At 47.0% G+C, this 144,179-nt stretch overlaps 1 protein-coding gene across 2 annotated transcripts; it reads left to right on the top strand.

Moving 5' to 3' along the window:
• Window positions 1-66,649: 66,649 nt before the first annotated feature.
• On the top strand, window positions 66,650-138,676 carry EPPK1 (epiplakin 1). 2 transcript variants are annotated; one of them, XM_089663642.1, is made up of 2 exons: window positions 66,650-66,725; window positions 116,435-138,676. In XM_089663642.1, the coding sequence occupies exon 2, from the start codon at window positions 116,490-116,492 to the stop codon at window positions 135,612-135,614; it is 19,125 nt and encodes a 6,374-aa protein (XP_089519768.1). In that variant the 5' UTR covers window positions 66,650-66,725; window positions 116,435-116,489; the 3' UTR covers window positions 135,615-138,676. The 2 variants fall into 2 exon arrangements, with proteins under 2 accessions (XP_089519768.1, XP_089519767.1); XM_089663641.1 differs by having other exon boundaries at window positions 66,663-66,730.
• The last annotated feature ends 5,503 nt before the right edge of the window (window positions 138,677-144,179 follow it).

Below are 144,179 nucleotides of genomic sequence, written 5' to 3'. Positions count from 1 at the left end.
GCTGCAGAGAGAGCCATACAGGGGATGTAACACTTGGTGTCACCCCTCCAATGATCCCAGCAGGATGGATCGGATCTGCGGATTGAGCATAATGGATCGGAGTCCGATCCATTATACTCCCAAATCCACAGATCCGATCCATCCTGCGGGGATCGTCGGCTTGCAACCTATACGGGGTTAACTGATCTCTCCATGAAAAGATAAGTTTTAAAGCAAGCCGACAATCCCCGCAGGATGGAGCGGATCTGTGGATTTTGGAGCATAATGGATCAGACTTTTTAATATGTTAAAAAAAATCCGAAGAATATATTTAAAAAAAATATTTTTCATATATTTTGTAATATATAAATGTATTTCAATATGCGGTATATATATATATATATATATATATATATATATATTTGAAATATATTGAACACGGCCAAAATTGTAGTATTTCAAGTATATGTCAATATATTTGGGAAGAATATTTTTAAAATATATTTCAAATACATTTTTTTCCATGTGGGTGTATACATACAGTACATAACTGATGTCTTTACAGTATTTGCTACTGATTGCAGTGAATATATACAGTACACACAGATTCTCTGCAATTTCTCACTGAACCATATTGCCTGCAAGGATTCATAGGAATATTATCGGATCTTTGTGTTTGGATCCATATGGAGGAAAAATATATTTGAAATATATTTTTAAAATATTCTTCCCAAATATATTGCAATATATTTGAAATACTACATATTTGGCCGTATTTAATATATTTCAATAAGTATATATATATATATATACACTACATGTTGAAATGTGTTTTTATTACAAAATATAAGAAAAATATTTTTAAAAATACATTTTAAATATATTGTATGTCTTTAAAAATACAAATTTACATTTTTGGAATGCATTTACACGTTTATGTAAAAATATATGTTAAAAAGACTTTTTTATATGTTAAAAAAAATCTGAAGAATATATTTAAAAAAATATATATTTTTAAATATATTCTTCAGATTTTTTTTAACATGTAAAAAAGTAATTTTAACATATAAAAAAGTCATAACATATATTTTTACATATATTTGTAAATGCACTCCAAAAATGTAGGTTTGTATTTTTAAAGACATACAGTATATTTGAAATGTATTTTTTAAAAATATTTTTTATATATTTTGTAATAACGATGCATTTCAACATGCAGTGTATATATATATATATATATATATATATATATATACAGTGGGGATCGAAAGTTTGGGCACCCCAGCTAAACATTTGTATTAATGTGCATAAAGAAGCCAAGGAAAGATGGAAAAATCTCCAAAAGGCATCAAATTACAGATTAGACATTCTTATAATATGTCAACAAAAGTTAGATTTTATTTCCATCATTTACACTTTCAAAATAACAGAAAACGAAAAAATGGCGTCTGCAAAAGTTTGGGCACCCTGCAGAATTTATAGCATGCTCTGCCCCCTTTGCAAAGCTGAGACCTGCCAGTGTCATGGATTGTTCTCAATCATCGTCTGGGAAGACCAGGTGATGTCAATCTCAAAGGTTTTAAATGCCCCGACTCATCTGACCTTGCCCCAACAATCAGCACCATGGGTTCTTCTAAGCAGTTGTCTAGAAAACTGAAACTGAAAATAGTTGACGCTCACAAAGCTGGAGAAGGCTATAAGAAGATAGTAAAGCATTTTCAGATGTCAATATCCTCTGTTCGGAATGTAATTAAGAAATGGCAGTCATCAGGAACAGTGGAAGTTAAAGCAAGATCTGGAAGACCAAGAAAAATATCAGACAGAACAGCTCGCAGGATTGTGAGAAAAACAATTCAAAACCCACGTTTGACTGCACAATCCCTCCAGAAAGATCTGGCAGACACTGGAGTTGTGGTCACTATTCCACTATAAAGAGATACTTGTACAAATATGGTCTTCATGGAAGAGTCATCAGAAGAAAACCTCTTCTACGTCCTCACCACAAAATTCATCGTTTGAACTTTGCAAATGAACATATAGACAAGCCTGATGCATTTTGGAAACAAGTTCTGTGGACCGATGAGGTTAAAATTGAACTTTTTGGCCAAAATGAGCAAAGGTACGTTTGGAGAAGAAGGGGCACAGAATTTAATGAAAAGAACCTCTGTCCAACTGTTAAGCATGGGGTTGGATCAATCATACTTTGGGGTTGTGTTGCAGCCAGTGGCACAGGGAACATCTCACGAGTAGAAGGAAAAATGGATTCAATAAAATTTCAGCAAATTTTGGATGGTAACTTGATGCCATCTGTGAAAAAAGCTGAAGTTAAAGAGAGGATGGCTTCTACAAATGGATAATGATCCTAAACACACCTCGAAATCCACGGGGGATTACATCAAGAGGCATAAACTGAAGGTTTTGCCATGGCCTTCACAATCTCCTGACCTCAACATAATTGATATCTATGGATAGACCTTAAAAGAGCCGTGCGTGACAGACAGCCCAGAAATCTCAAAGAACTGGAAGACTTTTGTAAGGAAGAATGGGCAAAGATACCTCAAACAAGAATTGAAAGACTCTTGGCTGGCTACAAAAAGCGTTTACAAGCTGTGATACTTGCCAAAGGGGGCAGTACAAGATATTAACTCTGCAGGGGGCCCAAACTTTTGCAGACGCCATTTTTTTGTTTTCTGTTATTTTGAAAGTGTAAATGATGGAAATAAAATCTAACTTTTGTTGACATATTATAAGAATGTCTAATCTGTAATTTGATGCCTTTTGGAGATTTTTCCATCTTTCCTTGGCTTCTTTATGCACATTAATACAAATTTTTAGCTGGGGTGCCCAAACTTTCCATCCCCACTGTATATATATATGTGTATATATATATATATATATATATATATATATAAATATAAATATATATATATATATATATATTTAAATATATTGAATATGGCCAAAATTGTAGTATTTCAAATATATGGCAAAATATTTGGGAAAAATATTTTTACAATATATTTCAAATGTATTTTTCTTCCATGTGGGGAGTAAAAAGCAAACTTTTCCCACTATTTATCCTTTTGAGGAGTTTCCTATAGTGTGACAACATTGGGTTCCTAAATGAAATGCTGACTGGAGGAATACATGCGGGGGGTTGGGTGTCATTAGAGACAATTATAATATTTGTGGGTTAACCTCCGTCATATGGATCCAATAACCAAATGTGCCGTCGGTGATACAAGGCCGCTAGGGACTCATTTCCGTGTATTCTGTTATGGAAACAACACGACTTTCGCAGTACGAGGGGTTCTGTATGAAGTCTGATAAAAAATTATATGGCAATGTGAACCCCTTCTTTTATTTGTGTGGGTTTAGATGATTGGGTTGTATATTTATTTATTTATATTTATATTTATATATTTTAAAAATACATTCTTAATCTATTCTTCCCAAATATATTGACATATATTTCAAATAATACAATTTTGGCCATATTCAATATATTTCAAAAACATATTTCAATACATTTGTGCATATATTATTAAAAATATATTCAGAACACATGCTGAAATATATTTCAAAGTGTAATTTAGAATGCATTTATGAGTATATTTAAAAATATATGTTTAAATGCATTTTTTTAGATGTTCAAAAATATCTGGAAAAATAAATATATTTTTAAATATATGCCTTTGGAAAATATATTTTAATTTACATTTTTGGAACACATGTTAAAATATATTCGTGTAGGCCAATAGATTGCAAATATATGTAGCATGTATACTTTTTTTTTCTAAATATATTGGAAATATATTTCTCTTCCGTATGGGTATATAATTGTGCGCTGTCCCATTTAAAATTTTCTCATACGCTGCTCAAAAAAATGAAAGGAAGACTTTGAAAACACCTCAGGTCTCAATAGGGAAAAAATCTCCTGTGGGATATCTATACTGATATGGATGGGGTAATGTGTTAGGAACGTAAGGATCACCAAGGGAGAATGTCACCCGCAAGTTCACAAAGGGATTAAGGTCTGGGGAGTTTCCTGACCATGGACCCAAAATTTTGATGTTTTGTTCCCTCAAGCCACTTAGTTATCACTTTTGCCTTATGGCAAGGTGCTCCATCATGCTGGAAAAGGCCAAGCGTCAATATTTGCAGCGTTGACCCTTCCTTTTCAAGACCTTTGCAGTTCGCCTTGGCATGCAGTCAACCAACATCTGGGCCACATCCTGACTGATGGCAGCTCATTCTTGCATAATCAATGCTTGGTGTTTGTCAGAATTTCTGGGGGGGGGTTTCGTTCACCCACCTCTTGAGGATTGACCACAAGTTCACGAAGGGATTAAGGTCTGGGGAGTTTCCTGGCCATGGACCCAAAATTTTGATGTTTTGTTCCCTCAAGCCACTTAGTTATCACTTTTGCCTTATGGCAAGGTGCTCCATCATGCTGGAAAAGGCATTGCTCCTCACCAAACTGTTCTTGGATGGTTGGCAGAAGTTGCTCTCGAAGGATGTTTTTGGACCATTCTTAGCCAAAAGTTTTGAGAATGACAAAAATATTAATTTTCACAAAGTCTTCAGTGTTTTTAGATCTTTTTGTCAGATGTTACTATGGTATACTGAAGTTATCAATGGGATTAAGATCTGGGGAGTTTCCTGACCATGGACCCAAAATTTCCATGTTTTGTTTCCCAAGCCACTTTGTTATCACTCTTGCCTTATGGCAAGGTGCTCCATCATGCTGGAAAAGGCATTGTTCCCCTCCAAACTGTTCTTGGATGGTTGGCAGAAGTTGCTCTCGGAGGATGTTTTTGGACCATTCTCAGCCAAGGGTTTTGAGAATGACACAAATATTCATTTTCACAAAGTCTTCAGTGTTTTCGATCTTTTGGTCAGATGTACTATGGTATACTGAAGTATAATGACAAGCATTCTATAAGTGTCAAAGGCTTTTGTTGACAATGACATGAAGTTGATGCAAAGAGTCCATATTTGCAGCGTTGACCCTTCTTTCTCAAGACCTTTGCAGTTCGCCTTGGCATGCAGTCAACCAACATCTGGGCCACATCCTGACTGATGGCAGCTCATTCTTGCATAATCAATGCTTGGTGTTTGTCAGAATTTCTGGGGGGGGTTTCGTTCACCCACCTCTTGAGGATTGACCACAAGTTCACGAAGGGATTAAGGTCTGGGGAGTTTCCTGGCCATGGACCCAAAATTTTGATGTTTTGTTCCCTCAAGCCACTTAGTTATCACTTTTGCCTTATGGCAAGGTGCTCCATCATGCTGGAAAAGGCATTGCTCCTCACCAAACTGTTCTTGGATGGTTGGCAGAAGTTGCTCTCGAAGGATGTTTTTGGACCATTCTTAGCCAAAAGTTTTGAGAATGACAAAAATATTAATTTTCACAAAGTCTTCAGTGTTTTTAGATCTTTTTGTCAGATGTTACTATGGTATACTGAAGTTATCAATGGGATTAAGATCTGGGGAGTTTCCTGACCATGGACCCAAAATTTCCATGTTTTGTTTCCCAAGCCACTTTGTTATCACTCTTGCCTTATGGCAAGGTGCTCCATCATGCTAGAAAAGGCATTGTTCCTCTCCAAACTGTTCTTGGATGGTTGGCAGAAGTTGCTCTCGGAGGATGTTTTTGGACCATTCTCAGCCAAGGGTTTTGAGAATGACACAAATATTCATTTTCACAAAGTCTTCAGTGTTTTCGATCTTTTGGTCAGATGTACTATGGTATACTGAAGTATAATGACAAGCATTCTATAAGTGTCAAAGGCTTTTGTTGACAATGACATGAAGTTGATGCAAAGAGTCAATATTTGCAGCGTTGACCCTTCTTTTTCAAGACCTTTGCAGTTCACCGTGGAATACTGTCAACCAACTTCTGGGCCACATCCTGACTGATGGCTGCCCATTCTTCCATAATCAATGCTTGGAGTTTGTCAGAATTTGTGGGGGTTTTTTGTTCACCTGCCTCTTGAGGATTGACCACAAGTTCTCAACTGGATTAAGGTCTGGGGAGTTTCCTGACCATGGACCCAAAATTTTGAAATTTTGTTCCCTCAAGCCACTTCATTATCACTTTTGCCATGATGGCAAGGTGCTCCATCATGCTGAAAAAAGCCTTGGTTCCTCACCAAACTGTTCTTGGATGGTTGGGAGAGGTTGCCCTCGGAGGATATTTTTGGACCATTCTTGGCCAAAATTTTTTACAATTACACAAATATTAACTTTCACAAAGTCTTCAGTGTTTTTAGATCTTTTGGTCAGATGTGACTATGGTATACCGAAGTATAATGACAAGCATTCTATAAGTGTCAAAGGCTTTTGTTGACAATGACATGAAGTTGATGCAAAGAGTCAATATTTGCAGCGTTGACCCTTCTTTTTCAAGACCTTTGCAGTTCACCGTGGCATACTGTCAACCAACTTCTGGGCCACATCCTGACTGATGGCTGCCCATTCTTCCATAATCAATGCTTGGACTTTGTCAGAATTTGTGGGGGTTTTTTGTTCACCTGCCTCTTGAGGATTGACCACAAGTTCTCAACTGGATTAAGGTCTGGGGAGTTTCCTGACCATGGACCCAAAATTTTGATATTTTGTTCCCTCAAGCCACTCCATTATCACTTTTGCCATGATGGCAAGGTGCTCCATCATGCTGAAAAAAGCCTTGGTTCCTCACCAAACTGTTCTTGGATGGTTGGGAGAGGTTGCCCTCGGAGGATATTTTTGGACCATTCTTGGCCAAAATTTTTTACAATTACACAAATATTAACTTTCACAAAGTCTTCAGTGTTTTTAGATCTTTTGGTCAGATGCGACTATGGTATACCGAAGTATAATGACAAGCATTCCATAAGTGTCAAAGGCTTTTGTTGACAATGACATGAAGTTGATGCAAAGAGTCAATATTTGCAGTGTTGACCCTTCTTTCTCAAGACCTTTGCAGTTTGCCTTGGCATGCAAGGCCTCTTGAGGATTGATCACAAGTTCTCAACTGGATTAAGGTCTGGGGAGTTTCCTGGTCATGGACCCAAAATTTTGATGTTTTGTTCCCCAAGCCACTTAGTTATCACTTTTGCTTTATGGCAAGGTGCTCCATCATGCTGGAAAAGGCGTTGCTCCTCACCAAACTGTTCTCAGATGGTTGGGAGAGGTTGCTCTCGGAGGATGTTTTTGAACAATTCTTTATTCATGGCTGTGTTCTTGTGAGTGAGCCCGCTCCCTTGGCTGAGAAGCAACACCACACGTGAATGGTCTCAGGATGCTTTATTGTTAACATGACACAGGACTGATGGTAGGGCTCACCTTTTCTTCTCCAGACCAGGTTTTTTCTGGATGCCCCAAACAATCAGAAAGGGGATTCATCAGAGAAAATGACTTCACCCCAGTCCTCAGCAGTCCAATCCCTGGACCTTATACAGAATAACAGTCTGTCCCGGATGGTTTTCCTGGAGAGAAGTGGCTTCTTTGCTGCCCTTCTTGACACCAGGCTATCGTCCAAAAGTCTTCTCCTCACTGTGCATGCCGATGTACTCACACCTGTCTACTGCCCTTCCTAGGCAAGCTCTGCACTGGTGGTGCTCCGATCCCGCAGCTGAATCAACTTTAGGAGACGTTCCTGGTGCTTCCTGGACTTTCTTGGGCACCCTGAAGCCTTCTTCACAACAACTGAACCTCTTTCTCCTTGAAGTACTTGATCCAATAAATGGTTGATTTAAGTGCAATCTCAGTAGTAGAAATATCCTTGCCTGTGAATCCCTTTCTGTGCAAAGCAATGATGACTGCCCGTGTTTCCTTGCAGGTTACCATGGTTAACAGAGGAAGAGCAATGATTACAAGCACCACCCTCTTTTTAAAGCTTCCAGTCTGTTATTCTAACCAGGGGCGGACTGACAACTCATGGGGCCCCCGGGCAATAGGGGATCATGGGGCCCCTGTGCCCTTGCCCAAACTCAAAAAAGCCTATTAAAAAGGTACCAGGGGCATCTCATGGGGCCCCCTACTGACCCCGGGCCCTTGGGCAGTGCCCCAGTTTCCAAATGGTCAGTCCGCCCCTGATTCTAACTCAATCAGCATGACAGAGTGACCTCCAGCCTTGTCCTCGTCAACACTGACACCTGTGTTAATGAGAGAATCACTGACATGATGTCAGCTGGTCCTTTTGTGGCCCAGCGGAAATTTTTTAAATTGGGATTAAGTTCATTTTCACGGCAAAGAGGGACTTTGCAATTGATTGCAATTTATCTGATCACTCTTCAGAACATTCTGGAGCACTGTATATGCCACAGGTGTCAAAATGGCAGCCCTCCAGCTGTTGCCAAACTACAAGTAGCATGAGGCATTGCAAAACTGACAGTTACCAGCATGACTCCCAAAGATAGAGGCATGATGGGACTTTCGCAACAGCTGGAAGGCGGACAGTTTGACACCCCTGGTATATGCCAATTGCCATCATAAAAACGGAGGCAGATGACTTTGTGGAAATTAATATTTGTGTCATTCTCACAACTTTTGGCCATGGCTGTATAGGAAACATTGTATACTTCAGTGTCCAGGAAAACTAAGACAATGTTTGCTGTGAGTGAAATTGTTGAATTGTTACAATGTAATCCCCATAGAATATACTTTGTTACAATGTAATCCCCATAGAATATACTTTGTTACAATTTAACAATTGCTGCATCACAGAGTATAATAAAACATAACGGAGATGACATGGCAGGAACCTGTATTGCCAATGAATCTTCTGTAAAACCAAAACTTTTTGTTGCCTGGGTTCACACCTGTGCGGTGCGGTACACCGCATCTGATTCGCACAGGAAGCAAACCGCATTCCTGTAAAAACCACATGCAAATTCTGTGAGGTGCGATTTGAGCCGTACATTTTGTATGGCTCACATCGCTCCGCATGCGCACCAAAAAGGTGCAGGACCCTTTTTTTGGTCCACACTAGAATCAGATCGCACGGATATTCACACCTATGCAATCTGATTCTGCACATCGCACCGCGTTTTGTGAACTGATTTCGGGGTATTGTTAACTTAACATACACACCTGCAGCGGTTCGCATGAACGGGGTGCGATTATCGCCATGTATAATACATAAGGGGGATATGATCACCGTGTATAATACATAAGGGAGGGATATGATCTCCATGTATAATACATAAGGGGGGATATGATCTCCATGTATAATACATAAGGGGAGGATATGATCACCATGTATAATACATAAGGGAGGGATATGATCTCCATGTATAATACATAAGGGGGATATGATCACCATGTATAATACATAAGGGAGGGATATGATCTCCATGTATAATACATAAGGGGGGATATGATCTCCATGTATAATACATAAGGGGAGGATATGATCACCATGTATAATACATAAGGGAGGGATATGATCTCCATGTATAATACATAAGGGGGGGGATATGATCTCCATGTATAATACATAAGGGGGGATATGATCTCCATGTATAATACATAAGGGGGGATATGATCTCCATGTATAATACATAAGGGGGATATGATCACCATGTATAATACATAAGGGAGGGATATGATCTCCATGTATAATACATAAGGGGGGATATGATCTCCATGTATAATACATAAGGGGGGATATGATCTCCATGTATAATACATAAGGGAGGGATATGATCTCCATGTATAATACATAAGGGGGGGGATATGATCTCCATGTATAATACATAAGGGGGGATATGATCTCCATGTATAATACATAAGGGGGATGTGAGCTCCATGTATAATACATAAGGGGGGGGATATGATCTCCATGTATAATACATAAGGGGGGGGATATGATCTCCATGTGTAATACATAAGGGGGGATATGATCTCCATGTATAATACATAAGGGGGGATATGATCTCCATGTATAATACATAAGGGGGGATATGATCTCCATGTATAATACATAAGGGGGATGTGAGCTCCATGTATAATACATAAGGGGGGATATGATCTCCATGTATAATACATAAGGGGGGGATATGATCTCCATGTATAATACATAAGGGAGGATATGATCTCCATGTATAATACATAAGGGGGATATGATCTCCATGTACAATACATAAGGGGGGGGATATGATCTCCATATATAATACATAAGGGGGATATGATCTCCATATATAATACATAAGGGGGGATATGATCTCCATGTATAATACATAAGGGGGGATATGATCACCATGTATAATACATTAGGGGGGATATGATCTCCATGTATAATACATAAGGGGGGATATGATCTCCATGTATAATACATAAGGGGGGGATATGATCTCCATGTATAATACATAAGGGGGGATATGATCTCCATGTATAAATACATCAGTGGTTCATATAAATTTAATCTCCAAACACGGAAAGGTTTCTTCACAGTAAGAGCTGTGAGAATGTGGAATAGACTCCCTCAAGAGTTGGTTGTGGCCAGCTCAGTGGATTGCTGTAGGAAAGTCCTGGATTCTTTCTTGGATACACAGAATATAACTGGATATAACATTTATAGGTGACGTTGATCCAGGGAATATCCGATTGCCTCTCGGGGGATCAGGAAATAATTATTTCCCCTGCAGGAGCAAATTGGATCGGGCTTTGCTGGGTGTTCTTGCCTTCCTCTGGATCAACTGTGGCTGTAGGATTACAACTTTTTTTTTTTTAATGGTTGAACTGGATGGACTTTTGTCTTTTTTACAGCCAGACTAACTATGTAACTATGTACAAGAATTGAGCAACCATGTGTAGAAGATTTGATATATGTATATATAAGGACTTTTTTGCTATGTGAGATGTTTATATCACACATTGTTCATGAACACACTGCGATGGTTATATGCACTTTATAAAGAGTTATATGGGGTTTAACAAACTCATGCAGACTCCACCTCCGCAACATCGCCAAAATCCGCACGTTCCTAACCCCAGAAACCACTAAACAGCTCATCCACTCCCTCATCATATCACGACTGGACTACTGCAACTCCCTCCTCACTGGCCTGCCTCGCCGCTGGCTATCCCCGCTTCAGTCCATCCTGAATACGGCTGCCAGACTCATTCACCTTTCCAACCGCTCCGTTTCCGCCACCCCCCTCTGCCAATCCCTCCACTGGCCTCCACTCAGTGTCCTCCTCCCCCCTCTGCCAATCCCTCCACTGGCCTCCACTCAGTGTCCTCCACCCCCCTCTGCCAATCCCTCCACTGGCCTCCACTCAGTGTCCTCCACCCCCTCTACCAATCCCTCCACTGGCTTCCGATTGCGCAACAGATTAAATTCAAAATCCTAACACTGACGTACAAAGCCGTCCACCATACTGCCCCGAACTACATCACCGACCTAATATCCAAGTACCGCCCAACACGCACACTCCGCTCCTCACAAGACCTCCTTCTCTCTAGTTCCCTGGTCTCCTCCCCCCTTGCCCGCCTCCAGGACTTCTCCAGGGTGTCACCCATCCTCTGGAACTCCCTGCCCCAACCCATCAGATTATCACCTACTCTCCTCTCCTTTAGGTGCACCCTGAAAACCCATCTCTTCAGGGAAGCCTACCCCACCCCCTGCTAACTTTCCAACCTCCTCCACTCTTCCTACCACCCCATCCCCCACAGCTATCTCCTCCTGTGCCACCATCCCCTCCCTCCTAGATTGTAAGCTCCAAGGAGCAGGGCCCTCGATCCCCTCATGTTTTGCATTGTATTGGTTTAGTTCTGTCACATGTTCTGTCCCCCTTTGTAATGTACAGCGCTGAGCGAACTATCGGCGCTTTATAAATACTGTATAATAATAATAATAATTGCGCCGGCAGATTGCACATACGGCATTAATTGTATTTATTACATTGTTCAGCACTGTTTCGTATTTACTGTTTACATATGTGGGAAGACATTTATGAAAAGTAGACGTTAGCGCACAGAAATGCGCCTAGATGCCGTCTATGCTGCTCATTAGTAAATCAGGGCCTTAGTGTCATAACATTAACATATTGGAGGTGGGAGGTTGTGAACTGCGCTGAAGTTACTTTGACAACTTTTCTGTCTAACAAATCATTCTCCAGGCTGAACGCGGCCAGAGACCTGCGATCATTCTCTGATTTCTGCATTGATTTGTTTTAACTGGCAGCTTAGATTTGTGTTTGTTAAAATGACTTCCTCATGTCCTTTGTCCTGCCTGGCAGAGCCACGTGCCACCAATAGTGCCACATCCCGGGACAGACATTTACCTGCGGGTGACGGAACACTTTCTCTGCCCTTGCCTTCACCTCTGGGAAATTGGAGTCGCTCCCAGAGATTTGTAACACATTAATAAAGCTTGACTGAAAAAAAAGCCTGGGCTCAGATATACACACATTATAGGATACAGGTATACAGCGCATCCAGAAAGTATTCCCATTGGTCGGATGTCTCCCCTATTCATACAGTGCATCCAGAAAGTATTCCCATTGGTCGGATGTCTCCCCTATTCGTACAGCGCATCCAGAAAGTATTCCCATTGGTCGGATGTCTCCCCTATTCGTACAGCGCATCCGGAAAGTATTCCCATTGGTCGGATGTCTCCCCTATTCATACAGAGCATCCGGAAAGTATTCCCATTGGTCGGATGTCTCCCCTATTCATACAGCGCATCCGGAAAGTATTCCCATTGGTCGGATGTCTCCCCTATTCATACAGCGCACCCGGAAAGTATTCCCATTGGTCGGATGTCTCCCCTATTCATACAGAGCATCCGGAAAGTATTCCCATTGGCCGGATGTCTCCCCTATTCATACAGAGCCTCCAGAAAGTATTCCCATTGGCCGGATGTCTCCCCTATTCATACAGAGCATCCGGAAAGTATTCCCATTGGTCGGATGTCTCCCCTATTCATACAGAGCATCCAGAAAGTATTCCCATTGGCCGGATGTCTCCCCTATTCATACAGAGCATCCGGAAAGTATTCCCATTGGTCGGATGTCTCCCCTATTCATACAGAGCATCCGGAAAGTATTCCCATTGGTCGGGTGTCTCCCCTATTCATACAGCGCGTCCGGAAAGTATTCCCATTGGCCGGATGTCTCCCCTATTCATACAGAGCCTCCAGAAAGTATTCCCATTGGTCGGATGTCTCCCCTATTCATACAGAGCATCCAGAAAGTGTTCCCATTGGTCGGATGTCTCCCCTATTCATACACCGCATCCGGAAAGTATTCCCATTGGTCGGGTGTCTCCCCTATTCATACAGCGCGTCCGGAAAGTATTCCCATTGGTCGGATGTCTCCCCTATTCATACAGCGCATCCAGAAAGTATTCCCATTGGTCGGATGTCTCCCCTATTCATGCAGCGCATCCGGAAAGTATTCCCATTGGTCGGATGTCTCCCCTATTCATACAGCGCGTCCGGAAAGTATTCCCATTGGTCGGATGTCTCCCCTATTCATACAGAGCATCCAGAAAGTATTCCCATTGGTCGGATGTCTCCCCTATTCATGCAGCGCGTCCGGAAAGTATTCCCATTGGTCGGATGTCTCCCCTATTCATACAGCGCATCCGGAAAGTATTCCCATTGGTCGGATGTCTCCCCTATTCATACAGAGCATCCGGAAAGTATTCCCATTGGTCGGATGTCTCCCCTATTCATACAGAGCGTCCAGAAAGTATTCCCATTGGTCGGATGTCTCCCCTATTCATACACCGCATCCGGAAAGTATTCCCATTGGTCGGATGTCTCCCCTATTCGTACAGCGCATCCGGAAAGTATTCCCATTGGTCGGATGTCTCCCCTATTCGTACAGCGCATCCGGAAAGTATTCCCATTGGCCGGATGTCTCCCCTATTCATACAGCGCCTCCAGAAAGTATTCACATTGGTCGGATGTCTCTCCTATTCATACAGAGCCTCCAGAAAATATTCCCATTGGTCGGATGTCTCCCCTATTCATACAGAGCATCCAGAAAGTGTTCCCATTGGTCGGATGTCTCCCCTATTCATACACCGCATCCGGAAAGTATTCCCATTGGTCGGGTGTCTCCCCTATTCATACAGCGCATCCGGAAAGTATTCCCATTGGTCGGATGTCTCCCCTATTCATACAGCGCGTCCGGAAAGTATTCCCATTGGTCGGATGTCTCCCCTATTCATACAGAGCATCCAGAAAGTATTCCCATTGGTCGGATGTCTCCCCTATTCATACAGAGCATCCAGAAAGTATTCCCATTGGTCGGATGTCTCCCCTATTCATGCAGCGCATCCGGAAAGTATTCCCATTGGTCGGATGTCTCCCCTATTCATACAGCGCGTCCGGAAAGTATTCCCATTGGTCAGATGTCTCCCCTATTCATACAGAGCATCCAGAAAGTATTCCCATTGGTCGGATGTCTCCCCTATTCATACAGCGCGTCCGGAAAGTATTCCCATTGGTCGGATGTCTCCCCTATTCATACAGAGCATCCAGAAAGTATTCCCATTGGTCGGATGTCTCCCCTATTCATACAGCGTGTCCGGAAAGTATTCCCATTGGTCGGATGTCTCCCCTATTCGTACAGCGCATCCGGAAAGTATTCCCATTGGTCGGATGTCTCCCCTATTCATACAGCGCATCCGGAAAGTATTCCCATTGGTCGGATGTCTCCCCTATTCATACAGAGCATCCGGAAAGTATTCCCATTGGTCGGACGTCTCCCCTATTCAGACAGCGCATCCGAAAAGTATTCCCATTGGTCGGATGTCTCCCCTATTCATACAGCGCATCCAGAAAGTGTTCCCATTGGTCGGATGTCTCCCCTATTCATGCAGAGCATCTCGAAAGTCTTCCCATTGGTCAGATGTCTCCCCTATTCATACAGCACATCCAGACAGTATTCCCATTGGTCAGATGTCTCCCCTATTCATACAGCACATCCAGACAGTATTCCCATTGGTCGGATGTCTCCCCTATTCATACAGCGCATCCGGAAAGTATTCCCATTGGTCGGATGTCTCCCCTATTCATACAGAGCATCCAGAAAGTATTCCCATTGGTCAGATGTCTCCCCTATTCATACAGCGCATCCGGAAAGTATTCCCATTGGTCGGATGTCTCCCCTATTCATACAGAGCATCCGGAAAGTATTCCCATTGGTCGGATGTCTCCCCTATTCATACAGCGCATCCGGAAAGTATTCCCATTGGTCGGATGTCTCCCCTATTCATACAGCGCACCCGGAAAGTATTCCCATTGGTCGGATGTCTCCCCTATTCATACAGCGCGTTCGGAAAGTATTCCCATTGGTCGGATGTCTCCCCTATTCATGCAGCGCGTCCGGAAAGTATTCCCATTGGTCGGATGTCTCCCCTATTCATACAGAGCATCCAGAAAATATTCCCATTGGTCGGATGTCTCCCCTATTCATACAGCGCGTCCGGAAAGTTTTCCCATTGGCCGGATGTCTCCCCTATTCATACAGCACGTCCAGAAAGTATTCCCATTGGTCGGATGTCTCCCCTATTCATACAGCGCATCCGGAAAGTATTCCCATTGGTCGGATGTCTCCCCTATTCATACAGCGCATCCGGAAAGTATTCCCATTGGTCGGATGTCTCCCCTATTCAGACAGCGCATCCGGAAAGTATTCCCATTGGTCGGATGTCTCCCCTATTCATACAGCGCATCCGGAAAGTATTCCCATTGGTCAGATGTCTCACCTATTCATACAGCGCATCCGGAAAGTATTCCCATTGGTCGGATGTCTCCCCTATTCATACAGAGCATCCGGAAAGTATTCCCATTGGTCGGATGTCTCCCCTATTCATGCAGCGCATCCGGAAAGTATTCCCATTGGTCGGATGTCTCCCCTATTCATACAGCGCATCCGGAAAGTATTCCAATTGGTCGGATGTCTCCCCTATTCATACAGAGCATCCAGAAAGTATTCCCATTGGTCGGATGTCTCCCCTATTCATACAGCGCGTCCGGAAAGTATTCCCATTGGTCGGATGTCTCCCCTATTCATACAGAGCATCCAGAAAGTATTCCCATTGGTCGGATGTCTCCCCTATTCATACAGCGCGTCCGGAAAGTATTCCCATTGGTCGGATGTCTCCCCTATTCATACAGCGCATCCGGAAAGTATTCCCATTGGTCGGATGTCTCCCCTATTCATACAGCGCATCCGGAAAGTATTCCCATTGGTCGGATGTCTCCCCTATTCATACAGAGCATCCGGAAAGTATTCCCATTGGTCGGATGTCTCCCCTATTCATACAGCGCATCCGGAAAGTATTCCCATTGGTCAGATGTCTCCCCTATTCATACAGCGCATCCAGAAAGTGTTCCCATTGGTCGGATGTCTCCCCTATTCATGCAGAGCATCTCGAAAGTCTTCCCATTGGTCAGATGTCTCCCCTATTCATACAGCACATCCAGACAGTATTCCCATTGGTCGGATGTCTCCCCTATTCATACAGCGCATCCGGAAAGTATTCCCATTGGTCGGATGTCTCCCCTATTCATACAGCGCATCCAGAAAGTGTTCCCATTGGTCGGATGTCTCCCCTATTCATGCAGAGCATCTCGAAAGTCTTCCCATTGGTCAGATGTCTCCCTTATTCATACAGCACATCCAGACAGTATTCCCATTGGTCGGATGTCTCCCCTATTCATACAGCACATCCAGACAGTATTCCCATTGGTCGGATGTCTCCCCTATTCATACAGCACATCCAGACAGTATTCCCATTGGTCGGATGTCTCCCCTATTCATACAGCGCATCCGGAAAGTATTCCCATTGGTCGGATGTCTCCCCTATTCATACAGCGCGTCCAGAAAGTATTCCCATTGGTCGAATGTCTCCCCTATTCATGCAGCGCGTCCGGAAAGTATTCCCATTGGTCGGATGTCTCCCCTATTCATACAGAGCATCCAGAAAGTATTCCCATTGGTCGGATGTCTCCCCTATTCATACAGCGCGTCCGGAAAGTTTTCCCATTGGCCGGATGTCTCCCCTATTCATACAGCGCGTCCAGAAAGTATTCCCATTGGTCGGATGTCTCCCCTATTCATACAGCGCATCCGGAAAGTATTCCCATTGGTCGGATGTCTCCCCTATTCATACAGCGCATCCGGAAAGTATTCCCATTGGTCGGATGTCTCCCCTATTCATACAGAGCATCCGGAAAGTGTTCCCATTGGTCGGATGTCTCCCCTATTCAGACAGCGCATACGGAAAGTATTCCCATTGGTCGGATGTCTCCCCTATTCATACAGCGCATCCGGAAAGTATTCCCATTGGTCGGATGTCTCCCCTATTCATACAGCGCATCCGGAAAGTATTCCCATTGGTCGGATGTCTCCCCTATTCATACAGAGCATCCAGAAAGTATTCCCATTGGTCAGATGTCTCCCCTATTCATACAGCGCATCCGGAAAGTATTCCCATTGGTCGGATGTCTCCCCTATTCATACAGCGCATCCGGAAAGTATTCCCATTGGTCGGATGTCTCCCCTATTCATACAGAGCATCCAGAAAGTATTCCCATTGGTCGGATATCTCACCTATTCATACAGCGCACCCGGAAAGTATTCCCAGAGCTTCACTTTTGCCACATTTTGTTCCGGTACGGCCTCATTCCAAAATGGATTCAATTCTTTTTTTCCTCAGCACTCTACAAACAATACCCCATAATGACAACATGAAAGAAGTTTGTTTTGAAATCGTTGCAATTTATTAAAAATAAAACAACACCCCCCCCCCATGTACTGTACATAAGTAATCCCAGCTTTTGCTCCATACTTTGTTGAAGCCCCTTTAGCACCAATTCCAGCCTCAAGTCATTTGGAGTACGATGCTACAAGCTTGGCACACCTATTTTTGGGCGATTTCTCTCGTTCTTCTTTGCAGGAGCTCCATCAGTTTGGATGGGGAGTGTCGGTGCACAGCCATTTTCAGATCTCTCCAGAGATGTTCAATCGGGTTCAAGTCTGGGCTCTGGCTGGGCCACTCCAGGACATTCGCAGAGTTGGCCCGTAGCCACTCCTTTGTTATGTGGGCCGTGTGCTTAGGGTCGTTGTCCTGTTGGATGATGAACCGTCACCTCAGTCTAAGGTCCAGAGCTCTCTGGAACAGGTTTTCATCAAGGTTGTCTCTGCAAATTGATACACTCATCTTTCCTTCAATCCAATTCTTTCCTCTGAAAAACATACCCACAGCATGATGCTGCCACCACCATGCTTCACTGTAGGGATGGTATTGGCCAGGTGGTGAGCGGTGCCTGGTTTCCTCCAGACATGATGCTTGGCATTCAGGCCAAAGAGTTCAATCTTTGTTTCATCAGACCAGAGAGTTTTGTTTCTCATGGTCTGAGAGTCCCTCAGGTGCCTTTTGGCAAACTCCAGGTGGGCTGCCATTTGCCTTTTACTGAGGAGTGGCTTCCGTCTGGCCACTCTACCATACAGGCCTGATTGGTGAAGTACTGCAGAGATGGTTGTTCTTCTGGAAAGTTCTCCTCTCTTCACAGAGAAACGCTGGAGCTCTTTCAGAGTGACTATCAGGTGCTTGGTTACCTCCCTGGCTAAGGTCCTTCTCCCTCCATCGCTCATTTTGGGCGACGGTCCGCTCTAGAAAGATTCCTGGTGGTTCCAAACGTCTTCCATTTACAGATGATGGAGGCCACTGTGCTCATTGGGACCTTCAATGCTGCAGAAATGTTTCTGTACCCTTCCCCAGATCTGTGCCTTCATACAATCCTGTCTCGGAGGTCTACGGACAATTCCTTGGACTTCATGGCTTGGTTTGTTCTCTGACATGCACTGTTACCTGTGGGACCTTCTATAGACAGGTGTATGCCTTTCCTAATCATGTCCAATCAACTGAACTTCCCACAGGTGGACTCCAATCCAATGAACGTCCAACAGGTGGACTCCAATCCACTGAATGTCCCACAGGTGGACTCCAATCCACTGAATGTCCCACAGGTGGACTCCAATCCACTGAATGTCCCACAGGTGGACTCCAATCCACTGAATGTCCCACAGGTGGACTCCAATCCACTGAATGTCCCACAGGTGGACTCCAATCCACTGAACGTCCCACAGGTGGACTCCAATCCACTGAACGTCCCACAGGTGGACTCCAATCCACTGAACGTCCCACAGGAGGACTCCAATCCACTGAACGTCCCACAGGTGGACTCCAATCAATTGAACGTCCCACAGGTGGACTCCAATCAACTGAATGTTCCACAGGTGGACTCCAATCAACTGAATGTCCCACAGGTGGACTCCAATCCACTGAATGTCCCACAGGTGGACTCCAATCCACTGAATGTCCCACAGGTGGACTCCAATCCACTGAACATCCCACAGGAGGACTCCAATCAACTGAACTTCCCACAGGTGGACTCCAATCAAGTTGTGGAACCATCTCAAGGATGATCAGTGGGAACAGGATGCACCAGAGCTCAATTTTGATTGTAGTCTGCAGGGAGGTCCAGGACCTGACTATAGTCCTTAGTTGTAGTGAAGTCTACGGGGAGGTCCAGGACCTGACTATAGTCCTTAGCTGTAGTGCAGTCTGTGGGAAGGTCCAGGACCTGACTATAGTCCTTAGCTGTAGTGCAGTCTGCGGGGAGGTCCAGGACCTGACTATAGTCCTTAGTTGTAGTGAAGTCTGCGGGGAGGTCCAGGACCTGACTATAGTCCTTAGTTGTAATGTAGTCTGCGGGGAGGTCCAGGACCTGACTACAGTCCTTAGTTGTAGTGTAGTCTGCGGGGAGGTCCAGGACCTGACTATAGTCCTTAGTTGTAGTGTAGTCTGCGGGGAGGTCCAGGACCTGACTATAGTCCTTAGTTGTAGTGCAGTCTGCGGGGAGGTCCAGGACCTGACTATAGTCCTTAGTTGTAGTGCAGTCTGTGGGAAGGTCCAGGACCTGACTATAGTCCTTAGTTGTAGTGCAGTCTGCGGGGAGGTCCAGGACCTGACTATAGTCCTTAGTTGTAGTGCAATCTGTGGGAAGGTCCAGAACCTTACTATAGTCCTTAGTTGTAGTGCAGTCTGCGGGGAGGTCCAGGACCTGACTATAGTCCTTAGTTGTAGTGCAGTCTGCGGGGAGGTCCAGGACCTGACTATAGTCCTTAGTTGTAGTGCAGTCTGCGGGGAGGTCCAGGACCTGACTATAGTCCTTAGTTGTAGTGCAGTCTGCGGGGAGGTCAGGACCTGACTATAGTCCTTAGTTGTAGTGCAGTCTGCAGGGAGGTCCAGGACCTGACTATAGTCCTTAGTTGTAGTGTAGTCTGCGGGGAGGTCCAGGACCTGACTATAGTACTTAGTTGTAGTGCAGTCTGCGGGGAGGTCCAGGACCTGACTATAGTCCTTAGTTGTAGTGCAGTCTGCGGGGAGGTCCAGGACCTGACTATAGTCCTTAGTTGTAGTGCAGTCTGCGGGGAGGTCCAGGACCTGACTATAGTCCTTAGTTGTAGTGCAGTCTGCGGGGAGGTCCAGGACCTGACTATAGTCCTTAGTTGTAGTGCAGTCTGCGGGGAGGTCCAGGACCTGACTATAGTCCTTAGTTGTAGTGCAGTCTGCGGGGAGGTCCAGGACCTGACTACAGTCCTTAGTTGTAGTATAGTCTGCGGGGAGGTCCAGGACCTGACTATAGTCCTTAGTTGTAGTGCAGTCTGCGGGGAGGTCCAGGACCTGACTATAGTCCTTAGTTGTAGTATAGTCTGCGGGGAGGTCCAGGACCTGACTATAGTCCTTAGTTGTAGTGTAGTCTGCGGGGAGGTCCAGGACCTGACTATAGTCCTTAGTTGTAGTGTAGTCTGCGGGGAGGTCCAGGACCTGACTATAGTCCTTAGTTGTACTGCAGTCTGTGGGGAGGTCCAGGACCTGACTATAGTCCTTAGTTGTACTGCAATCTGCGGGGAGGTCCAGGACCTGACTATAGTCCTTAGTTGTACTGCAGTCTGCGGGGAGGTCCAATCACAGCCTAGGATTTGAAGTCAGGACTGGAAGAACAGCTCTGGATTTGTCCCCTTTTGCACTGTAGGTCAGTACGGGCAGCTTCTATATTATTCTCACAGCTTCGCTCCAAGGATTTGATGATTTCAAATATTGTCCTGCATTGCAGTCTGGGTGTTGGATTCTCTCCATCTTCTTCCATTTGGAGGCTGATAATGGAATTCACAGAGATCCCACACAATCCATAAATCCCCACGTACTATCATCCGCTGTGGGATCGCTCAACGCCGATCTCTGGGATTCCCGGACGATGACGCACCCGGAAGACTCGAGATTTATCGCACTCACCTTGTGGAGGTGCAGAATCAGCAATATAGAGGCTTAGAGGGCTCCCCATACATGGAATAAATCATACACAATGTAACAGGCTCTTCGATTTAACAAAAGGATTAAATATTGTTCACTTTGCAGAAGAAATGTCCACTAACCGCCGGTTCACATATCCGCGTTCCTGCGGGCCGCGAGAGCCCGTTCATTTGAATGGACTCCCATGCACCGGGACACGCAGGGAAGAAGTCCATGCACTTTGTCAGAAAACGCAGCCGGCACGGGAACTGAGGTTTGCCATTTCCAGTGCTGGCGGCGTGCCATTAGAATTAATGGCACCTGCCCGCAAATCCGCAGGCGGTTCAGCTGCACGGATTTTCGTGTGGATCCGCAGCGGCACCACCCGCACAGATGTGAACCGAGCCTAATGCTGGCCATAGGCGGGTCGAAAATCAGCCGATCTTTTGAGCGAAAAAAAAAAAATCGGCCGATTTTCGCACCGTTAGTCGGTTAATTGGTTGGCCGTTTTTCAGGGTTTTTGCACATTTTTTTTATCGGGCACGTTGGAAAATTTGCGGCCGATTTTGACGATTTTCCGGAGGAGGAGGAGGAAATGTATCCGAAATGGATACATTGTTGCAACCACAAGACTTTTCATACAGAATATAATAGCGGACTGGAATTCTAAGGGACAGAAGTAATTATGGGGTTAAATGCCGGCCATAGACGGGACGAAAATCAGCCGATTTTTTTACTGTTGTTGGTCACGTCGGCCGATCAAACGAGCAATTTTTTTTTTTATTTAACCTCCTCGGCGGTATGATTATTTCAGATTTTTGGTGCTGAAAGCGGTACCATTATTTTGCATGGAAATATGTAGTTTTTTTATTGTAGGCTGTAATTTTTAGGAATAACTCACTGAAATCTGTCCGAACAAGAGTCTAGTAAACATCCCGGGGAGGATAAAATTTGAAACACGAAATCATAAATTATAATTTAATAAATAATCATAAAAAATAATAATATAATAATAATACATTTAATTCAATAATATAATCAAACCGAAAACACTGAAATTTGAAATAGAGCGCCAAGTTCGTACATTGCTGAGCAAAGTCGCAAAATCGTTTTCAGTGTCTGATGAGGAATTTCCCCCACGAATCATTATCACTCAATTCTGCAAGTGGTTCTGATTTACTATCGCTGTTCTCTAGCCGGTCTAAACCCGCTTTTGACCTAAAGGGACGCTTTTTGGACGCCATGGATTTTTCCAGGCAGAAAGACAGACAAAATGCAGGCAGGGCGCAGGACAAAGCACTCGGGACAAAATGTATGTGAAATGGGTTGAAACAGCAATGTTTTACTGTGAAAAATGTGTTTTGAAAAAAATGACATTTTTTAAAATTTTCAAATTTCCCGCCGCCGCCGCCACCGCCCGTACGTCCCGACGTCACGGGGACCGGAACACAGGAGCCGGATGCCGGCATCAGCCGGAGGAGATGGCCGGGGACGCTTCAGGGGACACATCGTGGGAGCGAAGGACAAGGTAAGCGCTGCAGGGACTCCCTATGCAGCGCCGCATGGTAAGCCCGAGTGTAGCTCGGGGTTACCGCTTTTGGTACTAAAACTCTACCCCGAGCTACACTCGGGAATACCGCCAGGGAGGTTAACCCCCCCCTGGCGGTTTTCCTGAGTGTAGCTCGGGGTAAAGTCTCAGTACCAAAAGCGGTAACCCCGAGCTACACTCAGGAATACACTGCAGAGTTGCTCCGGGAGTCCCTGCAGCGCTTACCTTGTCCTTCGCTCCCGCGTTGCGTCCCCTGCAGCGTCCCCGGCCATCTCCTCCGGCTGATGCCGGCATCCGGCTCCTGTGTTCCGGTCCCTGTGACGTCGGGACGTACGGGCGCCGGAACCAGCGGCAAATTTGAAAATTTAAAAAAAATGACATTTTTTTTAAAACGATTATTTCATAGCAAAACATTCCTGTATCAAACCATTTCACATACATTTTGTCCCGAGTGCTTTGTCCGGCGCCCTGCCTGCATTTTGACTGTTCTTTCTGCCTGGAAACTGAGAAACGTCCATGGCGTCCAAAAAGCGTCCCTTTAGGTCAGACGCGGTTTTAGACCGGCTAGAGAACAGCGATAGTAAATCAGAACCACTTGCAGAATTGAGTGATAATGATTGGTGGGGGAAATTCCTCATCAGACACTGAAAACGATTTTGCGACTTTGCTCAGCGATGTGCGAACTTGGCGCTATATTTCACATTTCAGTGTTTTTGGTTTAATTATATTATTGAATTAAATTTATTATTATTATATTATTATTTTTTATGATTATTTATAGAGATGAGCGAATTATTCAAAAATTCGATTCGGCTGATTCGCCGAATTTGCGGGAGAAATTCGATTCGATGCAAATTTATTCGCCGCGAATTTAACTTATTTAAAGGGTTTCTAGGCTTCAGAGAGCCTTTATATTAGTGCAGAACACTGTACCTTTAATTTAAATGCCCTTGGAGTCTGCTGGGGAAGAGAAATAATACTGTCAGTCAGTATGACATGCAGATGAGTGCCGTCGATCTTAGAATCACTGCACACTTCACTCATTTGGGCAGTCACGGGGCACGACGAAGAAGAAGAAGAAGAATGAAAAGAAGAATGAAAAGAAGAAGAAGAAGAATGAAAAGAAGAAGAAGAAGAATGAAAAGAAGAATGAAAAGAAGAAGAAGAAGAATAAAAAGAAGAAGAAGAAGAAGAAGAATGAAAATAAGAATGAAAAGAAGAAGAAGAAGAATGAAAAGAAGAAGAAGAAGAATGAAAAGAAGAATGAAAAGAAGAAGAAGAAGAATGAAAAGAAGAATGAGAAGAAGAATGAAAAGAAGAATGAAAAGAAGAATGAAAAGAAGAATGAAAAGAAGAATGAGAAGAATGAAAAGAAGAATGAAAAGAAGAAGAAGAAGAATGAAAAGAAGAAGAAGAATGAAAAGAAGAATGAAAAGAAGAAGAAGAATGAAAAGAAGAATGAAAAGAAGAAGAAGAAGAATGAAAAGAAGAATGAAAAGAAGAAGAAGAATGAAAAGAAGAAGAAGAAGAATGAAAAGAAGAATGAAAAGAAGAAGAATGAAAAGAAGAAGAAGAATGAAAAGAAGAAGAAGAAGAATGAAAAGAAGAATGAAAAGAATAAGAAGAAGAATGAAAAGAAGAAGAAGAATGAAAAGAAGAAGAAGAAGAATGAAAAGAAGAATGACAAGAAGAAGAAGAAGAATGACAAGAAGAAGAAGAAGAATGAAAAGAAGAAGAAGAAGAAGAATGAAAAGAAGAAGAAGAATGAAAAGAAGAAGAATGAAAAGAAGAATGAAAAGAAGAAGTAGAAGAATGACAAGAAGAAGAAGAATGAAAAGAATAAGAAGAAGAATGAAAAGAAGAAGAAGAATGAAAAGAAGAAGAAGAAGAATGAAAAGAAGAATGAGCAGAAGAAGAAGAATGAAAAGAAGAAGAAGAAGAAGAATGAAAAGAAGAAAAAGAATGAAAAGAAGAAGAAGAAGAATGAAAAGAAGAATGAAAAGAAGAAGAAGAAGAATGAAAAGAAGAAGAAGAAGAATGAAAAGAAGAATGAGAAGAAGAATGAAAAGAAGAATGAAAAGAAGAATGAGAAGAATGAAAAGAAGAATAAGAAGAAGAATGAAAAGAAGAAGAAGAAGAATGAAAAGAAGAATGAGAAGAAGAATGAAAAGAAGAATGAACGGAAGAATGAGAAGAATGAAAAGAAGAATGAAAAGAAGAAGAAGAAGAATGAAAAGAAGAAGAAGAAGAATGAAAAGAAGAATGAAAAGAAGAAGAATGAAAAGAAGAAGAAGAAGAAGAATGAAAAGAAGAAGAAGAAGAAGAATGAAAAGAAGAAGAAGAAGAAGAATGAAAAGAAGAATGAAAAGAAGAAGAAGAAGAATGAAAAGAAGAAGAAGAATGAAAAGAAGAAGAAGAAGAATGAAAAGAAGAAGAAGAAGAAGTATGAAAAGAAGAAGAAGAAGAATGAAAAGAAGAAGAAGAAGAAGAATGAAAAGAAGAAGAAGAATGAAAAGAAGAATGGAAAGAAGAAGAAGAAGAATGAAAAGAAGAAGAAGTAGAATGAAAAGAAGAATGAAAAAGAAGAAGAAGAAGAATGAAAAGAAGAAGAAGAAGAATGAAAAGAAGAAGAAGTAGAATGAAAAGAAGAATGAAAAAGAAGAAGAAGAAGAATGAAAAGAAGAAGAAGAAGAATGAAAAGAAGAATGAAAAGAAGAAGAAGAAGAATGAAAAGAAGAAGAATGAAAAGAAGAAGAAGAAGAATGAAAAGAAGAAGAAGAAGAAGAATGAAAAGAAGAAGAAGAATGAAAAGAAGAAGAAGAAGAATGAAAAGAAAAAGAAGAAGAATGAAAAGAAGAATGAAAAGAAGAAGAATGAAAAGAAGAAGAAGAAGAATGAAAAGAAGAAGAAGAAGAATGAAAAGAAGAATGAAAAGAAGAAGAAGAATGAAAAGAAGAAGAAGAATGAAAAGAAGAAGAAGAATGAAAAGAAGAATGAAAAGAAGAAGAAGAAGAAGAATGAAAAGAAGAAGAAGAATGAAAAGAAGTATTCCAGTACAGCAAAAAGTGTATCTGCAGAGAGCTCCGCTATTTCTGACAGTTCTCTGACAGTTCCTTCACATGTACAGCGGTTGAAACATTGTATCTATTTATTTCCGAATAAAAACATCTGTATCCTAAATGGAAACAAATAGATACAATGTTTCAACCGCTGTACATGTGAAGGAACTGTCAGAGAACTGTCAGAAATAGCGGAGCTCTCTGCAGGGACACTTTTGCCGGCTGATCGGGAAAAATTCGATTCGTGCATCCGAAGTTTGCTAAAATTCGGATTCGATGCGAATCGAATTTTTCCTGAAATTCGAAACGAATTCCACTTCGCCTGGTTCGATTCGCTCATCTCTAATTATTTATTATATTATAATTTATGATTTTGTGTTTCAAGTTTTATCCTCCCCGGGATGTTTACTAGACTCTTGTTCGGACAGATTTCAGGGAGTTATTCCTAAAAATTACAGCCTGCAATAAAAAAATACATATTTCCATGCAAAAAAATGGTACCGCTTTTGGTACAAAATTCCTGACATAATCAGACCGCTAGGGAGGTTAAATGGCCGGTTTTCGACCCGTCTATGGCCTGCTTTAGGGATTGATTTACTAAAACAGCAGGGTGCAAAATCTGGTGCAGCTGTGCATGGCGGCCAATCGGATTCTATCTTCAGCTCGTTTCATTAAGCTTTGAAAATAAAACCTGGAAGCTGATTAGTTACTAGGCAGAGCTGCGCCAGATTTCGCACCCTCCGGTTTAGTAAATCACCCCCCTTAGCTTAGTAAATAAGGTGAAGCTTTCAATTACAGTAAAATATCACTTCAATGGGCGCATTTGACAAGTGGTGCCGCCATTTAAAACCGCAAAGGAGATCAAACACCACTGAAAGAAAGCTCTATTTGTTTTAAAAAAAAGCCGTAAATTTAATTTGGGTGCCGCGTGGCATGACCGCGCAATTGTCAGTTAAAGTATCTCAGCGTCGTAACACACAAAAATGGCCTGGTCCAGGGACGGACTGACAACTCATGGGGCCCCCGGGCAATAGCAAATCATGGGGCCCCTGTGTCCTCGCCCACACTCAAACCACACCCAAAAAAGCCTGTGAAAAGGTATCAAAGGCATCTCATGGGGCCCCCTACTGACCCAGGGCTCTCAGGCAGAGCCCGAGTGCTCAGTCTGCCCCTGGCCTGGTCAGGAAGGGGGGGGGGGGTGGTAAATCCTCTGGAGGTGGTTGGCTGTGGTCTTCAGCAGACTGTAAGCTCTTTGGATCAGACACTTTTTATTTATTTCAGGTCCTTATATAGCGCCATCAATGTACGCAGCGCTTTATATATAAATTGTACATTCACATCAGTCCCCGCCCCCGAGGAGCGTACAATCTAAGGATCCTAACTCACATTCATACATACACATACTAGGGCCAATTTAGACAGAAGCCAATTAACCTACCAGCATGTCTTTGGAGTGTGGGAGGAAACCGGAGTACCCGGAGGAAACCCACGCAGGCACAGGGAGAACATGCAAACTCCAGGCAGGCGGTGCCGTGGCTGGGATTCAAACCAACGACCCGAGTACTGCCAGGCGGAAGTGCTAACCATTTAGCCACTGTGCTGTCCCACCGCCATGGTAAGTTATGTTTGCCACAGCTCAAAATATGGCAGCCAAGAACATGTGCACAGACCTGAGCAGCCATCATTTTTACTTGGGCGATTGGGAGTGGTAAAAATGTAGAGTAACCGCCCCCCCCCCCCCCAGGTTTTTGCCACCCCTTTCCTGTACATGTGAAAATGTTTTGGTGCCGATGACCGTTGCCACTGAGACAGTGATAAAAAAAACTTTAAAAAATAACCAGAACAGGTATTGAGGGGAATCCTTCCAGTGGGGACACCTGAACAAATGTCTTGTGGTATCTCTGAGACAGGAAATGAAGTGAAAACCCCCCAACACTACACAGGCGGGTAATGGTTCCATTCTCCATCCAAAATGAAAAAAGTTTTGGATTACATGTACATGAATTCTAGTTGGTTGCTGGGGGCAGGGGCGGACTGACCATTTGGAAACTCGGGCACTGCCAGAGGGCCCGGGGTCAGTAGGGGGTCCCATGAGATACCCCTGGTACCTTTTTCATAGGCTTTTTTGAGTTTGGGCAAGGACACAGGGGCCCCATGATCCCCTATTGCCCAGGGGCCCCAATGGCCATAAAAGAGGGGTATGGGGACTCGGGGACTGCCCTGAGGGACAGGAATCAGTGGAAAAAAAATTTTTTTTTCAAAAAAGACTGTTTTTAAAGGGGCAGTTATTTTTCATTGCTTGCTGTAAACGTCCGATGTATAGAACCTGATGCAGCAGGACTGACATTTTTCTTTTTTAATGACTGGTAGGAAGGTTAGGAGGGACCCCACATTCAGGGGCGGACTGACAACTCATGGGGCCCCCGGGCAATAAGAGTCCCCATACCCCTCTTTTATGGCCAATGGGGCCCCTGGGCAATAGGGGATCATGGGGCCCCTGTGTCCTTGCCCAAACTCAAAAAAGCCTATGAAAAAGGTACCAGGGGCATCTCATGGGGCCCCCTACTGACCCCGGGCCCTCGGGCAGTGCCCGAGTTTCCAAATGGTCAGTCCACCCCTGCCCACATTCCAAAATACATTTAAAAAGTGGATGGGGTTCCCCCTAAAATCCATACCAGGCCCTTCAGGTCTGGTAGGAATGTTAAGGGGAACTCTTTAAATGGGAGAAAAAAATTTGGGGCCCTCCCTAAATTCCTACCAGACCCTTGATCCATGCACAGACCTGGCAGGGTAGGAAACTAGGGGGATGATTGAGCACTCCCCCTCTTCTGAATGTACCAGGCCACATGCCCTCAACATGGGAGGGGGTGCTTTGGGGTAGGGGGACTCTCCCCCAAAGCACCTTGTCCCCATGTTGATGGGGACAAGGGCCTCTTCCCCAGAACCCTGGGCTGTGGTTGTGGGGGTCTGCGGGGGAGTGACTTAACAAGGGGGTCCCCAGGTCCCACCCCCTTGTGAATGAGTGTGGGGTACATAGTACCCCTATCCAGTCACCAAAAAAATGTAACGTGAATAAAATCACAACAGTGTTTTATTTATTTTTTTAAAAAAGCCCCCAAAATGGTCCCATCGTTGAAATCCATCATCAATCACGGCATCCAACGTTGTCACAATGATGCCGACTCGCTGAAATAAAATAAAGACCGCCCCTCCCCCCCTCCTCCGCCAAGCTCTCGCCGCTATTTGCCGATCATATCTAAACAATTGGGTGGAGCTAGCGGGTGATGTCATAGGCTTTTTTGGGTGTGGTTTGAGTGCGGGCAAGGACACAGGAGCCCCATGATCCCCTATTGCCTGGGGGCACCATGAGTTGTCAGTCCGCCCCTGGTCAGGGGGGTGCCTGCAGAGTCACTAACTGAGGTGACCACACTCGGACAGGACATGCGGTGTCTTCGGGATTACCAGGAATAGAAAGGTCCCCCCCATGCTGTGACCTCACTAGCAGAGATGTCAGATGTCAGTGGCCTCCAGATCTGCACTGGTGACCAGCAGCACTGAAACTGCATCACCCTATAGAGCAAATAATAATGCATCCAGCTGTAGAGTGCAAGCTCCTGGGCCCGGGGATTACAGAAAGGGGTCACTGGGCTGTTCACTGGCTGCTGAGATTTAACCCCTTCCTAGCTCGTCCCTGCCTATGTAAAGAATCTCTCAGAGTCCTATGAGATTTGGCAGGAGGGGTAGAAAAGGTTGGGACTGTCAGGCCTTCCATCTCTCTGCCCCCCCCCCCCCCCCTCCCCATACTGGACATACCTCACTCTCTGATCCAGGAGCTAGCAATCTATACTGTAAACCTTCTCCTCCTTCTGCTTCACTAGTGGACATTCTGTACAGGGGCCCTATCCCTCTCCCTGGCCCCAGGAGCTAGCAAATCTGTACTGGGGCCCTATCCCTCTCCCTGTCCCAAGGAGTCAGCAATCTGTACCAGGGACCTATCCCTCTACCTAACACCAGGAGCAAGCAATCTGTACCAGGGACCTACCCTCTCCCTGGCCCCAGGAGCCAGCAATTTGTACTGAGGACCTATCCCTCTACCTAACCCCAGGAGCTAGCAATCTGTACTGGGGCCCTATCCCTCTCCCTGGCCCCAGGAGCCAGCAATCTGTACCGAGGAGCTATCCTTCTAACACCAGGAGCTAGCAATCTATACAGCGGACCTATCCCTCTCCCTGACCCCAGCAGCTAGCAATCTATACAACGGACCTATCCCTCTCCCTGGCCCCAGGAGCTAGCAATCTGTACCAGGGACCTATCCCTCTCCCTGACCCCAAGAGCTAGCAATCTGTACTGTGGATCTATCCCTCTCTATCCCTGTACTGGGGCCCTATCCCTCTTCCTGACCCCCAGGAGCTAGCAATCTGTACTGGGGACCTATCCCTCTCCCTGGCCCCAGGAGCTAGCAATCTGTACCGAGGACCTATTCCTCTTCCTAACCCCAGGAGCTAGAAATTTGTACTAGGGACCTGACCCTCTCCCTGGCCCCAAGAGCTAGCAATCTATACAGGGGACCTATCCCTTTACCTAATCCCAGGAGCCAGCAATCTGTACTGGGGACCTATCCCTCTCCCTGGCCCCAGGTGCTAGCAATCTGTACTGAGGACCTATCCCTCTCCCTGACCCCAGCAGCTAACAATCTGTACTGTGGACCTATCCCGCTCCCTGGCCCCAGGAGCTAGCAATCTGTACTGAGGACCTATCCCTCTCCCTGGCCCCAGGAGATAGCAATCTATACAGCGGACCTATCCCTCTCCCTGATCCCAGCAGCTAACAATCTATACTGGGGACCTATCCCTCTCCCTAATCCCAGCAGCTAACAATCTATACTGGGGACCTATCCCTCTCCCTGATCCCAGCAGCTAACAATCTATACTGTGGACCTATCCCTCTCCCTGACCCCAGGAGCAAGAAATCTATACAGGAGTCCCGTCCCTCTCCCTAACCCCAGGAGCAAGAAATCTATACAGGAGTCCCGTCCCTCTCCCTAACCCCAGGAGCTAGCAATCTATACAGGAGTCCCGTCCCTCTCCCTAACCCCAGGAGCTAGCAATCTGTATCGAGGACCTATCCCTCTCCCCGACTCCAGGAATCATAAATTACAGGTGACCCAGGAGCTAACAATCTACACATTGGACCTACTCTCCTTGCCCCAGGAGCTAACAATTTATACAGAAGACTTATCACGCCGCTTGCCTCAGGAGCTAACAATCTATACAGGAAATATAAACCATTCCTTGTCCCAAGAGCTTGCAATCTGTACATTGGACCTGCCCCTCTCCCTGGTCCTAGGAGCTAGCAATCTGTATTGGGGACCTATCCCTCATCCTGACCCCAAGAGCTAGCAATCTATACAGGGGACCTAATCTTCTCCCTGACCCCAGGAGCTAGCAATCTGTACTGGGGACCTATCCCCCTCCCTGAGCCCAGGAGCTAGCAATCTGTATCGAGGACCTTACCCCCTTCCCTGGTCCCAGGAGCTAGCAATCTATACAGGGGACCTAATCTTCTCCCTGACCCCAGGAGCTAGCAATCTGTACTGGGGACCTATCCCCCTCCCTGAGCCCAGGAGCTAGCAATCTGTATTGAGGACCTTACCCCCTTCCCTGGTCCCAGGAGCTAGCAATCTATACAGCGGACCTATCCCTCTCCCTGACCCCAGCAGCTAGCAATCTATACAACGGACCTATCCCTCTCCCTGGCCCCAGGAGCTAGCAATCTGTACCAGGGACCTATCCCTCTCCCTGACCCCAAGAGCTAGCAATCTGTACTGTGGATCTATCCCTCTCCCTGACCCCAGGAGCTAGCAATCTGTATCGAGGACCTATCCCTCTCCCTGGCCCCAGGAGCTAGCAATCTTTACCAGGGACCTATCCCTCTCTCTGACCCCAAGAGCTAGCAATCTGTACTGGCCTGGGGATCTATCCCTCAACCCGGCCCCAGGAATCATAATTTACAGGTGACCAAGGAGCTAACAATCTACACATGGGACCTACTCCTCTCCTTGCCCCAGGAGCTAACAATTTATAGAGGACTTACCACACCGCTTAAACCAGGAGCTAGCAATCTATACAGGAAATATAAACCATTCCTTGTCCCAAGAGCTTGCAGTCTGTACATTAGACCTGCCCCTCTCCCTGGCCCCAGGAGCTCGCAATCTGTAGTGGGGACCTATCCCTCTCCCTGACCCCAGGAGCTAGCAATCTATACAGGGGACCTATCCCTCTCCCTGACCCCAGGAGCTAGCAATCTATACAGGGGACCTATCCCTCTCAGTGGCCCCAGGAGCTAGCAATCTATACAGGGGACCTATCCCTCTCAGTGGCCCCAGGAGCTAGCAATCTATACAGGGGACCTATCCCTCTCAGTGGCCCCAGGAGCTAGCAATCTATACAGGGGACCTATCCCTCTCAGTGGCCCCAGGAGCTAGCAATCTATACAGGGGACCTATCCCTCTCAGTGGCCCCAGGAGCTAGCAATCTATACAGGGGACGTATCCCTCTCAGTGGCCTCAGGAGCTAGCAATCTATACAGGGGACCTATCCCTCTCAGTGGCCCCAGGAGCTAGCAATCTATACAGGGGACCTATCCCTCTCAGTGGCCCCAGGAGCTAGCAATCTATACAGGGGACCTATCCCTCTCAGTGGCCCCAGGAGCTAGCAATCTATACAGGGGACCTATCCCTCTCAGTGGCCCCAGGAGCTAGCAATCTATACAGGGGACCTATCCCTCTCAGTGGCCCCAGGAGCTAGCAATCTATACAGGGGACCTATCCCTCTCAGTGGCCTCAGGAGCTAGCAATCTATACAGGGGACCTATCCCTCTCAGTGGCCCCAGGAGCTAGCAATCTATACAGGGGACCTATCCCTCTCAGTGGCCCCAGGAGCTAGCAATCTATACAGGGGACCTATCCCTCTCAGTGGCCCCAGGAGCTAGCAATCTATACAGGGGACCTATCCCTCTCAGTGGCCCCAGGAGCTCGCATTGCTAGGAGCACGGCACTGGTCGGATCTCTCACCTGCGGAGTTCGGTGTGTTCGGGGCGCCCCTAGCGGCCACTGATCGCCTGACCCCGGTGCAGCCCGGAGATCGGGATTCCTCAGCACCGACCGATTAATATTCATGAGTCGGCCGACACTCCTCCCCTCGGACAGATCGGGGAGGGGCCTATCACCTCAGCCTTTATATCCCCCCAGAGAGGGGTCCTGAGGACTGTGCAGGGACTGAGAGCTCTGAGCAGCAGGTGAGTGCAGCGAGGGGAGGGAGACTGCTCTGCCCACCAGGCTGTGCACCTGGAGGGACTACCCACCCAGCCACCTTCCTCAATCTGTGTCCTGTACTACCCACCCAGCCACCTTCTCCAATCTGTGTCCTGTACTACCCACTCAGCCACCTTCCCCAATCTGTGTCCTGTACTACCCACCCAGCCACCTTCCACAATATGTGTCCTGTACTACTCACCCAGCCACCTTCCCCAATCTGTGTCCTGTACTACCCACCCAGGCACCTTCCCCAATCTGTGTCCTGTACTACCCACCCAGCCACCTTCTCCAATCTGTGCACATGAAGGGACTACCCACCAAGCCACCTTCCCCAATCTGTGTCCTGTACTACCCACCCTACCTAATGTGTGTGCCCGATACTAATCACCCTGCCCCCCTTCCTAATGTGTATTCCTGTACTACCTACCCTGCAACCCTTCCTAATGTGCCTGCTCTATAGTACCCACCCTGCTGAATATGTGTGTCCTATACTACCCACCTCACCACCCTGCCCAATGTGTGTGGCTTGTACTACCCACCCTTCTACCCTGTGTAATTGGCATACCCTGTACTACCCATCTATCCTAATGTGCATGTCCTGTACTACCCATCCTACTGCCCTCTCTAATGTGCATGTCCTGTACTACCCACCCTACTGCCCTCTCTAATGTGCATGTCCTGTACTACCCATCCTACTGCCCTCTGTAATGTGCATGCCCTGTACTACCCATCCTACTGCCCTCTGTAATGTGCATGCCCTGTACTACCCATCCTACTGCCCTCTGTAATGTGCATGCCCTGCACTACCCACCCTACTGCCCTCTGTAATGTGCATGCCCTGTACTACCCACCCTACTGCCCTCTGTAATGTGCATGCCAGTACTACCCATCCTACTGCCCTCTGTAATGTGCATGCCAGTACTACCCATCCTACTGCCCTCTGTAATGTGCATGCCCTGTACTACCCATCCTACTGCCCTCTGTAATGTGCATGCCCTGTACTACCCATCCTACTGCCCTCTGTAATGTGCATGTCTTGTACCAACCATCCTACTGCCCTCTGTAATGTGCATGTCCTGTACTACCCATCCTACTGCCCTCTGTAATGTGCATGCCCTGTACTACCCACCCTACTGCCCTCTGTAATGTGCATGTCCTGTACTACCCATCCTACTGCCCTCTGTAATGTGCATGTCCTGCACTACCCATCCTACTGCCCTCTGTAATGTGCATGTCCTGCACTACCCATCCTACTGCCCTCTGTAATGTGCATGTCCTGCACTACCCATCCTACTGCCCTCTGTAATGTGCATGTCCTGCACTACCCATCCTACTGCCCTCTGTAATGTGCATGTTCTGCACTACCCATCCTACTGCCCTCTGTAATGTGCATGCCCTGTACTACCCATCCTACTGCCCTCTGTAATGTGCATGCCCTGTACTACCCGTCCTACTGCCCTCTGTAATGTGCATGCCAGTACTACCCGTCCTACTGCCCTCTGTAATGTGCATGCCAGTACTACCCATCCTACTGCCCTCTGTAATGTGCATGCCAGTACTACCCATCCTACTGCCCTCTGTAATGTGCATGTCCTGTACTACCCGTCCTACTGCCCTCTGTAATGTGCATGTCCTGTACTACCCATCCTACTGCCCTCTGTAATGTTCATGCCAGTACTACCCATCCTACTGCCCTCTGTAATGTGCATGTCCTGTACTACCCGTCCTACTGCCCTCTGTAATGTGCATGTCCTGTACCACCCATCCTACTGCCCTCTGTAATGTGCATGTCCTGTACTACCCATCCTACTGCCCTCTGTAATGTGCATGCCCTGTACTACCCACCCTACTGCCCTCTGTAATGTGCATGCCAGTACTACCCATCCTACTGCCCTCTGTAATGTGCATGCCAGTACTACCCATCCTACTGCCCTCTGTAATGTGCATGCCCTGTACCACCCATCCTACTGCCCTCTTTAATGTGCATGCCAGTACTACCCATCCTACTGCCCTCTGTAATGTGCATGTCCTGTACTACCCATCCTACTGCCCTCTGTAATGTGCATGTCCTGTACTACCCATCCTACTGCCCTCTGTAATGTGCATGCCCTGTACTACCCGTCCTACTGCCCTCTGTAATGTGCATGCCCCGTACTACCCATCCTACTGCCCACTTTTCCTAATGTTTGTGTCCAGCACTACCCACTCTACCATTCTCATTAGCTAGTGTGCTCATTACTACCCACCCTTCCACCCTTTCTAATGTGTATGTGCCCTCTCCCCAGTGTCCTCTCTTTGTATAGTGTGTGCCCGCTCCCCAGTGCCCTCTCCTTGTATAGTGTGTGCCCGCTCCCCTGTGCCCTCTCTTTGTATAGTGTGTGCCCGCTCCCCAGTGTCCTCTCTTTGTATAGTGTGTGCCCGCTCCCCAGTGCCCTCTCCTTGTATAGTGTGTGCCCACTCCCCTGTGCCCTCTCTTTGTAAAGTGTGTGCCCGCTCCCCAGTGTCCTCCCTTTGTATAGTGTGTGCCCACTCCCCAGTGTCCTCCCTTTGTATAGTGTGTGCCCACTCCCCAGTGTCCTCCCTTTGTATAGTGTGTGCCCGCTCCCCTGTGCCCTCTCCTTGTATAGTGTGTGCCCGCTCCCCAGTGCCCTCTCCTTGTATAGTGTGTGCCCACTCCCCTGTGCCCTCTCCTTGTATAGTGTGTGCCCACTCCCCAGTGCCCTCTCTTTGTATAGTGTGTGCCCACTCCCCAGTGCCCTCTCTTTGTATAGTGTGTGCCCACTCCCCAGTGTCCTCTCTTTGTATAGTGTGTGCCCACTCCCCAGTGCCCTCTCTTTGTATAGTGTGTGCCCACTCCACAGTGCCCTCTCTTTGTATAGTGTGTGCCCACTCCCCAGTGTCCTCTCTTTGTATAGTGTGTGCCCTCTCCCCTGTGCCCTCTCCTTGTATAGTGTGTGCCCAACCCACAGTGTCCTCTCTTTGTATAGTGTGTGCCCTCTCCCCAGTGCCCTCTCCTTGTATAGTGTGTGCCCGCTCCCCAGTGCCCTGTCTTTGTATAGTGTGTGCCCGCTCCCCAGTGCCCTCTCCTTGTATAGTGTGTGCCCGCTCCCCAGTGCCCTCTCTTTGTATAGTGTGTGCCCACACCCCAGTGCCCTCTCCTTGTATAGTGTGTGCCCGCTCCCCAGTGCCCTCTCCTTGTATAGTGTGTGCCCGCTCCCCAGTGCCCTCTCCTTGTATAGTGTGTGCCCGCTCCCCAGTGCCCTCTCCTTGTATAGTGTGTGCCCGCTCCCCAGTGCCCTCTCTTTGTATAGTGTGTGCCCGCTCCCCAGTGCCCTCTCCTTGTATAGTGTGTGCCCGCTCCCCAGTGCCCTCTCTTTGTATAGTGTGTGCCCGCACCCCAGTGTCCTCTCCTTGTATAGTGTGTGCCCGCTCCCCAGTGCCCTCTCTTTGTATAGTGTGTGCCCACTCCCCAGTGCCCTCTCCTTGTATAGTGTGTGCCCGCTCCCCAGTGCCCTCTCCTTGTATAGTGTGTGCCCTCTCCCCAGTGCCCTCTCTTTGTATAGTGTGTGCCCTCTCCCCAGTGCCCTCTCTTTGTATAGTGTGTGCCCGCTCCCCAGTGCCCTCTCCTTGTATAGTGTGTGCCCGCTCCCCAGTGCCCTCTCTTTGTATAGTGTGTGCCCGCTCCCCAGTGCCCTCTCTTTGTATAGTGTGTGCCCGCTCCCCAGTGTCCTCTCTTTGTATAGTGTGTGCCCGCTCCCCAGTGCCCTCTCTTTGTATAGTGTGTGCCCACTCCCCAGTGCCCTCTCTTTGTATAGTGTGTGCCCACTCCCCTGTTCCCTCTCCTTGTATAGTGTGTGCCCGCTCCCCAGTGCCCTCTCTTTGTATAGTGTGTGCCCGCTCCCCAGTGTCCTCTCTTTGTATAGTGTGTGCCCGCTCCCCAGTGCCCTCTCTTTGTATAGTGTGTGCCCACTCCCCAGTGCCCTCTCTTTGTATAGTGTGTGCCCACTCCCCTGTTCCCTCTCCTTGTATAGTGTGTGCCCGCTCCACAGTGCCCTCTCCTTGTATAGTGTGTGCCCGCTCCCCAGTGCCCTCTCTTTGTATAGTGTGTGCCCTCTCCCCAGTGTCCTCTCTTTGTATAGTGTGTGCCCGCTCCCCAGTGCCCTCTCTTTGTATAGTGTGTGCCCACTCCCCTATTCCCTCTCCTTGTATAGTGTGTGCCCACTCCCCAGTCCCCCCAATAACCATGTGTCTCCCACCCTGTAGCTTCCATGTGCCCTCCAGTGTGGTTGAGCCCCCTCTGCCCCTTCCCCCCCCCCCCCCGGCCCAGAGGTATCTCATTGTGTTGGCATTGCTTGGTTTGGCCTCCTCCGGGTCACATGACGATTGTACTGTGTATTGTACACTATTGTTTAGTAAATATTGGTTGTCGTTTTGTTGTGTATAGTGCGGTCAATGCAGAATAACTGTCACCTGACAAGCGATCCGTCCGTCTGTCTGTATTGGGATTTCCTTTTCTATGGAAGGATTTTCTAGGTCACGCCTCTATGGAGAGGAGGGAGAGGCAGCGTTCACATTTCCCTGTCCAAGTTTTGGTGTCCTGTGCGTTGTCACCTATCAGAGGGGAGGCCGTACACGAGTCCGTTTTTTTTTTCTCTCTCGTTGAACCAGCAGGTTGAATGAAAAAAAAAAACTGACCCGACTTCCCCATCCACACATTCGAGGCGGGTGGGGGAATCCTTGCAACCTGACAGCAGGGAGACTTCCACTCCGTCAGGATACACAGATCAGTGCTGCAGCCTATTGCCTGCAGCGCTGATCGACACAAAACTACCAACAGGGCGGTTGATTGACCTCTGTCTGACCGCAGTGGCCACGCATGGATCAAATCCATCCATCAGCCTCTGCTGAACCGGCGGAACCTTGATCCTTGTACGGCCAATGTCTTCATGAGACAAATGACAGAAGGGCGGGGACAAGGGGTGGGCAAGAGGGGCAGTCGCCCAGGGCATAGTGGTAGAGAGGGGGCACGCTCCCGATCTGCTGTCACACCAGACTCCAGGATGCCCTCTCGACCACCCTACCCACCCACGGCTGACATGGAAATCACACCATGCATGGGCATCTACCTACCTTGGCCATGGATGTGCAGTATACGGTGTCACCCATGGATAGATGGAGCAAGGGGGGCGGTGTTGGGTGGTCTATCCATTCAATGTCATGCATTAGCATCAGGGGAGGGGGGCGCAGTTCCGCCTCCTTGCCCTGGGCACTGGAGGAACCTGTCCCAGTACTGCCGAAAATGTACGCCGAGGTCGATTTCCTCTGGAGGTAGACCAACAATTTTCCAAAACTTCCAGTGTATAGGGAAAGAGGATTTGTGCTAGGAGGGGGATTTGTGTTGGTAGGGGGGATAGGGAAACGGGATTTGGTGGTAGGAGGGGATTTGTGTTGGGAGGGGGGATAGGGAAAGAGGATTTATGCTAGGAGAGGGATTTGTGTTGGGAGGGGGGATAGGGAAAGAGGATTTGTGCTAGGAGGGGGGATTTGGGCTATGAATGTAATATGTTGAGGAGGGGGAATCTGTGTAAGGAGGGGAAATATTTTTTTTGGGGGGGAATTTGTGCTAGTAGGGTTGATTGAGGGGTATTTGTGCTAGGAGGGGAAATATGTTGTGGTGGGGGGGGGAAGGTTCATGCTGAGAGGGGGAATTGCTGGAGGGGAATTTTGTACGGGAAAGGGGGGGGGGGTTTAAAGTGAGGGGAAAGGATTTGTGCTTAGAGGGGGAGTTTTTTTGTGGTGTGGGAAGGACTTGTGCTGGGGGCATTCAGTATGGGGATAAAGAGGATTTGTGCTAGGAGGGGGGATTTGTGTTGGGAGGGGGGATAAGGAAAGAGGCTCTGTGCTAGGAAGGGGTTTTTGTGCTATAAAAGTAGTATGTTGGGGGGGATTTATGCTGAGAGGGGACTTTTTTGGGGGGGGGAGGGATTTGTGCTAGCAGGGTTGATTGAGGGGTATTTTTGCTAGGAGGGAAATTTGTGGTGGTGGGGGAGATTTGTGCTAGGATGGGGGATTGGGGGAGGGGACTTTTGTGCTGGAATGGGTTGGAGGGATTTGGAGTGAATGGAAAGGATGTTTTCTTGGACGGGGGATTTTTTTTTTGCACGGGAGGGACTTGTGCAGGGGACGTATTGGGAGAAGGAGGATTTGAACTAGGGAAGATGGCCGGGGGGGGACAAAGATTTGTGCTGGAAGGGGGGATTTTTTTTGGTGTGGGAGGGACTTGTGCTGGAGACATATGGGGAGGAGGATTTGAACTAGGGAAGATGGGGGGGGGGTGCAAAGATTTGTGCTGGGAGGGGGGATTCCATCAGGGGGGATTTATGAATTTATGCATAGGGGGTAAGCATGCAAATTACTGCTTGCTTTTTTTTTGGGGGGGGGTGGATTTTCACTGACACATAATGCTCATACATCTTGGGGTCTTGGGGGGGGGGGCACTTTGGCATGTTTGCCCTTTACTCTAGATTACCTCGTCCGGTCTCTGGTACTGGAAGTGGCATTTCTGAGTTGTCCCGGGACAGGAGGTGAGGGGAGATCTTACCATGGGGACACTTATTCTGGTGACAACTCCCTGGGGGGGGGACATCCTCTTGCTTTGAAATGATCTTCTTTCATTTTCTGCTTTGGGAACAGGAAGTGAAGGGAAATCTCCCCAACCTGACAGCTGACATTACTATTTCCTCCTTTATATACAATATATATATGAACCCCCCCTGGCTGTACTTACACTTGATATATTGTAGGAGATCCTCGGAGATTGAAGGATTTATTCCCACCTATGAGATGCGGATTACACGTCATTGCACGCACACAGAAGGCATTGTATTGGACGGCGCTGTTCTCACCTGTGTCATGCGTTGATGTGCCGTGCCCTGTTTTTGTTTCATGGATCAACACGTCTTACACGGCCCATGGATGACAATCATTACTATGAACGCACATAAGGGATGAATACAGCCTTAAATCCTCCCTTTCAGTCTTGCACAGGTGTACCGGCTCCTCCCCTCCAGTCTTGCACAGGTGTACCGGCTCCTCCCCTTCAGTCTTGCACAGGTGTACCGGCTCCTCCCCATCAGTCTTGCACAGCTGCACTGGCTCCTCCCCTCCAGTCTTGCGCAGGTGTACCGACTCCTCCCCTTCAGTCTTGCACAGGTGTACCAGCTCCTCCCCTCCAGTCTTGCACAGGTGTACCGGCTCCTCCCCTTCAGTCTTGCACAGGTGTAGCAGCTCCTCCCCTTCAGTCTTGCACTGGTGTAGTAGTTCCTCCCTTTCAGTCTTGCACAGGTGCACTGGCTCCTCCCCTTCAGTCTTGCACAGGTGTAGCAGCTCCTCCCCTTCAGTCTTGCACAGGTGTACTGGCTCCTCCCATTCTTTCTTGCACAGGTGTACCGGCTCCTCCTCTTCAGTCTTGCACAGGTGTATCGGCTTCTCCCCTTCAGTCTTGCACAGGTGTACCGGCTCCTCCCCTTCAGTCTTGCACAGGTGTAGCAGCTCCTCCCCTTCAGTCTTGCACAGGTGTACTTGCTCCTCCCCTTCAGCCTTGCACAGGTGTAGCAGCTCCTCCCCTTCAGTCTTGCACAGGTGTACTTGCTCCTCCCCTTCAGTCTTGCACAGGTGTACCGGCTCCTCCCCTTCAGTCTTGCACAGGTGTACCGGCCCCTCCCCTCCAGTCTTGCACAGGTGTACCGGCTCCTCCCCTTCAGTCTTGCACAGGTGTACCGGCCCCTCCCCTCCAGTCTTGCACAGGTGTACCGGCTCCTCTCCTGGACTAGAATGGCTTCCTCTGATGTCACCGCACACTGTGAGCTTCTCACAATGTGCATTAGAAGCTGCAGTAAATCAGACAGAGCTCCGCCTCATTTCCTGGCTGGAGTACGTCCAGCATCATCAATCACTTTCCTCCCAGTCCCTGGCCCCGCCCCTGTCATTCGTCGGATTTTAGTTAGTTCCTTCAATCATGGAGGCTCAACATCATTACTTATACAAACACAGCCAGCCTGGGATACGCCCACAACTCCAGGCTGACACCCACCCAGTCATTTCTTAAATATTTGCATAACTTTGCATAACTCCTCCCACTGCTTGCACCTGGACTGAGAGTTCCTGAGAAGAGTACTGAAGCAGGGTTCTGTGATGTTTTCAGGAAGCTCTGTACTGCACCCTGCTGGTCCCTCCCACCAGCCACCATCTGCCTGTATTGCATAGAGAAGCACAGACACCCAGCGATGACATCACTGGTTCTAAATTCAATTTATTGATGAGGGGTAAAGGGGGACACCAGGAAAGTGGAACATAAGCAGCTTTAAAATGTATGTAATCCCTAAAACCCCAACCTATCCTTTCAGTCTGCTAGAGAGTGTTTTCTATCTGTTTGATAATTGTCAGCAATTCAGAGCTGTCCCGTGTCCTCTACACACGTCCTGCTGTCCTAGTCCTTGTGCCGGACTACAGACTACAGCAAATTCCGCTCACACCCGTCACCCCCAAAGGTTAATAAATAGGAAGCCCCGAGGTTCCATTCTATGAGGCGCTCCTACACACTCACATGCTTCTTCTAAGACAGCTGAATGCAGTGCTGTTCCCATGCCAGTCCATTGCAGAGACATCTACACTATATTTCCAAAACTATTGATCGGCCGGCCTTCCCACACACATGACCTTTAATGGCCCCCCAGTCTTAGTCCGTAGGGTTCAATATTGAGTTGGCCCCGCCCTTTCCACACACATGACCCTTAATGGCCCCCAGTCTTAGTCCGTAGGGTTCAATATTGAGTTGGCCCCACCCTTTCCACGCACATGACCTTTAATGGCCCCCCAGTCTTAGTCCGTAGGGTTCAATATTGAGTTGGCCCCGCCCTTTCCCCACACATGACCTTCACTGGCCCCCCAGTCTTAGTCCGTAGAGTTCAATATTGAGTTGGCCCCGCCCTTTCCACACACATGACCTTTAATGACCACCCAGTCTTAGTCCGTAGGGTTCAATATTGAGTTGGCCCCACCCTTTCCACACACATGACCTTTAATGGCCCCCCAGTCTTAGTCCGTAGGGTTCAATATTGAGTTGGCCCCGCCCTTTCCACACACATGACCTTCAATGGCCCCCCAGTCTTAGTCCGTAGCGTTCAATATTGAGTTGGCCCCGCCCTTTCCACACACATGACCTTTAATGGCCCCCCAGTCTTAGTCCGTAGGGTTCAATATTGAGTTGGCCCCGCCCTTTGCAGCTATAACAGCTTCAACTCTTCTGGGAAGGCCGTCCACAAGGTTTAGGAGGGTGTCTATGGGAAGGTTGGACCATTCTTCCAGAAGCACATTTGTCAGGTCAGGCACTGATGTCGGGGGAGGAGGCCTGGCTCGCAGTCTCTGCTCTAATTCATCCCAAAGGTGTTCTATGGGGTTGAGGTCAGGACTCTGTGCAGGACAGTCAAGTTCCTCCACCCCAAACTGGCTCCTCCATGTCTTTATGGACCTTGCTTTGTGCACTGGTGGGCAGTCATGTTGGAACAGGAAGGGGCCATCCCCAAACTCTTCCCACAAAGTTGGGAGCATGAAACTGTCCAAAATGTCACCTTAAGCGTTCCCTTCACTGGAACTAGGGGGCCAAGCCCAACCCCTGAAAAACAACCCCACACCATAATCCCCCCTCCACCAAACTTTACACTTGGCACAATGCAGTCAGGCAAGTACCGTTCTCCTGGCTACCGCCAAACCCAGACACGTCCATCGGATTGTCAGACAGAGAAGCGTGATTGGTCACTCCAGAGAACACGTCTACACTGCTCTAGAGTCCAGTGGCGGCGTGCTTTACACCACGGCATCCGACACTTTGCATTGCACTTGGTGATGTAATGCTTGGATGCAGCTGCTCGGCCATGGAAACCCATTCCATGGAGCTCTCTACGCACTGTTGTTGGGCTCATTTGAAGGCCACACCAAGTTTGGAGGTCTTTAGCTATTGACTCTGCAGACAGTTGGTGACTTCTGCGCACTGTGCGCTTCAGCATGCGCTGACCCCGCCCTGTCATGTGACGTGGCCTACCACTTGGTGGCTGAGTGGCTGTTGTTCCCAGTTGCTTCCACTTTGTTATAATCCCACTAACAGTTGAGCGTGGAATATTTAGTAGCCAGGAAATGTCACGGATGGACTTATTGCACAGGTGGCCACCTATCACGGGACCACGCTTGGAGTCACTGAGCTCCTGAGAGCGACCCATTCTTTCACCAATGTTTGTAGAAGCCGTCTGCATGCCTAGGGGATGGATTGTATACACCTGTGTCCATGGAGGGGATTGGAACACCTGAATCACATGATATGGAGGGGATTGGAACACCTGAATCACATGATTGGGAGGGGATTGGAACACCTGAATCACATGATTTGGAGGGCGGGGCCAATACTTTCGGCAATATAGTGTGTGATCTGCCTGATGGTTGGTGCTACAATGGAGGATCAAGTTTTTGCTGTTCCGTATTATTATTATTATAGAGTATTTATATAGCGCCAAAGGGTTTGCTCAGCGCTGTACATTAGAATGGGGGACAAGACATGAGACAATATAGTAGCAAAACAATACACGATACACGAGGGTTAGAGGGCCCTGCCCTTTCGAGCTTACAGTCTATGAAGGAGGGGATGGTGATACAGGAGGAGATGGCTGTGAGGGATGGAATGGAGTGAGGAGTGGAGGGGATCAGCTGTTCGGTGAGGGTGGGGTTGGCTTCCCTGAAGAGATGGGTTTTCAGGGTGCGCCTAAAGGTGAGGAGGGTAGGGGACAATCTGATGGATTGGGGAAGTGAGTTCCAGAGGATGGGGGAAGCTCTGGAGAAGTCCTCCAGTCGGGCATGGGAGGAGGAGACCAGGGAGCTAGAGAGTAGGAGGTCTTGTGAGGAGCGAAGAGTACATGTTGGGTGGTATTTTGGTATCAGGTCGGTGAGGTAGTTTGGGGCAGTGTTGTGAATGGCTTTGTATGTCTGTGTTAGTAGTTTGAATTTGATGCGTTGGGCAATCGGAAGCCAGTGGAGGGGATGACAGAGGGGGGTGGTGGAAGCGGAGCGGTTGGTGAGGTGGATGAGTCTGGCAGCTGAGTTCAGGATAGACTGGAGCGGGGATAGCTTGCGTTGGGGTAGGCCGGTGAGGAGGGAGTTGCAGTAGTCCAGGCGTGAGATAATGAGGGAGTGAACGAGTAGTTTAGTGGTGTCTGGGGTGAGGAACGAACGTATTTTGGAGATGTTGCGGAGGTGGAGCCTGCATGCGGTAGTCAGCGATTGGACATGGGGTTGGAAGGACAGGTCTGAGTCTAGGATGACACCTAGGACCTTGATTGTGTGGTGGGACTGATGGTGGCGTTGTTGGTCGTGATGGAGAGGGTGGGGGGGGGGGTGCAGGCAGGGGGGAAGATTAGGAGCTCGGTTTTGGAAAGGTTGAGTTTGAGGAAATGGAGCGACATCCAATCTGATATGTCGTTCAGTAGGTGGGTGATACGGGTGGAGACTGAAGGGGTGAGGTGGGGGGTTGAGAGGTAAATTTGCATGTCATCGGCGTAGAGGTGGTAGTTGAAGCCGTGGGAGTGTATCAGTTTGCAGAGGTTGGAGGTGTAGATGGAGAAGAGAAGGGGCCCGAGGACGGACCTCAACAGAGAGGGGGAGAGAGGGGGAGGTGGTAGCATTATAGGTAACGCAGAAGGAGCGTTGGGATAGATAGGAGGAGAGCCAGGAGAGAGCGGAGTCTCTGATGCCGAGGGAGTGTACTTTGTTAAGGAGGAGGGGGTGGTCAACTGTGTCGAAGGCCGCGGAGAGGTGGAGGAGTAAGAGGACTGAGTAGTGGCCATTAGCTTTGGCGGATAGCAGGTCGTTAGTGATTTTGAGTAGGGTGGTTTCGGTGGAATGTTGGGGGCGGAAGCCGTATTTCATGTAACTACTAAACTACTACAAAAACAAATCCCCAGAGATAGCTAGGAGCCAAAATGGGCGACCCCCAACACTCTTTTCAGTGTTATCAATGAGATCACATGTCCATCAGCTTTCGGTCCGTCCTGACCGGTTCCTGAATTCTGCAAAAAATAGGTCCAATCCTGTGTTAAAGTGACAGTACTCCCCTAAATGAATTCTTCAATCCTGCTGGGGCTCCAGTGGTGAGATCTCCCTTCGATCCGCTCACAGACCTCCCAATAGACAATAACCACTTCTATATAAATCAAAGAGCAGGAAATTGTTTGGCCATATCAGCCAATCAGATGCTTGCATTCATTTTTTTTTTTTAATTTGATCTTGAGAATTGAGAGCCGAAATCTGCCTGGTTATTGTGGGAAATGAGAAGCCTTTGCTGTGATATCAGCCGGACAACTTTCCACAGCAGCCAATGAGAATCCGAGCTGCATCTCCCAGATGCTGAATCCTGATTGGTCGCTCTGGGGAAGATATTATATTATGCAGTCATTATAAACAGTGTCAGTGTAGAATTCGTTCTCATCGCCCCGTTGGCTCTCTATGTTCTCCCTCCGCGTTTGCTGTAGATGCCAGGGTTGCACAATGTTTACAGAGGGATGAAGAAAATATTTTTGGTATGTTTCCAACACGGTGAAAGTCTAATCAGCAAAGAATGAATATTACAAATATGTCACTCAGAGTTCATTGGAGAGCAGGGTGCAGAGGAGGAATTATAGGTGGAGCCTCCTGGGTGGAGTCATCTCCCATTGTTCCATATCTCTTTGGGTCTCCAGTGGGCTCCATAGTCCCTTAGTGTCCACCTACCACTGTGTGCCCCCAACCCTATAGAGTGTTTTCATCAACATAGTGTCCCCTCCCCCATAGAGTGTCCCCTCCCACCCACTTCTGTGTATCCCACCCCCATGGAATGATCTCAACCACCTGTCTGTGTGTCCGCCCCCAAGGAGTGTTCCCACCCACTTCTGTGTATCCCACCCCCATGGAGTGTTCTCAACCACCTGTCTGTGTGTCCGCCCCCAAGGAGTGTTCCCACCCACTTCTGTGTATCCCACCCCCATGGAGTGTTCTCAACCACTATTCTGTGCCCACTCCCCAATACAGTGTTTTCATCAACCCGGTGTCTCCGCCCCTCATAGAGTGTTCCCACCCACCTCTGTGTATCCGTTCCCACCCACCTCTGTGTATCCGTTCCCACCCACCTCTGTGTGCCCCTGCCCCAGTGGAGTGTTCTTACCCACCTTTGTGTATCCCCAACTCTGTGAAATATTCTCACCCACCTGTGTGTGTGTCCCCACCCCCAAGGAGTGTTCACACCCACTTCTGTGTATCCCACCCCCATGGAGTGTTCTTCACCACCACTCTGTGCCCACTCCCCAATACAGTGACACATCAACCTGGTGTCCGTCCCCACCCCTCATAGTGTTCCCACCCTCCTCTGTATATCTTGCCCCTCTAGAGTGTTCCCACCTACCTGTGTGTGTCCCCACCCTCATAGAGTGTTCCCACCCACCTGTGTGTGTCCCCACCTTCATAGAATGTTCCCACCCACATCTGTGTATCTCATCCTCAGAGAGTGTTCCCACCCACCTCTGTGTGCCCATGCCCCAGTGGAGTGTTCTTACCCACCTTTGTGTATCCCCGACTCCATGAAGTATTCTTCCCTACCTGTGTGTGTCCGCCCCCCATGGAGTGTCCTCACCTACCTTTGTGTGTCTCCACCCCAAAATGGAGTGTTCCTGCAAATCCCTAAGTATTTTTGCCCTCATGGAGTGTTCCCTCCTACCTTTGTGTGCCCCTGCCCCAATGGAGTTTCTTATTAACCTGACTTCCCCACCCCCTATGGAGTGCTCCCACCCACTTCTGTGTGCTCCTATCCCAAAATGGTGTCCTCACCCACCTGTGGGTGTCCTTGCCCCCATGGAGTGTTTCTGCCCACCTCTGTGTGTCCCTACCCCAATGACGTGTCCCCATTCGCATGGAGTGTTCCCACCCATTCCTAAGCGTCTCCGCCTCTATGGAGTGTTCCCTCCCACCACTGTGTGCTCCCACCCCAACAGAGTGTTTCCACTGACCCGTGCGTGTCCATTGGGTGCTCACATCCACCTGTGTGTGCCCGCCCCCATGGAATGCCCCTTGCCAGTCCTATGTATCTCCACCTTTATGGAGTGTTCCCGCCCACCTTTGTCTGTCCCCACCCCTATAGAGTGTTCCTGCCCCCCTCTGTGTAAACAATAAGAGAACATGCCATAAATCAAAGACTAATCAACACAACAAAGGGCACAGTACAGGGGGGTCAGGAGGGCACAGTACAGGGGGGTCAGGAGGGCACAGTACAGGGGGGGAGGCAGAATGGCAAAGCACAGGGGGGTCAGGAGGGCACAGTACAGGAGGGGATCAAAAGGACATCATACTGGGTTCAGGAGGGCACAATACAGATTCTGGGACATGGCCATCCCGGGACAGCTTAGTAAAAAGCGTGACTGTCCCAGCAAATCCGGGACATTTTGCAAGTATGATGTAATGCAAGATTACCATGGGGCCTCCATGCACATGGGGCTCTTGGGTAGTGCCCAGGGGTGCTCATGCTTTAAGACAGCCCTGCTCCCACTTTTATGGAGTGTTCTAACCCACCCAGTGCCAGACTGGCCATACAGCACTCCGGGCGCTTGCCCAGTGGGCCAGGGCCGCATGTCCTTGTGAGACCCAAAGCAGCTGTGGCAGGCAGCTGGGACGCCTACTGATACTCCCCCCCCCCCCCCCCCAGCACTGCTACTAACTCTACCCTCCCCTCTAGCAGTGCCACTGATCCCATCCTCCCCCAGCACTGCCACCCCAGGACTGCCATTCATCCCATCCTCCCCCCAGCACTGCCACTCATCCCATCCTCCCCACCAGCACTGCCACTCATTATATCCCCCACATCGCTGCCTCTCATCCCATCCCCCTGCACTGCCATTCAGCCCCCTCCCCTCTGCACTGCCACTCAGTCCATCCCCCCACATTGCCACTGATCCCCCCTCCCCCCCCTAGCACTGCCACTGATCCCACCCTGCCCCCCAGCACTGTCACTGTCCTCATTCCCCCTCTAGCACTGGCACTGATCTTATCCCCCCACCAGCACTGCCATTCATTCCATCCCACCCCTTCCCACCACTGCCACTGATCACCCCCCCCCCCCCAGCCCAGCAGCCAATGAGCAGTAGCAAAGTGCAGCAACCTCTAGCAATCACTAAGCGGTGACAACAATCAATTAGTGACTGAAGCAGACTAAATCTAACAATAAAGTTAGGTTCACACCTATGCAGTTTGCGTTTGATCCGTTTCTGCAGTGCGCTTTGCGGTGAGTTTTGCGTTTTTGCAAATGCGTTTTTGGCATGTTTTTTATGCGTTTTGCTTTTTTTTCCAACCTGTGGCTGGGCAGATTAAAATGCAAAACACGTCAAAAACGCATCAACAACGCATCAAAAACGCACTACATGCTATTCTGCAGCATCTCCATTGAAGTCTATAGAACCAAAAAGCATCGTTTTGCGTTGAATAAAGTCCCTGACCCCTTCCAAAAAACGCTTTCGGATGAAAACGCAGAGATGCGAACCCGTCCCATAGGAAATCATGTTAAATGGACCGTACTGCGTTTCTGCAAGACGCAACAGAAAACGCACAAGTGTGAACCCGGGGTAAGACATCGAGAAACCGGTAGTTGTCATTATTTGTCATTTGGTTTTTAAAAGATTAAAAAAAAAAAAATGGGCTTCTCAGTCTAAAATTTCCTGCGCCGATTTTTTTGTCCCAGTCTGGGCCTAAACCCACCTGTGTATTTCCCTGCCCCTCAGGAATTTTCCCACCCCTATGGGGTGTTCCCACCTACCTTTATAGGTCTGTGCAGGGGAGGACTGACAACTCATGGGGCACTCGGGCAATAGGGGATCATGGGGCCCCTGTGTCCTTGCTCAAACTCAAAAAAGCCTATGAAAAAGGTACCAGGGGCATCTAATGGGGCCCCCTACTGACCCCGGGCCCTCGGGCAGTGCCCGAGTTTTCAAATGGTCAGTCCGCCCCTGGGTCTGTGCACCCTCTTTGAGCATGCCCACCACCCATGTTTTATAAGGGCGGAGACGTGGCCAGTCCTGTGCATTGCACAGGCGTTCTATGCATCCCCATTCACTTGAATTGGGGCACGGCAGCTGCATAGACACAGCCGCTGCTCCCAGTTTGACATCTGGGGCCCCAAATGTCAACAGTGTGAGTTCAGGGACCTACAACCACACTGATGTCAGATTGGGAGCAGACGCTGTGTCCGTGTGGTTAATTGAAATGAATGGGACTGCCTGCGGGGGGGGATGCGCAGAACGCCTGTGTATCCCTATGCCGGCGAACACGGCCCGTACACGCAAGTACACCCATGTGACTGAGGCCGAGGTATAACACATCATTTATTGGGGGAGGGGGGGCATACACTTTAACCTCCCCCCATCCTGTGTCACTGAAACAGAAAGTGATGGAAAATCCAAAATGTTCCGGTGGGGACGCCTGTTCCAGTGACAACCGTCTAAGAAAAGCACTTTCTCCACTGACCACCAATGTCAGGGTGGACCTTCTCCACTGGCCACCAATGTCAGGGTATACTTTCTTCATCGACCACCAATGTCAGGGTGGACCTTCTCCACTGACCACCAATGTTAGGGTGGACTTTCTTCATTGACCACCAATGTCAGTGTGGACCTTCTCCACTGACCACCAATGTTAGGGTGGACTTTCTTCATTGACCACCAATGTCAGGGTGGACCTTCTCCACTGACCACCAATGTCAGGGTGGACGTTCTCCACTTACCACTAACATAAGGGTGGACTTTCTTCATTGACCACCAAGGTCATGGTGGACTTGCTTCATTGACCATCAATGTAAGGGTGGACCTTCTCCACTGACCACCAATGTCAGGGTATGCTTTCTTCATTGACCACCAATGTCAGGGTGGACCTTCTCCACTGACCACTAACATAAGGGTGGACTTTCTTCATTGACCACCAATGTCAGGGTGGGACCTTCTCCACTGACCATCAATGTCAGGGTGGACCTTCTCCACTGACCACTAACATAAGGGTGGACTTTCTCCACTGACCATCAATGTCAGGGTGGACCTTCTTTGCCAGCTCTGGCCCCAGCTGCAGAGGAACTACAAGTCCCCTTCCAGCCAGTAGCAGAGAGGCACAGAAGGAGATTTCTAATTAGAGAGCCTGGAGACGTTAGGGGTGAGATCTTGTCCCAGGAGCTGACAGTTCGATGTGATAGAGGGAAATAGCTGAGCGGGGGAGGATCCATCCATTTGACATTGTTTCCATTGTACAGAATCGCAGTGATTGTGTTGTCAGTCAGTCAGCCTCGCCCTCCGCCCTGCGGCAGATTCATTCCGCCTGACACATTCTATAAACATCAGCTGGGCAGGTCTGGGCCTTCCTGGCCTGTATTTCAGGTTTGGCCTGGAGGACTCTGAGCCCCCCCCACCGGGGTCTGTACTGGGACCCTGTTCTCGGACCTGCCTGTCCTGTAATGCCCGCATGGTGAAGTTTTCTAGGAATGACCCCCCCCACACACACCCCCCAAGGCAAGACAAAACATAACATGGGAAATACAAACTCGGCTCCACCCAACAATGATATCCAGTCTGGGCAGATATCAGTTGAAGTGGAATTCCTGAGAACATAATTATGACAGATCTGTTACCGTCCATTCATACCATTGACACAGCAATCGTTCCTTTTCTCCTTGTACCATGGTGGCGATGTTGTTCATCCTGCACTGAAATCGCACAGCTGTGTCGTCACCTTGTGGACTGGATAGTCTTAGATGCACATGTAGTTTAAATGCACTTTGAAGGACTATTAATTCCGAAAGTATTATATTGCAGCTTACTAGTTCTTATCAGTGGTGCATTCATCTGTTTTGGGGTTTTTTTAGTCCTTTTTTATCAGTTGCTTGGAGGGACTTTCTTATTACTGAGCACCAATGTAAGTGGGCCCTTCTCTACTGTCCACCAGTGTAAGTGGAGACCATCAATGCCAGAGTGGACCTTCTCCACTGACCACCAACATAAGGGTGGACTTTCTTCACTGACCATCAATGTCAGGGTGGACCTTCTCCAGTGACCATCAATGTCAGGGTGGACCTTCTCCACTGGCCATCAATGTCAGGGTGGACCTTCTCCACTGACCATCAATGTCAGGGTGGACCTTCTCCACTGGCCATCAATGTCAGGGTGGACCTTCTCCACTGACCACCAACATAAGGGTGGACTTCCTTCACTGACCATCAATGTCAGGGTGGACCTTCTCCAGTGACCATTAATGTCAGGGTGGACCTTCTCCACTGGCCATCAATGTCAGGGTGGACCTTCTCCACTGACCATCAATGCCAGGGTGGACCTTCTCCATTGACCACCAATGTCAGGGTGGACCTTCTCCACTGACCACCAATTTCAGGGTGGATCTTCTCCACTGGCCACCAATGTTAGGATCCCTTCTTCAATTACCACCATTGTGTTGGACCCTTCTGCCTTGAACACCAATGTAATGGACCCTTCTTACTTGACCATCAGTGTAGGTGACCCTTCTGTCTTGGACAACAATATAAGGGGGAACTTCTCCACTAACCAATGTAAGGGGCCCTTCTCCACTGATCACAAACGTAAAGGACCCTTCTGCCCTGACCTTTAATCTAAGGGACCGTTCTGTCTTGACTACTGGTGTAAGATGAGACTTCTCCAGTGACCATCAATCTAAAGGGGTCCTTCTCCACTGCACACCAATGTTAGGGATCCTTCTGCCTTGACCACCAATGTAAAGGAACCCTTCTCCACTGACCAAAGAAAGAAGCTCCTCTTTGCTAAAAACTGATGTAAGGGACCCTTCTGCTTTGACCACCAATGTAAAGGAACTCTTCTTCATTGACCACCATGTAAGGAGGGATCTTCTCTACTGTCTTCAGTGTAACAAGGACCTTCACTACTGATCACTAATCTAAGGGGCCCTTGTTCACTGGCCACTAAAGTAAGGGGGAATTACTCTACTGACCCTTCTGCCTTGATAATCAATATAAGGGACCCTTCTGTCTTGAACACCGATATAAGGTGGCCCTTCTCCAGTGGCCATCAATCTAAGGGGGCACTTCTTCAATTGCAAGGGACCCTTCTCCACTGACAGTCAATATAAGGAGGAATGTTATCCACCGACCACCAATGTAACAGGGATCTTCAACATTTACCACCAATGTAAAGGAACCTTTCTTTAATGATAACCAAAGTAAGGGACCCTTCTCTACTGACCACCAATGTAAGGAAGGATGTTTTGCATTGACCACCAGCATAACAAGAACCTCAACGTATGAGGCCCCTCTTCATGGACCACTGATGTAAGGGACCATTCTGCCTCTATCACTAATGTAAGGGGGGCGGGACTTTCACTACTGACAACTAATGTAGGGGACCCTTCTGCCCTGACCATTAATATACAAGACCCTTATGCCCTGACCACCAGTATAAGGTGGACCTCCCCCCCCCTTCCGGTACAAATCATTAGTAATACCTCATCTGGAATATGCAGTTCAGTTTTGGGCTCCAATTCACAAAAAGAACATTGGGGAACTGGAGGAAGTACAGAGAAGGGCAACCAAACTGATACGAGGCATGGAGGAGATCAGCTATGAGGAAAGATTAGAGGAACTGAATTTATTCTCTACTGAGAAGAGGATATTAAGGGGGATATGATCTCCATGTATAATACATAAGGGGGGATATGATCTCCATGTATAATACATAAGGGGGGATATGATCTCCATGTATAATACATAAGGGGGGGATATGATCTCCATGTAAAATACATAAGGGGGGATATGATCTCCATGTATAATACATAAGGGGGGATATGATCTCCATGTATAATACATAAGGGGGGATATGATCTCCATGTATAATACATAAGGGGGGATATGATCTCCATGTATAATACATAAGGGGGATATGATCTCTATGTATAATACATAAGGGGGGATATCTTCTCCATGTATAATACATAAGGGGGGATATGATCTCCATGTATAATACATAAGGGGGATATGATCTCCATGTATAATACATAAGGGGGGATATGATCTCCATGTATAATTCATAAGGGGGATATGATCTCCATGTATAATACATAAGGGGGGATATGATCTCCATGTAGAATACATAAGGGGGAGATATGATCTCCATGTATAATACATAAGGGGGGAGATATGATCTCCATGTATAATACATAAGGGGGGAGATGATCTCCATGTATAATACATAAGGGGGGATATGATCACCATGTATAATACATACGAGGGGATATGATCTCCATGTATAATACATAAGGGGGGATATGATCTCCATGTATAATACATAAGGGGGGGGGGATATGATCTCCATGTATAATACATAAGGGGGGATATGATCTCCATGTATAATACTTAAGGGGGAGATATGATCTCCATGTATAATACATAAGGGGGGGATATGATCTCCATGTATAATACATAAGGGGGGATATGATCCCCATGTATAATACATACGGGGGGATATGATCTCCATGTATAATACTTAAGGGGGAGATATGATCTCCATGTATAATACATAAGGGGGGGATATGATCTCCATGTATAATACATAAGGGGGGATATGATCTCCATGTATAATACATACGGGGGGATATGATCTCCATGTATAATACATAAGGGGGGGGGGGATATGATCTCCATGTATAATACATAAAGGGGGGTATGATCTCCATTTATAATACATAAGGGGGGATATGATCTCCATGTATAATACATAAGGGGGGGGGGGATATGATGTCCATGTATAATACATAAGGGGGGATATGATCTTCATGTATAATACATAAGGGGGGGGGGTATGATCTCCATGTATAATACATAAGGGGGGGTATGATCTCCATTTATAATACATAAGGGGGGATATGATCTCCATGTACTGTATAATACATAAGGGGGGGGATATGATCTCCATGTATAATACATAAGGGGGGATATGATCTCCATGTATAATACATAAGGGGGGGGGAATATGATCACCATGTATAATACATAAGGGGGGATATGACCTCCATGTATAATACATAAGGGGGGATATGATCACCATGTATAATACATAAGGGGGATATGATCTCCATGTATATTACATAAGGGGGGTATGATCTCCATTTATAATACATAAGGGGGGATATGATCTCCATGTATAATACATAAGGGGGGGATATGATCTCCATGTATAATACATAAGGGGGGATATGATTACCATGTATAATACATAAGGGGGGATATGATCTCCATGTATAATACATAAGGGGGATATGATCTCCATGTATAATACATAAGGGGGGATATGATTACCATGTATAATACATAAGGGGGGATATGACCTCCATGTATAATACATAAGGGGGGATATGATCTCCATGTATAATACATAAGGGGGGGATATGATCTCCATGTATAATACATAAGGGGGATATGATCCCCATGTATAATACATAAGGGGGGGGATATGATCTCCATGTATAATACATAAGGGGGGGATATGATCTCCATGTATAATACATAAGGGAGGATATAATCTCCATGTATAATACATAAGGGGGGATATGATCTCCATGTATACTACATAAGGGGGGATATGATCTCCATGTATAATACATAAGGGGGGATATGATCACCATGTATAATACATAGGGGGGATATGATCTCCATGTATAATACATAAGGGGGGATATGATTACCATGTATAATACATAAGGGGGGATATGACCTCCATGTATAATACATAAGGGGGGGATATGATCTCCATGTATAATACATAAGGGAGGATATAATCTCCATGTATACTACATAAGGGGGGATATGATCTCCATGTATACTACATAAGGGGGATATGATCTCCATGTATAATACATAAGGGGATATGATCTCCATGTATAATACATAAGGGGGATATGATCTCCATGTATAATACATAAGGGGGGGATATGATCTCCATGTATAATACATAAGGGGGGATATGATCTCCATGTATAATACATAAGGGGGATATGATCTCCATGTATAATACATAAGGGGGATATGATCTCCATGTATAATACATAAGGGGGATATGATCTCCATGTATAATACATAAGGGGGGGATATGATCTCCATGTATAATACATAAGGGGGGGATATGATCTCCATGTATACTACATAAGGGGGGATATGATCTCCATGTATACTACATAAGGGGGATATGATCTCCATGTATAATACATAAGGGGGGATATGATCTCCATGTATAATACATAAGGAGGGATATGATCTCCATGTATAATACATAAGGGGGAATATGATCTCCATGTATAATACATAAGGGGGATATGATCTCCATGTATAATACATAAGGGGGGGATATGATCTCCATGTATAATACATAAGGGGGGGATATGATCTCCATGTATAATACATAAGGGGGGATATGATCTCCATGTATAATACATAAGGGGGGATATGATCTCCATGTATAATACATAAGGGGGATATGATCTCCATGTATAATACATAAGGGGGGATATGATCTCCATGTATAATACATAAGGGGGGGGGGTATGATCTCCATGTATAATACATAAGGGGGGTATGATCTCCATGTAGAATACATAAGGGGGATATGATCTCCATGTATAATACATAAGGGGGGTATGATCTCCATGTAGAATACATAAGGGGGATATGATCTCCATGTATAATACATAAGGGGGGATATGATCTCCATGTATAATACATAAGGGGGGGATATGATCTCCATGTATAATACATAAGGGGGGATATGATCTCCATGTATAATACATAAGGGGGGGATATGATCTCCATGTATAATACATAAGGGGGGGATATGATCTCCATGTATAATACATAAGGGGGGATATGATCTCCATGTATAATACATAAGGGGGGATATGATCTCCATGTATAATACATAAGGGGGGATATGATCTCCATGTATAATACATAAGGGGGGGATATGATCTCCATGTATAATACATAAGGGGGGGATATGATCTCCATGTATAATACATAAGGGGGGATATGATCTCCATGTATAATACATAAGGGGGGATATGATCTCCATGTATAATACATAAGGGGGGATATGATCTCCATGTATAATACATAAGGGGGGATATGATCTCCATGTATAATACATAAGGGGGGATATGATCTCCATGTATAATACATAAGGGGGGGATATGATCTCCATGTATAATACATAAGGGGGGGATATGATCTCCATGTATAATACATAAGGGGGGGATATGATCTCCATGTATAATACATAAGGGGGGATATGATCTCCATGTATAATACATAAGGGGGGATATGATCTCCATGTATAATACATAAGGGGGAATATGATCTCCATGTATAATACATAAGGGGGATATGATCTCCATGTATAATACATAAGGGGGGATATGATCTCCATGTATAATACATAAGGGGGGGATATGATCTCCATGTATAATACATAAGGGGGATATGATCTCCATGTATAATACATAAGGGGGGATATGATCTCCATGTATAATACATAAGGGGGGATATGATCTCCATGTATAATACATAAGGGGGATATGATCTCCATGTATAATACATAAGGGGGGATATGATCTCCATGTATAATACATAAGGGGGGGGGTATGATCTCCATGTATAATACATAAGGGGGGATATGATCTCCATGTATAATACATAAGGGGGGATATGATCACCATGTATAATACATAAGGGGGGATATGATCTCCATGTATAATACATAAGGGGGGGATATGATCTCCATGTATAATACATAAGGGGGGATATGATCTCCATGTATAATACATAAGGGGGGATATGATCTCCATGTATAATACATAAGGGGGAATATGATCTCCATGTATAATACATAAGGGGGAATATGATCTCCATGTATAATACATAAGGGGGATATGATCTCCATGTATAATAAGGGGGATATGATCTCCATGTATAATACATAAGGGGGGATATGATCTCCATGTATAATACATAAGGGGGGGATATGATCTCCATGTATAATACATAAGGGGGGGATATGATCTCCATGTATAATACATAAGGGGGGGATATGATCTCCATGTATAATACATAAGGGGGGGATATGATCTCCATGTATAATACATAAGGGGGGATATGATCTCCATGTATAATACATAAGGGGGGGGATATGATCTCCATGTATAATACATAAGGGGGGGATATGATCTCCATGTATAATACATAAGGGGGGATATGATCTCCATGTATAATACATAAGGGGGGATATGATCTCCATGTATAATACATAAGGGGGGATATGATCTCCATGTATAATACATAAGGGGGGGATATGATCTCCATGTATAATACATAAGGGGGGGATATGATCTCCATGTATAATACATAAGGGGGGATATGATCTCCATGTATAATACATAAGGGGGGATATGATCTCCATGTATAATACATAAGGGGGGATATGATCTCCATGTATAATACATAAGGGGGGATATGATCTCCATGTATAATACATAAGGGGGGGATATGATCTCCATGTATAATACATAAGGGGGGGATATGATCTCCATGTATAATACATAAGGGGGGGATATGATCTCCATGTATAATACATAAGGGGGGATATGATCTCCATGTATAATACATAAGGGGGGATATGATCTCCATGTATAATACATAAGGGGGAATATGATCTCCATGTATAATACATAAGGGGGATATGATCTCCATGTATAATACATAAGGGGGGATATGATCTCCATGTATAATACATAAGGGGGGATATGATCTCCATGTATAATACATAAGGGGGGATATGATCTCCATGTATAATACATAAGGGGGGATATGATCTCCATGTATAATACATAAGGGGGGATATGATCTCCATGTATAATACATAAGGGGGATATGATCTCCATGTATAATACATAAGGGGGGATATGATCTCCATGTATAATACATAAGGGGGGGTATGATCTCCATGTATAATACATAAGGGGGGATATGATCTCCATGTATAATACATAAGGGGGGATATGATCACCATGTATAATACATAAGGGGGATATGATCTCCATGTATAATACATAAGGGGGGGATATGATCTCCATGTATAATACATAAGGGGGGATATGATCTCCATGTATAATACATAAGGGGGGATATGATCTCCATGTATAATACATAAGGGGGAATATGATCTCCATGTATAATACATAAGGGGGGATATGATCTCCATGTATAATACATAAGGGGGGATATGATCACCATGTATAATACATAAGGGGGGATATGATCTCCATGTATAATACATAAGGGGGGATATGATCTCCATGTATAATACATAAGGGGGGGATATGATCTCCATGTATAATACATAAGGGGGGATATGATCTCCATGTATAATACATAAGGGGGGGGGATATGATCTCCATGTATAATACATAAGGGGGGGGGATATGATCTCCATGTATAATACATAAGGGGGGGGGATATGATCTCCATGTATAATACATCAGTGGTTCATATAGTGAACTCGGTGTAGTTATCCCCCCTGAGGTCATCAGAGGACAAGGGGACACTCTTTTCATCTGGAGGAAAATAAATGTAATCTCCAAACACGGAAAGGTTTCTTCACAGTAAGAGCTGTGAGAATGTGGAATAGACTCCCTCAAGAGTTGGTTGTGGCCAGCTCAGTGGATTGCTGTAGGAAAGTCCTGGATTGTGTGTTTTTCAAGTCACACGTCCATATCCTCAAGAAACACAACCTACAAAATAGAGACAGAAAGGGAAGAACATGCACATAAAACGTGTTCAATCACACTTAAACGCAAAAACACGCCAGGATCGCATTTTAGGAAAGCGCGTGTATTTTCTAACACCATGGTGTGAATGGGTCCCTCGTCATCTTAAATTACAATGAACCTTAGATAGAATCAGTGGCGTCCTGACGCAGGTGCGGGGAGTGCGGCCCGCACCGCATGACACCGACAGCATTGGGTGACACCGGACCCGCTCCACGAAAAAGGTACGTTGTAAAGAAAGCCGACGATCCCCGCAGGATGGATCGGATCTGCGGATTGAGCATAATGGATTGGACTCCGATCCATTATGCTCCCCAATCCGCAGATCCGATCCATCCTGGGGGGATCGTTGGCATGCAACCTACACAGGGTGACACTGGACCCGCTCCAAGAAAGGGTAAGTTGTAAAGAAAGCCGACGATCCCTGCAGGATGGATCGGATCTGCGGATTGAGCATAATGGATTGGACTCCGATCCATTATGCTCCCCAATCCGCAGATCCGATCCATCCTGCGGGGATCGTTGGCATGCAACCTACACAGGGTGACACTGGACCCGCTCCAAGAAAGGGTAAGTTGTAAAGAAAGCCGACGATCCCAGCAGGATGGATCGGATTTGCAGATTGGGGAGCATAATGGATCGGAGTTCGATCCATTATGCTCAATCCGCAGATCTGATCCATCCTGCAGGGATCGTCGGAGGGGGTGTCACCAAGTGTTATCGCACCGGGTGACACCAACCCTAGGGACACCTCTGGATAGAATCGTTTGTTCTTTAGGTTCCCTGACCCCTGAATGGTATTTTGAGGGTCCCTCCTAGACCACCCAGTGTCCATTACAGGGTGACCGGCGTCCTGCCATACTGGAACGTGCTGGGTCACGGCTCGGCCTCTGGAATGCGGTCACCAGGTCTCCGGAGCTCCCATTATCCCTCATTATCCCGGTAACATGTGCCAGGGAGCCCTGCGGGAATCCACCGCAAACACCTCCCGGGATCCTCTGTTTGTCCGCAGGACTCTTAGTAACCACAAAACAATCCAAGCGACTTATGTGAGATTTCACCACTGACACCGACACCGCCCAGAAGAGGATTTCCAATATAAGCAACGACACAAAGAGAATGTCAAAGTGTAAGGAACGGCAAAACCTAGTTTTAGATTTGGAGACAGTGGAGAGGGATTAGAACCCTTCCCACCACCACCACCCCAGGGAGCCTTGGTGGCCATTATCACCGAGAGTGACAGAAAATGAGTTGTCACCAGAACAGGAATCGAGGGGAAATCTGCCAGTGGGGTCACTAGTTCTGGTGACAATTCCCACGCTTTGGGGGGATTTCCTCTGACTTCCTGTTGTGTCTATGGGACAGGAAGTGAAGGGAAATCTCCCCAGTGGGGACACAGATAGCAAAAACCCTGACGGGGGTTATAACCCTCCCTTACTCCATCCAAAATGAAAAAAGAAATTTGTCTTTAGTTCTACTCTAATATCCAGGTGGCTTTTACTGCATCCAAATTCCTAGGTGGAGTGACATCACTGCCGCTCCTTCATACATATAGGCGGGATGAGATTCCCCCCGGGGCGAGTCCACCTGGATGTGATATTTCACTAATAGGTGGAGTGACATCACTGCCTTCATAAATGTAGGTGGGATGAGATTCCCCCCCCGGGGCGAGTCCACCCAGATGTGATATTTCACTTATAGGTGGAGTGACTTCATACATATAGGTGGGATGAGATTCCCCCCGGGGCGAGTCCACCTGGATGTGATATTTCACTAATAGGTGGAGTGACATCACTGCCTTCATAAATGTAGGTGGGATGAGATTCCCCCCCCCGGGGCGAGTCCACCCAGATGTGATATTTCACTTATAGGTGGAGTGACATCACTGCCTTCATACATATAGGTGGGATGAGATTCCCCCCAGGGCGAGTCCACCCAGATGTGATATTTCACTGATAGGTGGAGCAGGGGCGGACTGACCATTCGGAAACTCTGGCATTGCCCGAGGGCCCGGGGTCAGTAAGGAGCCCCATGAGATGCCCCTGCTACCTTTCATAGGTTTTTTTGGGAGTGGTTTGAATGTGGGCTAGGACACAGGGGCCCCATGATCTCCTATTGCCTGGGGGGCCCCATGAGTTTTCAGTGGAGTGACATCACTGCCTTCATACATGTAGGTGGGATGAGATTCACCCTGGGGCGAGTCCACCCAGATGTGAGATTTCACTTGTAGGTGGAGTCTGGTGAGCAGGGCTGTGGATAAGGGGGTACCACCAGTCCTCCTGTAGGGGACCCAGGCCAGCAGGGGTCAGATGTGGTCAGGGAAGGTGATTGGAACAGCGAAGGGGCGATTACTGGAACCGATCCCCTGTATGGATCTCCCTGCAGCAGCTGAAAGCTTCTTCTCCTCTCCCTCACATCAGCTTTAACAGCTGCAGAGAGAGCCATACAGGGGATCGGTTCCAGTTACTGCCCCCACCGCACCCATCGCCCTCCCTGTGCACCATATGTTTCCCCCTGCTGCCCCTGCCCCCACCGTACCCATCACCCTCCCTGTGCACCATATGTTTCCCCCTGCTGCCCCCGCCCCCACAGTGCTCCCGGCTTCCCTCCTCTCCTTCCCACTGGCAGCTGCAAGCACTAGGACAATAGGATCCTTCAGGATGGAGAGTTGAGGGAAAGTTCCAGCACATGTGTCCCATTTACCAGCCACTTTCTTTACTGAATGAACACAGTGAGTGATCAGTACTGATCACTCGTTGTGTTCATTCATATCTGAAACGTAGTTAATTATGGGGTTTTTTTTGCGGGGGGCTGTCAGGTTGGCTCTATGGGGCCCCGTGGTTTCTAACAGAAGTCCTGCCGGTGAGCTAAGCCACCTACTGGAATGTCTCAAGGGGACTCCAACAGTGACACCCTCAATATTAATATCAATATCAACCTATAGGTTTTGACTGTATTCCCACCCACCTGTGTGTATTCCTCTCCATCATGGGGTGCCTCTGCCTTGTGTCCCCCCCTGATCCTTCCAGAATATTAGATAAATTTAAAAAAAATTCAACAGGGATGATGGGACCCCCTCACCTATAGAGACCCTGAGAGAAGCTGTCAGAGGGTTTAGGCTAGCTTCGCACCTATGCAGTTTGCGTCTGTTCCATTTGTGCAGTGCGTTTTGCGTTTTTGATGCGTTTTGCATTTTTTAAATGCGTTTTGCGCTTTTTTCACAACTTGTTGCTGGGCAGATTAAACCGCAAAACACATAAAAACCGCACTACGGGCTTTTCTGCAGCATTTCCATTGAAGTCTATAGAACCAAAAACGCGAGGTCCCTGAGCCCGGGGTTCACACGGAATTTGCACCGGTTTCTGTGTGATTTCCGCACCGCGTCATAATCGCACGCCGTTCACACGAACCATTGCGGGTGTGTATTATAAGCAGTAGCGGACTGACCATTCGAGCACTTGGGCACTGCCCGAGGGCCCGGGATCAGTAGGGGGCCCCATGAGATGCCCCTGGTACCTTTCATTGGCTTTTACATAGGCTTTTTTTGGGTGGGGCAAGGACACAGGGGCCCCATGATCCCCTATTGCCCGGGGCCCCATGAGTTGTTAGTCCGCCCTGATTATAAGTTAACAACACCCCGAAATCAGCTCGCAAAATGCGTAGCGATGTGCAGAATCGGATCGCATGGGCGTTCACGCCCATGCGATCCGATTCTGGTGCGGACCATAAAAGGGTCCTGCGCTTTGTTGGTGCCGATACGGTGCGATTTGAGCCATAGAAAATGTACAGCTGAAATCGCACCGCACAGAAAGCGCCTGTGATTGGCACAGGAAATGCGGTGCAGTTCATGTGCGAATCACATGCGATATGCCGCACCGCATCAGTGTGAACCCGGGCTGACCCTTTCTATAAAACGCACCGGGGTGAAATCACGGAGGTGTGAACCCGTCCTATGGAAAATCATGGTAAATGGACTGCTGTGCGTTTCTGAAAAACGCAATGGAAAACGCACAAGTGTGAACCTAGACATACGCAGATACTGGTTATTATTAATTGTTATAATGATAGAACAAAGGTTTCCTTCAGGGCCGGTTCACACTATAGAAACGCAGTCCAGATGCGTTTCGGATGCATTTCCGCATTCATGTTTGACGCCTTTTTGACGCGTTCCAGTGCGTTTTTGATGCATTCCAGTTCATTTTTTCCCCTCTCTTTCTCTTCAATTCAAATAGGGACATGTGTGTTTTTGGTGCATTGCGGTGCGTTTTTTATGCGTTTTTCCGCGTTCCAGTGCAGTTCTGTGCAGGAAAAATGCAGCCTGTTATACTTTTTTTTTCTGCATCCGGAACGCACTGGAACTGCAAGCACTGATGTGAACTATGATATTGACAACCATATCACCTACTGTCTGTGCGTTTTGGATGCATTCCAGTTAATTGTTTTCTCTCTCTCTTTTTTCTTCAATGTATATAGAGACATGTGCATTTTTGATGCGTTTTACTGCGTTCCAGTACAGTTCTGTGCAGGAAAAATGCAGACTGTTCTACTTTTTTTTCTGCACCCGGAACGCACTGGAACTGCAAGCACTGATGTGAACTATGACACTGACCACCATTTCACCTACTTTCTGTGCGTTTTGGATGCAGAAAAAAAGCAACTGAAATGCATGGAGTGTGAAGTGGCCCTTAAAGAAGGCCATAGATGGGTCGAAAACCGGTTGTTTTTAAAAAAAAAAAAAAAAATTCGTTCGAATTTACCACCAACGGTAAAAATATCTGCTGATTTTGGTCCTGGCTACGGCCGGCATTAACCCCATAATTACTTCTGTCCCTAAGAATTCCAGTCCGCTATTATATTTTATATAAAAAGTCGCAACAATGTATCCAATTGTATCCACTTCAGATGCAGATGTTTTTATTCGGATACAAGTGGATACATTGTTGCAACTGCAAGATTTTTCATATAAAATATAATAGTCTTCTTCTTCTTCCTTTTTACTTCTTCTTGCTTCTTTCTCCTTTCTTCTTCTTTCTTTCTTCTCTTTCTTTCTTCTTCTTTCTTCCTCTTCTTTCTTCTTCTTCTGCTTCTTTCTTCTTTCTTCTTTCTCCTTCCTCTTCTTTCTTCTTGCTTCTTCTTCTTTCTTCCTCTTCTTCTTCTGCTTCTTTCTTCTTTCTTCTTCCTCTTCCTCTTCTTTCTTCTTTCTCCTTCCTCTTCTTTCTTCTTTCCTCTTTCCTCTTCTTCTTTCTTCTTCTTCTTCTCCTTCTTCTTCCATCTTCTTTCTTCTTGCTTCTTCTTCTTCTTCTTTCTTCTTCTTCTGCTTCTTTCTTCTTCCTCTTCTTTCCTCTTTCTCCTTCCTCTTCTTTCTTCTTTCCTCTTCTTCTTTCTTCTTCTTCTTCTTCCTTCTTCTTTCTACTTCTTCTTCCTTCTTCTTTCTTCTTCTTCTTTCTTCTTTCTTCTTCTTCTTCTTCTTCTTCTTTCTTCTTTCTTCTTTCTTCTTCTTCCTCTTTTCTTCTTCATCTTCTTCTTTCTTCTTCTTCTTCTTCTTCTTCTTCTTTCTTCTTCTTCTTTCCTCTTCTTCTTCTTTCTTCTTCTTCTTCTTTCTTCTTCTTCTTTCCTCTTCCTCTTCTTTCTTCTTTCTTCTTTCTTCTTCTTTCTTCTTCTTCTTCTTTCTTCTTTCTTCCTCTTCTTCTTCCCGATTTGCCCATCATTGCTGGGAAAATCGACCATGAATTTTCCAACATGCCCGATAAAAAAAATGTGCAAAAACCCCGAAAAACGGCTGACCAATTAACCCAATAATGGTACAAAAATCAGGCAATTTTTTTTTCCGACCAAAAAATCGGCCGATTTTCTTTCTTCTTTCTTCTTCCTCTTCTTTCTTCTTTCTCCTTCCTCTTCTTTCTTCTTTCCTCTTTCCTCTTCTTCTTTCTTCTTCTTCTTCTCCTTCTTCTTCTCCTTCTTCTTCCTTCTTCTTGCTTCTTCTTCTTCTTCTTTCTTCTTTCTTCTTCCTCTTCTTTCCTCTTTCTCCTTCCTCTTCTTTCTTCTTTCCTCTTCTTCTTTCTTCTTCTTCTTCTTCCTTCTTCCTTCTTCTTTCTTCTTCTTCTTTCTTCTTCTTCCTTCTTCTTTCTTCTTTCTTCTTTCTTCTTCTTCTTCCTCTTCTTCTTCTTTCTTCTTTCTTCTTCTTCTTCCTCTTTTCTTCTTCATCTTCTTCATCTTCTTTCTTCTTCATCTTCTTCTTCTTCTTTCTTCTTCTTTCTTCTACTTCTTCTTCTTCTTTCTTCTTTTTCTTCTTTCTTCTTCTTCTTCTTTCTTCTTTCTTCCTCTTCTTCTTCCCGATTTTCCCATCATTGCTGGGAAAATCGACCATGAATTTTCCAACATGCCCGATAAAAAAAATGTGCAAAAACCCCGAAAAACGGCTGACCAATTAACCCAATAATGGTACAAAAATCAGGCAATTTTTTTTTCCGACCAAAAAATCGGCCGATTTTCTTTCTTCTTTCTTCTTCCTCTTCTTTCTTCTTTCTCCTTCCTCTTCTTTCTTCTTTCCTCTTTCCTCTTCTTCTTTCTTCTTCTTCTTCTCCTTCTTCTTCTCCTTCTTCTTCCTTCTTCTTGCTTCTTCTTCTTCTTCTTTCTTCTTTCTTCTTCCTCTTCTTTCCTCTTTCTCCTTCCTCTTCTTTCTTCTTTCCTCTTCTTCTTTCTTCTTCTTCTTCTTCCTTCTTCCTTCTTCTTTCTTCTTCTTCTTTCTTCTTCTTCCTTCTTCTTTCTTCTTTCTTCTTCTTCTTTCTTCTTTCTTCTTCTTCTTCCTCTTCTTCTTCTTTCTTCTTTCTTCTTCTTCTTCCTCTTTTCTTCTTCATCTTCTTCATCTTCTTTCTTCTTCATCTTCTTCTTCTTCTTTCTTCTTCTTTCTTCTACTTCTTCTTCTTCTTTCTTCTTTTTCTTCTTTCTTCTTCTTCTTCTTCTTTCTTCTTTCTTCCTCTTCTTCTTCCCGATTTTCCCATCATTGCTGGGAAAATCGACCATGAATTTTCCAACATGCCCGATAAAAAAAATGTGCAAAAACCCCGAAAAACGGCTGACCAATTAACCCAATAATGGTACAAAAATCAGGCAATTTTTTTTTCCGACCAAAAAATCGGCCGATTTTGGACCCGTCTATGCCGGCCACACACAGGATTCCTTTCCCAGCGATTGTCCTACGCGTGCTCCGCCTACAATTGTTCTCCATTCATCTCTTTTAGGTTCATTGCTGTTTTCCCTTCTCTGCATACATCGTTTTTGTGTTCCCAGCGACTCTTCTGATTGGCCGTGGTACCGTTTCCCGTGTGTAGCGTCCTCCACACTTGCGATTCTCCTCTTGTGGTTTCTGGCACACTCCCAGTTACAGGCGGAGCAATTAATTATGAAAGAGGAAAAGAATGTCATTATCGTGTGTGATAAATCCTCGCTGCTCTCGTGTACTAATCACTTTCCCACTTTCACAGTTCCTGACAGGACCGGGCTCCAGCCTGCTCTCCGCCGTGCAGCACCGCGCAGCCTCGCCCACAGGAGCCGCCACCCGCAGCAGGTCAGGTAACTTCGCCTTTCTCTTTATTTCTGATATTTGAGTGAAGCGCAGAGAGTTTGTGGATTGCCAGGAGGGGTTCCCACATCTTGAAGTGACTGGTAGGTGTGAACATGTGGATTTGTCTTCAGTTGATGGTGGAGAAATGCTGAGCCAACCCAGCGGGATTTTTTTGTGAGCAGTTGATGATTGGGGAGGGGGGGCTGGGGGATGGGGGGGCTCTGGGGGTACCCTTGTAGGATCTATTGGTGGTCTGATGTGGTCACATGGCTGGAGTGGTGACACATTTATTTCCTGGTGTAGCAATTCGGCTTCCTGTGTCACCGCTCTGCCTCCAGCCTGCTAAACGGACAACAAAGTAGGATGTGGTGGAGTGATCTTCATGGCTGTGCTGTTGGCAGAGGTGTGTAAATCACTAGACTGGCCATACAGGAGATGGAGAGATACAAAGTAACATTGTTTATAAACATCGATCAGACGGGAGATAGAGAGATACAAAGTAACATTGTTTATAAACATCGATCAGACGGGAGATAGAGAGATACAAAGTAACATTGTTTATAAACATCGATCAGACGGGAGATAGAGAGATACAAAGTAACATTGTTTATAAACACCGATCAGACAGGAGATAGAGAGATACAAAGTAACATTGTTTACAAACATCGATCAGACGGGAGATAGAGATACAAAGTAACATTGTTTATAAACATCGATCAGACGGGAGATAGAGATACAAAGTAACATTGTTTATAAACATCGATCAGACGGGAGATAGAGATACAAAGTAACATTGTTTATAAACATCGATCAGACGGGAGATAGAGATACAAAGTAACATTGTTTATAAACATCGATCAGACAGGAGATAGAGAGATACAAAGTAACATTGTTTATAAACATCGATCAGACGGGAGAGAAACAAAGTAACATTGTTTATAAACATCGATCAGACGGGAGATAGAGAGATACAAAGTAACATTGTTTATAAACATCGATCAGACGGGAGATAGAGAGATACAAAGTAACATTGTTTACAAACATCGATTAGATGGGGGATAGAGATACAAAGTAACATTGTTTATAAACATCGATCAGACGGGAGATAGAGAGATACAAAGTAACATTGTTTATAAACATCGATCAGACGGGAGATAGAGATACAAAGTAACATTGTTTATAAACATCGATCAGACGGGAGATAGAGATACAAAGTAACATTGTTTATAAACATCGATCAGACGGGAGATAAAGAGATACAAAGTAACATTGTTTATAAACATCGATCAGACGGGAGATAGAGAGATACAAAGTAACATTGTTTATAAACATCGATCAGACGGGAGATAGAGATACAAAGTAACATTGTTTATAAACATCGATCAGACGGGAGATAGAGATACAAAGTAACATTGTTTATAAACATCGATCAGACGGGAGATAAAGAGATACAAAGTAACATTGTTTATAAACATCGATCAGACGGGAGATAGAGAGATACAAAGTAACATTGTTTATAAACATCGATCAGACGGGAGATAGAGATACAAAGTCACATTGTTTATAAACATCAATCAGACGGGAGATGGAGAGATACAAAGTAACATTGTTTATAAACATTGATCAGACGGGAGATAGAGAGATACATTGTTCCTTTTTATCAGATCTATTTCAGATAAAAGGGAAGCGCTTCCATCTGCATAAGTTAGTTAAAAACAACCAGAAAAGTAAAAAAAGTTTTTAATTTTTTTTAACCCCTAATACGTCGCACAGAGTGGGTGCCTTTATTGGGCTGTGGTGCCCAGAGCCAGTAGACATGGCGCCTGATCTTGGAGCACTATGACACGCTATGATTGGCTGCACAGTGGTGACGTCATTGAATTCAATGCCTGTTGGCTCCCAGTCATCAGTGAGTGACCACAAGCTGTCAGTGACAGCTCGGTTACAGTTCTGGGAGGCCAGTGAATGCCCACCCACCTCTCCCCGCATATACTGCCAGATAAACAGAAATGTAGAGCGTGTCTCTGGTGCGTAGGTCATGAAGGGGTTAATACCGGAGTGCGGAGGGTGTGACGTTGTCATAGACGTGTGATTAATAACATTAGGAAATACGGATTACGGATATCGTTCCAATTGTGATGTCACCAGCAGGGCTGCAGACAAGGGGGTACCACCAGTCCTCCTGTACGGGGCCCAGGCTAGCAGAGGGGCCCAGGCAGCTGGGTGAATCGGACATGGGCGGGGGGGTGATCGGCACATCAAGGGGGTAATTACTGGAACTGATCCCCTGTATGGCTCTCCCTGCAGCAGCTGAAAGCCGGCTTCTTCTCCTCTCCCTCCCACTGGTTTTCAGCTGCTGCAGAAAAAACCATACAGGGGATCGGTTCCAGTAATTGCCCCCCCCCCCCACCTCACCCATCACCCTCCCTGTGCACCATAAGTTTCCCCCTGCTGCCCAGGCCCCCCTGTGTGCCCCCACAGTGCTCTCCTTCCCACCGACAGCTGCAAGCACACAATAGGATCCTTCAGGATGGAGAGTGGGGGAAGGGTCCAGTAAATATCACATTTACCAGCCCTCTTCCTTTCCTGAAAGAACACAATGAGTAATCTGTACCAATCACTCACTGTGTTCATTCATAACTGTGTTCATTCATAACTGCCATAAACAGTGTTATTTTTTTTTTGGGGGGGGGGGGGCCTGTCAGGTTGGCTGTATGGGGCCCCGTGGTTTCTAACAAAAGCCCAGGTCCATACACCGCATATACCCCCCCACCCTCGTCTGATGATGTCATAGATTATACTACTGTATAGGAAACTTTGGGATCATGTGACCTGCAGGGGGACCACCTCTGAGGAGCAGGCAGGGGACTTCCCATTGTTTACTATTAGAAAAGAAATGGAGCATATTGTGCTGTTTAAATGCCTTCCTGTTCAGGGTGGAGACATTTGTGTCATCTGTCCCATAAATCATTACTTGTCTGCAAACATCCAATCTCCATATCTGATTACCTTTCTAATTCCTTCATTAAGTCTGATGGTGATTTGTGGTGACATGGTGTCAGTGGCTGATATCCGTGATGAGTTGGAGACATACCCTGAACACTGCGATCATTACTGCCAGCATTCCTCCACCCTCTTCCAATCACATCTGTCAGTTATGGGTGGAGGAGACAGACGGCCAGCAGAGGGGGCGGGGTGGACGTCGCAGTATATTCATGTCTAGGGGGAGCAATGCAGCTCTAAGTGGGGGCTCTGTGTTCAGTTTTGGCTGGAGAATATATTTCATGTGAACTTAACTTCCCTCCCCAGCAGTACATACTCTCCTTCCCTGTACTCCCCCGCCACTCTAGTCAGGTAGAGGCATACCCAGGTGCCTGGGGGCCCCATGGTAATCTTGCATTACATCGTACTTGCCAACTGTCCCGGAGCTGTGACAGTCACGCTTTTTACTAAGCCTGTACTGTGCCCTCCTGACCCCCCCTGTACTGTGCCCTCCTGACCCCCCCTGTACTGTGCCCTCCTGACCCCCCCTGTACTGTGCCCTCCTGACCCCCCCTGTACTGTGCCCTCCTGACTCCCCCCGTACTGTGCCCTCCTGACTCCCCCTGTACTGTGCCCTCCTGACTCCCCCCTGTACAGTGCCCTCCTGACTCCCCCCGTACTGTGCCCTCCTGACCCCCCTGTACTGTGCCCTCCTGACTCCCCCCGTACTGTGCCCTCCTGACCCCCCTGTACTGTGCACTCCTGACTCCCCCTGTACTGTGCCCTCCTGACTCCCCCTGTACTGTGCCCTCCTGACTCCCCCTGTACTGTGCACTCCTGACTCCCCCTGTACTGTGCCCTCCTGACTCCCCCTGTACTGTGCACTCCTGACTCCCCCTGTACTGTGCACTCCTGACTCCCCCTGTACTGTGCACTCCTGACTCCCCCTGTACTGTACCCTCCTAACCCCTGTACTGTGCCCTCCTGACTCCCCCCCTGTACTGTGCCCTCCTGACTCCCCCTGTACTGTGCCCTCTTGACTCCCCCTGTACTGTGCCCTCCTGACTCCCCCCCAGGGGCGGACTGACCATTTGGAAACTCGGGCACTGCCCGAGGGCCCGGGGTCAGTAGGGGGCCCCATGAGATGCCCTGGTACCTTTTTCATAGGCTTTTTTGAGTTTGGGCAAGGACACAGGGGCCCCATGATCCCCTATTGCCCGGGGGCCCCATGAGTTGTCAGTCCACCCCTGCTCCCCCCGTACTGTGCTCTCCTGACTCCCCTGCACTGTGCCTTCCTGATGCCAGTATTGTGCTCTCCTGACTCCCCCCATACCGTACCCTCCTAACCCCTGTACTGTGCCCTCCTGACTCCCCCCCTGTACTGTGCCCTCCTGACTCCCCCTGTACTGTGCCCTCCTTACTCCCCCCACATTGTGCCCTCCTGATCCCAGTACTGTGCCCTCCTGATCCCAGTACTGTGCCCTCCTGACTCCCCCTGTACTGTGCCCTCCTTACTCCCCCCCTGTACTGTGCCCTCCTGACTCCCCCTGTACTGTGCCCTCCTGATCCCAGTACTGTGCCCTCCTGATCCCAGTACTGTGCCCTCCTGACTCCCCCTGTACTGTGCCCTCCTTACTCCCCCCACATTGTGCTCTCCTGATCCCAGTACTGTGCCCTCCTGACTCCCCCTGCACTGTGCCCTCCTGATCCCAGTACTGTGCCCTCCTGACCCCTGTACTGTGCCCTCCTGATCCCAGTACTGTGCCCTTCTGACTCCCCCTGTACTGTGCCCTCCTGACTCCCCCCACATTGTGCCCTCCTGATCCCAGTACTGTGCCCTCCTGACCCCTGTACTGTGCCCTCCTGATCCCAGCACTGTGCCCTCCTGATCCCAGTACTGTGCCCTCCTGATCCCAGTACTGTGCCCTCCTGACTCAGCTAATAATGGAAACTTCTATTCCTCCTACCACTCCATCCCCCACAGTTACTACCTTTTGTACCACTAGCCCCTCCCTCTTAGATTGTAAGCTCCCAGGATCAGGGCCCTCCTATCCCTCTTGTATAGAACTGTATTGTTGCTGTATTGTCTCCCATTATATTGTAAAGTGCTGAGCAAACTGTTGGCGCCATAAATCCTGTATAATAATAATATATATAAATCCTGTATAATAATAATTTACACAAAGTGCATTATTGTGCGTCACTTGTGCGTTGTGTTCTTGACTTCTTAGCCCCCCCCCCCCAAAAAAAGGCGCAGGTGAAAAGCAGGTAAGGCGTTACCATGCAAGGTGCGTTGGGACGCCATTACGAATGAACGTCACCGCAGTGCCACAACGCACGCATGGCAGTGTTGCATGCATTCCTTCAGCCCAAAAATGCGTGAAAGTCATGCCAGGAGTCACTTTCCCGTAGGCGTCGCCGTGATCGCAGGGTGAGGAAACGTGATTCATGGTTTCTCCTCTCGGATACATATAGAGAATCCGATTGTTACAAAATATCAGAGAGTATCCGGTGTCACAGCAGAGTCACCCGGCGCTCAGCCAGGCCTCTGATGTCACAGCGGCAGATCATTGGCACGGCGGTATCGATACGGCTGGGAGGATGATGTGGTTGGCAGCGAACTGACGGTGAGACTGAGCATGAGCAGAACCCTCCTGTAGATCACGTCTCCTATCCGGAGACTATGGATGTGAAATATTTCCTCTGGACAAGCTCAGGATTCCTGTGTGTGTGTGTGTGTGGGGGGGGGGGGGGGTCATTCAAAATGCAGAGGTGTAATTACCAAGACTTTTTTTTTCACCCTCAGAGAATAGGTGTAGATAACCCCCCCTTGTCTCCACCCCCTGCCCACCTCCGAGCACCATCCCTTGGTCCCACCCCCTACCCACCTCCCAGTACCGCCCCTTTTAAAGAAGCAAGTATCATTTTGCGGAGCTACGTCACTTGTATGGAATTTGATATTGATAATAAGAAAGGCACCCCGGAACAATAGATCCCCATCAGCAACAATAGATCCTTCCCAGCAACGAGAGCTCTCCCAGGAACAATAGACCTTCCCCAGCAACAACAGACCCTCGGCAACAAAATTCCCTACCAGCAACAATAGATCTCCCAGCAGCCAGTATCAATAGGCCCCTCCCTCAACAGTAGACCCATCCCAGCAGCAATTGAAGCCCTGGCAACAACAGATTCCCCACCAACAACAATAGACCTTCCAGCCAAACAATAGACTCGTACAACAATAGACTCCCACCAGCAACAACAGCCCCCTGCAAAAAAAACACCCCACCAGCAACGATAGATCTTCCAGCCAAACAATAGACCCCCACCAACAACAACAGCCCCTGCAAAAAAAACACCCCACTAGGAACGATAGATCTTTCAGCCAAACAATAGACCCCCACCAGCAACAATAGTCCCCTGCAACAAAACACCCCACCAGCAACGATAGATCTTCCATCCAAACAATAGACCCCCACCAGCAACAATAGCCCCCTGCAACAAAACACCCCACCAGCAACAATAGATCTTCCAGCCAAATAATAGACCCCCACCAGCAACAATAGCCCCTTGCAACAAAACACCCCACCAGCAACGATAGATCGTCCAGCCAAACAATAGACCCCCACCAGCAACAATAGCCCCCTGCAAAAAAAACACCCCACCAGCAACGATAGATCATTAAGCCAAACAATAGACCCCCACCAGCAACAATAGCCCCTTGCAACAAAACACCCCACCAGCAACAATAGATCTTCCAGCCAAACAATAGACCCCCACCAGCAACAATACCCCCTTGTAACAAAACATCCCAGCATCAACAATAGACCTTCCAGCCACACAATAGACTCCCACAACAATAGACCCACATCAGCAACAATAGCCCCCTGCAACAAAACACCCCACCAGCAACAATAGATCTTCCAGCCAAACAATAGACTCCCACCAGCAACAATAGCCCCCTGCAACAAAACACCCCACCAACAATAGACCTTCCAGCCAAACAACAGGCCCCCACAACAATAGACCACCACCAGCAACAATAGCCCCCTGCAACAAAACACCCCACCAGCAACAATAGATCTTCCAGCAGCCAGTATCGATTGACCCCTCTCTCAATAGTAGATCTATCCCAGCAGCAATTGAATCTCCCAGCAACATAGGACACCCCAGCAACACTAGATCTCCAGTAACAACAATAGACCTCCTAGGAAAACAATAGGCTTCCCCACAACAATAGACCCCCACAAGCAACAATAGACCCAACTCCAACAAAATACCCAACCAGCAACAATATCTCCACCCCAGCAACAACAGATCCCCAACAGCAACAATAGTTCTTCCAGCAGCCAGTATCAATAGACCCCTCCCTCAACAGTAGATCCATTGCAGCAGCAAAAGTAGTTCAATCATAGCAGCAGTTGACCCCCAGCAGCATAAGACCCCCCAGCAACAAAAGATCCCCACCAGCAACAATAGACCTCCCATGCAAACAAAAGACCCCCAACCAGCAACAATAGATCCCCTGCAACAAAATACCCAACCAGCAACAATAGATCCACCTCAGCACCATAAGACCCCCGCCAGCAACAATAAATCTCCCAGCAGCCAGTATCAATAGACCTCTCCCTCAACAGTAGATCCATTGCAGCAACAATTGACCTCCCCAGCACCATAAGACCCCCTAGTAACAACAGATCCCGTACCAGCAACAGTAGACCTTCCAGGCAAACAAAAGCCGCCCTACAACAATAATAGATCCCCTGCAGCAACAATAGACCCTCCAGAATACCCCAGCAGCACCCCATTCAGTGCTGCGTTCCTCCACGGTCCCACTCCCTGGTAATTACAGCCTCATATCAGGGAGCGCCTTTCATGCCTTCACTGCGGTCCTGCTTTCACTTCCCACCAGAACCCTGTCTGCATGGAGTTTGTGTGAGTTTTCCTCCATGTGCTCCACCATCCCAGGGTCAGGCTCTTTGCCCCAGAGGGTGAATGTGGGGACAATTGGATGTCATCTGCCCCGGGACAGAGACAGTGGAAACCTATAAACAGAGCCAAACACCCGCATCAGTCGGGGGGGGGGGGGGTGACATAGAGTACAGCACACTCCATACCGAGGCCCCACCCACAGAGCTGACGCTCCCACTGCCAGCCTGATTTCAGCTTTCATCTGGAAAGAAGTTCTACAATGATCTCCTGACTGTTGAAGCAGCAGTGGGTGTGCCAGCGGTGCCGATTGTTGGTTTTCTCTCAGCAGCAGAATGGAAGTCTCCAGTAGAGGTGCCCTGTTGGTGTTCTGGGTGGAGTCCTGTTTTTGGTACCATACCAGCAGGCATGCATTATGGTGTGCGTTGTGCACCTGTTCTGAGGGACTCACTGCGGTCCTGCCTTCTCTTCAAACCAGGACCCTGTCTGCATGGAGTTTGAGTGAGTTTTCCCCCATGTGCTTCACCATCCTCAGGCTATTTGCCCCGGAGGGTGAATGTGGGGACAATTGGATGTAATCTGCCCCAGGACAGAGACAATGGAAACCAGGGGCGGACTGACCATTCAGACACTCGGGCACTGCCCGAGGGCCCAGGGTCAGTTGGGGGCCCCATGACATTCCCCTGGTACCTTTCATAGGCTTTTTTGGGAGTGGTTTGAGTTTGGGTGAGGGCAGGGGCCCCATGATCCCCTACTGTCCGGGGGCCCCATGATGACATGCCCCTGGTACCTTTCATAGGCTTTTTGGGAGTGGTTTGAATGCGGGCGAGGACACAGGGGCTCCATGATCCCCTATTATCCGGGGGCCCCATGAGTTGTCAGTCCGCCCCTGGTGGAAACCTATAAACAGCGCCAAACACCCGCATCAGTCGGGGGGGGGGGTGACATAGCGTACAGCTCACTCCATACCCAGGCCCCTCCTCCTGTTCATAACTGCCCAATAATAAACCTCCTCCACCTTCAGCCCACAGAGCTGCCACTCCCACTGCCAGCCTGATTTCAGCTTTCATCTGGCAAGAAGTTCTACAATGACCTCCTGACTTTTGGGTGTGCCAGCGGTGCCGATTGTTCGCGGTCTCTCCGCAGCAGAATTGGACGTCTCCAGTAGAGGTGCCCTGTTGGTGTTCTGGGTGGAGTCCTGGCACCCTGGCTGTTTTTTCTTGCTTCTGTTAGCGGTTTATTGCTGCGTGTTTTTCTTGGCAGGGCTGGCGACTCTGTAATCTGCTCATATTATTATTATTATTATTGCTGTGTGTCAATATCACAAAGAGCGCGGAGGAGCGGTACCATTCACTGGAGTGGGGAGGAAGGGGGCACCAAGGCTCCGGGAACGATCGATGTGTCTCTCTTCTTTCCTTCGACACCTACAGTCATGGCCAGAAATCCGTCAGATTACGCACCACTGCGCCCAGAAAACTGTTCAATTACAAATGTTTCGGCGTTCTCATGTTTCTTTCTTTCTTTGGTTTGTATTGGTTTGATACAAAAAAGTGGAGAAACAAAAAGCCACGCAAAACCCCAAAAATGGACCGGACAAAATGATTGGCACCCTCAATGTAATATTTGGTGGCCCACTTCTTGGGAAAAAAAATACCTGAAATCAATGGCTTCCTGAACCATTGATGAGTTTCTTCCACCTCTCTACTGGAATTTTGGAGCGCTCTTCTTTCTCCAACTGCTCCAGGTCTCTCAGATTAGAAGGGTTCCTTTCCCCAACTGATGTTCTGAGATCTCTCCACAGGAGCTCTATGGGATTGAGATCTGGACTCAATGATGGTTCTGGAAGAAGAGAGGACTGAACTGGCAAGCAATGAGTCCAGATCTCCATCCCATAGAGCTCCTGTGGAGAGATCTCAGAACAGCAGTTGGGAACAGGAATCCTTCCAATCTGAGAGGCCAGGAGCAGTTGGAGAAAGAAGAGTGATCCAAAATTCCAGTAGAGAGGTGGAAGAAACTCATTGATGGTTCTAGAAGAGGAGAGGACTGAACTGGCCAGCAATGAGTCCAGATCTCAATCCCATAGAGCTCCTGTGGAGAGATCTCAGAACAGCAGTTGGGGAAAGGAACCCTTCCAATCTGAGAGACCTGGAGCAGTTGGAGAAAGAAGAGCGCTCCAAAATTCCAGTAGAGAGATGGAAGAAACTCATTGATGGTTCTGGAAGAGGAGGGGACTGAACTGGCCAGCAATGAGTTTCTTCCACCTCTCTACTGAAATTTTGGAGCGCTCTTCTTTCTCCAACTGCTCCAGGTCTCTCAGATTGGAAGGGTTCCTTTTCCCAATGGTTCTCGAAGAAGAGAGGACTGAACTGGCAAGCAATGAGTCCAGATCTCCATCCCATAGAGCTCCTGTGGAGAGATCTCAGAACAGCAGTTGGGAACAGGAATCCTTCCAATCTGAGAGACCTGGAACAGTTGGAGAAAGAAGAGTGATCCAAAATTCCAGTAGAGAGGTGGAAGAAACTCACTGATGGTTCTGGAAGAGGAGAGGACTGAACTGGCCAGCAATGAGTCCAGATCTCCATCCCATAGAGCTCCTGTGGAGAGATCTCAGAACAGCAGTTGGGAACAGGAATCCTTCCAATCTGAGAGACCTGGAGCAGTTGGAGAAAGAAGAGTGATCCAAAATTCCAGTAGAGAGGTGGAAGAAACTCACTGATGGTTCTGGAAGAGGAGAGGACTGAACTGGCCAGCAATGAGTCCAGACCTCAATCCCATAGAGCTCCTGTGGAGAGATCTCAGAAAAGCAGTTGGGGAAAGGAATCCTTCCAATCTGAGAGACCTGGAGCAGTTGGAGAAAGAAGAGTGATCCAAAATTCCAGTAGAGAGGTGGAAGAAACTCATTGATGGTTCTGGAAGAGGAGAGGACTGAACTGGCAAGCAATGAGTTTCTTCCACCTCTCTACTGAAATTTTGGAGCGTTCTTCTTCCTCCAACTGCTCCAGGTCTCTCAGATTGGAAGGGTTCCTTTTCTCAACTGCTGTCCTGAGATCTCTCCACAGGAGCTCTATGGGATGGAGATCTGGACTCATTGCTGGCTAGTTCAGTCCTCTCCAGAGCTTTGTCTGAAGCCATTTCTGGGGGCTTTATGGCGTGTGCTTTGGGTCATTGTCCTGCTGGAAGACCCATGACCTCTGAAGGAGACCCAACTTTCTGACACTGGGCCCTACATTGCACCCCAGAATTCTTTGGTAGTCTTCAGATTTCATAATGCCATGCACATGGCCAAGACATCCAGTACCTGAAGCAGCAAAGCAACCCCAAAACATCAGTGACCCCCCACCATGTGTGACTGGAGGGACTCGATTTTTTTCTTTAAAGGCCTCATTGCATTTTCTGAAAACAGTAGAATGATGGGAGTTACCAAAAAGCTGCTATTTTGTTTCATCTGTCCACAGCACATTCTCCCAAAAGGATTTTGGCTTTCTCAGGTATGTTTTGGCAAACTCCAATCTGGCTTCCAATATGTTTCTGTGTCAGCAGTGGGGTCCTCCTGGGTCTCCTCCCATATTTCTGTGTCAGCAGTGGGGTCCTCCTGGGTCTCCTCCCATATTTCTGTGTCAGCAGTGGGGTCCTCCTGGGTCTCCTACCATATTTCTGTCAGCAGTGGGGTCCTCCTGGGTCTCCTCCCATATTTCTGTGTCAGCGGTGGGGTCCTCCTGGATCTCCTCCCATATTTCTGTGTCAACAGTGGGGTTCTCCTGGGTCTCCTCCCATATTTCTGTGTCAGCGGTGGGGTCCTCCTGGGTTTCCTCCCATATTTCTGTGTCAGCAGTGGGGTCCTCCTGGGTCTCCTCCCATATTTCTGTGTCAGCAGTGGGGTCCTCCTGGGTCTCCTCCCTTATTTCTGTGTCAGCAGTGGGGTCCTCCTGGATCTCCTCCCATATTTCTGTGTCAGCAGTGGGGTCCTCCTGGGTCTCCTCCCATATTTCTCTGTCAGCGGTGGGGTCCTCCTGGGCCTCCTACCATATTTCTGTGTCAGCAGTGGGGTCCTCCTGGGCCTCCTACCATATTTCTGTGTCAGCGGTGGGGTCCTCCTGGGTCTCCTCCCATATTTCTGTGTCAGCAGTGGGTTCCTCCTGGGTCTCCTCCCATATTTCTGTGTCAGCAGTGGGGTCCTCCTGGGTCTCCTCCCATATTTCTGTGTCAGCAGTGGGGTCCTCCTGGGTCTCCTCCCATATTTCTGTGTCAGCGGCGGGGTCCTCCTGGGTCTCCTACCATATTTCTGTGTCAGCAGTGAGGTCCTCCTGGGACTCCTCCCATATTTCTGTGTCAGCGGTGGGGTCCTCCTGGGTCTTCTCCCATATTTCTGTGTCAGAAGTGGGGTCCTCCTGGGTCTCCTTCCATATTTCTGTGTCAGCAGTGGGGTTCTCCTGGGTCTCCTCCCATATTTCTGTCAGCAGTGGGGTCCTCCTGGGTCTCCTCTCATACTTCTGTGTCAGCAGTGGGGTTCTCCTGGGTCTCCTCCCATATTTCTGTGTCAGCAGTGGGGTCCTCCTGGGTCTCCTCCCATATTTCTGTGTCAGCAGTGGGGTCCTCCTGGGTCTCCTCCCATATTTCTGTGTCAGCAGTGGGGTCCTCCTGGGTCTCCTACCATATTTCTGTGTCAGCAGTGGGGTCCTCTTGGGTCTCCTCCCATATTTCTGTGTCAGCAGTGGGGTCCTCCTGGGTCTCCTACCATATTTCTGTGTCAGCAGTGGGGTCCTCCTGGGTCTCCTACCATATTTCTGTGTCAGCAGTGAGGTCCTCCTGGGTCTCCTACCATAGCGTCCCTTTTCATTCAGATGGCGACGTATAGTGGGAGCGGACACAGTTGCGCCCTGTGCCTGAAGGTCAGCTTGATTTGTCTGGAAGTTGATGGAGGTTCTTTATCCACCATTCCAACAATCCTTCGTTGCAATCTTTGCTCAATTTTTCTCTTTTGTCCATGTCCAGGGAGATCAGCTACAGTGCCATGAGCTGTAAACTTCTTGACAATGTTCCGCACAGTGGAAACAGGAACACGAAGATCTCTGGAGATGGACTTGTTACCTTGAGATTGTCCATGCTTTTCCACCATTATTGTTCTCCAATCCTCAGACAATTCTTTGCTGTTCTTTCTCTCCCCCATGCTCCATGTGGCACACAGAGACACCCAACAGAAAGGTGGAGGCCATTTTTCCCCATTGTCCCTGGTTGTCGGTGGGATTTCTATATTGTCATCATCTGGTCATGGATACGGGGGAGTTTAATGACAAATTCCAGGAGCGTCACAGACTTGGAATGCGATTATTTCTTACGATTTTGAGAAGGTGCCAATAATTTTGTCCGGTCCATTTTTGGGGTTTTGGGTGGAATGTGTCAGATTTGGCTTTATGTTTCTCCACTTTTTTGTGTCGTACCGATACTAACCAAAGAAATAAACACAAGAATGCCGAAATATTTGTAAACATTTGCCTAGTTGACGCTGGGCGTCCTCCAACCAGGAAATGAGGCGGGGTCAGTTTGACTTGTCATGCACATTGTGAGAAGCTCACAGTGTGCAGTGAATTCCGAGGCACCAGAGCTGTGAGTGTCTGGTGATGGATTGGGTCTGGTTTTGGGTGGAGGGGGGTGTAATATTGGCAGCATATTGCTCAGCGATTATTTAGTAGCACAGAATTATGACTTCAGGTGGTGACAAGAAGCCGGCCGCCCATCACATACCGCGCGGTATGTTGACCGTGAGATCTCTGTTATCCCGAAGCTTAGTGCATAAGCTGTAGGAATGTGCTGAGAGGCCACGCCTATGCCAGCCTTGTATGATGTGAGGCCACGCCTATGCCAGCCTTCTATGATGTGAGGCCACGCCCCTGCCAGCCTTGTGTGATGTGAGGCCACGCTCCTGCCAGCCTTGTATGATGTGAGGCCACGCCCCTGCCAAGCCTTGTGTGATGTGAGGCCATGCCCCTGCCAGCCTTGTATGATGTGAGGCCACGCCCCTGCCAGCCTTGTATGATGTGAGGCCACGCCCCTGCCAGCCTTGTATGATGTGAGGCCACGCCCCTGCCAGCCCTGTATGATGTGAGGCCACGTTCCTGCCAGCCTTGTATGATGTGAGGCCATGCCCCTGCCAGCCTTGTATGATGTGAGGCCACGCCCCTGCCAGCCCTGTATGATGTGAGGCCACGTTCCTGCCAGCCTTGTATGATGTGAGGCCACGCCCCTGCCAGCCTTGTATGAATACCCGCTTGTGCCATGTATGAACATTGTCCTCCCTCTTCACTGACCCGGGCATCAGAACTCGCTGATACTTTGCCAATGGCGAATTCCACAATTTTCAGACAGGACACAATTCTAATTGATGTCACCTGACCTCCACCCAGAAGTAATATTGTAGTTCGGGGGGGTCATGCATAATTTCATCATCAGCCTATGGTTGCCCTCAATGGCCCGGTTGTATCAGTAAGACTAGATGTCCAGAGCACCCCCCCCCCCTCCTCCCCTATCAGAAGTCAAGAATGCCCCACTCTCTCTTACATAACAGTGCACCCCCCCTTGCCTTGTGCTGGAAGGCGGGGCAGAGCTGGGAAGCAGAAAGTGCAAGGTCTGGAGGAGGACCACAGGAGGTCTGAATGCTGAGATGAGGGGGTGCTGCAGCTGCACAGAGAGGTGCAGGATCTGTAGAAGGAGATCTGTCCTCCTCTCTGGCGACTGCTGAGAAGAGGTGGGGCAGAGAAGAGCCTCTACACAGCTGCATTGAAAAGTGCGGGATCTGGTGGAGGAGTTCTGTCCTCTCTACTGCCAACTGCTTAGATGCAGTGGATCAGAGAGGAGCCTCTCCACAGCTGCATGGACAAGCGCAGGATCAGGTGGAGGAGTACTGTTCTCCTCCCTGCTGCCAAGTGCTGAGAAGGGGTGGGGCAGAGAGGAGCCTCTCTGCAGCTGCATGGAGAAGTGCAGGATCTGGTGGAGAAGCTCTGCCCTCCTCTTTACTGCCAACTGCTGAAAAGGGGTTGGGCAGAGACAAGCCTCTCTGCAGCTGCATGGAGAAGTGCAGGATCTGGTGGAGAAGCTCTGCCCTCCTCTTTACTGCCAACTGCTGAAAAGGGGTTGGGCAGAGACAAGCCTCTCTGCAGCTGCATGAAGAAGAGCAGGATCTGATGGAGGAGTGGTGTCCTCCTCTCTACTGCTAACTGCTGAGAAGGGGTGGCGAAAAGATGAGCCTCTCTGCAGCTGCATGAAAAGAGCAGGATCTGATGGAGGAGTTGTGTCCTCCTCTCTACTGCTAACTGCTGAGAAGGGGTGGGGCAGAGACGAGCCTCTCTGCAGCTGCATGAAGAAGAGCAGGATCTGGTGGAGGAGTTCTGTCCTCCTCTTTACTGCCAACTGCTGAGAAGGGGTGGGGCAGAGAAGAGCCTCTCCACAGCTGCACGGAGAAGCGCAGGATCTGGTGGAGGAGTTCTGTCCTCCTGTCTACTGCTGGACTGCTGAGACAAGGTGGGGGTGGGGGTGGGGATGAGGGGGGTGCCACAACTGCAGTAGAGATGCCAGCAATGCCGGGACAAGGTCAGCTAGCACCCAGGATGAAGATGCCAAACAGTGCCCCTCACCCCCCCAAATGTATGAGCATTCTGTGTCATTGCAAATCTCTTTCCTCCCTCCAAAAAAATGCAAACACTATAGGGAGGCTATAGCTTTCAATGGACATGCGTTGTGGTGCGCTCCAAAAAAATAGTGTGCACACTATTCCTTGGCAGCGTGCATTGGAGGGGATTTTTCTGAATGAATGACACCGCAGTGCACCAACGCACATACCGGCACATCACGGCACATCACACATAACATGCGTTGCCACACACTGTGGTACCCAGAGGCGGACTGACCATTTAAGCACTGCCCGAGGGCCCAGGGTCATTAGGGGTCCCATGAGATGCCCCTGGTACCTTTCATTGGCTTTTTCATAGGCTTTTTTGGGTGTGAGCGAGGTCACAGGGGCTCTATGATCCCTTATTGCCCGGGGGCCCCATGAGTTGTCAGCCCACCCCTGGTGGTACCTCACACACCTTACCACAACCCCACAATGTGAATAGGTCCTGATATAGGAGAGGTGTCCCAGAAGTTCATTGTAAGGATGTTTACCCTTCCCCGCTCCCCCATCCCAGAAATACACAATAGCGGGATCCTGGTGGCACAATCCTGCCGACAACGTCAATGATACAATCCCCTCCCCCCCTATGCACATCACTGCGTCCGATGGAAATCCTCCAGCTTATCCAGTTCCATATTTTATAGAGGAGATCCTGTGTGACCACACACAGTGAGATGTCTGTATAATTCAGTCTAATCTGGGCAGATTGTACAATCTGATTGTAGCATGTGTGGTCAGCAGTAGACAGCATCATCATAACACAGGAAACATGTCTCTTTATGAAGAAATCGGTGTGGTGGGCTGAAACACGAGACTGTCTGTGATGGATTTGTGCACTGGTGTCACCTATGCTCTGCTCTAGGTGATGCTCTTTACTCCATAACCTTGGTGCTGTAACCCCCCCCCCCCATGAACACACAGAGCCCCCCCCCTTACTGCGTTTACCAGCTGTGGACCATATCAGAGCTATAATATCTCGGCCAAACAATATCTCGGCCAAACAGACTTTCCCCTCATAGAGCCATAAAACAAGACTTTGATGGTACTCTGGGCAGAATTTCGCTGTTCTTTCATATCAGTTTATGTTGATTTTATGGCACCAACATGTGTACTGAGCACATGAAACGTTCACACCGCCATGTGCTGGTGGTAGTTGCCATTTTAGGCTGAAGGAAGCTGAATGGTTTGGTCCACCTAGCCAGGGGCGGACTGACAACTCATGGGGCCCCCGGGCAATAGGAGATTATGGGGCCCCTGTGTCCTTGCCCAAACTCAAAAAAGCCTATGAAAAAGGTACCAGGGGCATCTCATGGGGCCCCCTACTGACCTCGGGCCCTCGGGCAGTGCCCGAGTTTCCAAATGGTCAGTCCGCCCCTGCACCTAGCTTCCTCTTCAGCGTGTACATTACGCTTTATAGCATCAAAGAACTGCAATGATCACAGTGGGCCATCAGCAGCCTTCTGGGATTTGTAGTGCTTTGACGGTTGAGGCGTGGCAGGAATTCTGTCTGAATGGAATTCTTCTGTATCACAAAGGAGAGTCAGGGTGGGTGTTGGCTGATGTGGGTTGGAGGACCTCCAAGTCTTCCACCCCCATGCAGGTCTCCATTCCCCAGTGACCTCGAATACCAGACGTGACCTCTTCCATCATGGTTGAGGGTCAGCAGAATGCTACAAGAATTCCAGAAGAAGAATTTCCTAATTGTTTATGGTAGTAGCTAACATGAGTCATTGCTGATTAGATTCAATCTTCCAAGGCAGGCTTGCATCTGATTGGCCTAATACGTTAGGGGAGGAGTTTGCACCTAGGAATAGAAAAAAATCTAATCTGATATCCAACTATTGGAACTTTTGATCAATTGGGGGATCCTTGAGAGCCTCAGAAGTAATCCAGAGAGTTTGCAGGGAGGCATCTAAGAGTTCTTCTTCTGCATCACAAGGGACGTGTTGGTGGAACACTAAACCTGGGAATCCAAGAAAATCAAATCTACATTCAACTTTTATAGAGTGCTCCATCAACTGCGAGATCCCTGAGGGCCCCTAGAGAGCAGACGAATGATAAGAACGCCGCAAAACTGGAGTAAATTTGATTTTTCATGTCAGAAAAAAATGCCAACATGTTTCAGTACCTTAATCCCCCCTTCTTCAGGGCAGTGACTAGGCTGCCAGATTGGCAACCCGATTTATTTTTCTATTCTTACAAATATTGTCCAATATTATCTCCAATCACTATCAACACAAGCCATGATGAAGGGGGAGTTTTGAGCCCCTGAAATTCTGACCTCTGATCATGAAAAGAAAGGTTCTATTGGACTCCAGATTTTTTTCAATCCTTACAATTCTTGTCCAGGTAATTCTTGTCAGGTAATGCTGATTTTTGTAGTCATTCTGGCGGTCAAATCATTACCAATACAAGCTCTGATGAAGGAGGGCTTTGAGCCCCCGAATCATGTTGGCTTTTTTCTCTGAAAAATAATGTTCTACTGGACTTACTCCAGATTTGTGGCACTCTCATCCTTTACATACTCTTCAGACTATCTTGGGAGCCCTCAAGGATCCCACAGCTGATAGAGAGCTGCCTCCAAAAGTTGGATTCCAGATATGTTTTCCGTTGCTGGGTTCAGGAGAAAAGCCAATGTGTTCTGGGGGCTCACAATTCCCCCTTCATCAGAGCTCATGCTGGCAATGGTTGAAGATAATACTGGACAAGAATTGTAAGACTGTAAAGATAAGGTAAAGCTGGCCTGGTCGTCAATTTGGAAGCCCAATCACTACCAGGATCAGCAAAAGGTGGAGCTTTCAGCCCCCAAAACATGTTGACTTTTTTCTCTGAAAAATAAAGTTCTTCTGGACTTACTCCAGATTTGTGACACTCTCATCCTTTGCATACTTTTCAGACTATCTTGGGAGCCCTCAAGGATCCCACAGCTGATAGAGAGCTGCCTCCAAAAGTTGGATTCCAGATATGTTTTCTGTTGTTGGGTTCTGGAGAAAAGAAAGAGTTCTGGAGGATCACAATTCCCCCTTCATCAGAGTCCATGTTGGCAATGGTTGAAGATAATACTGGACAAGAATTGTAAGGATTTTTTTCAATCCTTACAATTCTTGTCCAGGTAATTCTTGTCAGGTAATGCTGATTTTTGTAGTCATTCTGGTGGTCCAATCACTACCAATACAAGCTCTGATGAAGGAGAGCTTTGAGCCTCCGAAACATGTTGGCTTTTTTCTCTGAAAAATAATGTTCTGCTGGACTTACTCCAGACTTGTGGCACGCTCATCCTTTGCATACTTTTCAGACTATCTTGGGAGCCCTCAAGGATCCCACAGCTGATAGAGAGCTTCCTCCAAAAGTTGGATTCCAGATATGTTTTCTGTTGTTGGGTTCAGGAGAAAAGCCAATGTGTTCTGGGGGCTCACAATTCCCCCTTCATCAGAGTTCATGCTGACAATGGTTGAAGATAATACTGGACAAGAATTGTAAGATTGTAAAGATAAGGTAAAGCTGGCCTGGTCGTCAATTTGGCAGCCCAATCGCTGCCAGTATCAGCCCTGACAAAAGGTGGAGCTTTGAGCCCCCAAAACAAGTTGGCTTTTTTCTCTGAAATATAAAGTTCTACTGGACTTACTCCAGATTTGTGGCACTCTCATCCTTTGCATACTCTTCAGACTATCTTACTAGCCCTCAAGGATCCCACAGCTGATAGAGATCTGCCTCCAAAAGTTGGATTCTAGATATGTTTTCTGTTACTGGGTTCAGGAGAAAATCCAGTGTGTTCTGGGGGCTCACAATTCCTCCTTCATCAGAGTTCATGCTGGCAACGGTTGAAGATAATACTGGACAAGAATTGTAAGATTGTAAAGATAAGGTAAAGCTGGCCAGGTCATCAATTTGGCAGCCCAATCGCTGCCAGTATCAGTCCTGACGAAAGGTGGAGCTTTGAAGCCCCGAAACAAGTTGACTTTTTTCTCTGAAAAATAATGTTCTACTGGACTTGCTCCAGACTTGTGTCACTCTCATCCTTTGCATATTCTTCAGACTATCTTCGGAGCCCTCAAGGATCCCACAAGCTGCCTCCAAAAGTTGGATTCCAGATATGTTTTCTGTTGCTGAGTTCAGGAAAAAACCAATGTGTTCTGGGGGCTCACAATTCCCCCTTCATCAGAGCTCATGTTGGCAATGGTTGCAGATAATACCGGACAAGAATTGTAAGATTATAAAGATAAGGTAAAGCTGGCCTGGTCGTCAATTTGGCAGCCCAATCACTGACAAAAGAGGGGAGCTTTGAGCCCACGAAACATGTTGGCTTTTTTTTCGCTGAAAAATAAAGTTCTGCTGGACTTACTCCAGACTTGTGGCACTCTCATCCTTTGCATACTCTTCAGACTATCTTAGGAGCCTCAAGGATCCCACAGCTGATAGAAAGCTGCCTCCAAAAGTTGGATTCCAGATATGTTTTCTGTTGCTGGGTTCAGGAGAAAAGCCAGTGTGTTCTGGGGGCTCACAATTCCCCCTTCATCAGAGCTCATGCTTGCAATGGTTGAAGATAATATAAACTTCTAACCCTGACCTACAAAGCCGTTCACAACACTGCCCCTGACTACCTCACCAACCTGATCCCCAAGTACCGCCCTACCCGTACCCTTCGCTCCTCACTGGACCTCCTTCTATCCTGCTCCCTGGTCTCCTCCTCCCATGCACGACTGCAGGACTTCTCCAGGTCCTCCCCCATCCTCTGGAACTCACTGCCCCAATCCATCAGACTGTCGCCTTCCCTCTTCACATTCAGGCGCTCCCTCAAAACCCATCTCTTCAGGGAAGCCTACCCCACCCTCAACTAATGGCCATTCTCCCTCTTTCCTCCCACCCCTCATTCCCCTCAGCCACTTCCTACTGTACCTTTACCCCCTCCCTCCTAGATTGTAAGCTCGAAAGAGTAGGGCCCTCTTACCCCTCGTACGTTGTTTGTTATTGTTGTACTGTGCCATGTATTGTCCCCCCCTCTATTGTACAGCGCTGAGCAAACCCTTTGGCGCTATATAAACTCGATGTAATAATAATAATAATAATAATAATATTGGACAACAATTGTAAGGATTGAAAAATAAGTAAATAGGTAATTCTGATTGTTGTAATCCAATCACTATCAATAAAGCTCTGATGAAGGGGAGCTTTGAGCCCCCAAAACATGTTGGCTTTTTCTTCTGACCTCTTGTCATGAATGATAGGACCTCCTAAATCACTGATCAAAGTAGAGGGACCTACAACAATGCTGGGATGAATCATTATAGCCCAGAGCGGGTCCCTGAGCTCACTGTACGTATTCCAAGAGATAATTATCTGTTATACTAGCAGTGTTACAGGCAGAGGTTATAGTTCAGGTGTTCAGGACGGGGTTAAGGGCAAGAGTCAGGATTAGCTTAGGGTCATGTTGAGGGTTAGAGGTCCAAGGCTTGGATTACAGTAAAGGATTTAGGTACAGAGTACCTATTTGTGTCATTGTTTGATCCGCTCTAATCTGGATTTCGAGTTTCATGTTCCACACTGTTGCTCTCATGTTGTGTCATCCCATTCTTGTCATATCATGGATTCTTTCTCCGAGACGTGAATATTCTCCTCTGGCAATGGCAGTAGCCCGGCCCAGATGTGGGAATATTTAAAACTGATGTAATCGATTCCGAAATATTTTCTGATGAAATGTAATTGGTGTCTCCGCCCATCGCTGATCTTCAGAGATTTCACACCTTTTGGCTATAGACAGATAATGGGATGTATACACTATATTGCCAAAAGTATTGGTCCGCCTGCCTTTCCACGCACATGACCTTTAATGGCCCCCCAGTCTTAGTCCGTAGGATTCAATATTGAGTTGGCCCCGCCCTTTGCAGCTATAACAGCTTCAACTCTTCTGGGAAGGCCGTCCACAAGGTTTAGGAGGGTGTCTATGGGAAGGTTTGACCATTCTTCCAGAAGCACATTTGTGAGGTCAGGCACTGATGTCAGATGAGAAGGTCTGGTTCGTAGTCTCTGCTCTAATTCATACCAAAGGTGTAGGGTTCAATATTGAGTTCAATATTGAGTTGGCCCCGCCCTTTGCAGCTATAACAGCTTCAACTCTTCTGGGACGGCTGTCTACGAGGTTTAGGAGGGTATCTGTGGGAAGGTTTGACGAGTCTTTCAGAAGCACATTTGTGAGGTCAGGCACTGATGTCAGATGAGAAGGCCTGGCTCGTAGTCTCTGCTCTAATTCATACCAAAGTTGTAGGGCTCAATATTAAGTTGGCCCCGCCCTTTGCAGCTATAACAGCTTCAACTCTTCTAGGAAGGCCGTCCACAAGGTTTAGGAGGGTGTCTATGGGAAGGTTTAACCATTCTCTAGAAGCAGGCACTGATGTCAGATGAGAAGGCCTGGTTCGCAGTCTCGGCTCTAATTCATCCAAAAGGTGTAGGGTTCAATAATGAGTTGGCCCGCCCTTTGCAGCTATAACAGCTTCAACTCTTCTGGGAAGGCCATCCACAAGATTTAGGAGGGTGTCTAGGGGAAGGTTTGACCATTCTTCCAGAAGCAGGCACTGATGTCAGATGAGAAGGCCTGGCTCGCAGTCTCAGCTCTAATTCATCCCAAAGGTGTAGGGTTCAATACTGAGTTGGCTCGCCCTTTGCAGCTATAACAGCTTCAACTCTTCAGAGAAGGCCGTCCACAAGGTTTAGGAGGGTGTCTATGGGAAGGTTGGACCATTCTTCCAGAAGCACATTTGTCAGGTCAGGCACTGATGTCAGATGAGAAGGCCTGGCTCGCAGTCTCCACTTGAGGTCAGGACTCTGTGCAGGCCAGTCAAGTTCCTCCACCCCAAGGCTGGGGTATTAAAGACAGGGTAGGAACAAAAGGGAGGAAGTAGGGGTATTAAGGAGGGGTAGGAAGATTTGAAGATGGGAGTAGGGGTGTTAGGGGGACAGAGGGTAGGATTGGGCAGGAGTATTAGAGAGGGAGTAGGGGTATTAGGGGTGGGGACATTTAGCAGTTTGTCGAAGTATTACAGAGGAGTTAGGGGTATTGGGAAGGAGGTAGAGATATTAAGGATGGGGGTGGGGTTTTTAGAGAAGGGATATGAGCATTAGGGAAAGTAAGGAGGGGTATTGCAGCAAAACACACCTGTTTGCCTAATATGGAGATCCCACAGCACTCCAGTACAAGGTCATGTGACCCAGTATTGCAACCATTGCACCCCAGGGGCGCTGATGTCAATCAAAGTGAGTGAAGAATCTGCTGATGTCATCGCCCACAATGCAGAGTCATGTGATTTAAGACCAGAGCGCCGCTCTTTATGACATGACCTCATCATTGCTATTGTAACATTTTGAGACATGTCAGTCTATGAATATTTCACAATGTGCTATTATTACCATCACTACATGTACAAACTGAGCACACGGGCAACACAGACATGTGCATTCAGCGAAGGACTACACCCTTCTCTGTGTGGAATACGTGCTAAACGCTGACACAGTGAACAGTCCCTATCATTGCCATAATAAATATCACGTCACGGTTCATAGAAATCATAAAAAATCCCGTGTAGGAGCCCTCCATGCATGCCCTGTGTAGGAGCCCTCCATGTATGTCCATTGTAGGAGCACTCCATGCATGCCCTGTGTAGGAGCCCTCCATGCATGCCCTGTGTAGGAGCCCTCCATGCATGCCCTGTATAGGAGCCCTCCATGCATGCCCTGTGTAGGAGCCCTCCATGCATGCCCTGTGTAGGAACCCTCCATGCATGCCCTGTGTAGGAGCCCTCCATGCATGTCCTGTGTAGGAACCCTCCATGGATGCCCTGCGTAGGAACCATCCATGGATGCCCTGTGTAGGAACCCTCCATGCATGTCCTGTGTAGGAGCCCTCCATGGATGTCCTGTGTAGGAGCGCTCCATGCATGTCCTGTGTAGGAGCCCTCCATGGATGTCCGTGTAGGAGCGCTCCATGCATGACCTGTGTAGGAGCCCTCCATGGATGCCCTGTGTAGGAGCCCTCCATGGATGTCCTGTGTAGGAGCCCTCCATGGATGTCCGTGTAGGAGCGCTCCATGCATGCCCTGTGTAGGAGCCTTCCATGCATGACCTGTGTAGGAGCCCTCCATGGATGCCCTGTGTAGGAGCCCTCCATGCATGTCCTGTGTAGGAGCCCTCCATGCATTTCCTGTGTAGGAGCCCTCCATGCATGTCCTGTGTAGGAGCCATCCATGCATGTCCTGTGTAGGAGCCCTCCATGTATGTCCTGTGTAGGAGCAATCTATGGATGCCCTGTGTGGAAGCCCTACATGTATGTTCTGTGTAGAAGCCTTTCATGTATGTTCTGTGAAGGAGCCCTCCATGGATGCCCTATGTATAAGCCTTCCATGGATGCCCTATGTAGAAGCCCTCCATGGATGCCCTGTGTAGGAGTCCTGCATGGATGCCCTGTGTAGGAGCCCTCCATGCATGTCCTGTGTAGGAGCCATCCATGCATGTCCTGTGTAGGAGCCCTCCATGCATGTCCTGTGTAGGAGCCCTCCATGCATGTCCTGTGTAGGAGCCCTCCATGGATGCCCTGTGTAGGAGTCCTCCATGGATGCCCTGTGTAGGAGCCCACCATAGATGCCCTGTGTAGGAGTCCTCCATGGATGCCCTGTGTAGGATCCCTCCATAGATGCCCTGTGTAGGAGCCCTCCATGCATGTCCTGTGTAGGAGCCCTCCATGGATGCCCTGTGTAGGAGCCCTCCATAGATGCCCTGTGTAGGAGCCCTCCATGCATGTCCTGTGTAGGAGCCCTCCATGCATGTCCTGTGTAGGAGCCCTCCATGCATGTCCTGTGTAGGAGCCCTCCATGGATGCCCTGTGTAGGAGCCCTCCATAGATGCCCTGTGTAGGAGCCCTCCATGCATGTCCTGTGTAGGACCCCTCCATGGATGCCCTGTGTAGGAGCCCTCCATGGATGCCCTGTGTAGGAGTCCTCCATGGATGCCCTGTGTAGTAGTCCTCCATGGATGCCCTGTGTAGGAGTCCTTCATGGATGCCCTGTGTAGGAGCCCTTCATGGATGCCCTGTGTAGGAGCCCTCCATGGATGCCCTGTGTAGGAGTCCTCCATGGATGCCCTGTGTAGGAGCCCTTCATAGATGCCCTGTGTAGGAGCCCTCCATGGATGCCCTGTGTAGGAGTCCTCCATGGATGCCCTGTGTAGGAGCCCTTCATAGATGCCCTGTGTAGGAGCCCTCCATGGATGTCCTGTGTAGGAGCCCTCCATGGATGCCCTGTGTAGGAGCCCTTCATAGATGCCCTGTGTAGGAGCCCTCCATGCATGTCATGTATAGGAGCCCTCCATGTATGTCCTGTGTAGGAGCCTTCCATGTATGTGATGTGTAGAAGACCCCCAAGTATGTCATTTATTTGCACCCCTTCAGCATGATGAATACTATACCCCATTCTGAATGGAGGACTCAATTATATTATAACTGAAGTCATTTTTGTAGTTTGGAAGGATTAGAGGTCCTGTCGTGTTTTTCTTGCTGTCTGAGTCTTCACTAGGGGGGATTCATTCGTTATATCTTTCCCGGTGATCGTTGTCCCGGAGACAGAAAGGGATGGGAAGCCCAATAGGAATACTTTTTCAGGTGACAACTGACAAAAGAAAGTTCTCTTCTCATTTCCTGTTGTATCCCCAGGACAGGATTTGACACAAAATCTCCCCAATGGGGCACTAACAGTAAAAAGAAAAAAAACCTTAAAGGAGTAATATCCCTTCCACACTCCATCGTAACCTATAGAAAAAAGTGTTGAATCTTACCGCTTCGGGATTTGGAACATTGGAGATGCGATCTTACCACGGCACCACCTGCCTGGAGTTTGCATGTTCTCCCCGTGCCTGCGTGGGTTTCCTCCGGGTACTCCGGTTTCCTCCAACACTTCAAAGACATACTGGGTGGTGAATTGGCTTCTGTCTAAATTGTCCCTAGTAGGTGTATGTATGAATGTAGAGACCTTAGATTGTATGCCCCCTCGGGGGCGGGGACTGATGGGAATGTACAATATATATGTAAAGCGCTGTGGAAATTGACGGCGCTATATTACATATAAAATAAATTTGATTTTCAGAAGACAGTTATATTCTATTTCATTCTATTCCATTGTTTTTTTTTCTATTCTATTCTTTCTGTCCAATACTTTTCTATTCTGTTCATTTCTATTCTATTCTAATGTATCCTATTCAGATTTCGGAAGACAGTTTTACTCTCTTATTTTATCCTATTGTTTTTTTTCCTTTTCTAGTCTATTTCCTTATTTTCTATTCTAATAGTTTTATTATCTTTTATTCTATTTCAATCTATTCTATTCTTTTATATTCCCGTCTTATATTTTCTATTCTATTTTTTTTTTCTATTCTATACTTTTATTGAGTATTATATTCTATTCTGTTCTTTTATGTTTTATTCTGTTCTTTTCTGTCCAATACTTTTGTCTTCTGTTCATTTCTATTCTATTCTAATGTATCCTATTCAAATTTCGGAAGACAGTTTTACTCTCTTATTTTATTCTATTGGTTTTTTTTCCTATTCTAGTCTATTTCATTATTTTCTATTCTAATATTTTTTATTATCTTCTATTCTATTTCAGTCTATTCTATTATTTTATATTCTAGTCTTATATTGTCTATTCTATTTTTTTTTATTCTTTTATTGAGTATTCTAATCTATGCTAATCTATCTATTATTTTATGTTTTATTCTATTTTTTTTGTATTCGAATTTGATTTGAATTCAAGCTGAATTTGATCTGAATTCGAATTTCTTCCAAATTTCGTTTCATTATTTCAGATTCATTACTAATGTAATTCAAAAATTCAGAGACATCCAAATGTGCGAATAATGAAAAATTTGTCTGAATTTGAGTTCGGAACAAATCGATCCGCAGATATCTAGTATAGGGGAACGAGAGCTGAAGTAGTTGATGATGCAATAGCTGCGCGATGCGTCGGTGCATTTAGGACTGCGAGAAGTGTCACCTGACCCTCAGTCACTTCACATCCCTGACTGTCTGCAATGAGTGTCAATTATAGGTGTCCCTGCGCTCTGCCGGTGTAATCTCCAGCTGTTGGGAGTGATGAGGTGTGTATGAGCGCGGTTTGTGCACAGATTCGGCTGCACCGGATCTGTCGGAGTCTGCATGGAGTCTGTTACGGAGAAAAAACTTTTTTATACAGCGTCCTTCAGAACCTGGGGCCGCACAGGTCCCCTGGAGCAGGTGGAGGGGTTGCCACTGCGACCCCTGACGCTACATCAGTCGTTTGGGGGGGGGTTGTTGGTGGTTGTGGTAAAAACACGTCTCAACGACAGGGTTTTACCACCCTCCAAACCACAAAAATAAATAAGCCCTTACTGTCCTGAGCCCCTATAACGCTGCTTTCACACTGATGCACTGCGGTCTACCCGCACTCTGGGGGTGCAGTGCGGTGCACCTGCAGCTTTCCTGCGGGTTGGTGTCACCTTGCTATAGACTATAGATCAAGGACCACATCAGAGTTCTCAAAGGGCCACATGAGGCCCACGAGCCACAGGTTGAGCACCCGTTTTAGCTGATTTTTTCCATTTTATCTCCAGTATTCCTGTTTTTTACTCTTTCACTTCATTTCCAGCAGTGCTGGAAAATTTCAATCATGGAGCACTATTCCACCCCCCACTGACACCAATCATGGGATACTATTCCTCCCCCCCACTGCCACCAACGATGGGGCACTTTTCCTCCCCCCCACTGACACCAATGATGGGATACTATTCCTCCCACTGACACCAATGATGGGGCACTATTCCTCCCACTGACACCAATGATGGGGCACTATTCCTCCCACTGACACCAATGATGGGACACTATTCCTCCCACTGACACCAATGATGGGATACTATTCCTCCCACTGACACCAATGATGGGACACTATTCCTCCCACTGACACCAATGATGGGGCACTATTCCTCCCACTGATACCAATGTTGGGACACTATTCCTCCCACTGACACCAATGATGGGGCACTATTCCTCCCACTGACACCAATGATGGGGCACTATTCCTCCCACTGATACCAATGTTGGGACACTATTCCTCCCACTGACACCAATGATGGGGCGCTATTCCTCCCACTGACACCAATGATGGAGCGCTATTCCTCCCACTGACACCAATGATGGGGCACTATTCCTCCCACTGACACCAATGATGGGGCACTATTCCTCCCACTGATACCAATGATGGAGCACTATTCCTCCCACTGACACCAATGATGGGGCACTATTCTTCCCACTGATACCAATGATGGGGCACTATTCCTCCCACTGACACCAATGATGGGGCACTATTCCTCCCACTGACACCAATGATGGGGCACTATTCCTCCCACTGATACCAATGATGGGGCACTATTCCTCCCACTGACACCAATGATGGGGCACTATTCCTCCCACTGACACCAATGATGGGGCACTATTCCTCCCACTGACACCAATGATGGGGCACTATTCCTCCCACTGACACCAATGATGGGGCACTATTCCTCCCACTGACACCAATGATGGGGCACTATTCCTCCCACTGACACCAATGATGGGGCACTATTCCTCCCACTGATACCAATGATGGGGCACTATTCCTCCCACTGACACCAATGATGGGGCACTATTCTTCCCACTGGTGTTCCCACCTTCGGCTTATACTCGAGTCAATAGTTTTTCCCAGTTTTTTTGTGGTAAAATTAGGTACCTCGGCTTATATTCGGGTCGGCTTATATTCGGGTATATACGGTACTTCATTTCCAAAGTGCTGGTCATGCCACACTGTTCTCAAGTGACATTTATATCATTTTTTTTTCCCCACACCAGTAGAGCTTTCTTTTTGGCGGTCTTTGATCACCACTGGGATTTTTATCTTTTATTATATAATTATTATTTGTTATAGAAATGGGGAAAAAAAATAACCAAAAACAATATTTTTTACTTTCTGCTATAAAAATATTCGATAAAAAAATTAAAAATTAAATTTCATTCATATATTTAGGGCCAAAATGTATTCTGCTCCATGTCTTTGGTAAAAAAAAAAGACCAATACGTGTATATTAATCGGTTTGCGGGAAAGTTGTAGCACCTACAAATGGCGGTATATATACTGGAATGTTTCTTTTTTTTTTTAAATACTAGTAATGGCGGCAATCAGTGAATTATAGCAGGACTGCATCGGGCAATCTGACACTAACTGCCACTAGGTGGGAACCAGGGGCGGACTGACCATTTGGAAACTCTGGCACTGCCCGAGGGCCCAGGGTCAGTAGGGGGCCCCATGAGATGCCCCTGGTACCTTTTTCATAGGCTTTTTTGAGTTTGGGCAAGGACACAGGGGCCCCATGATCCCCTATTGCCCAGCGGCCCCATGAGTTGTCAGTCCGCCCCTGGTGGGAACTGACTAACTGACGCTAATACAGTGACCAGCGCTAATAAAAAGAGCTAACACTTTAGTATTGGCGCTGGGCAGGAAGGGGTTAACATCTGGGGCCATCAAAGGGTTAAAGCAGAGTTCCACCTAAAAAAAAAAAATTTAAAATAAAAGTCAGCAGCTACAAAAACTGCTGACTTTTAAAATACAGCCACTTACCTGTCCCTCGGTCCAGCGGTGTCCTCACCACTCCAAGCGTGGTCCCGTGATAGGTGGCCACCTGGGCAATAAGTCCATCCGTGACATTTCCTGGCTACTAAATATTCCACGCTCAACTGTTAGTGGGATTATAACAAAGTGGAAGCAACTGGGAACAACAGCCACTCAGCCACCAAGTGGTAGGCCACGTCACATGACAGAGCGGGGTCAGCGCATGCTGAAGCGCACAGTGCGCAGAAGTCACCAACTGTCTGCAGAGTCAATAGCTAAAGACCTCCAAACTTGGTGTGGCCTTCAGATGAGCCCAACAACAGTGTGTAGAGAGCTTCATGGAATGGGTTTCCATGGCCGAGCAGCTGCATCCAAGCCTTCCATCACCAAGTGCAATGCAGAGCATCGGATGCCGTGGTGTAAAGCACACCGCCACTGGACTCTAGAGCAGAGGATACGTGTTCTCTGGAGTGACCAATCACGCTTCTCTGTCTGGCAATCCGATGGACATGTCTGGGTTTGGCAGTTGCTAGGAGAACGGTACTTGCCTGACTGCATTGTGCCAAGTGTAACGTTTGGTGGAGGGGGATTATGGTGTGGGGTTGTTTTTCAGGGGGTGGGTTTGGCCCCCTAGTTCCAGTGGAGGGAACTCTTAAGGAGACATTTTGGACAATTTCATGCTCCCAGCTTTGTGGGAAGAGTTTGGGGATGGCCCCTTCCTGTTCCAACATGACTGCACACCAGTGCACAAAGCAAGGTCCATAAAGACATGGAGGAGCCAGCTTGGGGTGGAGGAACTTGACTGTCCTGACCTCAACCCCATAGAACACCTTTGGGATGAATTAGAGCGGAGACTGCGAGCCAGGCCTCCTCCCCCGACATCAGTGCCTGACCTGACAAATGTGCTTCTGGAAGAATGGTCCAACCTTCCCATAGACACCCTCCTAAACCTTGTGGACGGCCTTCCCAGAAGAGGTGAAGCTGTTATAGCCGCAAAGGGCGGGGCCAACTCAATATTGAATCCTACGGACTAAGACTGGGGGGCCATTAAAGGTCATGTGCGGGAAAAGGGCGGTGGCCCAATACTTGGGGCAATATAGTGTATAAATGGCGGAGGTCGGATTTTGGGTCCGTTGTGGTGTGTTGGCATAAAGGGTAGAGGTTGGATTTTGGGTTCGTTGTGGTGTGTTGAAATCAGGGGCGGACTGACAACTCATGGGGCCCCCAGGCAATAGGGGATCATGGGGTCTCTGTGTCCTTGCCCAAACTCAAAAAAGCCTATGAAAAAGGTACCAGGGGCATCTCATGGGGCCCTCTACTGACCCTGGGCCCTCCCGAGTTTCCAAATGGTCAGTCCGCTCCTGGTTGGCATAAATGGTGGTTGGATTTTGGGTCCGTTGTGGTGTGTTGGCATAAATGGTGGTCAGATTTTGGGTCCCTTGTGGTGTGTTGGCATAAATGGTGGAGGTCGGATTTTGGGTCCGTTGTGGTGTGTTGGCATAAATGGCGGAGGTCGGATTTTGGGTCCCTTGTGGTGTGTTGGCATAAATGGCGGAGGTCGGATTTTGGGTCCCTTGTGGTGTGTTGGCATAAATGACGGAGGTCGGATTTTGGGTCCCTTGTGGTGTGTTGGCAGCGCATTCAAACAAAGGCTTTCTGGACACAATGCACATCAACATATCATAGAAAACGCATGCCTTAGTAGACCAATCAGGGATGAAGGGGGCCGGCCCTGACTGTGAATTGACTCCATACCTCTGCTGGAAGTCCCTTCCCGGCATCTACTATTCTTTTGTTATAATACTTTGTGCCATTGCTCCAATGTCCTCCTTATCACACCGTCCATCTTGCTGACCCATCGGTTGGACCTTCTCGTGGCCACATTAGGCTGGGCTGTGTGTTGTCAGGCAGGTCCCAGCATGCTCTCTGCCATAGCTCAGCAAGGTGCGGCCGTCACCGGGGATTTTTGACATTTTTGCAGCCGATGTGGAATTTAGCAGAAAGGTGATATATGTCAGAGATGAGAAGTTCTACCCTCCATGGCCTGGTATGTCACCCCCTCCAGGTCCTGGCCTGGTATGTCACCTCCTCCAGGTCCTGGCCTGGTATGTCACCCCCTCCAGGTCCTGGCCTGGTATGTCACCCCCTCCATGGCCTGGCCTGGTATGTCACCCCCTCCATGGCCTGGCCTGGTATGTCATCCCCTCCAGGTCCTGGCCTGGTATGTCACCCCCTCCTAGTCCTGGCCTGGTATGTCACCCCCTCATGGTCCTGGCCTGGTATGTCACCCCCTCCAGGTCCTGACCTGGTATGTCACCCCCGCCAGGTCCTGGCCTGGTAAGTCACCCCCGCCAGGCCCTGGCCTGGTATGTCACCCCCTCCAGGTCCTGGCCTGGTATGTCACCCCCTCCAGGTCCTGGCCTGGTATGTCACCCCCTCCAGGTCCTGGCCTGGTATGTCACCCCCTCCAGGCGTGTCATCCTTGTCCTACCCCAGGAGATAAACAATATCCGATATATATTCGGTGTGGAGATTTCTCATTAGTGGGCACAGTGCCAACAGATTGGCTGCAGATCAGAGGTTTGATCGATCTGCAGCCATTATATGAGAACTGATCGATCTGCAGCCATTGTATGAGGACTGATCGATCTGCAGCTATTGTATGAGGACTGATCGATCTGCAGCTATTGTATGAGGACTGATCGATCTGCAGCTATTGTATGAGGACTGATCGATCTGCAGCTATTGTATGAGGACTGATCGATCTGCAGCTGTTGTATGAGGACTTATTGATCTGCAGCTATTGTATGAGGACTGATCGATCTGCAGCTATTGTACGAGGACTTATTGATCTGCAGTTATTGTATGAGGTCTGTTCGATCTGCAGCTATTGTATGAGGACTGATCGATCTGCAGCTATTGTATGAGGACTGATCGATCTGCAGCCATTGCATGAGGACTTATCGATCTGCAGCCATTGCATGAGGACTGATCGATCTGCAGCTATTGTATGAGGACTGATCGATCTGCAGCCATTGTATGAGGACTGATCGATCTGCAGCCATTGTATGAGGACTGTTCGATCTTCAGCTATTGCATGAGGACTGATCGATCTGCAGCCATTGTATGAGGACTGATCGATCTGCAGCCATTGTATGAGGTCTGATTGGTCTGCGATCATTGTATGGGGACTGATCGATCTGCAGCTATTGTATGAGGACTGATCGATCTGCAGCCATTGTATGAGGACTGATCGATCTGCAGCCATTGTATGAGGACTGATCGATCTGCAGCCATTGTATGAGGACTGATCGATCTGCAGCCATTGTATGAGGACTGATCGATCTGCAGACATTGTATGAGGTCTCATTGATCGGCAGCCATTATATAAGGACTGATCGATCTGCAGCCATTGTATGAGGACTGTTCGATCTGCAGCTATTGTATGAGGACTGATCGATCTGCAGCTATTGTATGAGGACTGTTCGATCTGCAGCTATTGTATGAGGATTGATCGATCTGAAGCCATTGTATGAGGTCTCATTGATTGGCAGCCATTGAATGAGGTCTGATCGATCGGCAGTCATTGGCTCAGATCTGATTTGCTGCTTCTTCCCTCACTGCTCAGTCACAGCCTGGGGCAGGCACAAGATCTGAAAGTGCTCCTGATCTACAGCAGAGAAAACCTGTTTACTCCGAGTTTCCCCCTCATACCCCCCTCATGGTAAAGATTTATCTTTCTTTTTTTATTACATACTCGATTTTGCACCCAGTGACATCATTACTGGGCCCCTGTGCTTCTCTATGCAATGCAGTCAGATCCTGGCTGATGGGTGGGGCCGGCAGGGAGGAGCCGTGCAAATATGGAAATGCCTTGATGGAGGAGTGGGCGTTCCTAGACACTCACATGTAATGCTGAGCCATGATTGACAGAATTGAAATCCAATGAATGAAAGGGGCAGGGCCAGGGACACTCAGGCTGTTAAGGGAAAGTGTTAGATGATGCTGGACGTCTTCCAGCCAGGAAATGAGGCGGAGCTCTACCTGACTTGCTGCAGCTTCTAATGCACATTGTGAGAAGCCCGGCACGGCCAGCTTGGAGGGTGACACCTCTTGTGTGTCCGTATGTGGGCGTTGTCTCCGCTCTCCGGGGATTTCACAGGATGGACGCCCAGGAATGTCGCCGGCTCAGTATTTACCTCCCACCAGAGTCAACAGCACCAACCCGCGCCAACTGGCACTGAAAGTCATCAGTAACCCCTTCTCCGCCAGCCAGCTATTTTGCACGCTAGGCAGGACCAGCTACTTGCCCCCCCCCCCCCCAAATAAATAAATAAATACAATTTTAAAACAGCAGAAAATATTAAATCAACAAAACATAAAACTGATACATTTCTATTCATTTGCAAAAATCAGTCCCATGAGATGCCACCAGCACCAATATTAACCCCTCGCCTACCGGGCACTTCTACCCCCTTCCTGCCTACCGGGCACTTCTACCCCCTTCCTGCCTACAGGACACTTCTACCCCCTTCCTGCCCACCGGGCACTTCTACCCCCTTCCTGCCTACAGGGCACTTCTACCCCCTTCCTGCCTACAGGGCACTTCTACCCCCTTCCTGCCTACAGGGCACTTCTACCCCCTTCCTGCCTACAGGACACTTCTACCCCCTTCCTGCCTACAGGGCACTTCTACCCCCTTCCTCCCTACCGGGCACTTCTACCCCCTTCCTGCCTACAGGACACTTCTACCCCCTTCCTGCCCACCGGGCTCAGTATTTACCTCCCACCAGAGTCAACAACACCAACCCGCGCCAACTGGCACTAAAAGTCATCAGTAACCCCTTCTCCGCCAGCCAGCTATTTTGCACGCTAGGCAGGACCAGCTACTTGCCCCCCCCCCCCCCCCCCCAAATAAATAAATAAATAAAATTTTAAAACAGCAGAAAATATTAAATCAACAAAACATAAAACTGATACATTTCTATTCATTTGCAAAAATCAGTCCCATGAGATGCCACCAGCACCAATATTAACCCCTCGCCTACCGGGCACTTCTACCCCCTCCCTGCCTACAGGACACTTCTACCCCCTTCCTGCCTACAGGACACTTCTACCCCCTTCCTGCCTACAGGACACTTCTACCCCCTTCCTGCCTACAGGGCACTTCTACCCCCTTCCTGCCCACCGGGCACTTCTACCCCCTTCCTGCCTACAGGGCACTTCTACCCCCTTCCTGCCCACCGGGCACTTCTACCCCCTTCCTGCCTACAGGACACTTCTACCCCCTTCCTGCCTACAGGACACTTCTACCCCCTTCCTGCCCACCGGGCACTTCTACCCCCTTCCTGCCTACAGGGCACTTCTACCCCCTTCCTGCCTACAGGACACTTCTACCCCCTTCCTGCCCACCGGGCACTTCTACCCCCTTCCTGCCTACAGGACACTTCTACCCCCTTCCTGCCCACCGGGCACTTCTACCCCCTTCCTGCCCACCGGGCACTTCTACCCCCTTCCTGCCTACAGGGCACTTCTACCCCCTTCCTGCCTACAGGGCGCTTCTACCCCCTTCCTGCCTACAGGACACTTCTACCCCCTTCCTGCCTACAGGGCGCTTCTACCCCCTTCCTGCCTACAGGGCGCTTCTACCCCCTTCCTGCCTACCGGGCGCTTCTACCCTCTTCCTGCCTACAGGGCACTTCTACCCCCTTCCTGCCTACAGGGCACTTCTACCCCCTCCCTGCCTACAGGACACTTCTACCCCCTTCCTGCCTACCGGGCACTTCTACCCCCTTCCTGCCTACAGGGCACTTCTACCCCCTTCCTGCCTACCGGGCACTTCTACCCCCTTCCTGCCTACAGGGCACTTCTACCCCCTTCCTGCCTACAGGACACTTCTACCCCCTTCCTGCCTACCGGGCACTTCTACCCCCTTCCTGCCTACAGGGCACTTCTACCCCCTTCCTGCCTACAGGACACTTCTACCCCCTTCCTGCCTACAGGGCACTTCTACCCCCTTCCTGCCTACATGGCGCTTCTACCCCCTTCCTGCCTACCGGGCGCTTCTACCCTCTTCCTGCCTACAGGGCACTTCTACCCCCTTCCTGCCTACAGGGCACTTCTACCCCCTCCCTGCCTACAGGACACTTCTACCCCCTTCCTGCCTACCGGGCACTTCTACCCCCTTCCTGCCTACAGGGCACTTCTACCCCCTTCCTGCCTACCGGGCACTTCTACCCCCTTCCTGCCTACAGGGCACTTCTACCCCCTTCCTGCCTACAGGACACTTCTACCCCCTTCCTGCCTACCGGGCACTTCTACCCCCTTCCTGCCTACAGGGCACTTCTACCCCCTCCCTGCCTACATGGCGCTTCTACCCCCTTCCTGCCTACCGGGCGCTTCTACCCCCTTCCTGCCTACAGGGCACTTCTACCCCCTTCCTGCCTACAGGGCACTTCTACCCCCTCCCTGCCTACAGGACACTTCTACCCCCTTCCTGCCTACCGGGCACTTCTACCCCCTTCCTGCCTACAGGGCACTTCTACCCCCTTCCTGCCTACCGGGCACTTCTACCCCCTTCCTGCCTACAGGGCACTTCTACCCCCTTCCTGCCTACAGGACACTTCTACCCCCTTCCTGCCTACCGGGCACTTCTACCCCCTTCCTGCCTACAGGGCACTTCTACCCCCTCCCTGCCTACCGGGCACTTCTACCCCCTTCCTGCCTACAGGACACTTCTACCCCCTTCCTGCCTACCGGGCACTTCTACCCCCTTCCTGCCTACAGGACACTTCTACCCCCTTCCTGCCCACCGGGCTCAGTATTTACCTCCCACCAGAGTCAACAGCACCAACCCGCGCCAACTGGCACTAAAAGTCATCAGTAACCCCTTCTCCGCCAGCCAGCTATTTTGCACGCTAGGCAGGACCAGCTACTTGCCCCCCCCCCCCCCCAAATAAATAAATAAATAAAATTTTAAAACAGCAGAAAATATTAAATCAACAAAACATAAAACTGATACATTTCTATTCATTTGCAAAAATCAGTCCCATGAGATGCCACCAGCACCAATATTAACCCCTCGCCTACCGGGCACTTCTACCCCCTTCCTGCCTACAGGACACTTCTACCCCCTTCCTGCCTACAGGACACTTCTACCCCCTTCCTGCCTACAGGACACTTCTACCCCCTTCCTGCCTACAGGGCACTTCTACCCCTTTCCTGCCCACCGGGCACTTCTACCCCCTTCCTGCCTACAGGGCACTTCTACCCCCTTCCTGCCCACCGGGCACTTCTACCCCCTTCCTGCCTACAGGACACTTCTACCCCCTTCCTGCCTACAGGACACTTCTACCCCCTTCCTGCCCACCGGGCACTTCTACCCCCTTCCTGCCTACAGGACACTTCTACCCCCTTCCTGCCTACAGGGCACTTCTACCCCCTTCCTGCCCACCAGGCACTTCTACCCCCTTCCTGCCTACAGGGCACTTCTACCCCCTTCCTGCCTACAGGGCGCTTCTACCCCCTTCCTGCCTACAGGACACTTCTACCCCCTTCCTGCCTACAGGGCACTTCTACCCCCTTCCTGCCTACAGGGCGCTTCTACCCCCTTCCTGCCTACCGGGCGCTTCTACCCTCTTCCTGCCTACAGGGCACTTCTACCCCCTTCCTGCCTACAGGGCACTTCTACCCCCTCCCTGCCTACAGGACACTTCTACCCCCTTCCTGCCTATCGGGCACTTCTACCCCCTTCCTGCCTACAGGGCACTTCTACCCCCTTCCTGCCTACCGGGCACTTCTACCCCCTTCCTGCCTACAGGGCACTTCTACCCCCTTCCTGCCTACAGGACACTTCTACCCCCTTCCTGCCTACCGGGCACTTCTACCCCCTTCCTGCCTACAGGGCACTTCTACCCCCTCCCTGCCTACCGGGCACTTCTACCCCCTTCCTGCCTACAGGACACTTCTACCCCCTTCCTGCCTACCGGGCACTTCTACCCCCTTCCTGCCTACAGGACACTTCTACCCCCTTCCTGCCCACCGGGCACTTCTACCCCCTTCCTGCCTACAGGACACTTCTACCCCCTTCCTGCCTACAGGACACTTCTACCCCCTTCCTGCCTACAGGACACTTCTACCCCCTTCCTGCCTACCGGGCACTTCTACCCCCTTCCTGCCTACAGGGCACTTCTACCCCCTTCCTGCCTACCGGGCACTTCTACCCCCTTCCTGCCTACCGGGCACTTTCCCCCCCTTCCTGCCCAGGCCAGCTTCCAGCTTTCAGCACTGTCGCACTTTGAATGACAATTGCGCAGTCATGCAACACTGTACCCATATGACATTTTTATCATTTTTTTGAGACAGATAGAGCTTTCTTTTGGTGGTATTTAATCACCTCGGGGATTTTTATTTTTGTTATAAAATTTTGTAAATAAGTGATTTTTCTCCTTCACTGATGTGCGCTAATGAGGCTGCAGTGATGGGCACTGATAGGCTGCACTGATGGACACTGATGTGGTGGCACTGATGGGCATTGACAGGCATCACTGATGGGCACTGTTAGGCTGCACTGATGCACACTGATAGGCGGCACTGACTGGCATTGATAGGTGGCACTGAAAGGCAGTTTAGATGGGCACTGATATGTGGCATTGATGAGCACTAACAGCTGGCACTGATGGACACTGACAGGTGGCACTGCTGGGGCTACACTGATCGTCAGAGCCCCGATGATCAGTGTAGATGTCCCCTCCGAAGAATGCCGAGAACCGGCTCTCCTCTGTCAGCGTGACAGCTCGTGGGGAGAGAAATGCAGGTAACCGGCATATCCCTATTTACACGCGATCAACTGTGATTGGACACAGCTGATCACATGACCGAGCCGACATCTTCGGCTTTTTCCGTTGGTCGGTGATCCTCTATTTCCAAGGGACACAGCGGACCACCAATTGCCGCACTGCGCGCTCCCCGGAGCCGCACATGCATGGGAGTATGGCATATGACCCCCTTCCACCCCTTACCCACCTCAGAGCATCGTCATTTGGGTCCACCTGCTACCCACCTCCGAGCACCATCACTTGGTTCCACCCCATACCCACCTCCGAGCACCATCACTTGGTTCCACCCCATACCCACCTCCGAGCACCGTCACTTGGTTCCACCCCATACCCACCTCCGAGCACCATCACTTGGTTCCACCCCATACCCACCTCCGAGCACCATCACTTGGTTCCACCCCATACCCACCTCCGAGCACCATCACTTGGTTCCACCCCATACCCACCTCCGAGCACCATCACTTGGTTCCACCCCATACCCACCTCCGAGCACCATTACTTGGTTCCACCCCATACCCAACTCCGAGCACCGTCACTTGGTTCCACCTCCGAGCACCATCACTTGGTTCCACCCCATACCCACCTCTGAGCACCATCACTTGGTTCCACCCCATACCCACCTCCGAGCACCATCACTTGGTTCCACCACCGAGCACCATCACTTGGTTCCACCCCATACCCACCTCCGAGCACCGTCACTTGGTTCCACTCCATACCCACCTCCGAGCACCATCACTTGGTTCCACCCCATACCCACCTCCGAGCACCGTCACTTGGTTCCACCTCCGAGCACCGTCACTTGGTTCACCGTCACTTGGTTCACCGTCACTTGGCTGCTGCACACAGGTTTTTTACCTTCCTGCATTGAATGCATGAAGGCAAAAAAACCTTGTGCCTTTAGAACCACTTTAATGATAACAAGAAAAGCAGAAAAATAGATCCCCCACAGCCAGCAGCAATAGACACCCCCCTCCAGCAACAATTGGTCCCCAAAACAAAATACCACCCCAGCAACAACAGACCCCCAGCAACTATAGATTCCTCCAGCAACAATCGGTCCCCAAAACAAAATACCACCCCAGCAACAACAGACCCCCAGCAACTATAGATTCCTCCAGCAACAATCGGTCCCCAAAACAAAATACCACCCCAGCAACAATAGACCCCCAGCAACTATAGATTCCTCCAGCAACAATTGGTCCCCAAAACAAAATACCACCCCAGCAACAATAGACCCCCAGCAACTATAGATTCCTCCAGCAACAATCGGTCCCCAAAACAAAATACCACCCCAGCAACAATAGACCCCCAGCAACTATAGATTCCTCCAGCAACAATTGGTCCCCAAAACAAAATACCACCCCAGCAACAATAGACCCCCAGCAACTATAGAATTCTCCAGTAACAATTGGTCCCCAAAACAAAATACCAACCCAGCAACAACAGACCCCCCAGCAACTATAGATTCCTCCAGCAACAATTGGTCCCCAAAACAAAATACCACCCCAGCAACAATAGACCCCCAGCAACTATAGAATTCTCCAGTAACAATTGGTCCCCAAAACAAAATACCAACCCAGCAACAATAGACCCCCAGCAACTATAGATTCCTCCAGCAACAATTGGTCCCCAAAACAAAATACCACCCCAGCAACAATAGACCCCCAGCAACTATAGAATTCTCCAGTAACAATTGGTCCCCAAAACAAAATACCACCCCAGCAACAACAGACCCCCCAGCAACTATAGATTCCTCCAGCAACAATTGGTCCCCAAAACAAAATACCACCCCAGCAACAATAGACCCCCAGCAACTATAGATTCCTCCAGCAACAATTGGTCCCCAAAACAAAATACCACCCCAGCAACAATAGACCCCCAGCAACTATAGATTCCTCCAGCAACAATTGGTCCCCAAAACAAAATACCACCCAGCAACAATAGACCCCCAGCAACTATAGATTCCTCCAGCAACAATTGGTCCCCAAATCAAAATACCACCCCAGCAACAATAGACCCCCAGCAACTATAGATTCCTCCAGCAACAATTCATCCCCAAAACAAAATACCACCCCAGCAACAATAGACCCCCAGCAGATACAGCAGATCTCTCAGCAGCCAGCATCAACAGACTCTCCAGCAACAATAGATTCCTCCAGCAACAATTGGTCCCCAAAACAAAATACCACCCCAGCAACAATAGACCCCCAGCAACTATAGATTCCTTGGTGTTTTTCTTATAAAATTTTGCAAATAAATAATCTTTCTTCATAAATCTTGGCCAAAATTTATTCAGTTATGTTTTTAGTAAAAAAAAAAGACCACATTAGTTGATAACCAAAAATTATAATTTTTCTAAATTTTTTAAAATGTATATTTTATTTTTTAATATTATTATTTTTTTGGGTTTTTTTTTTTACATACCGTCACCCTAGCAGTACAGTGTTACCATAGTGACACCCTACTACTTGTGGGGGGTGATGAAAAGTTTTTACACTGATTGCTTTTACACCCATAAAGGCTGTAAAAACAATCATTTCTCCTTCTCTCTGGCTGCATTCTTGCAGCCATTGAGAAATACTGTGAGAGCTGTGATTGGTCACAGCTTGTCACATGGTACAAGGCTGTTGTGAATAGCCCTGTACCATGTGATCTCTGTGATCATTCACAGATTTCACACGTAGTAAGCAATGATGTCAGAAGTGACAACTTGCTTACTACTCTTCATGTGATCACTGATTGGCCAATCAGTGATCACGTGATCGGGACCTCACACAAAGGTCTCATACAACAATTGGTGATCGGCACCAGATCTCGGTGCTGCGCGCTCCCAGGGAGCGCGCACAAGCAGGGAAAGGGGAAGACGTTTATAAATGGCCACCCACCCCTGGACTGGTCCCGTCTGGCCGTTTATATACATGGGCCGGACAGGAGTGGTCAAGGAGCACTGATGTCCACTTGGTGTACCTCCTCAGACCCTGGACTAATCCTTCCTTTTTCACCGGCTGCACTGAGGGGATCCCTGGGCAAGGGATTCCAAGAGCTGACAATGAAGTAGTCCTGGATGCAAGGCGGACTGATCATTTGGAAACTCGGGCACTGCCCGAGGGCCCGGGGTCAGTAGAGGACCCCATGAGATACCCCTGGTACCTTTTTCATAGGCTTTTTTGAGTTTGGGCAAGGACACAGGGGCCCCATGATCCTCTATTGCCCGGGGGCTCCATGAATTGTCAGTCCGCCCCTGCCTGGATGAGTTGGGTCTTGCACCCGACCGCCCTCTCCCTTTATCTGGCCCAGGGGGTGTAGGAGTACTCACCCACCTGCTTGGTGGGTTGTAGCTGCTTTCTGGCCTTTTGCTGGGGTGGTTCCTTCCCTGCTGACAGGTTGACCTCCCTTGGAGACTTGTGGTACAGTGGAGATCCTTCCATCCAGCACCAGCCTGTAGGTAGGCTCCCCTCCCTAGGGCCCCCTCCCAGGCTCCACACTCCAGCACCTTTCCTAAGTCCATCTTCCATCCAACTCCCCTGCTGCTCAGGGTCTTCCATATTTAAGGGTTGTGCTTGGTCACCATGCCTGGAGATTGGCCAAGTTCCCTTAATCTGGGCCTCCTCCCCTCCTCCGCCCCTCTTCTAGAAAGTTCCTGCCATTTCTAGAAGGGTGGGAGGACCCTGACCTGTAGAGCAAGGTTTCTCAACCAGGGTTCCATGGAACCCTAGGGTTCCTCCAGAGGTTGCCAGGGGTTCCTTGAGCAATTTTTGCCTCTCAGGTAAGTTCCAACTGACACCACTGATCTTTTTAGCAATCTGTAAGGCGGTAATTCTTCCCAATGGCCAAGTGTGAGGATATTCTTCCCACCGACCATCACAATAATATATCATGAATTGTAGGTAAAGTCATTTTTAGCCGGGGTTCCCTGAGACCGGACAGTTACGTCAATTGTTCCTCTGCATTGAAAAGGTTGAGAAAGGCTGCTGTAAAGCCTCCCAGCCTGTCCTGAGATGACCTTACTACCTCATTCCCAGGCTGACTCATCCCGGGCTTCTAGCAAGCCTCTGACTCCTATCTAGCTAACCTAGAGGGCGCTACAGATACAATGTATTATGTGATGTGTCTTGTAGGTATGCAATCTTTTTCTCCATTGAAGAGGAGAAATCAGCCCAGGGGCAGGCTGTACAGTGACTGATCAATGAGGACATGTGGCCTGGTATGGTTCAGGAGGGGCCCTTTTTCTGGCCTGTCAGGCTGCATGCTCGTATAAGAGTCTGGTATGGATATTGGTGGGACCCCTACGCCATTTTATTTTTAAATTGTGGCGTGGGGTTCCCCTGAAAATCCATACCACACCTTAGACTCGAAGGGCCTGGTATGGATTGGAGGAGGGGGGGGCCCTCACGCTGTTTTTTTCTTTTTTCTCAAGTTTTATTTGCCTGCAGTTCTTTATTATGGGTTCCCCACTGACAGCTGATGAGAGGGACCTAAGGGGACCTAAGGGGTTAATCTTCTGCATTGTGTAAAAAGGCTGTTTGATCCTGTCTTCTCTGATCCTCCTCTTGTTCAAATGTCCACGTCTTATCTCCTGAAAAGACAGACTGAACCGTAGCCATTATGCAAATGCTCAGTTTAGTGTGTATTGGTAGAGAGGTCTTTTTCTTCTTGGGAGAGTGCATGTGATTAGCACAGGGCCAGTCAGCACTGTGGAGACAGAGTTCAAGGGTCCTGCATCCTCCTAGAGCAAAGTGAAAAACTCCTACAAGAGTAACCAGTGCTCAGCTGGACACTGATAGAAGTCACAAGACTGCTATATACTGCTGATGAGAAAAGGTATTCAGCAGTTTATATTTACTAAAATAACTGCATTTCCATGTTCTGTGTACTGTGGGAGACCAGATATAGTGAATGCAGAATCCGGGGAGAGCAGATATAGTGAATGCAGGGTCTGGGGGAGACCGGACATAGTGAATGCAGGGTCCGGGGAGAGTGGATATAGTGAATGCGGGGTCCGGGGAGACCGGATATAGTGAATGCGGGGTCCGGGGAGACCGGATATAGTGAATGCGAAGTCCGGGGAGAGCGGATTTAGTGAATGCGGGGTCCGGGGAGACCGGATATAGTGAATGTGGAGTCTGGGGAGACCGGATATAGTGAATGCGGGTTCGGGGAGAGCGGATATAGTGCATGATGGGTCCGGGGAGAGCGGATATAGTGAATGCGGGGTCCGGGGAGAGCGGATATAGTGAATGCGGGGTCCGGGGAGAGCGGATATAGTGAATGCGGGGTCCGGGAAGAGTTGATATAGTGAATGCGGGGTCCGGGGAGAGTTGATATAGTGAATGCGGGGTCCGGGGAGAGCGGATATAGTGAATGCAGGGTCCGGGGAGAGCGGATATAGTGAATGCGGGGTCCGGGGAGAGCGGATATAGTGAATGCGGGGTCCGGGGAGAGCGGATATAGTGAATGCGGGGTCCGGGGAGACCGGATATAGTGAATGCGGGTTCGGGGAGAGCGGATATAGTGAATGCGGGGTCCGGGGAGAGCGGATATAGTGAATGCGGGGTCCGGGGGAGACCGGATATAGTGAATGCAGGGTCCGAGGAGAGCAGATATAGTGAATGCGGGGTCCGAGGAGAGCAGATATAGTGCATGATGGGTCCGGGGAGAGCGGATATAGTGAATGCGGGGTCCGGGGAGAGCGGATATAGTGAATGCGGGGTCCGGGGAGAGCGGATATAGTGAATGCGGGGTCCGGGAAGAGTTGATATAGTGAATGCGGGGTCCGGGGAGAGTTGATATAGTGAATGCGGGGTCCGGGGAGAGCGGATATAGTGAATGCGGGGTCCGGGGAGAGCGGATATAGTGAATGTAGGGTCCGGGGAGAGCGGATATAGTGAATGCGGGGTCCAGGGAGAGCGGATATAGTGAATGCGGGGTCCGGGGAGACCGGATATAGTGAATGCGAGGTCCGGGGAGACCGGATATAGTGAATGTGGGGTCCGGGGAGAGCAGATATAGTGAATGCAGGGTCCGGGGAGAGTTGATATAGTGAATGCGGGGTCCGGGGAGACCGGATATAGTGAATGCGGGGTCCGGGGAGAGCGGATATAGTGAATGCGGGGTCCGGGGAGAGCGGATATAGTGAATGCAGGGTCCGGGGAGAGCGGATACAGTGAATGCAGGGTCCGGGGAGAGCAGATATAGGGAATGCAGGGTCCGGGGAGAGCGGATATAGTGAATGCGGGGTCCGGGGAGAGCGGATATAGTGAATGCGGGGTCCGGGGAGAGCGGATATAGTGAATGCGGGGTCCGGGGAGAGCGGATATAGTGAATGCGGGGTCCGGGGAGAGCGGATATAGTGAATGCGGGGTCCGGGGAGAGCGGATATAGTGAATGCGGGGTCCGGGGAGAGCGGATATCATTCATCTCTCAGCTGCTTCTCTTCCCCCCACACCAGTCAATGTACATGCACGAGTCACTGGAAGCATGCTGCGTGTGAACTCTGAGTCTGCAGCTCGTGTACATAGTTTGGTAGATACGACGTATCCGACCCGAGAGGATGGGGACATTCGCCCTGCATTGCGCCATTTGTTTATATGAAGAGCAGAAGTGCATTGTGGGAAGCCAGGCTTTTATTATATGTAAATATCTGTTGTCCCGACATCACTTTCCCCGTCTGCGCACGTACCGCGGTGACCTGCCGTGTCACACCCAGCCGCTGCTCATTACACCGTCTGTCCTGGCTGAATCTTACATAAATAATGACTCTATGGTGTCATGAGAGGTGATTACTGAACCGGTCAGGGGGGCTCCACCCAGTCCTGGCATCCCCAGCAGAGACAGGTAATATAGTACACAGGGATGATGTCACCTACATATACCGTAGCAGAGTTGAATCAGAGTTGGGAGATCCGTTCCCCTGCTGGATCGTCGTGTATTTCAGGATAGACACCATCTAGACTACGGTGCCCGGCCCGCCCCACTGCCTTCCGTGATGTAGGGACATGGATCCCCAGACTGGCCCACTGCAGGCTCTGCCCTGGTAATTGCATACTGAGGAATTGTGCCCCATCATTGGTGTCAGTGGGAGGAATAGTGCCCCATCATTGGTGTCAGTGATGGGAAATCTACCCCATCTTTGGTGTCAGTGAGTGGAATTGTGCCCCATCTTTGGTGTCAGTGAGAGGAATTGTTCCCCAACTTTGGTGTCAGGGAGAGGAATTCTGCCCCATATTTGGTGTCAGTGAGAGGAATATTGCCCCATATTTGGTGTCAGTGAGAGGAATATTGCTCCATCTTTGTTGTCAGTGAGAGGAATAGTGCCCCATCTTTGGTGTCAGTGAGAGGAATAGTGCGCCATCTTTGGTGTCAGTGAAGGGAATTGTGCCTCATATTTGGTGTCAATGAGGGGAATTGGGCCCATCTTTGGTGTCAGTGAGAGGAATTCTGCCCCATCTTTGGTGTCAGTGAGAGGAATTCTGCCTTATCTTTGGTGTCAGTGAGAGGAATTCTGCCCCAACTTTGGTGTCAGTGAGAGGAATTGTACCCCATCTTTGGTCTCAGTGAGAGGAATTGTGCCCCAACTTTGGTGTCAGTGAGAGGAATTTTGCCCCATCTTTGGTGTCAGTGAGGGGAAATCTGCCCCATCTTTGGTGTCAGTGAGAGGAATTGTGCCCCATCTTTGGTGTCAGTGAGGGGAATTGTGCCCCATCTTTGGTGTCAGTGAGAGGAATTCTGCCCCATATTTGGTGTCAGTGAGGGGAATTGTGCCCCATCTTTGGTGTCAGTGAGGGGAATTGTGCCCCATCTTTGGTGTCAGTGAGAGGAATTCTGCCCCATCTTTGGTGTCAGTGAGGGGAATTGTGCCCCATCTTTGGTGTCAGTGAGGGGAATTGTGCCCCATCTTTGGTGTCAGTGAGGGGAATTGTGCCCAGCTTTGGTGTCAGTGATAGGAATTCTGCCCCATATTTGGTGTCAGTGAGGAGAATTGTGCCCCATCTTTGGTGTCAGTGAGGGGAATTGTGCCCAGCTTTGGTGTCAGTGAGGGGAATTGTGCTCCATCTTTGGTGTCAGTGAGAGGAATTGTGTGCCCCACCTTTGGTGTCATTGGGAGGAATTGTGCTCCATTGCTGGTGCCCAAGTTGGAACCGCACCGATTTCTAAAGTAGCGCATGCACTACTTATGGTGCGGTTTGCATAGACATCTGTGTTAGAGCCCGGTCACATCGGTGCAATTTCAGGGGTGATTTGCGAATTGAAATCGCATCTAATGAATGTGAATGTCGATGCCTTAACATGCGATTTGCTGCAGCGCGTCTTCTAAGCCCTCGGTCACATCGGGTGCGACTTAGAATACGGTTTGCATGCCCTGCGACTTGAAAATCATATGCCAAGTCGCACCCTATCGTCCGCTATTACAGCGGTCATATCAGTGCGGTTCCAACTTGGTCAGAGACGCACCGATTTCTGAAGTAGTCCATGCGCTACTTTTGTTGCGAAATCAGCATGTCACCCGATTTTGAAATCTGTAAGTTGCACAATTTCAAAGTCGGCTTTGATGCGACCGAGGGGGTAAAGTAGTTCTCGCATTACCTTTTCTGCAGTTTTTTTTGCGATTTCACATGCATAGAATATAATGGAAATCGCACTGCAAATTGCAAGAAACTGTTGAAAAAAGTCACAATAAAGTCTTCTGAAATTGCACACCAGGGGCGGACTGACCATTTGGAAACTTGGGCACTGCCCGAGGGCCCGGGGTCAGTAGGGGGCCAAATGAGAAGCCCCTGGTACCTTTCATGGGCTTTTTTTGGTGTGGTTTGAGTGTGGGCGAGGACACAGGGGCCCCATGATCCCCTATTGCCCGGGGGCCCCATGAGTTGTCAGTCCACCCCTGTTGCACACAAATCGCGCAATTTTTGATGTGACCAGTGACTCAGATGTCTGGCAAATCGCACCTGAAATCGGCATGTCACCCGACTTTGAAATCGTGCAACTTCACAGTAAGTCGCACGATTTCAAAGTCGGCTTTGGTGTGACCGAGGTGCAGGGGCGGACTGACCATTTGGAAACTCTGGCACTGCCCGAGGGCCCGGGGTCAGTAGGGGGCCCCATGAGATGTCCCTGGTACCTTTTTCATAGGCTTTGAGTTTGGGCAAGGACACAGGGGCCCCATGATCCCCTATTGAGGGCCTGGGGTCAGTAGGGGGCCCCATGAGATGCCCCTGGTACCTTTTTCATATGCTTTTTTGAGTTTGGGCAAGGACACAGGGGCCCCATGATCCCCTATTGCCCGGGGGCCCCATGAGTTGTCAGTCCGCCCCTGCCGGGGTGTAAATCCGCACGTTACTATTGTAGACGGGGATGTTTCCAGCAATAAACTGAAGGGAATGCCATCTATCCAACTTTAATCAGCCAGCGCCACCCAGTGCTCAGATTGCAGATTGCAGAGGATCCCCCCCTCCGACCAGGCCATTTTTTGCGTTACAACGCTGTGATACCGACAATTGCGCGGTCATGCAACGCTGCACCCCAATGAAATTTACGTCCTTTTTTTTCCCACAAATTGAGCTTTCTTTCTGTGGCATTTGATCATCTCTGTTTTTGATTTTTTTTTGCTATAAACAAAAAAAGACCGACAATTTTGAAAAAAAAAAACAATACTTTTGACTTTTTGCTATAAAACATGTACAGTAAAAAAAAAATGTTAAAAAATCAAATGTCGGCATAAATTTAGGCCAAAATGTATTCTGCTCCGCGTCTTTGCTAAAAGAAATCCCAATAAGTGTAAATGAATGGGTTTACGTGAAAGTTATCGCGTCTACAAATGGCGGCATAGATACTGGGATTTGTTTTTTTTTTTACTAGTACTAGTTGGCGATCAGCGACTTATAGCGGGACTGCGGCGGGCATTCTGACACTGGGGGTGGGGGGCTAATTTGGTGTCACTGACATCTCCAGTGACACCAGTACAGTGATCAGTGCTAAAAAAAAGCACTGGCACTGTACTAATGCCACTGGGTAGGAAGGGGTTAACATGTGGGGCAATTAAAGGGTTAACTGTGTGCTGTTTCACTGTCTGCTGTGTCTGTTCTTTCACACTGCAGAGCCATACAAAGTAGTGTGCAGGAGCAAACAGGGGAGAGATCTGTGCTGTTTACATACAGGTCTCTCCCCCGTCGGAAATCCTCGGAGATCGCCGGATGCCGGTGGGGAATCCAGGACCTGGTAATTGAAAGCCGAGGCCGCAAATGTTGGTGCAGGCAGGGCCGTGGATAAGGGGGTACCACCAGTCCCTCCTGTATGGGGCCCAGGCTAGCAGAGGGGCCCATGCAGCTGGATGAATCGGATGTGGGCAGGGAGAGTGATTGGCACAGCAGGGGGGCAAATACTGGAACTGATCCCCTGTATGGCTCTCTCTGCAGCAGCCTTTTTCATAGACTTTTTTGACTTTGGACAAGGACACAGGGGCCCTATGATCCCTTATTGCCCGGGGGCCCCATGAGTTGTCAGTCTGCCCCTGAATGGCAACCTTCATTGTCGTGCAGTAAAAAAGCTGTGGTGCAGTTGGTGAAAGCTGTGCTCCTGTCAGTCACATCTCAAGGGGGAGGATGTATTGAAGGTAGCTGATGTTTGATGGGGCCATGACATTATAGACAATGCAGATGGGGCTTCTCTGTGCCTATTGCAATCCCTATCAGTGGGAGCAAAAGGGATGAAGGAGCCAAAGCTGCTACTTTGCTAGATCAACCATTCTGCCTCAATCCATTTTTGCCTTGCCTGAAGCAGGTTCGGACTGGCTCTGTTTAAAGAGACACTGTCACCTTTTCCCCATTCCTGACTCCCTTATAATCCCCTTACTGGTGCTATTGTTCCTTTCTCCTCCACAGCTGTCTTCAATACTGGCCACTTTTGGATCTGGGACCTGCTCCCCTGTGACAGTGCTTGGGCATAGAAGCCATTTGCTAGGTTTGAGCACTGCTACATAACCAAGAAAGTGATGTCATCACTCCCCTAGTTTGGCAACGCCAACTATTTCAGCACCGACTGCGGAGGACAAAAGGGCGGCAAGGGATCCCTGGCAAGGTGGATGAGACGCAACCCTTCGGAGAGACACTGTCACCTTTTCCCCATTCCTGATTCCCTTATAATCCCTTTACTGGTGCTAGTGTTCCTTTCTCCTCCACAACTGTCTTCAATACTGGCCACTTTTGGATCTGGGACCTGCTCCTCTGTGACAGTGCTTGGGTGTAGCAGCCAATTGCTAGGTTTGAGCACTGCTACATAGCCAAGGAAGTGATGTCATCACTCCCCTAGTTTGGCAACGCCAACTATTTCAGCACCGACTGCGGAGGACAAAAGGGCGGCAAGGGATCCCTGGCAAGGTGGATGAGACTCAACCTTTCGGAGAGACACTGTCACTTTGCCCTACATGGGCAACATCCCCGCTTAGGCAGAGTACCTTATTTTAGGGCCTACACAAATATAACTGAATGCTCAAGAATATAAATATAATTTATTGATCTTGACCTCCAATGTTCACAGTATCCAGTGGGGTGAAGTGTTAACACTAGTATGTGAGGATTATTATAGGTGCAATGTACACCTTGCCATACAAAAAGATAATCTTTATTTTTTTTCCTCTTTGTTTTTTAACAGCATTTGAAAAAAAGTCTGACAAGAGTGTGGAGTAAAGTCGTCACAGGCTACAACAATGGAGCGCAAAGGTCATCACCAACATGGGAAACACGGCAAGGTTCCTCCCGCATCGAAAGACATGGAAGGCAAGGTGGAAACTCAGTTTTTTCAAGGTCTTCAGCAGGTTTCACATTCATCCAGTTCTCACTGCCATCATGAGTCCGGGGGTCACCAAGTCATTGGCCATATCAGTGGAGCCGAGGGCCACCAAGCCTCCGCTCACATTCATGGGTCTGTAGGCGACCAGGCCTCCATTCAAATTCATGGGTCTGTAGGCCACCACAAAGTCGCATGCCACCAGGAGAAAGCTGCTGAACCCATCAAAGTCACCGGCCTCATCAGTGGAGCTGAGTGTCACCATGCCACCACTCACATTCATGGGTCTGTAGGTGACCACAAGGCTGCATGTCTCCAGGAGAAAGCTGCTGAAGCCATTGAAGTCATCGGCCACATCGGTGGAGCCGTGTGCCACCAAGCCATCCAGCACGTTCATGGGTCTGTAGGCCACCTTGCCCCCCATCACATACCTGGGTCTGCAGGCCACCACAAGGCTGTATGCCACCAGGAAAAAGCTGCTGAACTCATTGAAGTCACCGGCCACATTGGTGGAACCGAGTGCCACCACGCTACCCATCACATTCATGGGTCTGTAGGCCACCATGCCACCCATCACATGCATGGCTTTGTAGGCCACCATGCCACCCATCACATTCATGGTTCTGTAGGCCACCACGAGGCTGTATGCCAACAGGAGAAAGCTGCCGAACCCATCAAAGTCACTCCAAGCATCGGTGGCTTCTCTGTGTCTCAGACAAAAGAGAAAGTTGGCATTTACCAAGCCGTACAGAAAAATCTTATCTCTGAGGAGGTGGCTCTGGCTCTGCTGGAAGCCCAAGCTGCAACTGGCCATATCACCAATCCATCAAACAATCAAAAACTGACTGTAGAGGCAGCTATTCAACAAGGCATTGTTGGGCCAGAGTATCAACAAAAGTTGCTGCTGGCAAATAGTGCAGCCACAGGCTACAAACACAAAGAAGAAACAATATCTCTCTTCCAGGCATATAAAAAAGGTCTGGTTGGGAAAAACAACGCAGTGCGTTTTCTACAAGCCCAAATCGCAACCGGTGGAATTATCAATTACATGAATGGAAGCAGAGTACCATTTTCAGAAGCCGTGAAAGCTAACTACATAGATGAGAGTTTGTTCAAAACGCTTATTGGCCCATCAGAATTCTCAAGCTGTTATCCTGACCCCAATACAAAGGAAGGTTCCAGCTATCAGGAGCTTCTGTCTAAAAGTTTCACAGATTCAGAAACTGGACTGGTACTTCTTCCTCTACAGGAAAGTCTGCAAGGTCTGAGGAAGTCTGTCAATCTGGAGCAACTGTTCAGGGCCAGCATAATTACTCAGGTTCAGTACGATGAAATCAAAGCAGGCAAACAAACCATACAGCAGATTGGAGAACTGCAAGAGGTCCGACAGTTTCTAAATGGGTCGTCGAGCATTGGAGGAGTATATGTAGAAAGCACGAAGGAGAAAATAAGTATATATCAGGCTTTGAAGAGAAACTTTCTTTCGACCGATTATGCAGTTGCTCTGTTGGAAGCTCAAGCAGCATCAGGCTTCATCGTAGATCCAGAGAACAACAAAACTTTCACCGTCACCCAAGCTGTTCAGGAAGGAGTGGTGGGATTTGACCTCAAAGAGAAGCTACTGAATGCTGAACGAGCAATCACTGGATTTAATGATTTATACACCGTGAACAAAATTTCCCTCTTTCACGCAATAAAGAAAGAGCTGATTGACCGAAACTTGGGCCTTAATCTTCTCCAAGTCCAGCTTGCAACAGGAGGAATTATTGATCCATTCCACAGTTTTCACGTCCCTTTGGAAACCGCCTATAAACGAGGTTTATTGGATGAAGATACAGCTAAACTGTTAACCACAAATCTTGGTTTCCTGGATCCCAACACTGATGACTGGGTTACTTATCAGGAACTTAGATCGAGAGCCACATTTGATCCAAACTTAAATGCATACTTCTTTCCTTTGAAACTTTCCTTCCATGGTATAAGGGGAAAAGTTACAAGTGATGAATTACTGAACTCTAATATCATTGATCAGGCAACATTTGAAAGCCTCCAGAAAGGAAAACTATCCATCCAAGATGTTGGTGACCAGGAGAATGTGAAGCGCTATCTTGAGGGAACTGGCTTAATTGCTGGAGTGGCAGATATTTCTGGAAATAAGATAATAAGCATTTACCAAGCAATGAAAGAACATCTTCTCATGCCAGGAACGTCCATAGCCCTCCTAGAGGCTCAGGCTGCCACCGGATACTTGATAGACCCTGTAAAGAACCTGAAATTTTCTGTGCAAGATGCAGTGAAAAATGGCTTGATTGGACCTGAGCTTTACGAAAAACTTCTGTTTGCTGAAAGGGCAGCCACAGGTTACAAAGATCCCTCTTCTACAGAGAGACTTTCATTGTTCCAAGCAATAAAGAGGGGCTTTGTCACAAGAGATCATGGCGTCCATCTTCTGAATGCCCAGCTTGCCACAGGTGGAATCATCGATCCATCAAAGAAGCATCGTGTTCCAGTAGAGGTGGCTTACACACGTGGTCACTTTGATGAAGACACAAATAAAATTTTGCTTGCTCAAACCAATGACATAAAAGGATTTTTCGATCCAAACTTAAAAGAAAATGTTACCTATGAACAATTGCTGGAACGGAGCGTCATCGATCTTAACTCTGGGCTGTACCTGACTCCCGTATTTGACAATGAGCAGAAAACCACACATTCATATGTAGATTATAAGACCAAAGTGATTTTCGATGGAATAAAACTGACACTTACATTTGGCAAGTTTAAAGGACATCTTGTTTCCCTGTGGCAAATTCTTTTCTCAGAATATTTTAGCTTTGAGTTAAGGCAATCTTTCATCAGCCTGTATAAAGCTGGAAGTCTTTCCATAGAAGAATTGTCTAGAAAAGTGGAAGCGGAGATAAAGCAAGTGGTATCCTCCACCAAAGTCACATTTAAAGGCCTTAGAGAATCAGTAACTCCTGGGCAACTGCTGGAGTCTGAAATTATTGACAAGACCTTGTTCAATAAACTGCAGCAAGGTGAAGCTTCAGCAAAGGACGTGGTGAATATCGACACAGTCAAGAAATACCTGCAAGGCACTGGAAGTATTGGTGGACTTTTCCTAGCAGATACCCAAGAAAAGCTCAGCATTTACCAAGGAAAGAGAAAAGGCTTCCTAAGACCAGGGACTTCCTTGATTCTCCTTGAAGCACAAGCAGCAACAGGTTATATTATTGATCCAGTGAAAAACACCAAGTTCTCAGTAGATGAAGCTCTCAAAGCAAATATTATCGGTCCTGAGTACTATGAAAAACTTTTGGCAGCAGAAAAATCAGTTACCGGATACAAAGATCCGTACACGGGTGAAAGAATTTCTCTGTTTCAAGCAATGAACAAGGGCTTAATTGTCAAAGAACACGGCATTAGGCTCTTGGAAGCCCAGATTGCAACTGGTGGCGTTATCGACCCCATAAACAGTCTCAGAATCCCAGTCGAAGTGGCCTACAAGCGAGGCTATTTTGACAAGAAAATGAATCTAATTCTCTCCGATCCAAGCGATGACACAAAAGGGTTCTTTGATCCAAACACAAATGAAAACCTCACCTATCTACAACTGAAAGAAAAATGCATTACAGACCCGTCAACTAACCTTTGCCTTCTACCCTTGGTCAGCAAGCAGCGACAATTCAGCATTAATGAACACGTCAGGAATTCTTTCAGAAATGTGGAGATTTATGTCAGATATGGAAGATTATGTGGCCAAACAGTGTCTGCATGGTTCCTCATCAACTCTGAGTACTTCAGTGAGGGGAGAAGGAGAGAACTGCTTGAGCAGTTCAGACTGAAAAAGTTGACCCTTGAACAAATTACCATCATCATTGAAGAGGAAATAATGAAATGGGCAGATATCCCTGTTCCCACATTAAGGGGACAAGTGAATATTCATGAGCTGTTGGAATATGAGATCATTGAAAAAGAATTATTTGACCAAGTCCTAGAAGGAAAAGTGACAGTAGAGGATGTGTTTAAAAACAACAAAGTTCAGAAGTCCTTGCAAGGGTCTGGTGTCCTTGGTGGAGTCATTATCCAACCCTCCAATAAGAAGTTAAGTTTTTCGGAAGCAACAAAAAATAACATTTTGCTGCCTAGCACCATCTTGCCATTATTAGAGGCTCAGGCTGCTACTGGACACATAGTGGACCCAGTCAGTAACCAGAAACTCTCAGTTGATGAGGCTCTCAAAGCAGCTGTTGTCGAGCCACAGTTTTATGAGAGACTTGCTTATGCCGAGGAAGCTGCAACAGGTTACATAGATCCATTTTCAGGGAAGAAAATCTCCCTTTTCCAAGCCATGAAGAAAGGCCTTATTGAAGAAAAGCATGCCAAACAGCTTCTCAATGCACAGCTAGCTACTGGTGGAGTCATTGATCCAATACATGGCTTCCGCCTTACAGAATCAGTGGCCAAGAAGCATGGCTATATTGGCGAGGAGCTATCTAAAGATCTCTCTCAACCTACAGATGACACAAAAACATTCTATGACCCAACTACCAAAGAAAAGGTCACTTACTCTGAACTCCTCAGCCGGTCACAAAAAGATGAATCGTCTGGCCTCCTTTTACTTCCATTGCCCCAAGATTTTGCAGAGGTTCCAGTCATAAATTTATATTCTGATGAAGAAGTCCGGCAGCTCTTGAAGTACGCTAGGATCGAAGAGAGGAACATCACAGTCTGGGAACTGCTTCATTCTGGATATTTTACAGAAGAACAGCAATTTGAATTCCTGGAAAAATTTAGAGCTAAGAAATTGACCCTTCAGGAATTGATCACTGAAATCCTGCAAATAGTCAGAATTAATGAGATAAAAAGAACAACTCACATTAATTTTCAAGGACTCAGAGGAGAAGTCCCGGCTGTATGGCTCCTAGACTTAGGTATTATTACACAGAAAATATTTGATGAACTCGTTCAGGGCCTCAAGTCTGTTGGAGAGATTTCTCAGTTAGCTGAAGTGAAGAAAAGTCTAGAGGGCACGGGTTCCATATCTGGGGTATTCCTGCCATCTACAAAGGAAAAATTGAGCATTTATCAGGCCTTGAAAAAAAAATTACTCCTTCCTGCCAATGCCATAAGGCTTCTAGAAGCCCAAGCCGCAATTGGATTTATTATAGACCCAGTAAAGAATGAAAAATATACAGTTGACAATGCAGTGAAAGCTGGGGTCGTAGGCCCTGAACTTCATGAAAAACTCTTGACTGCTGAAAGTGCAGTAAGTGGATACACCGATCCTTACACAGGAAACAAGATATCTCTAGGTCAAGCAATCCAGAAGAAACTTATACCAGAAAAAGAAGGTTTTCCACTCCTCCAAGCCCAGTTGGCCGCTGGTGGAATAATTGATCCCATTCATTGTCATTATGTACCATTACAGCTGGCATACAAATTGGGCTTTCTGGACGAAGAAACATCCAAACAAACAGTAGACCTGAAAGTCTACGTTGATCCAAACACCAAAGAAAAAGTGAGCTATGAGCAGCTGAAACAAAGATGCTACAGTGACCCCGAGACTGGCTCGCTGCTTCTGAATCTTTCGGAGACTGCAGCATTTTATGCTGAAGGACACTTCATTGATGTTTTCAAATCCTTTACAGTGACTGTCAATGCAGGAAGGTTCAAAGGCCAAACTGTGTCTCTCTGGGAACTTCTGAATTCAGAGTACGTCAGTGCAGATAAATTAAAAGAATTTCTACTTAAATACAAAACCAACAGCTCTGAGGCTTTACAGGAAATCATAAAGACTGTCACCACCATCTTTGAAGAAACAGATGCAACAAGCACACAGATCAAGTTCAAAGGTCTTCGGAAGCAAGTGTCTGCAAGTGACCTATTCCAGTCAGAGGTCATTGACAAAAAAACTCTTGATGCGCTTAACCTGGGGAAGAAGACCATAGATGAAGTGACAGAAATGGACACTGTGAAACGCTACTTGGTAGGAACTAATAGTATTGCTGGAGTTCTTCTTCAGGCCACAAACAAAAAGTTGAGTATTTATGAGGCAATGCTCAAAGGCATTTTAAGGCCTGGTACTGCCTTGGTACTGCTAGAAGCCCAGGCAGCTACAGGTTTTATGATTGATCCAGTTAAGAACAAAAAGCTATCAGTTGATGAAGCATTTGCTGAGGGTCTAATAGGGTCCGATGTACAAGCCAAGTTGCTGTCTGCAGAGCAAGCTGTAACGGGGTATAAAGATCCGTATAGTGGGGAGAAGATTTCCTTGTTTCAAGCTATGCAGAAAAGTATTATCGTTAAGACCCATGGTATTCGTCTGCTGGAAGCTCAGATTGCCACAGGTGGCATTATTGACCCAGTCCACAGCCACAGAGTTCCTGTAGAAGTGGCCTACAAACGAGGCTACTTCAATGAGGAAATTAACACAATTCTGTCAGATCCCAGCGATGATACTAAAGGGTTCTTTGACCCCAATACTCACGAGAACCTTACTTATCTGCAACTGGTAGAAAGGTGCATTCAAGATCCTGAAACTGGGCTGTATTTATTACAGGTTGTAAAGAGAGGTGAAAACTACTTCTATATCACTGACAAAATGAAGGCTGACTTACAGTCAAGAACCATTAGACTTCAATTTGGAAGATACGCTAATCAAACTGTGTCTGTCTGGGAAATACTCACTTCTCATTATATCACTGACCTGAAAAGGAGAGAACTTGTTAGATTATACATCTTGGGGGTACTCAGCATAGATCAGCTTATCTCCAGCATCACTACAGTTATAGAAGAATACGAATCTAAGAGCAGTAACCTAAAACTGAAGGGAATTCGGGGAGAAGTAAGTGCCACTGATTTGTACAATGCAGACATAATTGACCGAAAGACCTTAAGCGACCTGAAGGAAGGCAAAATATCTGTGGAATCTGTTTCCGAACTGGATTCTGTTAGAAAGTACTTGAAAGGAAAAAGCTGTATTGCTGGAGTTTTATCTCTGCCTACCAATGAAACTCTAAGTATCTATGAAGCTATAAGTAGAGGCATTCTATCTAGAGATATTGGTCTGATTCTTCTTCAAGCCCAAGCTGCCACTGGCCATCTTATTGACCCCATCAAAAATCAAATACTTACCATTCCTGATGCAGTGTCCCAAGGTCTTGTTAAATCTGATGTTCAAGAACAGCTTGAAATTGCTGAAAAGGCAGTTACTGGATATACAGATGAAGAATCTGGAAAAAGAATTTCTCTTTTCCAAGCCATCAAGAAAGAAATTGTGCCAAAAGGGCTAGGAATTTCTCTCCTTGACGTCCAACTGGCAACTGGAGGTGTTGTAGACCCAGTTTTAAGCCATAGAATTCCTTTGCATGTAGCTTACCAGAGGGCGTATCTGGATGAAGACTTTTACCTTCTCATCTCAGATTCTGGAAAGAAAGGATTTGTAGACCCTAACACACATGAAAGAATTACATATAACAACTTGCTGGAAAGATGTGTCAAAGACCAAAAAACTGGACATTATTTGCTTCCACTGACTGAAAAGCGTGATGATTACTTTTACATTGACGAGGCAACCAAAAAAATTCTGGAAGAAAGCACCGTGGCAATGAACAGTGGCAAGTTCAAAGGTCAGGATATTTCACTTTGGGAACTTTTGAGCTCCACTTATATCTCTGAAGAAAAACGAAAGCAGATCATCAAGTTATACAAAACTAAAACTTCTTCAACACTGAAAGACATCGTAAGTGACATCACATCAGTCATTGAAGAAAAGGATAAGGGTCAACATGACATCTGGTTCCAGGGACTGAGGAAACAGGTCACCGCTACAGAATTACTTGATGCTGGAATTATCAACCAAGAGACTCTTGATGGTTTAAAGAAGGACTTGCAGACTGTGAATGAAGTAGCAAAAATAGATTCCATTAAACAATACCTTGAAGGCACCAGCTGCATTGCAGGGGTGCTTATCCCTTCAAAACTCGACCCATCCAAAAACGAAAAGGTTAATATCTATGATGCTATGCTGAGACGTATTCTGAGGCCTGGGACAGCACTGGTTCTTCTGGAGGCCCAGGCTGCTACTGGATTTGTTGTTGACAGCATAAAAAACCGTAGACTTTCAGTTGATGAAGCGTTATCAGCCGGGGTGATTGGCTATGAAATTTATGACAAACTGCTGTCTGCAGAAAGAGGAGTTACAGGCTACAGCGATCCCTACACTGGTGAAAAACTTTCCTTGTTCCAAGCCATGCAAAAAGATATCATTGTAAAGGAGCATGGAATACGCCTACTGGAAGCCCAGATTGCTACAGGTGGCATAATAGACCCAGTACACAGCCACCGTGTCCCAGTGGAAGTAGCTTATAAGCGGGGCTATTTTGACGAAGAACTGAACCAAATCCTTTTAGATCCCACTGATGACACAAAAGGTTTCTTTGACCCAAACACTCACGAAAACCTCACCTACCTGCAGCTGCTCCAGAGATGCGTCAAAGATTCTGACAGTGGATTGTATATGCTGGAACTTAAAGACAGCAAGTTCTCCCCAGTACAGATCCAAAATAAATTTCAATCCAGTTTTATTCAGATTGCTGTTGGAGAGTTTCAAGGAAAAAACGTTTCCATCTGGGAGCTTTTAAACTCTAAATACTTCACGGCTGAGAGGCGAGAGGAGCTACTCAAGAAATTTGAATTTGGTACTTTAACTATCGAGGAAATTCTGGCCATAACTGTTAAAGCCGTTAATGAAACAGAGCAAACATCTCAAGCCAGTACAACAGTGCCTCAAATTGATGCCACAGACTCTGCCCATCAAGTAGCTAAAGCCCAGACTTGGCTCCAGTCGGAAAAGGTGAACATGTCTGTGGGTGACTTCAAAGGACAGAGCATTTCTGTTTGGGATCTCCTGAATTCTCATTATATCTCTGGAGAGAAACGGAAGGAAATATTAGAAAAGATACAGTCTGGGACTCTGACCATACAAGAAATTATCACAATTCTCATCACCATCATCACGGAAACGGAAACCACAAAGGTGGTCCAGAAGAGTGTATCCGTACCAGTCGAGCAGCCTGTGGAACTTGAACATTTTGTACAAGATGATGAGATTGAGAAGGCTTTACGAAACATCAGTATTCCAGTCACAAAAGGCCAATATTCTGGGCAAGAGGTTTCTATATGGGATCTGCTTAATTCCAGGTATATTCCGGAAGATACCAAACAAGAATTAATCAAAGAATACAAACTGACGGTCCAAGACATCATGGAACTTGTGGTACATTCAATCAGAAAGACTGATCAGAGCAGATTCAAAACTGAGTACAATTTGAAACAGGACGTTTACAATGTTGTGCAGACCATAGAGATTGAAGTAACCGAAGGAGAGTTCAAAGGTCAGAAACTTTCTGTATGGTATCTTCTGAACTCTAAATATTTTTCAGAGGAGAAAAGAAGGGAGCTTCTTGAGAAGTTTAATTCTGGCACACTAAGCATAGCCGAACTTATCACAATTATCAAGACTATTATAACAGAAACTGAAGAACATAGCAAAAAATTGAAATTCAAAGGCCTCCGGAGACAAGTTACGGCAACTGAACTGCTTACATCTGAAATTATTGACCAAAATACACTGAGAGAGCTGGCTCAAGGACAGAAGACTGTTGAGGAGGTGACTCAAATGGACAGTGTGAAAAGATACTTGGAAGGAACAAGCTGTATAGCTGGAGTACTGGTTCCATCTCTTAAAGATCCTTCAAAGACGGATAAGATGAGCATTTATGACGCTATGCTGAAGAACATCCTGAGGCCAGGGACAGCTCTCGTTCTTCTGGAAGCTCAAGCTGCCACTGGATTTATCATTGATCCTGTGAGCAACAAAAAACTGTCAGTAGATGAAGCTGCAGCCGATGGTTTAATTGGCCGTGAACTTCATAAAAAACTTCTTTCTGCAGAAAGAGCGGTAACTGGCTATAAAGACCCTTATACTGGTGACAAGATCTCCCTCTTCCAAGCCATGCAAAAAGACCTCATTGTAAAAGATCACGGTATTCGCTTACTGGAGGCCCAGATTGCCACCGGGGGTATCATTGACCCAGTACATAGCCACAGAGTCCCCGTGGAAGTAGCTTACAAACGTGGCTACTTTGATGAGCAGCTGAACCAGATACTAACAGATCCCACTGATGACACGAAAGGATTCTTTGATCCCAACACTCACGAAAACCTTACTTATCTGCAGTTACTTAGCCGATGTGTTCAGGACTCAGATACCAGATTGTACATGCTTACAATGAAAGACAAACAAGCAGAGAAGACCTTTGAAACTGGTCTGCAGTCACTAACTATACATATTAAAATTGGGCAGTATGAAGGGCAGACTCTGTCCTCCTGGGAGCTTCTCCACTCCAAGTATTTTACAGAAGAAAAGAGACAGTTCCTTCTGAATAAGTATAAATCAAAGACTTTAACAGTTGAGGAACTTATTTCGAGTATTCAATCAACTATTGAAGACTGGGAACAACGGACCAGTAGCCAAACTGTGGATGGGTCTATCCTGAAAGAAACAGTCCAAGAAATTACCAAAGAAATTGAGAAAGCTGTTACAATTGAGAAAAAAGAAGTTTATGATATTGCTTGTGTTCCAATACCAAAGCCATGTTTTTTTAAACCAGATACAGTCGAAGACCAAAAAGCTTTAACAGTTTTCACTGTTCACGTTCAGGCAGAAGAGTTTCAGGGTAAACAAGTGTCTCTGTGGGAAGTGCTCCAATCAAAATATGTTTCAGATGATAGCCGTAACACCCAGCTAAAAAAACACCAAGCTGCCATAGAAAAACTTAAACACAGAATCGTAGGTTTTATTGAGGCCGCTGAGGTTAAAACTGGAACAGAAATCCAACAAAAACTAGAATTAAAGTCTGTGGAGGTCAACGTAGGAGAATTCAAAGGGCAAAATGTTTCCTTGTGGTCCCTCCTCTACTCCAAGTACATCACTGAGGAAAAAAGAACTGAGCTACTTGAAAAATTCAAACTGGGGTCCTTAACAGAGGAAGAGATTTTAAGAATAATTATTACAATAATTGAGGAAACTGAAGAGAGTCATAAAATCAAAAGAGAGAAAGAGAGACAACAGGAGTTGGAGCTGAAGCTCACAGAGGTCACAGCTGGAGAATTCAAAGGTCAGAATGTTTCTGTCTGGTTCCTTCTCTATTCCAAGTATATCACTGAGGAGAAACGAAACGAGCTGCTTGAAAAATTCAAATCAGGAACCCTAACAGCTGATGAAATTTTAAAAATCATTATAACAATAATTGAAGAGACAGAAAAGAGGCCTGAATTGAATTTTAAGGGTCTTCGTCAGCAGGTGACGGCCTCTCAACTGCTCCAGTCAAGAATCATAGACCAGAAGATTCTGGATGAACTGACTCAGGGCAGCAAGACTGTAGAAGAGGTCACTCAGATGGACTCTGTGAAGAAATATCTTGAAGGATCTAGCAGCATTGCAGGAGTGTTTGTTACATCAAAGACCGATCCTTCCAAAAAAGAAAAGCTGACCATCTATGATGCCATGTTGAAACGTATACTGAGGCCTGGAACAGCTTTGATCCTTCTTGAAGCACAGGCTGCTACAGGATTTGTGATTGATCCTATTCAGAACAAAAAGCTTTCTGTAGAGGAGGCCTTAGCTGCAGGAGTGATTGGGCATGACATACATGATAAACTTTTGTCTGCAGAAAGAGGAGTCACTGGCTATAATGACCCCTACACTGGAGAGAAAATCTCTATTTTCCAGGCCATGAAGAAAGATCTCATTGTTAAGGATCATGGAATACGTTTCCTGGAAGCCCAGATTGCCACCGGAGGAATTATTGATCCCATACACAGTCATCGTGTACCTGTGGAGGTTGCATACAAACGTGGCTACTTTGATGAAGAAATGAACCAGATCCTCTCAGATCCCTCCGATGACACAAAGGGATTCTTTGATCCCAATACTCATGAGAACCTCACTTACCTGCAGCTGCTCCAAAGATGTGTCCAAGATCCAGAGACTGGACTGTATATGCTGGATGTGAATGTGAATAAAGTTCCATCTACCCAGACTGGGAAAGAGACTATTCAAACAACAAAACATATTAGTGTCATGCAGACTCACATGAAAGAAAAATACATTTCCATCTGGGAGCTTCTGAATTCCATGTTTATTTCGGCAGAGAAACGGGAAGAGCTGTTGAAAAAGTACAGTTCAGAAACCATATCTGTTGATGAACTTATCTCTATCCTTATCAGACTTATTACTGGAACAATACATATGGCTGATACAACAGACTCAGCTGACAAAGAGACTGTACTGAAATCAGAAACGGTGGATGTGTCTGTTGGTGGCTTTAAAGAACAAGCATCTGTGTGGGAGCTCCTGAATTCTCATTATATCACTGAAGAGAAGCAAAGAGAACTAATAGAAAAATATAAAAATGGGACTCTGACCATACAAGAAATCATAAGGATTCTCATTTCAACCATCACTGACTCTAAAACTGAAGAGGTCCTTCAAAGTGCCGTTATTTCAGTAGAGCAGCAGTTACAACCTTCATTACAAGAAGATGAGATTCGGAAAGCTTTGCAAAGCATCAACATCCATGTTAGAAAAGGAGAGTACGCTGGGCAGGAGGTTTCTGTGTGGGACCTTCTGCACTCCAGGTACATCTCAGAAGAAAAAAGACAAGAGATGCTCGGGAACTACAAATTAACTCTGGAAGACATAATACGACTGGTTCTTCAGACCATTGAAAGCGGTGATCAAAGGAGCATCCAATCTCACTTCAAAATAGAATATCATTTGAAGGAGGAAACGCTTAGTGCTGTGCAGACCAACCAGATCGAAGCAACCGAAGGCGAGTTCAAAGGTCAAAAACTGTCAGTGTGGGATGTACTACATTCCAAGTACTTTTCGGAGGAGAAAAGACGTGAGCTGCTTGAACAGTTTAACTCTGGCACACTCAGCATTGATGGGCTTATCAAGGTTATCACCACAATAATACAAGAGACGGAGGCACAAAGTAAGAGTTTGAAATTTAAAGGCCTCAGAAGACAAGTTACTGCATCTGAACTGCTTACATCAGAAATTATTGACCAGAATACACTGAGAGAGTTGACTCAAGGACAAAAGACTGTTGAGGAGGTGACTCAAATGGACAGTGTGAAGAGATACTTGGAAGGAACAAGCTGTATAGCTGGAGTACTGGTTCCATCTCTTAAAGATCCTTCAAAGAAAGACAAAATGAGCATTTATGACGCTATGTTGAAGAACATCCTGAGACCAGGGACAGCTCTTGTTCTTCTGGAAGCTCAGGCAGCCACTGGATTTATTATTGACCCTGTGAGCAACAAGAAACTGTCCGTAGATGAAGCTGCAGCAGCTGGTTTAATTGGCCGTGAACTTCATGCAAAACTTCAATCTGCAGAAAAAGCAGTAACTGGCTACAATGACCCCTATTCTGGTGAAAAAATCTCTCTCTTCCAAGCCATTCAGAAAGATCTTATTGTAAAAGATCACGGTATTCGCTTACTGGAGGCCCAGATTGCCACCGGAGGTATCATTGACCCAGTACACAGTCACAGAGTCCCGGTGGAAGTGGCATATAAACGTGGTTACTTCGATGAACAGATGAACCAGATACTAACAGATCCCACTGATGACACCAAAGGATTCTTTGATCCCAATACTCATGAAAACCTCACCTACCTGCAGTTAGTTAGTCGATGTGTTCAGGACCCAGATACAGGTTTATACATGCTTACAATGAAAGACAAACAAGCTGTCATAGCAGAAAAAAATAGTCTGCAGTCACTAACTATTCAAATTAAAGTTGGGCAGTATAAAGGACAGACTCTGTCCTCCTGGGAGCTTCTCCACTCCAAGTACTTCACAGAAGAAAAGAGACAGGTACTTCTGAACAAGTATAACGCCAAGACTATAACAGTAGAGGAATTTATCTCAAGTATTACATCAGCCATTGAAGAATGGGAACAACGGCATAGTAGCCAGACTGCCAATGGATTTAGCCTAGAAGAGGCAGTCCAAGATATTACACAAGAAAACAAGAAGAGCCTTCTCCAGTCTAAGCTCGTGGAAATTACCAAAGGCAAACTCCAAGGCCAGAAGGTCTCTTTGTGGGACCTTCTCAACTCTGAGTATATTGAAGTAGGCAAAAAGGAAGACATCTTACAGAAGTATTTCTCAGGTGTCTTGACACTAGAAGAGATCATTAGAATCATCACAGTCATTATTACAGAGACGAAGGAGAAAGACGTCTCCATTCATCAGGCCACCATTCCAAAGCCAGGAGAACCTGGAATAATTGCCACGGATGAACTTGAAAGAGCCCTAAGTGCAATTGTGGTCAATATTAAAACCAGTCATCTACCAGAGCAGAAAATGTCACTTTGGGACATCCTCCATTCTAATTATCTCCCTGAGGACAAACGTAATGACCAGCTTACCAAACATAAGTTAACTGTGGAAAATTTAAAGCAAACAATTTCATTCTTAATTGATGATTCGGAGACTAAAAAAGACACTGAAATTCAACAAGCACTGGATGTTAAGCTCACTGAGGTCACTGTTGGGGAATTCAAAGGACAGAATGTTTCATTATGGTTCCTTCTTCATTCAAAATATGTCACTGAGGAAAAGCGAAAAGAACTTCTGGCGAAGTATGCATCTGGAACCCTAACAAATGAAGAGATTTTAAAAATAATTATCACAATAATTGAAGAGACTGAGCAGACCCAGCAAATACAAGCAGACAAAGAAATTCAACAGAAACTAGAAATTAAGCTCACCGAGGCCAGTGTGGGAGAATTAAAAGGACAGACTGAACAACCCCAAACAGTAAAAGCAGACAAAGAAATTGAGAAGAAATTGGAAGGGAAATTTGCCGAAGTCAGTGTTGGAGAATTCAAAGGGCAGAATCTTTCGGTGTGGTTCCTTCTCCATTCAAAATATGTCACGGAGGAGAAGCAAAAAGAACTTTTGGAAAAGTATGTATCTGGGACCTTGACAGATGATGAGATTTTAAAAATAATTATCACAATAATCGAAGAGACTGAACACACCACAAAAACGCAAGCAGAGAAAGAAATTCAACAGAAATTTGAACTGAAGCTCAATGAAGTCGGTGTTGGAGAATTCAAAGGACAAAATGTTTCTTTATGGTTCCTTCTCAACTCTAAGTACATTACAGAGGAAAAAAGAATTGAACTGCTTGAAAAATACAAACTTGGGTCTTTAACAGAGGATGAGTTTTTTAAAATAATTATCACAATAATAGAAGAGACTGAACACACCACAAAAACACAAGCAGAGAAGGAAATTCAACAGAAATTTGAACTGAAGCTCAATGAAGTCGGTGTTGGAGAATTCAAAGGACAGAATGTTTCATTATGGTTCCTTCTCAACTCTAAGTACATTACAGAGGAAAAAAGAATTGAACTACTTGAAAAATACAAACTCGGGTCTTTAACAGAGGATGAGTTTTTTAAAATAATTATCACAATAATAGAAGAGACTGAACACACCACAAAAACACAAGCAGAGAAAGAAATTCAACAGAAATTTGAACTGAAGCTCAATGAAGTCAGTGTTGGAGAATTCAAAGGACAGAATGTTTCCTTGTGGTTCCTTCTCTACTCTAAGTACATCACGGAGGAAAAAAGAACTGAGCTACTTGAGAAATACAAACTTGGGTCTTTAACAGAGGATGAGATTTTTAGAATAATTATCACAATAATAGAAGAGACTGAACACACCACAAAAACACAAGCAGAGAAAGAAATTCAACAGAAATTTGAACTGAAGCTCAATGAAGTCAATGTTGGAGAATTCAAAGGACAGAATGTTTCTTTATGGTTCCTTCTCAACTCTAAGTACATTACAGAGGAAAAAAGAATTGAACTACTTGAAAAATACAAACTTGGGTCTTTAACAGAGGATGAGTTTTTTAAAATAATTATCACAATAATAGAAGAGACTGAACACACCACAAAAACACAAGCAGAGAAAGAAATTCAACAGAAATTTGAACTGAAGCTCAATGAAGTCGGTGTTGGAGAATTCAAAGGACAGAATGTTTCTTTATGGTTCCTTCTCTACTCTAAGTACATCACAGAGGAAAAAAGAACTGAGCTACTTGAGAAATACAAACTCGGGTCTTTAACAGAGGATGAGATTTTAAGAATAATAATTACAATAATTGAGGAAACTGAACACACCACGAAAACACAAGCAGGGAAGGAAATTCAACAGAAATTTGAACTCAAGCTCAATGAAGTCAGTGTTGGAGAATTCAAAGGACAAAATGTTTCATTATGGTTCCTTCTCTACTCTAAGTACATCACGGAGGAAAAAAGAACTGAGCTACTTGAGAAATACAAACTCGGGTCTTTAACAGAGGATGAGATTTTAAGAATAATAATTACAATAATTGAGGAAACTGAAGAGAATCTTAAAATCAAAAGAGAGAAAGAGATACAACAGGAGTTGGAGCTGAAGCTCACAGAGGTCAAAGCTGGAGAATTCAAAGGTCAAAATGTTTCTGTCTGGTTCCTTCTCTATTCCAAGTATATCACTGAGGAGAAACGCACTGAACTACTTACAAAATTCAAATCAGGAACCCTAACAGCTGATGAAATTTTAAGAATCATTATAACAATAATTGAAGAGACAGAAAAGAAACGTGAATTGAAGTTTAAGGGTCTTCGTCGGCAGGTGACGGCCTCTGAACTCCATCAGTCAGAAATCATAGACCAGAAGATTCTGGATGAACTGACTCAGGGCAGCAAGACTGTAGAAGAGGTCACTCAGATGGACTCTGTGAAGAAATATCTTGAAGGATCTAGCAGCATTGCAGGAGTGTTTATTACATCAAAGACCGATCCTTCCAAAAAAGAAAAGCTGACCATCTATGATTCCATGTTGAAACGTATACTGAGACCAGGAACAGCTTTGATCCTTCTTGAAGCACAGGCTGCTACAGGATTTGTGATTGATCCTATTCAGAACAAAAAGCTTTCTGTAGAGGAGGCCTTAGCTGCAGGACTGATCGGGCATGACATAAATGATAAACTTTTGTCAGCAGAAAGAGGAGTCACTGGCTATAAAGACCCCTACACTGGAGAGAAAATCTCTCTTTTCCAGGCCATGAAGAAAGATCTCATTGTTAAAGATCATGGAATACGTCTCCTGGAAGCCCAGATTGCCACTGGTGGAATTATTGATCCCATACACAGTCATCGTTTACCTGTGGAGGTTGCATACAAACGTGGCTACTTTGATGAAGAAATGAACCAGATCCTCTCAGATCCGTCCGATGATACAAAGGGATTCTTTGATCCCAACACTAATGAGAACCTCACTTACCTGCAGCTGCTCCAAAGATGTGTCCAAGATCCAGAGACTGGACTGTATATGCTGGAGGTAAAAGATGCCTCTGCTGTAAAAGAAGAGCTAAAAATCAAATCCGCTCTTCAGTGTAAAACTGTTCAAGTTTCAGCTGGGGAATTTCAAGGCAAAAAAGTTTCTGTCTGGGATCTTCTTTACTCTCGCTATATTTTAGTAGAAAAGCAACAAGAGCTCCTGAATAAATTCCGTGCTGGCACCTTGACCATTGAAGAACTGATTACTATTCTTGTTATGATAATAGCTGAGAAGGATAAAGCAGAGAAAGAAGAAAAACTATCACCAGAAATTAAAGCCATTAGAAAATCTTTCTTGTCTGTAAAAATACAAATTTCAGTCGGGGACTTTCATGAAAAATCCATGTCTCTCTGGGACCTTCTCCATTCCAAATATATCCCTGAGGATAAAAGGGAGGAATTGATTGAGAAGTTCAAGTCTAGAACGCTGACTATCGAAGAAATTATCAGTATTGTTTTAAGCATGATACAAAAAACAGAGATGCAATCAAGGCAGACAGTGATTGTTCAGGAAAAGACGGTACTATCAGTTTCAGATGAGACTGCTCATTGGCCTTCAGAAGACCAACTACAAAAAGCATTACAAGTGATTCCAAGTAACCTATCTGAAGCAGGCAGTATTTCCTTATGGGATTTCTTGCATAGCCAAAGTTTACCTGAGGGGACAAGAAATATGCTGCTACAAACTTACAAGTGTGCTATTAGAGAAGTCATGAGCGTTTCCACCAACATAGTCAAGGGAACTGCAACAGATGTCTCCACTACCCAAAGTGTCGAGATCTCCTCAACCAGCCAAGAATGTACACAAACCAACAAAAGTGTAGAGACCCAAAATGTACTCCAATCAGTAGAAGTCGATGTGACAGTGGGTCAACAGGCAAGTAAGAACTATTCCCTTTGGGAGCTTCTGCACTCTTCATACATAACAGGCGATACAAGGAATGAACTCATAGGAGGGTATGAGACTGGTGCCCTTGGGCTTCAAGATCTCATGAAGAGAATAATGCAAATTCTCATGGAAGCGGAGAAAACCAGTGTACAGATCGCAAGCCGCCAGACGGTCACACTAAAAACTGAACAATTAAGTCTTGAATCCATTCCAGAGCCAGTTATAAAGTCACTTCAGGTATTTACTGTCTCCATTTCCAGCAGTGAATTTACAGGAGAAAACGTTTCATTGTGGGATCTACTCCAGTCCAAAAACATCACCAAAGCCAAGCTTCTAGAGCTCCTCAAGAAGTACTTTCTCACTATTAATGGAATTATTGGAATGCTGAGTGATTCATCGACTAAAACTGTTACTGTGGTTACCCAAAAACCAGACACTACTACCTTCCTGAAATCCGTGAGGGTTCAGGTCAACATCGGAGGCTTCAAACTAGAAGGCGAATCGCATTCTCTATGGGAGCTCCTTCATTCAGAGTACATCACAGAAGAGAAAAGAAAGGAGCTTATTCAGCAGTACGACTCTGGCGCCATAACTTGGGAACAAATGTTCAATAACATTACCACCATCATCAAAGAGACAGAGGAAAAAACCCAGAACATCAAGTTTAAAGATTGAAGCTGTTCGGAACAGTGTCTCGGTCCAATAAATGGTGGTGCCCTAAGCATGTGCATGTCATCTCTCGAAATCTCTCTGGGGAAGGTTAGATTTCTGGGGTTTTACTTAACTTTGTCCATGTCCCTTTGGGTTCCATTAGGGTTTCTGTGAGTGAATTTATACCAACTAATGGACTTGTCTCCTCTAATACCTCAATACACATTTTATTCTGGGTCACTGTTGGAACTGGCGGGGTCATAGTAAAGAAATATTGTGGAGCCATTTTATATCCAGAAAACACATCGTTAGCAGATTGAGCTTTCAAAAGGTCAGCTGGGTCTGGTCTCTAATAATCATTTGTTCTGCACTAGGTACCATCCAGATCTAAATTGTACGTAATTGTAGGATGCTCTCAGTCCTAAGATGTGGCCGAGTCATTCCATTCTCAGTCCTGAGATGTGGCCGAATCATTCCATTCTCAGTCCTGAGATGTGGCCGAGTCATTCCATTCTCAGTCCTGAGATGTGGCCGAGTCATTCCATTCTCAGTCCTGAGATGTGGCCGAGTCATTCCATTCTCAGTCCTGAGCAGGGGTGAACTGACCATTTGGAAACTCAGGCAGTGCCCGAGGGCCTGGGGTCAGTAGGGGGCCCCATGAGATGCCCCTGGTACCTTTTTCATAGGCTTTTTTGAGTTTGGGCAAGGACACAGGGGCCCCATGATCCCCTATTGCCCGGGGGCCCCATGAGTTGTCAGTCCGCCCCTGGTCCTGAGATGTGGCTTAGTCATTCCATACTCAATCCCGAGATGTGGCCGAGTCATTCCATTCTCAATCCTGAGATGTGGCCGAGTCATTCCATTCTCAGTCCAAAGATGTGGCCGAGTCATTCCATTCTCAGTCCTATGATGTGGCCAAGTCATTCCATTCTCAGTCCTGAGATGTGTCCGATTCATTCCATTCTCAGTCCTAAGAAGTGGCCAAGTCATTCCATTCTCAGTCCTAAGATGTGTCTGATTCATTACATTCTCAGTCCTAAGATGTGGCCAAGTCATTCCATTCTCAGTCCTGAGATGTGTCTGATTCATTCCATTCTCAGTCCTAAGAAGTGGCCAAGTCATTCCATTCTCAGTCCTGATATGTAGCCGAGTCATTCCATTCTCAGTCCTAAGATGTGGCCGATTCATTCCATTCTCAGTCCTAAGAAGTGGCCAAGTCATTCCATTCTCAGTCCTGAGATGTGGCCCAGTCATTCCATTCTCAATCCTGAGATGTGGCCGAGTCATTCCATTCTCATTCTCAGTCCTGAGATGTGGCCGAGTCATTCCATTCTCAGTCCTAAGATGTGGCCAAGTCATTCCATTCTCAGTCCTAAGATGTGGCCAAGTCATTCCATTCTCAGTCCTAAGAAGTGGCCAAGTCATTCCATTCTCAGTCCTAAGAAGTGGCCAAGTCATTCCATTCTCAGTCCTAAGATGTGGCCGAGTCATTCCATTCTCAGTCCTGAGATGTGGCCGAGTCATTCCATCCACGGTCTGTTAGGTCTGATATTCTGAATGACAAAGGACTTCAGCAGTTCCAGTCTACAGTAGGATTGTTGAGGTTAAAAAGCAGAATTTTTAGAAAGCAGAGCTGCCATCAGTATCTCAGTCACCTAACACTGTATAATGCAATATTTTCTATACTGTCTCTTGTTACTTTTATTCTGCTTAAATATTAATAAACTCTCGAATTTTCTAAAGTCAGGTTTTATCTGCGAGTTTTATTATGCAGTGAAAAATGCTCATGTTTTAACCCCTCGCCCTCCTGAGGATTCCCCCCCCCCCCTCCACTTCCTTACCAGGCCATTTTTTGCGATACGGCGCTACGTTATTTTAACTGACAATTGCGCGGTCATGCAACGTTGCACCCAAATGAAATTTACGTCCAGTTTTTTTTCCACATATGGAGCTTTCTCTAGGTGGTATTTGATCACCTGCGTGTTTTTTCTTTTTTGTAATATATAAAAAATGCATTTCAACTTGCAATAAATATATATATATATTTATTTATATATATATATTTATAAGTTGAAATGCATTTTTATATATTACAAATTATATGAAAAATATTTTTCAATATATATATATATCCTTTTTTTTTCCACAAAATGGAGCTTTCTCTAGGTGGTATTTGAACACCTGCGTGTGTTTTCTTTTTTGCGCTATAAACAAAAAAAGACAGAACATTTTGGGGAAAAAAACAATATTTTTTACCTTTTGCTATTAAACATGTTCAGTAAAAAATTAAAAAAATCAAATTTCATCATAAATTTAGGCCAAAATGTATTCTGCTCCGTGTCTTCGCTAAAAATAAAAATCTAAATACGTGTAAATTAATTGGTTTACCTGAAAGTTATAGCATCTACAAATGGCGGTATATATACTGGGATTTGTTTACTAGTAATGGCGGTCGATCAGCGACTGCAGCAGGCATTCTGAGACTGGGGTGGAAATGACTTGGTGTCACTGACATCCCCAGTGACACCAATACAGTGATCAGTGCTATTAAAAAGCACTGACGCTGTACTAATGGCACTGGGCAGGAAGGGGTTAACATGTAGGGCGATCAAAGGGTTAACTGTGTGCTGTTTTACTATGTGGGTTGTGTGTGCTTTACACTGTAAACACACTGCTTTGTATGGCTCTGCTATACAAAGCAGTGTGCAGGAGGTGACAGGGGAGAGATCTGTATTGTTCACATACAGGTCTCTCCCCTGTTGGTAATACTCGAAGATCGCCGGGTGCCGGCAGGGAATCACCGGCCAGGATTCGGTGATTGACAGCCAAGCCCGCGAATTACCTCCTATCCAGAAATGCAAAATCACGTCTATATACATAGTTTTGCGTATCCATGCCGCCTTGTAGCAGAAATCTGCTAAAGGGCGCGGTTAATTAGATCTCTGTTCGCTGTTTATTAGATGTACTGATGATATTACTGGTTAAAGTTTGCATTGTTTAGGATAACATGGTCACGTTCCTATCTGATTTTGTGTGGTGTAAATTCTGGGTGATTTTTCAATAAAAGAGTTCCTATTTTCTCCTAAGCTAGTGTTGTATAGTTCTTGGGTGCAATGCCTGGCTGTAATATCTTGTTCCTGGGTCCGTGTCTGTATGGGGGGAAAACATAATCCTCTTTCCACATAGCTCACTTCCTGCCCCTGTGACACCCATAAAGGAAAAAGTGGGTGCGGGTGTCACCGGGGCAGGAAGGCACAGACAGCAATAAAAACATTGTCAATACAAACCCATCTTTGGAGATTATTTACTAAAACTGGAGAGTGTAACATCTGGTGCAGCTTTGCACAGGAACCAATCGGCTTCCAGGTTTTTATTGCCAAAGTTTAATTGAACAAGCTGAAATTAGAAGCTGATTGGTTACCATATGCAGCAGCACCCGATGCTCAGTGCACCGGTTTTAGTACATCTCCTCCATTGTGTTTTTTTGTGTCGTTGTTGGAGAGGTTTTCCTCAGAATTTTTGTATTGGCAGGAGGTGAGGGAGAAGAAAAGAAAACACGGACAGCGTGAGAGAGGCTTCGCCTCTTTTTAGACGTATCTAAAACAAAGTTTAATAAAACGGCTGGAGTTGGGTTTGTGATTATAATAAATCTAAATCTATACATCAGTGGTTCATATAGTGAACTCGGTGTAGTTATTCCCCCTGAGGTCATCACAGAGGACAAGGGGGCGCTCTTTACGTCTGGAAAAGAAATGTAATCTCCAAACACGGAAAGGTTTCTTCACAGTAAGAGCTGTGAAAACGTGGAAAAGACTCCCTCAAGAGTTGGTTGTGGCCAGCTCAGTGGATTGCTGTAGGAAAGTCCTGGATTCTTTCTTGGATACACAGAATATAACTGGATATAACATTTATAGGGAAAGTTGATCCAGGGAATATCCGATTGCCTCTCGGGGGATCAGGAAGGATTTTTTCCCCAGCAGGAGCAAATTGGATCGTGCTTTGCTGGGTTTTTTGCCTTCCTCTGGATCAACTGTGGGTGTAGGATCATAACTTTTTTTTCTATGGTTGAACTGGATGGACTTTTGTCTTTTTTCAGCCAGACTAACTATGTAAAGCCAGACCGCCTTTTTTTGTTTATGGATTCGGAAGGATTGGAATCTTTGTCAGATATGAATGGCTGCCTGCGTCCCTCTTGGGGAGATTCACTCTCTCCTGGTTACCATTGCTGCTGAAACAGAAAGTAATGGAAAATCTCAAATGTTTCAAAACGTATGAATGTATAGAAAGACCCACTCTGTGAAAACCAGTCCAACAGTAGACAGCCCACCAATGCAACGCCATACTGGTGTGTGTGGCCATAGTAACCCAACCAAATTCAAGACACATAAAGGACCCCAGCTGACAGCAGCCAGGCGTGTACAGCAAGAGGTTACTGAAAAAAAAAAGATGATGGGAAATCACAAATGTTACATTTGTCACCAAAACAAGAATTGAGGGAAATCTTCCAATGGGGACCGTTGGTGTATTTAGGTTTTGTGCTGCCCTAGGCAACAAAAAAATTGTCTGCCCCCAAGGACACCGACAAACACAACCCCCCTTCCCCCTCCCACAGAGAGAGCCTGACATTGACCAACAACACCCCTGCCCCCACCCGGGAGAGCCTTCAACTACCCCCCCCCCCCACGGCCAGGGGCGTATTCACCACAAGGCATTTGCCTAGGGCGGCATTTTTCAGGGGGGCGATGTAAGAAGGGAAACATGAAGCATGGGGACCAGGTGGGAAATCACTAATGTTACATTTGTCACCAAAACAAGAATTGAAGGAAATCTTCCAATGGGGACCATAGATGTATTTAGGTTTTGTGCTGCCCTAGGCAACAAAAAAATTGTCTGCCCCCAAGGACACAGGCAAACACAACCCCCCCTTCCCCCTCCCACAGAGAGAGCCTGACATTGACCAACAACACCCCTGCCCACACCTGGGAGAGCCTTCCACTACCTCCCCCCATCGGCCAGGGGCGTATTCACCATAAGGCATTTGCCTAGGGCGGCATTTTTCAGGGGGGCGATGTAAGAAGGGAAACATGCAGCATGGGGACCAGGTGGGAGATCACAAATGTTACATTTGTCACCAAAACAAGAATTGAAGGAAATCTTCCAATGGGGACCATTGGTGTATTTAGGTTTTGTGCTGCCCTAGGCAACAAAAAAATCATCTGCCCCCAAGGACACCGACAAACACAACCCTTCATCCCCCTCCCACAGAGAGAGCCTGACATTGACCAACAACACCCCTGCCTCCCACCCGGGAGAGCCTTCAACTACCCCCCCCCCCTCCCACGGCCAGGGGCTTATTCACCACAAGGCATTTGCCTAAGGCGGCATTTTTCAGGGGGGAGGTGGAAGAAGGGAAACATGCAGCATGGGGACCAGGTGGGATCCGTGAGAGGGCTGCTTGACTGTGTAAGCAGAGCCCAACTCTCGTTCCCGGTATTGTCTGGAGCTGTGAAGTTTGGTGTCTGTCTCTCTCTCATGCCGGGTGGGGGGGTGTCGTGGTGGTTGTATAGGGTGTGTTGAAAGGCTCCCTTGGCCGGGGGAAGGTAGTTTGTGTTGGTTGTTGTCAGGCTCTCTCCATGGGGGGGGTGCAGGGTGATGTGGTGTTGATCAGTGTCAGGCTCTCTCCGCGGCGGTGGGGGGGTCTGCCGGTTTCTGTGTCGCCTAGGGCAACACAAAACCTAAATAAACCACTGCCCCAAGTGATACAGAGACACTCATCTTCACAGCTCCGGACATCTCCGAAAACGAGAGCCAGGATCTACATACACCATCAAGCAGCCTTACTCGGATCCAACCTGGTTCTCATGGTGTACGCGTCTATTATTTTATCCCGTCTTTCATCCCTTCTTCTGGGGGGAGGTACTGCCTCCCTGAAAAATGCCACCCTAGGCAAGTGCCTTGTTTGCCTTGTGGTAAATACGCCCCTGATGGGGACACCTGTTCTGGTGACACATAGAAGAGGTTTCCTTTCCTGCTGTGTATCTGGGACAGAATTTGAATGGAATTCTGCCTGATGGGAACAGAAAATAAATCTGACAGAGGTTCCAACTCCATTCAAAACATAAAAAAGTTTTGGTTGGACATACACCTAAAGTAGAATTCCAGGCTACCAATGAGCTAGTCTTAAATGTGGGCAGCACAGTGGCTAAACAGTTAGCCCTTCCGTCTGGCAGTACTGGGGTCGTTGGTTCGAAACCCAAACATGGCACCACCTGCCTGGAGTTTGCATGTTCTCCCTGTGCCTGAGTGGGTTCCCTCCTGGTACTCCGGTTCCTCCCACACTCCAAAGACATGCTGATAGGTTAATTGGCTCCTGTCAAAATTGGCCCTAGTATGTGTATGTATGAATGTGAGTTAGGGACCTTAGATTGTACACCCCTTGAGGGTACCATAAATAAACATGTCCCCCTCCCCCTCTTAACACCCATGCTGTCTAACCTGTGTACAAAAGATGTATAGTTAGCTATTTTCAGCCCATTCCAGTCCAGTCATAAGACCCCGGGGGGGTTTATTTACTAAAGCTGGAGAGTGCAAAATCAGACTCCCTTCTGCATAGAAACCAATCAGCTTCTAACCTCAGCTTGTTCAATCAAGTTTTGGCAATAAAACCTGGAAGGTGATTGGTTTATATGTAGAAGTGAGCCTGATTTTTCACTCTTCAGCTTTAGTAAATAAACAGCCATATGTCATCCAGCAGCAGCTGCAGGGGAGAGGAGAAAAAGCTTGACAATGGCTGGTAATGCCTGTGAGTGGTGACGTCACCCATAGGCTTCCTATGACACATCCTTGTCAGTACTTCCTCCTCTCCTCTGCAGCGGCCAATGGCAGATGCAGGGGAGCTGGAGGGGATGTGACCGGACCAGAGCGGCCTGAAAATAGACAAGTATAGACATCAGCATAGTCAGCATAGGTGTTAAGGAGAGGGAGGAGGAGCATTTCTGAGACTAGTTAGATTTGGCTGGAATTCTACTTTATTTATACAATATAATACATTTTTGAAAAACCACCAGCTTTCGAAGCTCCCTGCTGTGCTCCCTCACCTGCTGCCAACCATCCTGACACAAGAAAAGGGTTGCAAAGATATGGGGGTGGATTTACTACAGTAATAAAGACTGTTTAGTGAATAAGGACAGCTGTGCTCACTGCAGTCACCCAGTCATGTACAATCAAACATCCATTGTTTTCAACTTGCACATAACAAAGCATTCAAATAGCGCACAGATTCACCTTATACGCGAAATTGTGTGAACATTTGCTCTGCAAAGTTAGCAAAGCCTTTCTTTCTGACTTTATACATTTTAAATGGATATATGTTTAGCGACTGACCTCCTGGCACCCTGCCTGAGTGCTTCCGTCACAGAACTGCTTCCTCGCCGCTGGGACCCAGGAACAAGGTATTATAGCCGGGCATTGCACCCAAGAACTAGAGAACACTAGCTTAGGTGAAAATAGGAAATCTTTTATTGAAAAATCACCCAGAATTTACACCACACAAAATCAGATAGAAACGTGACTATGTTATCCTAAACAATGCAAACTTTAACCAGTAATATCATCATTACATCTAATAAACAGCGAACAGAGATGTAATTGATCGCTTCCACACCGCCCTATAGAGGAAATAGTGCTACAGGGCGGTATGGGTACGCAAAATGATGTAAATATACGTGATTTTGCATTTCTGGGTAGGAGGTCATTCGCGGCCTCCGCTGTCAGTCACCGGATCCTGGCTGGTGTTTCTGGTGTTATTGAAAAATCACCCAGGATTTATACCACACAAAATCAGATAAGAACTTGATCATGTTACCCTAAACAATGCAAACTTTAACCAGTAATATCATCAGTGCATCTAATAAACAGCGAACAGAGATCTAATTAAACAGTCAGATCTCTGAATTAACCACCTACCGTCTGGCCCATGTATATAAACGGCCAGACGGGAGCAGTGCAGGGGTGGGTGGCTGTTTATAAATGGCCTCCCTGCCCCCTGCTTGCGTGCTCTCCTTGGGAGCGCGCAGCACCGCAATCCGATGGCCGCTGTGGAACACCGATCGTTGTACGGGACCTCTGTGTGAGGTCCCGATCATGTGATCACTGATTGGCCAATCAGTGATCACATGCAGAGTAGTAAGCACAATGTCACTTCTGACATCATTGCTTACTACGTGTGAAATCTGTGAATGATCACAGAGGTCACATGGTACAGGGCCATTCACAAAAGCCTTGTACCATGTGACAAGCTGTGACCAATCACAGCTCTCACAGTATTTCTCAATGGCTGCAAGAATGCAGCCAGAGAGAAGGAGAAATGATTGCTTTTACAGCCTTTATGGGTGTAACAGCAATCGGTGTAAAAAAAAAATCTTCATCACCCTCCACAAGTAGTACAGTGTCACCATGGTGACACTGTACTGCTAGGGTGACAGTATGCAAAAAAAAAAACATAAATAATAATATTAAAAAAAAAAATAAAAATGTAAAAAAAATTTTTCAAAATTATAATTTTTGGTTATAAACTAATTTGGGGTTTTT

Source organism: Staurois parvus, unplaced genomic scaffold (genome assembly GCF_062004578.1).
Source record: "Staurois parvus isolate SC_StPar_1 unplaced genomic scaffold, SC_StPar_1.0 ptg001736l, whole genome shotgun sequence".
NCBI lineage: Eukaryota > Metazoa > Chordata > Amphibia > Anura > Ranidae > Staurois > Staurois parvus.
The sequence above is the reverse complement of the archived record's forward strand: the minus strand, read 5'-3'. Positions and strand labels throughout refer to the sequence as shown.

Coding starts and splice junctions, on each gene's coding strand:
- EPPK1 (XM_089663642.1), top strand. CDS start 116,490: ATGGAGCGCAAAGGTCATCACCAACATGGGAAACACGGCAAGGTTCCT.